At 50.2% G+C, this 144,179-nt stretch overlaps 4 protein-coding genes across 5 annotated transcripts; 1 reads left to right on the top strand and 3 right to left on the bottom strand.

Moving 5' to 3' along the window:
• Positions 1–7,650: 7,650 nt before the first annotated feature.
• On the bottom strand, positions 7,651–45,780 carry LOC142917818 (protocadherin Fat 1-like). The gene is made up of 18 exons (XM_076062184.1): positions 45,656–45,780; positions 32,877–36,231; positions 32,600–32,724; positions 32,305–32,497; positions 31,960–32,024; positions 28,273–28,584; positions 27,901–28,114; positions 27,275–27,414; positions 26,368–26,658; positions 24,984–25,194; positions 22,056–24,661; positions 20,816–21,215; positions 20,313–20,515; positions 19,951–20,104; positions 14,794–15,036; positions 13,447–13,824; positions 12,966–13,198; positions 7,651–12,154 (listed from the first exon to the last, which is right to left on the bottom strand). The coding sequence occupies exons 2-18, from the start codon at positions 36,109–36,111 to the stop codon at positions 12,113–12,115; spliced, it is 9,045 nt and encodes a 3,014-aa protein (XP_075918299.1). The 5' UTR covers positions 36,112–36,231; positions 45,656–45,780; the 3' UTR covers positions 7,651–12,112.
• Positions 45,781–82,745: 36,965 nt separating this feature from the next.
• LOC116937079 (protein Wnt-7b-like) lies at positions 82,746–116,190 on the bottom strand. Its single transcript, XM_076062181.1, has 4 exons — positions 116,075–116,190; positions 103,449–103,675; positions 85,542–85,816; positions 82,746–83,971 (listed from the first exon to the last, which is right to left on the bottom strand). The coding sequence occupies exons 2-4, from the start codon at positions 103,657–103,659 to the stop codon at positions 83,492–83,494; spliced, it is 966 nt and encodes a 321-aa protein (XP_075918296.1). The 5' UTR covers positions 103,660–103,675; positions 116,075–116,190; the 3' UTR covers positions 82,746–83,491.
• On the bottom strand, positions 111,299–115,543 carry LOC142917817 (uncharacterized). 2 transcript variants are annotated; one of them, XM_076062182.1, is made up of 2 exons: positions 115,486–115,543; positions 111,299–114,834 (listed from the first exon to the last, which is right to left on the bottom strand). In XM_076062182.1, exon 2 carries the CDS (start codon positions 114,644–114,646, stop codon positions 113,903–113,905), a length of 744 nt encoding a protein of 247 aa, XP_075918297.1. In that variant the 5' UTR covers positions 114,647–114,834; positions 115,486–115,543; the 3' UTR covers positions 111,299–113,902. The 2 variants fall into 2 exon arrangements, with proteins under 2 accessions (XP_075918297.1, XP_075918298.1); XM_076062183.1 differs by lacking the exon at positions 115,486–115,543 and adding an exon at positions 115,009–115,463.
• Positions 116,191–131,286: 15,096 nt separating the features above from the next.
• Positions 131,287–133,187, top strand: LOC142917824 (N-myc proto-oncogene protein-like). The gene is made up of 2 exons (XM_076062190.1): positions 131,287–131,944; positions 132,157–133,187. The coding sequence occupies exons 1-2, from the start codon at positions 131,368–131,370 to the stop codon at positions 132,702–132,704; spliced, it is 1,125 nt and encodes a 374-aa protein (XP_075918305.1). The 5' UTR covers positions 131,287–131,367; the 3' UTR covers positions 132,705–133,187.
• Positions 133,188–144,179: the final 10,992 nt, after the last annotated feature.

The following is a 144,179-nucleotide window of genomic DNA, read 5'->3' as shown; positions in this document are numbered from 1 at the left end:
TTAAATTGATACAATCCTTGTGGTGTCCGAAATGCCATTTTAGGTTTTGACTCTTTATCCAGGGGCAATTGCCAAAAGCCCGACAACAATTCGAGGGTCGAAAAGATTCTGGCGCCGGACAGGGTGTCCAGCGAATCATCAATTCGTGGAAGCGGGTACGCTTCCGCCACCGAAACTTTATTCAATTTCCGATAGTCAAAACAAAATCGCATGGTTCAGTCACGTTTTTTAACGAGGACAATAGGGGCTGGACGATGGGGCGATAATATCGTGCTCTAGCATTTCATCAACAGATCGCCGAATACATTCTTTCTCAAGAGGACCTACACGATGTGAATTTAACCTGATCGGGGGTGCGTTCCCCGTGTCAATACGATGCTGCAACAACGTCGTTCGACCCACGTTGTATTTCCCTGAACTGAACACATCTTTAAATTCCACTAGCAACGCATGCAAACCCGACCGCTGCACAGGCGATAACTCTGGGTTTTGTTTGTAAAGATCCCTTAACCATTCCGGATCGTCTTCCTCCCTTGACAACATTTCATCCTGTCCCCTAGGCAAGCATGTTTTCGTTTCTGGACCCGGCGCACCCATCGCGTGCGCCAACGTAGTGCCCTCTTGAATAACAACCTCTTCGTGCCCCGTGTTTACAATTTGAATGAAAGGATCGCAATACGTTGGTATTATGGTCAAAGCCCCTACCACGGTGGGCATTCTCGATACAGCATTTGAGGGTGTTAACAGCAATCCCTCCTGCAGCTCATCCCAAGGCAATTCCTTCTTTAACCGTAGAGGTATCAAAATTTGCGATGCAGGAGGGACACGCACGGTGCGGCTCACCACGGCCTGCACCACAGCGTTCACCACCGCAAATTTCGAAGGTATCCCCAAAAATTTCATACATCTCCCCGACGGTAATTCCAAACAACCTCTTTCCACTGAAATCTTAATTGGCATCTTTTGCAAGAAATCTGTGCCCAACAAACACGGTACCGCCAAGGCCGTTGAAACCAAAACACTTCCCGTCACAATCACCTCCCCAATTTGAATTGTCGCAACCACGCAGCCCATAATGCCCAAACTACCCCCGATTGCCGCTACGCATGGCCCTTCCACTGGCGCTAATGAGCCAGGCGACGTCGGCAGCGACCGAAAAGTTTGCAACGAAATGAGAGTCGCCGACGCCCCATCACATCCAACGATCCTGGCGCGGCCCCCAACACACGATGTACCAACACGCCGCACGTATCCCGGCCATGCGTACTATCCGAACCCGATGAATACGGGTGAGATGACGCGGATGAGTGATGTGGATAGGGCGGCCCTGTATTGAATGCATCTCGACTCACCCGGGATCTTTGGTCTTGGGGGAACCGCCCGCTGTAGTAGTTCGGCGCCCATGGAGGACAACCTCTTCGTCTCCAGCAGTCGCGGGCGAGATGACCCCTCCGCCCGCACTCGTAGCATGTCCGATGCACGCCATCTCCAAATGCCCCGGGACAATGCCGTCGGTCTCCGGTCGACACCCCGGCCGCCGCTGCCATCGGCGGCGCCTCGTCCACCACCACCGCCACCGTGCTCGCAGCCCCGGCAGGGGTCGTCAGCGACGGCTGCGCTACCGCCGCCGCTGGTTCATCTCGTATATCAAGGTTGACTTGTATGTTCCTGGCGATCAGCAACGATGACACGTCGTCGTCATCATCCTTGTCTGGGAGCAACAAGACGACTTTCAGTTCCTTTGCCAGCTGTATCATCTTCTCTTGCAGCAGGGAGTCCCAGCCCTCCTCGTCCATCGCCGGGTACGCAACCTGGGCGAGGGCCAGCAAGGCGCTGCGAAATGCCAGGGGGGACTCCGTGGCCTCCCGTTTCCTCTGTTGAAATCGACGTTTGGCGACCGACCGCGGCTCGTAGACCTTCCTCATTGCCGCAATAGCACCGTCCAATGTTTTTCTGACAGCGGCAGGGAGTCCGTTAAAAGTCGCCAAGGAGTCATCATCCAATGCCGTCGGCAGTGCTCGTAACGCGGCACTTTCCGTCCAATTCAGGTACTCGTAAGCCGCACGGAATCTTCGTATGAACGCCGTCCAATCTCCCACTTTGGCCTCAAATCATTGTACGTGTAGCCGTCGTGGCGGTCCCGCCGACTGGTCGTCTTCGTCGTCAGAATCTTCCAACCACTCCGGCTGAGCGGCAACCTCTGGCGGTGGACCCGGTACGGGTAGTTGAATGCGGTTCTCCGTCAAGAAGTTCTGGAACTCCTCCGACAACTTCTCCATCCTGGCCTCCCACTGGGTCATGAGGACTCGCCAATCCTCTGGCGATCCCAGGCCTTCAGCACCACCCGAACCGCTGTCGCCGTCCGGAGTACTGCCGGCCATCTGGCCGGGCTGCAAATTGTCGTTGTCGCTGTCGCCGCCCGAGTCCACTGGCACATTTATTTTATTTTCCGCTTTCCTTGACATCGTGGCGTGTTCCGTACTTTTTCTGACACCAAATGTAGTCCATAATAAGTTTAACACGTAGGCTTTCGCGACCAATATTATTCATAATAAAGGTTTTTGGGTTAGATCGCGTTTATTTATAAATGTGTCGTAACCCTCCACCACCCGACACGGCCAATCAGCAAAAAAAGTGTCACGTTGACAAAAGACAAATAATTCACTACTTCAGCCCACCGGTGTGTTGAAGAGTTAATCCACATTTACAGTTTGAGTACGACGTTTCGCTGGTAAATACTTCCAGCATCATCGGGCAATTCGTCAGAATGGTAAAGCCCTCGCTTGCTCCCGGTTTTATATAGAGCAGCAGGGTGACGTCATCACTTAACTCATCAGGTGCAGTGATTAGAGGCGGAGGAGGGGGGGGTAATGTAATTATATAATCGATTAGTAATCAGTCATTGGTTATGATTAGTAATGAGTTGTAGATTAGTAATTCTTTAAATCAAAATGTAATGTGTATTATTTAATAATACGCTTCCAGGCCGCAATTCACTCGGATGACAACCGTCTCTTTTTCCGCCGTCACTATTATTCCATCGTTCCGTACACACAGTAATTCTCTTTGCGCTCCGCCAACTCGGACACTCCGATTTACTTCAGCATCGTCCGTGCATCCCCTTCCACACACAGTGTTTCTTCCTCTATCTCTTCACACACAATGTCTTCCCTTCTACACACAGTGGTTTGTCTTCTATCCCCTCACACACAGTATCGCCGCTATCTCTTCACACGCAGTGACTTCCCTTCCACACACAGTGGTTCTTCTTCTATCTATTCACACACAGTAGCCTGCCTGTCTATTCTCACACAGTGACTCCATCTATCTATTCACACACAATGACTCCATCTATCTATTCACAAACAGTGACTCTATTTTTCTCCGCTAATGCTAACTCTCCCTATTGCTATTTACTGTCTTTGGGGTTCGGCTCTATCTATTCTTCCCTAACATTGCCAGCTGTCCTCTTCACATCACTCCACCTCTCGCCAACAACTGCCCAGCAACAACTCTCTCTCCGTTCAAATCACCTCGCGTTTTATCCCCTTTCGCATTAGCTTTAATTGCCACATGGCTCGCTGGCCGTTTTCCGCCAGCCCGCACCTGTCCCCTTCATCAGACATTCAGACGCCACCACTTAACGCTAACAGCCTCTCGACCAATCACAGCCCTCGTGCCACGACTCCCTTAATTACTTCGGGTTGTTTACGCCACCCGTGACTCGACCACCTGTTCAACCTCATGTGACCCGTTCTCCTTGTCTGTCTGTATGTACTGTATGTGGCAAATTCCTTTGCGTATTGTTTACTCCACTACACATATGGATAACATAGACAGTCATAGTAACTACTGTGTAGGTTTTCACGGTTGTGCTGTATAACAATTAATAAGGTTAAATCTTGACTTCAAGCTTTCGTGACTTCAGGAATTCACACTCTTTGTGTCTTTCGGTAAAGTCACGTAGATAGAAAAATAATAATAAAAAATCACGACATTTCGATTGCAACACAAGCAATCGTCTTCAGGTGAAAAAATACTGCTGAGGTGATATTTCTCCTGCCTCAGCAGTTCTCCCGCTGTATTTTTTAACCTGAAGACGATTGCTTTGCTTTGCGTTGCGATCGAAACGTCGTGATTTTTTCATATCTACGTGACTTCACCGATAGACCCAAAGAGTAATGAATATGGTTGTTACATTAACCTAGCCGGCCAATCAACTAGAAACCAACTAGTAAATTCGACAACCAACTCCTCAATTCGGTCCACGTGCACGACTGTGCCATTGGCGTCTTGGCATCCACTCCAGGACCTGGATCAGGATGCGCTTTCACGCGAGATCCGAGTTCCTGTTGACAGCCCAATGGTGCTGGGTGTCACCTCCAGCGAAACGCTGAAGCAGCGATACATCTGGCTAACGTTTGAGTCACGTGATGCTTGTTATTCATTGCCTGTGTTCGGTTTTTCAACGCATTTTTACTCGACCTAACCCAGACAAAACCAATTATGAATAATAATGTTGGTCGTGAAAGCCCGACCCACTCACCGAAGCTGCCTAGCCCTCACTCAGCTACACTCCGACCTATCCACCCACCCAACCACTCGTACTCCCCGATTCTCACTCACCCACCTGATACGCTCACTCACCCACTCACTTAGCCACGCACTCTAGCACTTACCCGTTCACCCACCAACTCACCTGCCTACTTGCCCGTCCACTAATCCACCTACCCACAGACCTGCTTAAACCCACTGACCCACTAACTCACCCATCCACTCACTCATCTATATACCCACCCCTCATCTACCCATCCGCTCGCCAATGCACACCCACTCACTCATTCACTCACCCGCTTACTCGCCCCATCTACCACTCATCTACCCATCCACTCACCCACCCCCTCACCCAAACTCGCACTCACCTACCCGTCCACTCATCTAACCTCCAACGAATGTACCCAGTCGTTCACCCACCCATTCACCCAAATACACGTACACACACATACACACACATACAAAGACAAAGATCCCCCGTAGAGCCTGACCAGACTTTGGGACAAGTGCAGTCAGTGAGCAACTGTGAAGGCCGGCACGCCACACGAAGGGATGGGTGTCTAACACCACGCCCGGCCGCCTTTGTCTCCCTAACGTGGCGATGTTTACCCACCGTGCCGGGCCTTCGTTTTCAGGCCGAGTCTACCTAGGGGTAGACCCCGAAACTGGCTTCGGATAATGGTCACTCGTGTGTTGGTGGCCGTGATCGGAGTCGCTGGGATCATGAAATGAAACGCACGCACACGACCACTCACTTGCATCGCAAAACTCACTCGGCCGTGTTCACCCAACACACAGACTCGCAGACGAATGCAAAGCACCTCCAGAGTGCCTGCACGGACTGTTGTGGCAAGGGCTGTTAGCGAGCACCTATTAAGGCCGGCGTGGAACACGAGGGGTTGGTTTGGCCTGGCCAGCACCACGCGTGGACGCATTTGTCTCCGCCGGTATATTTTAATAAACCCGAGCAGGTACTTATTCAAGGCTGAGTTTACCTAGGCGAGACCCACGATAGTTCAGAAATCACTCTCCATTGATGGTAGCCGTAGTCGGGAATCGAACTCAAATGGCCCAGGTTTATAGCGCAGTGCGGTTCCGTCACCACGGTGCTTGTGCCAGGATAGGTGCACTCCGTCATCGTACACACACCAACACACACTCGCACACAAACACACCATCATACACTCACACACCATCACACACTCACCAACACACACTCGCACACACAAACTCACACACCATCATACACTCACACACCAACACACACTTACACAAATACTCGCACACACACACCAACACACACCATCATGCATACACACACAACCGCCATTCGCTACTAAGTGGCGGTAACGTCACCACGACGCTTGTGCCAGGCCATGTGCACCTTGAGGCCACGTAAAGTGTCGAACGCCCGCTGGCAGGTCACGGGGAGGACCCAGGTGCCATGGGTCGACTGAGATGACTGGCTGATGCACCACCTATGCCCCCTACTGTGCCAACCTGCTGTGCTATAGCCACCTGGTGCTCCGCTCGTTGTTGTGAGTGTCGCTCCTCCGCCCTCTGTTGTCGTTGGAGGGCGACTGCCTCGAACTGCCCAGTAGCGTCCTTCACGAACCTCCTCCATACAGGCCGATCTTAACACCGCTGGTACCAGTCATCGGCAAGTCCACTCAGCTCCACGTCCTCCTGTACCACATCACTCCACCTCTTCTCTAGCCCGTGCCGTGCCGGTTTAGCCCCCTCGATCCGGCCGAACCAAAGCTGTTTCGGCATGCGGTGGCTGGGCATGCGGGCTACATGACCCAGCCAACGCAGCCTTCCCTGCCGGAGGAGCTCACCGATGGGACCTTTCCCAGATCTTTCTAAGATTTGTGAGCTCCTCACACAATCCAGCCTGGTTAAACCCAGGATGGATCGTAGGCAGGCTAGCCTAAATGTTTCTAACTGGTGAAGATGTTCCATTAGGGGGGTCCACGTTTCGCAAGCGTAGAGAAGGGAGGGAATGATCATGGCCGAGAAGACCTGAAGCTTAGTGCGGAGCGACAGACCAGGTAGCTTCCACACAGCGTTACGCAACCGATGAAAAGATATTGCCGCTCGACTGATTCGGAGTGAGACCTCTGCTGTTAAACTGGAGCCGGTCATAAGCACACTGCCCAGGTATGGGAAACTCTCCACTCTCTCCACAACTGCCCCATCACCGATTGGGAGCTGTGGGGGTGGAGTGTACGATGGTACAAAATACCCAGGCAGGTGCTTAGTTTTGGTGGGGCTGATGGTAAGGCCCCATCTCTTAGCGGCACGCTCCAGTCTCAGCAGCAGCGTCTCCAACTCCTCCTCTGAATGAGCAGCTATTACCAAATCATCGGCATGCATAACGTGGTTGAGTAATAAGGAGCCATCCCTTTACCGCACCCGGGCATCGATCAGCCTCCCATTATATCTGTACCAAATGGAGATTCCCCCGGTATAGATATTGAAGGCTTCACGAACTACGTGGTCAAAATAGATGTTAAATAATGTGGGAGCCAGAGGACATCCCTGTCGCACCCCAAGGTGTACAGGGAATGGCTCTGACTCCCGGCTACGTAGTTTTACCCGGGCCCGCTCACCATCATGAAGGTCCTTAATGATCGTGAGCAGATGGTCAGGGACTCCAAAAGCACGAAGAACGACCCAGAGCCCAGGGCTACTGATGGTATCATAGGCCTTGACCAGGTCAATAAAGCAGAGATGTAGGTCTTGCTGGAATTCCCTACACCTCTGCTGTAGCAAACGGACAGAAAATATGGCATCTGTGTTGTATACGGCCCTTTTTCTAATTAATATCCATAAGAATATTTACGGATGCATACACAGATTTCTTTTTCCTTTCTTTCGTGACAAACAATATATATATTTTTTTAATAATGAATCAAACCCGTAAGCCAGAAACACGAAAAACCAGGTGTCGGTCATAAACAGGCCATATAGAGATATAAAGAAATAATAAAACTCTCAAGGCGAGGATGTAACAGCTATCGGCGAAAATCTCCAGATGAACAAGAGTTTGATGGGCCCCTTAGGAAAGGTCCCTCCGAGGTCAGAACACCAAGAGAGCAGACACCAGACGCCAACAGGGTAAATCGTATACATATTCTTTTCCTTATTTTCCAGTAAAACAACAAAAAAATTAAAAGGCAACAACAAGAATAAGATAAAATTAGCGATCCTAACGCTCACTCCAATTAAGAACAGGCCACCAGACACATCAGTTAATTATTATCCAATGATTAATTCGCTATCAAATGATTTTCACCTTTAATACTTTTACTGTTAAAACAAAGCTTGGAGCAAGAATACCGAGTCACATCAAAGGTTATCGAGAAGGAATGAGACAACGGGCAAACTTGCGAAAGAGTTTAAACAATATTCCAAGCAACCCCGACCACATTTGTCTCTCTCACAGCGCGGAGAAGCAGGAATTACACCTTATCACAAGGGGCCATCTGGAAAAGCCAGCCGGGTTTGATGAGGAGACACACCCACCCCACACACGGCAACCAGGCAAAGAAAGTTTTAAAGGAAATTGCAAAATAATATTAATAATAACAACGTGTTAACCTTACACGACATTCCATTATAGAACCTTACAGAACCAAGGGATATGGATTCCAACAATCAAGAAATGGACCTCTTAAACTCAGGATGATAATTATTTTTCTTTTTAATAATTCCATCATAACAATTCGAACCTCGGTAAAACCGAGAGGTGTCGGGAGGACGTAGTTACAAACACGAGTCTTGGCGAACATGGGACCAAATGGTATTTGAGAAATATAAGTCAAAAGTATAAAGAGGTGCTCCCGGCCACCTTTGTCTTTCCCTGCAGCACGTGATAAAATGCATACGCTCGGAAGAGCATCTTCACTTGGAAATAAATCAAATACTATGAATCACAAGCAGGATCATAACTGTGTATGATAAGATACCAACTGTGATGTGAAATGTTAAACTTTAAAAAATCTTAACCATTTCTTTGTGCGTCGGAACGCGAACGGAAAAGGGGGGGGGGGAACCCGCCCCTCTCTCTGGGTGGAGGGATCAGACAACCAGACGCCACCGAGATGAATCGAGGTGTCTGTTGTCTTGATGTTTATGGCTTGAGGAAAGACCCGAACAGGACCGTGTCATAAATGACACACACACAAACATACACACTGACACACGAACCCCCCCACCACCGACACACGAACCCCCCCCCACCGACATACGATCAGATCAAAGATAGCTCCGCCTCGTGAGGGGGAGCCGAGAAGGAGAGAGATTTTTGGCATAAAAAGGAGCCGTTTCAGCATTGAAAATAACTCATCAGCCCTCGGGGCCAACTCATCAGCCCTCGGGGGCAGCTCAACAGAAGAAGACTCATCTCAACTCAGCTCAACAGAAGAAGACTGATCTCAACTCAGCTCAACAGAAGAAGACTCATCTCTACTCATCTCAGCAGAAGACCCGCTCAACTCATCTCAGCAGAAGAGCAGCCATCACCGACGCCGGAGACGTCTCTACAACTCGCCGAATTGGCGACCCGCTGCCGCTGTTAGCGGCCAGCGCCACCACGAGCGAATCGTGAGCCTGCAATCTACAACCGCCGACGACGGAGCACCAGCGCGCCGCTGCGGGCGTGCTTCTAACGCCGTCTACCAGACGGTCATCTCAGCTACAACAACGCATCTACTCGTTCACCAACGTCCGTCGAGTCCGAACCAACTACTGAAAGAAGAATCAACTGATACGTATGATACACTGCCCCCCACTACACACAAACCAGACGTCTGCTTGACGCAAAGAATCGATTCCGAACATTGGCCTACTCTTTCACCACTCACACCATTCAACACACACACACACGGGTCATTAACAAAGCCTAAAAACCTCAAGCCATTGAACCATCCGTGATTGTGGAAACATCGCAACGACCGAGTGAATAATCCATCGTTTTTAAGAGTGTTCATAATTTTTCTCTGTAATATTGTGCTGGGGCTGTACTTCTAACCGCATAAATTACCAACTGACCCATTAACAAGGATTAATTCTTGGCACCTCACCACGGAGCGCCGCTCGCGGGGATAGAGAGCGGGTTCAACCGGTTCCCTGTCAGGGGTCTGGCCACAATTAATTAAAAGATTGGCCCGAGATAAGGATATCAAAAGGAAACATCGCCACCCATTGAGTCGCGTTGAGAAGTTGATTAGAAATACTTGAGTCGTTCGTTAATATTGTCTTTATGCATAATCTTGCTGGTATCCACGAATGAAATAACGAATTGAAACGCATAGTTGTGCCTCCAAGAATAATACTGGTTGTAGTGCCCCTGTCAACGAGTAGCGTTGCATAATAATCAGTCATCCTATTGTGAACAACGTGACAATAATTGCATTAAGGGCCGCGCATGATCAATGACCGAATGCTGTGTTGTGTGACAATTCAAGTAACGAAGCATTGTGGCCATCGAGTGGTGTTGATAAGGCAATTCGAAGTATTTCAGTCGAACGCTTTAAATTCATAATCGTTATGAATCAATGAACGAACATCAACGTGGTACTGTGCTGACGATTTCAAGCATAATAACTTCGCATATCAGGATGTATTAAGGATTGGATACGAATCAAAGACCAAGTGCTGTGTTGTGTAACAATTCAAGCATACGAGTTTGCATATTATAAAGTTAAGGTTTGATAGAATAGTTCGCATGTTTTTAATCTCTCTCTCAACAACCGATCGATTGCGTTACGCGTCGGGAATTAACCACAGGTGCCGCTATCGAGGTGAAACAACGCAATCGTGATGGTATCATGTTAACGCTGTGTTGAAATTCCAAAATCCCGAGATTGAGTTTTCATATTATCCAAAAATTAAAGTTAGCTAGAAATAAAATTGATTAAAGCAGAAGGTTTGTGTGTGATTCTTCCTGAAATTCTGCATAATATTGTTCTGCGTATGAGATCTGAATCCTGGGGACCTATCATAAGCACACTATCACCATACATAATCCATAACACGCATAATTCGTAATGTTCAATCGAGAGTAATCGTATCCTTATCGATAATACGGAATTAAAGAGCAGAGTCGAATCGACTCTCTCTCATTCACGCTCACAACGCCTGCGTCACTGCATACGATTAATTGCGTCATTCCAATTCATAACACAATCCTAGTCACCGAGGCTCGACCTGATAATCCATAACGACCAGCATTATCATAACCACGCCCACTCGCATTAATTAATACGATTACCTCTCGAATCAGCATAATTTATGCGCATAATTACACTGATTAACATAATTTCGGATAAATTATGCAAATCTCAAATTTCATTTAATTTTCATTATTTTCATCAATTTCCATAACACCTATATATACAACAACCACCCTTTCCTGAAACCGCATTGGGGCTCCGCAAGCCTTTCCTCAGCGTGCCTGGCAAGGCGATGTTGAATAATCCTTGCCAGGACCTTTCCCAGCACACTGACGAGTGAGATGCCCCTGTAGTTGTTACAGTCTGTGCGGTCCCCCTTCTTAAAGAGGGGGACCACCAGGGCATCCTTCCAATCCTGCGGAACCCGTCCAGTGGTCCAGGCTGTTGTTATGATGTCATAAAGGGCAGTTTGTGCACAAACGCCACCCTCTCTCAGCATTTTGCTTGGGAGATCATCTCTACCCGCTGCCTTTCCTGGTCTCAGACTCCGGAACGCCTTCAGTACTTCCTCAACAGATGGCACTTTAGCCAGCCACTCACAGGGGGTGACTTAGAAATAGGTTTTACCCTTTTAACTGGCACAAAAACTGACACCTTTATTCAAGGCATCGTGTTTGCAATAACCACAACACAAGCAGTCAAAATGCAAACAAAAGAGATGCTGTTTAATGGCACTCCGCTCCAGTGCAACGGGGGGGGGGGGGGGGGGTGGGGGGGGGTCGATGGTGCTCGCAGAGAATCCGAGGAAAGAACTGTCAAGGGAACGCATCGAGTTAATTTTACAGCGGACAGAGAGAGTAGTGCGAGCATCCAACGCACCGTTATCAGTGGCAAATTAAAAGATTTCGGGTTTAGTAACATCTACCAGAGCCGATGTGTTTCGAAGAAAAAACATTGAACAAAAAACAAAGATAAACAGCCCCTTACTCGGCGGGCAATCGGTTTTTTGTTTCCGCACCGCACAGCAAAATGCTAATTGTCTTGCAACACAAACAAAACGAGGAGGAGGGGCTTTAATTCAATGGCACCGGAGCACTGCCGTGGCAGCTAACGTTTGCCCGAGCCGAGCCACAAGTCCCCTCCGATGCTAACCGACAGCGGATACGTTGGAGGCGTGCGATCCTCGCCTGGCGGGGTGCATCCCCCAAGCGGCGACGTACAATTAGGCACCAACAATAAAACAACATCCGTCAGCCTCGAGTTGAGTGATCTGCACGCGGACACGCTCCCGCAACGAGCGAGCGAGCGAGGGGCTCCGTCGGTCAAACGTGGACCCGCCGCCCACCGGCCGGCAGCGGCGAGGACGTGGCAATCTCCTCCTACTCCTCCTCCTCGCTGCTGGCGTCGCCGGCTGCTCCGCTCTACGGATGATGCGACGGTGAAGGAGACAGACGGCGGTGGCACAAAACACAAAACACAGCAGAGAGAGACAGCTTCAACCACAAACACCGCAAGAGAGACAGCTTCAACCACAACCACCGCAGATAGACAGCTTCAATCACAACACAAACACCGCAAGAGAGACAGCTTCAACCACAACACCGCGAGAGAGACAGCTTCAACCACAACCACCGCAGATAGACAGCTTCAACCACAACACAAACACCGCAAGAGAGAGACAGCTTCAACCACAACACCGCAAGAGAGATAGCTTCAACCACAACACAAACACCGCAAGAGAGAGACAGCTTCAACCACAACACAAACACCGCAAGAGAGACAGCTTCAACCACAACACCGCAAGAGAGACAGCTTCAACCACAACACAATCACCGCAGAGAGACAGCTTCAACCCAACACTGCAAGAGAGACAGCTTCAACCACAACCACCGGAGATAGACAGCTTCAACCACAACACAAACACCGCAAGAGAGACAGCTTTAACCATAACACCGCAAGAGAGACAGCTTCAACCACAACACAAACACCGCAAGAGAGACAGCTTTAACCACAACACCGCAAGAGAGACAGCTTCAACCACAACACAAACACCGCAAGAGAGACAGCTTTAACCACGACACAAACCCTACCACCCACCATGATCATCATCATGCTGCTGCTGCTTCTGCTGGTTTAGTGACGACCTAAACGCGATGTTACAGGTTAACGCCGTCACCGTGACGACGATCTGACGACGACGTAACCGGCATCGTCACGGGTCGACGCCGTTACCGTGACGATGGCGTCACCAGGCAGGGCGTCCTCCTCCCCGACGACGGCGCTCTTCGCGGCGAACCGCGGTTCGTCGGTGACGTCCACGGTCACCACGGTAACGGCGCTCGGCGAGGTCGCCGCCCCTCCGGCGTCGTCGCCGTCGCCGTCGCTGGCGGCGGCGGCCCACACCGTCAGGTAGTGGTGGCGGCGCTTGTCGTAGTCCAGGGCCCTCGCCACGACGCTTATGACGCCTGGGGCAACACGGCACACACAGCACGCACGCACACAGCGCACACAGCACGCACGCACACAGCACACACACACACACAGCACACACACAGCACACACACAGCACGCACTCACACAGCACGCACACAGCACGCACGCAGCATGCACACAGCACACACACAGCACACACACAAAACGCACCTCTGCGTGATTCTATGGGAGACAGAGACCCAAGAGGGCCGCCGTCTGTGCCCCGTGCCGCGTCTCTCACCGAGCCTCCGGTCGATCCCGAACGCCCCGAGCTCGTTGCCGCTGGCGATGCCATAGCTCGGCGCGCCCGCCCCGCCGAAGGTGGCCGCCACGGTGACGACCGTGGTGCCCGGCGCCGCGTCCTCCGGCACGGTGACGCGGTAAGCCGGCCGCCGGAACGCCGGGGTGGCGACGTCATCGTCGTCACGGAGGGACACGGAAATCGCCGCGGTGGCGGAAGGCGCCGAGCCCCCCCCCCCGGCGCGGGCGAGCACCGTGAGGTTGTAGAGGGCACGGCGCTCCAGCGGACGCTTGACGACGATGAGGCCCGAACGGACATCGATGGCGAAGCGGTAGCCGGCCGAGTCCAGCAGAAAGTGAGTCACCCTGCGGCGGCGGCCTAAAACACACAACAACCGCCATTCGCCACTAAGTGGCGGTGGCGTCACCATGGCGCTTGTGCCAGGCAATGTGCACCTTGAGGCAGTCAAGTGAAGTGTCGAACGCCCGCTGGCAGGAGGTCACGGGGCAGACCCAGGTGCCACGGGTCGACTGACTGAGATGACCGAGATGACTGGCTGAAGCACCACCTGTACCGCCTACTGTGCCAACTTGCTGTGCTTTAGCCACCCGGCGCTCCGCTCGTTGTTGTGAGCGTCGCTCCTCCGCCCTCCGTTGTTGTTGGAGGGCGACTGCCTCCAACTGCCCAGTAGCGTCCTTCACAAGCCTCCTCCACAGAGGCCGATCTCGAGACCGCTGGTACCGGTCATCGGCAAGTCCACTCAGCTCCACGTCCTCCTGTACCACGTCACTCCATCTCTTCTCTAGCCCGTGCCGCGCCCGTTTAGCCCCCTCGATCCGGCCGAACAAAAGCTGTTTCGGCATGCGGTGGCTGGGCATGCAGGCCACATGACCCAGCCAACGCAGCCTTGCCTGCTGGAGGAGCTCACCGATGGGAATGTGTCCAGATCGCCAAAGCTAAAGATCCCACGTGTAGCCTCAGACTTTTGGGGCAAGTGCTGTCAGCGAGTAGCACCTATAAAGGCCGGCACTGTGGCACTCGAGTGGGTGGTTGGCCAGCACCACGCCCGGCCGCCTTTGCCTCCCTACTGGCGATGTTTACACACCGCACCAGGTACTCATTTGAGGCTGAGTCGACCTAGGGGAGGCCCGGGACCGGTTTAGATAATCGTCACTGGTGTTGGCCGTGAGCGGGAATCGAACCCCGGTCGCCGGGTTCGTAGCGCGGCGTAGCGCTAACCGCTACACCACCGCTCCCCATAATGTACACACTCACGTGTGTGTGTGTACGTCATCGTCGTCATTGTCATCATCTTCGTCGTCATCGTCAACTTCGTCGTCACCGTACCCAGTTCGGAGTCGACGGCGCGCGCGCTCGTCACCGCCGTCCCCACGCCGGCGTGGCGCCAACGCAGGGCGACGGCACGGGGGGGCGACCCCGCGAGGAAGCGCGGGGCCGAGTCGTCCATGTCCTCCACCCTCACGAGGACCTCCGCCCGGCAGGAGCGGCCGCCCCGGTCGTTCGCAACCACGGTGAGCGCGTGGACCGGGGCGGCCTCGTGGTCCAGCGGCGCCCGCGTAAAGAGCTTCCCTACGCGGGGCCACGCCGACAAGAGATGTTAACTACCTCGCCTGGTACGCAGGAGGTCGTGGGTTCAATCCATACCCCGACGACGCCTGCTGCTGTAAATTTGGAGTTTGCGTCTCTCTCATCATCATCACCACGATGGCTAGATGTTAAGTACCTCGCCTGGTACGCAGGAGGTCGTGGGTTCCATCCCGATGTTGTATATAGGCCCTTTTTCCATCTTAATATTAACAAGTAATTTTCCCATACATATAGATGCATATTTCTATTGTTTTTTTTATATAATGAATAAAAACAACACCAACCCAGGCCCTCAGCATGGTATGTGGAGGTCATGGAAAAGCCATTTACCATGACCTACTGACATGATTTTGACAGTTACAAACTCCCAGGGTCAAGGGAACAGACAGAGTGCAGAGCAGCGAATTGCAAGAGACTGACGTAAACACAAAGCCAGGGTCACTGAGAGTTTGTGCTAGCCGCAGACAGCCAAGCCAAACAGCCAACCATTTATCCTGCATTACTATTAAAGTAACGTACAGTTCGAAATTCAACAACAGGAATAGGCTAAATTATCGACCCTCACGCTCACTCCAATTGGCAACCAGACCACAAGCTATATCATGGAACCATCACCCATCTATTAATTCAATATGAAATGTTATTTCCATATTTTAATCATTTCTATACAACTTGACCCGAAGCATATGACAATAAGAATTTTCCTAAGTCTAAATGAATTCTCTAACCTCCAGACATAATAAGTAGAGTTAATATAAGGTTAGAGAGGAAAAAACAAGCGCACAGCAAAACTGCAAACGTAAGCTAAAGAGCCTGGAAAACCCAAGGGCGGGGGGAAGAGATGCTTGGAATGGCAGCGTGTCAGCCAAGACACCAGGCAAAGTTAAGTTAAAAAAAAATCACAATACAAAATTTCATACATAACATTAATGCTAACGCTGTTCACCGTAAACTATACTCCGCTTACACAACTTTGTTAAACATAAACTACATGACTTAAGTGATGTTAAACCCAGGGTCAGAGAGAGAAAGAGATCCCGGCCGTCTTTGTCTCCCAGCAGCGCGGGGTAGGAGTGTGCATACGCTCGGGAAAACACCTTCCCTTGACATGAGTCAAATACCACAATGGAAAGCTGACACAGACCTTGGGTTACATACAGAATCATGGCTGCGGGTGGTGCGATACCAAACTGTGAGGGATAAGTGTTAACTTTAGACCTTAACCATTCCTTTGTGTGTCGGGAATATGACATGCAGGGAGGGAAGCTTGCCCTCCCTCTCGCACCGGCAGACAGAGAGACGCCTTCGAGACGGTTTGTAACATGTTTGTTTTACTTTTGGTGGTTTATAGAAAGAGGACAACATATGGCGCAGACAAGGACACACATACGGATGGACACACATACGGACACGCATACGGACACGCGCTCCAGACCATGACACACCGCTAAATCAAAAGAAGCCCCACCTGGTGGGGAGGAGCCAACAGGAAGGATTTTGGCATAAAAGAGGACACTGCAGCATTGAAACCTCAGTTCGGGGGAACTCATCAACGGAGCTCCTCAACGGAGCTCCTCAGCTCCTCAGCTCACCAGCAAGGAGATCATCACCTCAACTGAGTTCGTCCGACGAGGCTACATGGTGCGAGTCAGCATCATCAAAAGTAGTAATGCAACGAACGTGCATCGCCAGCGCCGATTGCGCAACCGGTGTCAACACTCTACAACACCACCGAGCACGCTGCGAGCAAGCTGCGTGCGCCATCTACCGACCGAGTTCCACAACTGCAACAGCGTGTCAACTGCTCGACCTACGCCAACCTATTTTTCGATTTAAAGCTTTCGTGACTGCAAGGATTCATCTTCTTTGGTTCTTTCGGTAAAGTCACGTAGAATGAGAATAAAATAATAAATTAATAAAATAACACAATAAAATTATCACGACGTTTTGGCCACAACACAAGTGGCCTTCTACATTGCAGGGGTCACAAAAAAGATCCAGGTCCGATTCAACACAGTACATAAAATCCGTGATCTGGTTCCATCTGTAAAAGATGCAGTTCCAGACATACAGTACCCGGGCGTTTACAAACTAAAGTGCCTCTGTGGTAGTAGCTACATTGGAGAAACCAAACGACATATCTTGGACCGCATCCGGGAACATAAAGCAGACTTGTAACAGGGTAGAACGAACTCCTTTGCCGTGGCTGATCACTGTTATAATTCAGTGGGCTCACATGACATTGACTTCTCCAAGACGGAGGTTCTTTGCAAACCAACCGGCTACCATGAGAGATTCGTTCATGAGGCAATTGACATATACAAGCACAGAGACAATTTCAACCGAGAAGATGGATTCTGGCTTAGTAACCATTGGAAAGATGTTTTAAACCATTTCGGTTCTTAATTAATTGTATTTTACGATGACCTTGACCGCAGCTCTTTCGCTGGCATTGACTCTTAATACCTCTCACACCACGGTTAATGGTATGATTTACAACATGGAGTATAACAGCGCCTCGCAGCTGTCTCTCTCCCCCTTCTCCGTTTCGACCATGGATGAACTCGTCCGTCTGAACGGGGCACGTAGTTATCCGTGGTGCTGAAGTTGAGGGTAAGAATCCACCCATTTTTTCGCCATATAGCATTGTGATATATAACGACTTATTTCGATTTAAAGCTTTCGTGACGGCAAGGATTCATCTTCTTTGGTTCTTTCGGTAAAGTCACGTAGAATGAGAATAAAATAATAAATTGATAAAATAAAATAACACAATGAAATTCTCACGACGTTTAGGCCACAACACAAGCGGCCTTCATCAGGTGAAGGGACGAGACTGTCTGGAGGACAGTGCTGGAGCGAACAAAGCCACGCTCAGATCGCGACCTTTAAGCTGTGTGAAAAGAAACAAAGCGCCTTGAGAAAGGAATTAGCATAAAATTTAGCATTGAAATAGCTGAGTGATTAGCTTAACTGGTCACAGAAATGGCTATTTTAAAGTCAAAGCATACACATCCACAGAGGCACCCCTTGACAAAGGAATTAGCATAGAATTTAGCTTTGAAATAGCTCAGTGATTAGCTTGTGACTGGTCACAGAAATGGCTATGTTAAATTCAAAGCATACACATTCACAGAGGCACCTAGTACAAATCAAACAGGAGAATTTAGCATTGAAATAACTAGGAGAATTTAGCATTGAAATAACTGAGTGATTAGCTTGTGACTGGTCAGAGAAACGGCTATGTTAAAGTCACAGCCTTCACATCTGAGCTATTCACAGTAACTGGGTATACACTACACTATATAATGAATACTATATAGTAAACCAATAAAAAAACTAAAATATAAATTACCTCAATGTTATCAATAAACTCTATATATTCTCCAATCAGCTAAGCTACCATATCACAATGCTATATGGCGAAAAAAATGGGTGGATTCTTACCCTGAACTTTAGCACCACGGATAGCTACGAGCCCGTTCAGACGGACGAGTTCATCCATGGTCGGAACGAATTAATTAATCTCCCGTGAGAAGCACGTCCCGCCGCACACCAAGCCATCTCTTAATTATACAACATCGCTGATGAATCTATGAACGTATATTCGTGCCTTTAGGAATGGAAATAACTTTTTGATTGTCTTTCGTATGAATACCGTCGCATAATCTTAAGGACTTTATTCATATTTTCTATACGCTCGTGTTATGCTGTATAAGAATTAATAGCTCCGATACCAAAAGGGAAACAATGGATAAGAATTGCCTGCAAGAATTGCTTATGGAACTATAAATGAATGCAGGACGGTGTGGGCTATATATATAAGTTCAAATATATGAACTTGCATATTATAAGTGAAGGTTTTTGGTTCGAATATTATATGCATGTTTTAAATTTCTATCTCTACAATGGCTCGCGTCATGCGGGGAAAGGAATCCATGTGCCATTGTCAAAGTGAAATCATACAGATGTTGATGATACTGTATTGATACAGTGTTAAAAATTCCGAGATTGAGAGTCACATACTATGTTAGAGTTAAGGTTTAATTAGAAAATAAATTGATTAATGCAGAAGCGGTCGTGTGATTCTTTTCTATAATTTTTGCATAAGGACTGTATCCTGCGACAAGATATGAACTTGGGGACCTAAAATATAAACACACTAATTCACTCAGTAAACGTTAAAGCGAGAATAATTGCATTACACTGATCGATAATACGAATTTAGACAACGAAGCCGAGTTGACACTAGCATAACTGCATACGATTGATTGCATTATCCAGATTGATAACCCCACCTCGTCTACGAGGCGGGGGCTGATTATCATAAAGGCTGTCATTAACATAACCACACCCACTCGCATAAACTAACACAATAATCTCTCAAATTAGCATAATTTATATGCATAATTAACATAATTTCGGATACATTATGCAAATTAAAAAATTTCACACACCACATATACAACACCGGCCCCGACGATGTCTGCTGCTGTATATTTGGAGTTTGCGTCTCTCTCATCATCATCACCACGATGGTTAGGAGATGTTGACTACCTCGCCTGGTACGCAGGAGGTCGTGGGTTCCATCCCGACCCCGACGATGCCTGCTGCTGTATATTTGGAGTTTGCGTCTCTCAACATCTCATGGCCACTGTGGTGATGATAACTACCTCGCCTGGTACGCAGGAGGTCGTGGGTTCCATCCCGACCCCGACCCCGGCTGTAAATTTTGAGTTTGTGTCTCTCTCATCATCATCACCACGGTTGCCATGAGATGTTGACTACCACGCCTGGTACGCAGGAGGTCGTGGGTTCGATCCCGACCCTAACGACTATGAGAGTGAGAGGGGTGTGAGAGGAGTGTGACTATGCGAGTGACAGGATAAGTGTTACCGCTGACGAGGTGCAAGCGGAAGGGCGTTGCTCCGGCGTCGTGCAGCGAGTATCTGACGGTGCCGTTAGGGCCGAGGTCGGAGTCACGGGCGGAAACGCTCAGCATGAAGAATCCTGGCGCGACATCCTCCAGCACGGTGACGTTGTACCACAGCTGGGGGGGCACCGTGGGGCACAGCAGTAGTATGGTAGTAGTGGTGGTGGTAGTCGTGGTAGTAGTGGTGGTGGTATTAGTGTTTGTAGTGGTGTTGGTATTAGTGGTGAGGTCACGTATTAGTGGTGACGTCACCACCACTTAGTGGCGAATGGCGGTGGTCGTTATAGTGTGTGGGTCTGTGCGGCGAGTCTACGGCCACCGGTACCTTGTCACACACGGGGTCATTGTCATTGACGTCCAGCACAATGACGACCACGACGACCGTCCTCGCGTAGGTGCAGTCCGTGGCTGTCACCTGCAAGATGTGGTACTCCTTCTCCTCGCGGTCGAGCGGCCGCTCCAGGCGCAGCGTCCACTCGCCCCCCATGTTGACGGGGCCGAGGGAGAAGTGGCCCAGCGGGTCGCCGCCTGCGGTGGGTAGGACGCGGTCGGCGATCGCCGTCGTGACGGACAGGGAGTTTTAATTTCTCTCTCACGATGACGATTGCTTGTGTTGCGATCGAAACGTCATGATATTTTATTATTATAATTTTTTCATTTACCGAAAGACCCAAAGAATGTGACCGAGAGTTTGACGACGAGAGTCGGTTTAACGTGGGGGGTCTCCGCAGCCGACTGTAAATGTAGCGGTGGGTTCACTCTCCAACGCAACGTGTGTCGTGCTGTACCGGTATACTACACTATACACTACTAACTACTATACACTACCCGTCAGGTGGTACGTAAGCCGCAGGTGTTCTGACGTGGCGTCCGCGTCGTCCGCCCGGATGACGGCCAACGCCAGGCCGGGCTCCGCGTCCTCCGGCACGCGGACGTAGACCACCGAGTCCAAGAACCGCGGGGGGCGGTCGTTGGCGTAGCCCGTGGCGAAGATCACCTCGGCGGGGGGCGCCCTCCCTAAGATGCGCCCGCTCGCGTCGGCGTCCATGGCCCGCCGCAAGACCACCGGGGTCCCTGCCTCTGAGTTTTCGGGGATCTCCATCGCGTACTTGGGCCACTCGAAGGCGGGCAGCAAGTCGACCGCCACCGTGGCTACGCTGACGAACGTTCCGTCCGTGACCGAGACCCGGAAGCGGTAGAGGGCGGGCAGCTGCCATCGCAGGTAGGTCTCGGCAAGGTAAGGTAAAAGGTAAAAACAACGAGCCTACCTTTACCCAACCTTTTACCTTACCACAATACAATCACTCTACCCTACCTTTTACCCTTCAGCAGGTAAGGTAAAAGGTTAAAAGCAACGAGCCTACCTTTACCCTACCTTTTACCCTTACCCCATACAAATTACCCGATTACAGGGTAGTAATTACTGGGGTACTACACATGAAAAAGGTTTAAAACAGGTAAATGCTAGGTAGAGCGCTTTTATCATATAGAATATTCTCGATTATTCCAATTTTACACGCTTTCTATTAACTCACTCTGTTGTTGTCATTGTTGTAGCCTCAAATCTTTTAACTCAATTTTAACCTACTTCCCAATGTGGTTTCGACTGCAAACTTGGTATACTTATGTCATACTGATGACAATACTATATACTATCATTAAAAATAAAATAAAATATTTTTAAACATTATTTTTTATATGTTGTGTTTCGGCTTGGGTCTAATTGCCCACTGTCAACTGACGTTGGCTGTAATTGGCCACGGCCCCTTACGTTGTGGCAAGCTTCGGGGCCACTTCCTGGAGTTCTTACATTACTTCTACGGTACATTTCATAACAGCGTGTTTTAAAAAAGTTTTTAAAAAATATGACTTATTCAATGAAGGCCACGGACTGCGCCACGGAGCTTTTAGCAGTAAACAAGGCACCGTATTTACCGGGTAATACTTCGCTCTATCTTTACCCTATCGGGTAATTCTTCCGAGCTACCTTTAAACTACCTTACCCCTTGGCATGTCGACACCTTTAGCCTTTACCATTTTACCCGGTAAAAAAGGTAAATTACCTTACCTTGCCGAGGCCTAATCGCAGGCTGTCGCCGATGACGGAGACGACGCCTGTCTCGACGTCGATCGCGAAGCTGGTCTCGATGTCGCGATATGATTCACGAATGTCGTCCCTGGAGGGGGAGACAATGGCGTATCGGAGCCGGTGGGCGTCCGACGCGTCGGCGTCAAACGCCCTCGGCGCGGCCACGAAGTGCCCGGCCAAGACCAGCCGGTTCACGGACGCCTCGTACAGCGGCCGCTCGAACACCGGGGCGTTGTCGTTCTCGTCCTCGACGGTGACGGTCACCGGAACGTAGGCGGCGAGGGGAGGGGAGCCGCCGTCCGTCGCCCGCACCGAGAAACGATGAAGCCGGCTTCGCTCGTGATCCAGGGGCGCCGTTGTCACGACCAGCCCGCCGTCCGGGTCCACGTGGAATCCCTCGCCGCCCTTCTCCCCGTCGTCCACGATCTCGTAGCGGAGCGCCCGGTTGGAGCCCGAGTCGGCGTCGGCGGCTCTCGCCTGGACGACGGAGGTCCCCGGGGGCGCGAATTCGGACAGCGTGGCGGCGTAAGCGCCCCGCGCGAAGAGCGGCCGGTTGTCGTTGACGTCCCCGACGACGACGTCCAGGCTCGTGTCGGCGTACAGGCCCGTCGCCGGGGATGCGGCCCGCACCGCGAGGCGGTAGTTGGCCCGCGTCTCGCGGTCCAGAGGGCCGACGACGCTCACGACGCCCGTGCCGAAGTCGACGGAGAACTGGTCGAAGGGGTCGCCGTCGACAATGGAGAAAACGAGAGGCGGGCCCCCCGGAGCCGTTGCGCGGACGTGAGCGATCGGCGCGGGCGGCACGACGTCCTCGGGCACCCACGCGACGTGGGAGAGGCTCTCGAACGCCGGCGCGTCCTCGTCGAGCACCGTGACCGTGACGTCGACCGCGGACGACAGCGGAGGAACCCCGCAATCCGTCGCCACCACGGTCACGACGAAGTCCTTGCCCGACGCGTCCGGGGCGAATCTCCTCCTTAGCGAGACGTTGCCGCCGGAGCGATCGATGACGAAGCGGCCATCGTGGCCATCCCTCAAGGAGTACCTCACCCTGGCGTTCTCGCCGACGTCCCGGTCGAGGGCCGCCACGGTGAGCACGGCGCTCCCCCAAGCCGCCGCCACCCTAACGACGGCGCGGTACGGCAGGCCGACGAACGCCGGGGCGTTGTCATTGACGTCTTCGATGTCCACCTCGACCACGGTGTGAGCGACGCTCGGGCGCGCCCGGGAGCCGTCCCTCACATCCACCAGCAGCTCGTAGCGATCGCGCTCCTCCCTGTCTAACGCGACGCCGGCCGTCTCCAGGACGCCCGCCGTCGGCCTCATCCGGAACGCGCCGCTCGGGTCGAGCAAGCCGAAGACGAGCGGCTCGTTGAGATCTCCCCCCGTCGCGACGACCACGGCGACTACGACGATCGCCGTGCTGTTCTCGGGGACGCGCGCCGAGTACTTTGGCGGAACCCGCAGCCTGCCGTCGACCGCCTCCAGCACGGAGACCTTCACCCGCGCGGCGCTCGAGAACCTCCCGTCGGACACCTCGACCCGCAGGTCGTAGCCGGCGGCGAGGAGGGAGGCGTTCCGCACCACGACGTTCCCGGTGCGCGCGTCGACGGCGAACGCACCGCCGACGTTTCCCGAGGCGACGCGGTAGGTCAACACGGCGCCGACGTCCAGGTCGGAGGCCGCCAGGGTCAGCAGGCGGACGCCGGCGAGGGTCGGCACGATCAGCGCCGTCTCATACGCGGCCGTCGAGAACGCCGGCGGGCAGTCGTTGGCGTCCAGCACGGTGACGGTCACCTCGGCCGGCGTTTCGGCGGACAGCCTCGGGCTGCCGCCGTCCGATGCGGCCACCCGGAAGCGGAACTCGGCCGTCGTCTCGCGGTCGAGGGCCCCGGCCGTCCTGACGGCCCCCGTGCGCGGGTCGACGGAGAAGTACTTTCTGGCTTCGCGCTCGACGATCTGATAGGCGACCGTCGCGGGCCCCTCGCCGTCGTCCGCGTCGGCGGCTCGTATGACGAGCGGGACGCCGTCGGGGTCCAGTACCAGGGTTCCCGCCGACGCCTCCTCGCTGACGGCCCCGCGATAGCGCGGGCGGTCGAAGACGGGCGCGTTCTCGTTCTCGTCGAGCACGCGGATCGACACCGACGTGTCCGTCGAGAGGCCCGCCGCGTCCGTGGCCCGCACCGTCAGCCGGTACGACGGCGTCCGCTCGCGGTCCAGCGGCCGTTTGGTGGCAACGACCCCGGACGTCGGGTGGATGTCGAAGGCGCCTTCGGAATCGCCCTCCCGTATTTCATAGGTGACCGTCGACCAGCTGGAGGCGCTCACCGCGAGCACGAAGCTCCCGGGCGCGGCCCATTCGGCGACCTCCGCCGAGCCGCCGCCGTCTCCGAAGGCGAATTTGGGGGGAACGCCGTACGCGTTGACGACGATGCGGACGGTGGCGACCGTGGAGCGTTGCGGGCGCCCGTGGTCCTTCGCCCTCACCATCAGCTCGTAGCTCTCCACCACGGAACCGTCCAGCTTCCGCGCCACGGAGACGACGCCCAGCGTGTGGTGGACGGCAAAGGAATTCCCCACGTTTCCTGTCAGGAGAATTCGGAGGGCGTCTTGAATCGTCGTCGTCGGACGTACGCGAGTTCGCGTCGTCAAAACCGAAAGGAGCTGTCGAGGACAAACGACGCGGGGGAAGCCTCGGCGCCCCGTCGGCTGCCTGGCCCCCCCCCCCAGCGATCCAAGTTGGACCCGCGACTCGCTCGGGGAGAGAGATGCGACAGAGCGTCGCCACGAAGAAACCACAATGCTGGAAATGTGCCCCGGTGCAGAAAAACTCCCCCCGGGTGGGTGGGAGTGGCGGCGGTGGGATGGGAGTGGCGGCGGGACAGGGAGTGGTGGTGAAGTGGTCACCGGATTTGAAGCTGTAGCTGAAGTTGGCGTTGGGGCCGTCGTCGCAGTCGAACGCCACGACGCGTATCACGGCGGAGCCCACGGCCGCCGACTCCGCCACGTAGGCCTCGTAGGGGTAGCTGTTGAAGAGGGGCCAGTTGTCGTTGCCATCGATGACGCTCACCACCACCGTGGTGTACGCTCGCCTCACGGGGATCCTGGCATCCTGCACCTGCTCGCGCGGGAGAGAGTGAGTGACAGAGTAAGGTCCTTAGAAACATCCTCCTAAGGTTCAGCTTCCATTTCTCCTCAACGGTCCTCAACGGTCCTCATCTTTGGACACCCCCAAGGGCCATGGATCCCAACATCTTCAGGGGCCGGTCAGCGTATTCGTCGGCTTTGCCAAGCTCGGCATATACAGGGTGAGGAAGGTGGTCCGGCCAGCAGCCCGAGCATCTATCGTGCTGGTCGGTGCCAGGGTGTGGCCGATCCACGCCGTGCCGGCCTTCATGGAGCAGTGGACGCTGGACAAGGCCGTGTGACCGGCGGAAGAAGACGGAGAGCAGAGAGCTCCGCGTGCAGATACGAGCTGCCGTCGGATGTCACAGGACTGCGAGGAGCGCTGGGTGAAGATGTAGCACTTTTCGTAGTTGAAAACAGGGGGAACAGGGAGAAAGTAGCGCGAGGTGGGGGAGGTAGAGAGAGAGGGGTATGGGAGCAGGAGCAGAGCGTGCTTCTTCGTGTTGATCTTTGCGTCCACAAAAAAAGTAGCACAGATTGATTTTGTTGCACAATGGTAAAACACGTAAAATCTTTCATTTAAAAGGGGGGAAAGCACAAAACAAAAAACAAAGAAACCGAAATGAACTAAAAGAAGTGCCGACTAAACCGACCATCCTCCTCCGATTGTAAAAAAGAGTAAGAGAGGGGGAGAGAGAGTAAGAGTGTGAGAGAGTGTGAGAGAGAGTGTGAGAGAGTGTGTGAGAGTGTGTGAGAGTGTGAGAGAGTGTGAGAGAGTGAGAGCCGAGGGGAGTGCTTGCTTCGAACGCCCCCCGGACAGGAGGAGGCTTTCGCGGCCGACGCCATCCGCGGCGGAGGCACGTCGTGCTGGTCGCGTGCGACGTTACCGGCGCTGCAGTGCCGTCAAACTGCGCCACCGCCGCCCGACACGGCCGATCGGCAAGGTTTGGCGTCACCTTAACAAAACGTAGCGATCGGTGACACGGTTTGTTTACATGACAAACTACACTACACGCTACTATGCAGTACACTATGGTCACCACGCAAGACGATGGTCACGGCGTCGTCGTTATCGTCGTCGTCACAATCATCGTCGGCACCTTCGATTCAGCAGTCGACTACGTTCGGTGCGCACAAAGACACACCCGGCGTGGCGCCCCCTCACCATGACGGTGAGTACGTGGCTCTGCTTGGCCTCTCGGTCCAGCGCCACGGCAGCTGTGACCTTGCCGGTGACGGGGTTAATGCGGAACAGACGCACGCTCTCGGCGGCGTTATTGCCGCCTAAGCCAACGAGCGAGAAGGATAACTGGCCGGCGTCGCCGGCGTCGGCGTCGGTCGCCTCCATCCGGAGGCTGACGACGGCGCCAGGAGAGTCCTCGGCGACGGTCGCATTGTAGCGGCCACGGGAGAAACGGGGCCGGTTGTCGTTCACGTCCAGCACCGTCACCTCCACCTAGCGGGGGGTGGGGGGGCAAGGGTAGCAGGGGTGAGTACAGCGGTGATGTGGGTGGCGGTGAGGAGGAAGTGGTCAGAGGTGACGATGCCCCAGGCATGTCTCACGTGGCCACCGCGGCCGTCCCCTGCCTCGTGACGTCACCACGTCACCCGCAGAGACGGACACACACAGTCGCACAGAGACAGACACACACAGACAGACACACACACAGTCACACAGAGACAGACACACACAGACAGACACACACAGTCACACAGAGACAGACACACACAGACAGACACACACACAGTCACACAGAGACAGACACACACACAGACAGACACACACAGACAGACACACAGTCACAGAGACAGACACACACACAGACGGACACACAGTCGCACAGAGACAGACACACACACAGACAGACACACACAGTCACACAGAGACAGACACACACAGACACACACAGTCACACAGAGACAGACACACACACAGACAGACACACACAGTCACACAGAGACAGACACATACAGACACACACAGTCACACAGAGACAGACACACACGCAGACAGACACACACAGTCACACAGAGACAGACACACACACAGACAGACACGCGTGCCCGCCCACCAGGGTGGTTGCAGCGTTGGTCCCGTCGGTGAGCCTGATGGTGAGCTCGTAGGAGGTGCGCTGCTCGGCATCCAGCGGCTGGGCCAACTCCACAACACCGCCATGTTGCGTCACATAGAAGCGGTCCTCCACGTTACCGCCTGTCAACACGCGGTGCCCCTACCGTCATCATCATCATGTCACTGTTAACCCATCAACATGTCACCGTTAACCCATCAACATGTCATCATTAACCCATCATCATTATCATGTCACCGTTAACCCCATCATCATGTCACCGATAACCCATCAACATGTCAAAGTTAAGCCCAGCATCATGATTTCACCGTTAACCCATCATCATGATGTCACCGATAACCCATCAACATGATGCCACTGTTAACCCCATAAACATGTCACTGTTAACCCATCATAATGTCACCGTTAACCCATCATCATGTCACCGTTAACCCATCAACATGATGTCACCGTTAACCCATCATCATCATGTCACCGTTAACCCATCATCATGATGTCACCGTTAACCCCATCATCATCATCATGTCACCGTTAACACATCATGATGTGGGTTGTGATGGGTTGGGGTGTGTTGGGGTGGGGGGAGGTGTGTGGTGGCACCACGTGACCTGTGATGTTGAACCAGAGGAGGCTCCCCGCCGTGCTCTGCGTGGGCAGGGCGATCACCACGGAGCCCACGGTGGCCGTCTCCGCCACGGTGACCACGTGCCGACTCTGGGCGAAGGCCGGGGGCGTCTCCGGCGGCAGAGGAGTGGCGACCCAATTCACACGCAGTTTGGTAGACACCTTTCTTGCGTCCAAATCCATGTTCATGGCGGTGAGCTGCGGGGCCGGCAACAGAGATTGGAGAGTTCCGTTTCGCGGTCGAATCATCGCGGTGATAAGAGGTCGGGGTGATATCATCATGTGTGTCTGCGTGTGGAGGAGGGAGGAAGCGGGATGCGGGGGGAACAGGGTGGAGGATGGAGTATGCCCCTGACCTCCATGGTGTCGGATGTCCCCGCACGGTGCAAGTTTCTCCGGGTGAAGAGGATTCCGATTCCTTGATAGCTGTCCACGCGATATTTTATTTGTGGCGATATGTCGTACGCTATCCTGGCGTTGTCGCCCGAGTCGGCATCGGTGGCATAGAAACGTGCGATTTCCACCTCCGTTTCGTCATCCGCCACCACCACGTAGACGTGCTGGAGGTCCCTGGGGAAGCGTGGGGTGTGGTCGTTTCTGTCCAAGACGTTCACCGACAACGCCACCCTCGTTTCACGCGGGGGCACGCCGGTATCCACGATGGACACCTGGCACCGGTGGGACGGATGCACGCACAGACACACATGGACAACAACAACCGCCATTCAGCCACTAAGTGGCGGTGACATCACCACGATGCTTGTGCCAGGCTAAGTGCACGTGCACGTTCAGGCCACGTGAAGCATCGAACGCCTGCTAACACGAGGTCACGGGGCAAACCCAGCAGGTGCCATGGGTCAACTGACTGGCTGATGCACAACATGTGCCCACTTGCTGTGCTTTAGCCACCCGGCACTCCGCTCGATGTTGAGCATCGCTCCTCCGCCCTCCGTTGTTGTTGGAGGGGGACTGCCTCCAACTGCCCAGTAGCGTCCTTCACGAGCCTCCTCCACAGAGGCCGATCTTGACACCTCTGGTACCAAGTCCACACAGCTCCACATTCTCCTACACCACATCACTCCATCTCTTCTCCAACCCACAACTGCCCTATCACCAATTGTTGTGGGGGTGGAATGTCTGATGGTACAAAAAACCCAGGCAGGTGCTTAGTTTTGATGGGGCTGATGGTAAGGCCACACCTCTTAGTGGCAAGCTCCAGGTTCAGCAGCAGTGCCTCCAACTCCTCCTCTGAGCGAGCAGCAATTACCAGATCATCGGCATACATAACGCGGTTGACCAATAGTGAGCCATCCCTTGACCGCACCTGGGCATCGATCAGCCTTTCATCGTATCTGTACCAGATGGAAATTCCTCCGGTATAGCTATTGAAGGCTTCAAACTACATGGTCGAAATAGATGTTAAAAGTACCCGGCGTTGCCTGGGCGAAAAAGACACACACACACATCGACTTGTACACTCATACGACGCACACGTATATGGACTCGCACACACATTACTTTCATATTTACTAACTTTTAAAATAATAGTTTTCTATCTGCGTGACTTAAGTGAAAGAAGCAAGGTGGGGAAATGCAGGCGTGTGCCATGAGTAATTCAGAGCGAGGGCGATGGTGTCCCAACATTTTTGTGCAAACATTTTGCGCGAGCAAAAAAATAAATAAATCGGTAAATAAATTAAAGTCAACGGAAAAAAAAATTCAACTTATCCTACCCGTAACTATGAGCTGATGTGCACCAATTAAGCATAATTCGCCGCTCAATCCCCCGTACTGAGGGGGCAAGTGTAAATATGTTAGAATGAAGAAGACGTAATAATAGCATTCAGTGCAGTGATATGAGGTGGCTGCTGGTTCCTCCAGAGTACAGGAAACGCGATGATTCCCCTCAAAGTAGTTGTTTTGTGAGCAGGACAGTGATATTTAGAAAAGTAGCTATTCTTAAAGAGAAAACGTCTGCATAAGTGTCATTCCCTCGCGCATAAAGACGTGGTCGCAATAACAGCCATTTATATAAATAAGCGCACGACTTTACCTATCTGTGATGAACGCTGCACTTTCCGTCGTTTTCATGCAGGGGCCACTGCAAACCTACGCTTCGGTGTCGATTCCCAGAGTCGACTTGGCCCCCACCGACACGACTCTGCCATTTGTTTGGCGACGAACGACATTTTCCCATTATCCCCACATACGCTATCTAACCTATAAAAGGCATTTTTGGTCTGTCTGTCTCTGTCTGTCTGTCTGCATACGCTCACTTGCGGGGGATTTGGCTCTCGGACCGTGGGGTTGACGTCGAAAAAAATTTGCCGGGGGGCACGCCCCGGGCCCCACAGTGGGAATAGGCCATTTCGTTTTCCCATCCTTCACCTTAAAAGTGGTTAAAATCGCGTTTTGGTGCGATCTATCTTAATTTAGTAATTTACTTTTGCCGACCGGCTCGCGACAAAGCACGCCATTGCGCATGCGCGAAACGCTGACGCGAGTTGCCCCTGACAATGGGCGCGCACGCCGTCGCTGCAGGGTGGACGCCATTTCTCATTCACCTTCTAAATGCAAACAAAATGTACACGCGACGCCGAGGTAAATTCATCAAAGTGTCACGTGCTCTTCTCTCCCCCCCCCCACCCCAATGTGTGCAATTACTATTATAGGGTCGGTAGATACTAAAATTATCGCGCCTTTACACGATTATTCTAGCGCGGGGGCGGGGGGGGCAATCTAGGCGAGGCCGGGGGCTCTGCACGGTACTAGGCCTCAACACGCCACACTTGTCAGGTGAGGACTTTGTGCTATAGAGTCGATATACCCAGCGTTGCCCGGGGCAAAAATATATTTTAAAACTTCTGAAAACTTAAAAACATAACATACCAATGAAAATATATAACTCAGTCATTTTAAATTCAACCTGAGCGCACCAAGAATCTCGCGCAAAGGAATCGAAGACTGTAGATTTCTTTAGAATCGCATATTCTCGTTTAATATACAGTAAGTTGGTTGCATGTCGGCAAGTATGCTAAACAATTCGAACAGACACACATTCACAAATTTCCCTTTCATATATAAGATAGAGTCAGCATGTACTACTGTAGTGAAAGCTGTCATCATAGCAAGAACCACCATAGTCGGTATGCACTGCTGTAGTCATAGCAGGATACCACCCGTCAGTATGCACTGCTGTAGTGAAAGCAGGAACCACCACAGTATGTACTGCTGTAATCATAGCAGGTCCAACCACAGCCAGTATGCACTCCTGTAGTGATAGTAGAAACTGCTATCCAGTTGGTAGATATTGCTATATAGAGTTAGTAGATACTAACAGTAAGTATATACCACTACAGTCAGTAAATACTGCTACAGTCAGTAAATACTACGACACAGTCAGTAGATACTACTATACAGTTAGTTGTTACTACTATAAAGTCGGTAGATACTACTGTAGGCCCAAAAGATACTACTACGGTCAGTAGTTACTACAGTCACTAAATACTACTAAACAGTCAGTAGCTACTACTGGCTCAGTAGATACTACTATACAGTCAGTAGATACAACTACAGAGGCAAGAGATACTACTTACTCTATTGTATTAAGGGTGTGTAGGTTTATATACCTACGCAGGGATAAAGATATTTTTTGAGGGGGTGGGTCGACAATTTTCAGAAACCTTTTAGATCAACTATGTACCCCACACTTTCTATGACTTTTTGGACTTGTGCAAGCCTCTTATAATTTTGTTGGTGGAGAAATGGACAAACGGCCCACCGGGCTTTCACAATACCTTAGTATCTGTGTATGTATATGTAAGGTTTTTAAGAGAAGTTTTGAAATAATTTGTTTTACCCAGGCAACGCCAGATACTTCCTGCTAGTAGGTTAGATAAAATACTGTAGGAGCCAGAGGACATTCCTGTCGCGGAAACGGCTCCGACTCTCGGCCACGTAGTTTTACCTGGGCCCGCTCACCATCATGAAGGGTCAGGGACTCCCCATCACTACCAACACCACCCTCACGGTGACTCTCTCACCTCCAGCTCGTACTCCGCCTGCGTCTCTCTGTCCAGCGACTTGTTGGGGACGTTAGATATGGCGCCTGTGACGAGTCGGTTCACCGGAGGTCAACCACAACCATATGCCGGCCGGCACATGCACGCACGCGGTGGGGGGGGGAGCTCGTTACTGTGATGTCGGACTCTGTTGAGTCACATCGCGTCAAATGGAAATGCGTCGATAGTAAATGTTGCTGTATGTTAGTGCTGTACTAGTAATGAATTGGCACGTTCTGTGGTGTATAGAAGTGTCGTGTAGTGTCCACTATACACTACAATTGTAAATGTTGTGAATTTGCTCTCCACCCCCACCACCGCCCGCACCTGACGTTTTGTTTATGGTGAACATTCCCTGTGGGTCTCCACTAACGATGTTGAACGTGAGGCCCTTGCCCCGGGGCACGCTGTCCTTGTCTGGGTCCCAGGCTTTCACTTGGAATATAACGGAATGAGAGTTCTCCATAGCGTCGGCCTGGTACCACGTCTGCGACACCCACGGGGGGTTGTCGTTCACGTCCTTGGGTAGGGGGGGGGGGGGAACCACACACGGTACTCTCATCGTGGCGTTTTAAAACGCAGCGGTGCATACGCACGTGTGAGTGCGCGTGAATTTCCGTACCTGCACCTCCACGTAGATGTGCAGTGTGGAGAAGCGTTGGAAGACTCCGCGATCCGTAGCGCGCACTTCGAGCCAGTAGCTCCTCACCGTCTCGCGATCCAGCGGCCGCGTCGTGACAATCACCCCTGCCGGCGCGAAACGCCGTGAACGACACGCAGCAGAGACGGGCGCCGGCGTGAGCCTTCAGCCGGCGTCATCAACTGTGAGCCAGCATCATGAACCGTGAGGAGCGGGGAGAAGGAGGGTAGTAGTGGTGGTTGTAGTGGGTGTGGTCTACCGGTCTCCACATGAATGTTGAAGACCCCCAGGTCGGATCCGCCCACGAGGGAGTACCGCACCTCCCCGTCCAGACCCTCATCGTGGTCCGTGGCCGTGGCGGTGAAGATGGCGGTCTCCATGGGGACGTCCTCCGGCACGCGTGTGCTGTCCATGGAATCCGCGAACCGCGGGGCGTGGTTGTTCTCGTCCACGTCCATCACTTCCACCGTCGCCCGGCAGATGGTCGACGGTGGCCCCCTGGGGTCGCTGTCGTGCGCGGCCACCTTTAGGTCGTAGCGGCGTCGTCTCTCGAAGTCGAGCGGCCGCGCCAGCCGCACTGCCCCGCTCGTCCTGTGCACCGTGAACGTGCCGTCCCCCCCGTCCACGCTAACCAGCGTGTAGTGCACCTCCCCGGCCGGCCCCACGTCGGGGTCTCGAGCGTCCAGCCAGCCGAGGACGGCCCCCACCGTGACGTCTTCGGGCACACGGAGGCGGAGGGGGTTCGGCGCGCACGTGGGCGCGTGGTCGTTCACATCATCCACCGTCACGATCACCGCGGCGACGGAAGAGAGGCGGCTCTCTTCCGGCGCCAGGTCCGACGCCTCCACCAGCAGCGCGTGCTCGGCGCGCCGCTCGCGGTCCAGCGGCGCCGCCACCTCCAAGGCGCCTGTCTCGGCGTCCACGCGGAAGAGGTCGGTGTCGGACAGCAGGCGGTAGCGCACGGAGCCCGCGTCGCCCTCGTCGCCGTCGGCGGCCTCCAGCCGGAGCAGCTCGTGGCCCGGCCGCACTCTCTCCGGCACCCGGGCTGCGTAGGCGCGCCGCGAGAACTCCGGCCGGTTGTCGTTGACGTCCAAGACGACGACCCGGAGGGTGGCGCTCGCAGAACGCCGCGGCGTCCCCAGGTCGTGGACGACGACGTTCATGGAGTAGGAGGCGGCGGCCTCACGGTCAAGCGGCACCAGGACCCTCACGATGCCAGTCTCTGCGTCCACGGTGAAGCCGCTCGCCCCGTCGTCCGTCAGGGCGTATAGCAGCTTCCCCTCGAAGCCGTCGTCCGAATCCTCGGCCTCCATTCGGATGACCTCTGCCCCGACGGGCAGGTCCTCGCGGACTTCCACGGCGGCCGCCGGGGTGGCGAACGCCGGCGCGTGCCGATTGACGGTGCTGGCGGCGACAGGCCGCGGGCGGTCTCGCTGTTGGTCCGCCCGGTGGAGAATCTCGGCCATCCTCCGGACAATCCCCGTCGCCACGCACCGCAATGACGGCCCCGAACCGGGACTGGCGTCCAGGACCGAGATGTTCAGGAACATCTCTGCCGAGAGCTCCCCGTCGGTGGCCGTGAGGCCGAGGTGAAAGGCCCCCACCGGCCCGACGGCGACGTCGGCGAGGGAACGCGCGAGCGTCACGACGCCGAGGGCGTCGTCGAGCGCGAAGAAGCCGCCCTCGTTCCCGGACGCGATGCCGTAGAGCACCGGCTGGAGCTCGGCGTCGATGGCCAATGCGGTGAAGATCGGCTCGCCAGGCCGGAGGTCCCGGGGGATCTGACCCACGCAGTTCCTCACAAAGACGGGCGCATTGTCGTTCACGTTGACGACGCGGACAGTCACGATCACCTCCGCCTCCCGGCGGAACGGAGTCCCCCAGTCCGAGGCTCGCACGTGCAGCCAGTAGACCCCCGCCGTCTCCTCGTGGTCCAGCGGCCCCGTCGTGACGACGATGCCCGTGAAGGGGTCAACGGCGAATGGGCCGGGGTCAGAGTCCGCCAGGCCATACGTCACGCGGCCGTCGTACCCCTCGTCCTTGTCCGTGGCGTACACGACGAGCACAAAGGTGCCCGCCGGGACGTCCTCCCTCAACGAGGCGAAGTAGTTGTGCCGCTCGAAGACCGGGGCGTGGTCGTTGTAGTACACGACGTCAATCGTGACGCTGGCGATGCCCGAGCCGACGTCGGTACCGACGTCGAACGCGAGGCGGGGTCTGTCGACCGCCGCCAGAGACTTGCGGACGGAGACGACCCCGGTGGCGGGGTTCACGGCGAAGAAGTCGCCGTCGGCGCCACCTCGGACAACGTACCGGCAGCTCCGCGCGCCGCAAGAGGCTCTGACCGCGAGCACGACGGTGCGGGGCGGAGACCGCCGCTCGACGGCACCTGTGTAGACGCTCCGCTCGAACGCGCCGGCGGCGCCGCCCTCCCGGACCGTGACCGTGACGGGCCCCGAGTAATTGGGCGGCCTCCCCCTGTCGCGAGCTTGCACGGTGAGGTTCACCCCGAAGGGGAAGTCCGCCCAGTCTAGCCGCCCCGAGAGCCTCACCGCGTAGGTCGAGTCGGGGTCGGCTCCGTCCGTCAGGGTGACGGAGAACGCCCGGAGGGGGTCGCCGGCGATGATCTCCACGGCGCTGATCTCCCCCGCGGGGCCGATATCGGCGTCCTTCACGGCGAGCTCGGCGTACGAGGCGGCGGGGTTAGCAAATGACGCCCGCGGCTCGCGGGTCGCGACGACGGCAATACGCGGGGAGTCGTGGTTTGTCAAGCACACGGACACCGTGATGTGCGCCGAGCTGGACAGGCCACCGCTGTCGACAGCAAGCACCTTCAATATGTATATCCCCCAATCATCGGGCTTCAGCCTCTTGACGAGCATCACAGCGCCGCTCGTCGGGTGCACGGCGAACACGCGATTTGCCAGGGCGTAACGGATGCGCCCGTTGGGGCCCTCGTCAGCGTCCGTGGCGGCGACGCGAACGACGACGGTGCCCGCCGGCGCGTCGTCGGTGACGAAGAGGCCGACGGTGCTCGCCGGCGCTTTTAAGTCTCTCGTGCCGTACGATGACATCGAGAACAGCGGGCTGAATTCGTTGCGGTCCATCACCCGGACGTAGACCGTGATGAACGCCAGACAACGGCGGCTCCAGGTGACCGCCCTTATCCCCAGTACGTAGCCGGGGCGCTCCTCGCGGTTCAACGGCACATTCCCCGTGCGGATGCGCAAGATTAAAGTCTCACCCAAGTGCAACCCCTCTGCCGTGAACCCGGCCCCCTCATCCCCGGATACGATGGAGTACGTGGGTATGAAGCCCCAGAGGCCGATGTAGAACCCCATTCTGCTGTGGCTCTCCACATACGTCCTGGGCGCGGAGTTTTCGTAGACGGTGGCATTGTAGAAATATCTGGCTAAGGGCGGCTCCGGCTGGCCGCCGCACGGCGGCAGCAGCAGCAGCGGGAGGAGCACCGAAGCCATCTTGTTGGGCGTCATGGTCTGCACTCGAGAGGCAATGACGACAATGACGACACCGAGCAGCGGTCGGAAAGGCGGGTGCCGCGAAAGTCTCCGGGTCCGTTCGGTGCTCCCAATAGGGTATGGGTCCTCCTCATCCTGTAACATGTCAGATCAAGACCAAACATAAACCAAACAATTTTTATGTTTGCCAGGCAAGGCGCCCCCCCACCGAGCGACCGGGTAGCGCTTTTTCAGTAGCGAACTGGCCGTCGTAAATGACAGCTCAGCAAAGTGGCTCATCATCGTCGTCACGTGGCCAAATACCAGGCGCAGTAGTTAACATCTCCTAGCCACCGTGATGATGATGAGAGATGCAAACTCCAAATCTACAGCAGCAGGCGTCTTCAGGGTTGGGATTGAACCCACGACCTCCTGCGTACCAGGCGAGGGAGGTGACATCTCCCGACCACCTTTTCCAGAGACCCATCCCCAACGTAGACATTTGCGGCGGCCAAATTACTCCTCAACGTTCGCTCGTTCGCAGTGGCGGAGCCAGTGGGGGGTGGGGTGGCACTGTTGTATATATAGGCCTTTTTCCATTTTTTTATATTAATGATTTTGCCAATATTTTTTTTCATATAATCACTCGCGGGGTCGCTGGGAGCACAAACAAACAGAACCCCCCCCCCCCCCCTTTCGAGCAGCTGTCTTATCACTCTCGCAAAGATAATGACACCCTCCCCTCCCACCAACGGAAACGGTCAGTCATAAAGTCCAATTAAAAAAACACACGCCCCCCCCCCGCCCCCCCGACGAAGAATAACAAACAGGCGTTTCGTTTTGGTGAACTTTTTCATGCTTCTGCTAACAAATGGTAAAAATTCCAAAACTTAGCGACCAAAGATGAAGCTAACATTATCGATCCTCACACTCACTCCACTTAAAAACCAAGCCACAATCTACATCAGTGGATCATTACTCATTTATGAATTCAATACTAATGTTATTTTCACCTTTAATAATTTTCTACACCTGACCGAAGCATCAAGAATAATTCTAGCAGTCAGGGTTATTCCTAAGCCAAAACGAATCCTCTATCCTCGGGATATCAGATACTAACAAGAAATTTTGGCATAAAAAGAGAGACACGGGCCATACATCACAATCGCAGCTACCAGCGGCAGAAGACGGCGACCATCAGCTCGACAAGAAGACACAGCAGCTCGGAAGAGGACAGCAAGCCAGCTCCGGGGCATGGCCTCGAGAGCAACAATGCGTGTGGTGCATCGCAGAGAAGAGGGGCGAGGTGATGCTCTGTGCTGAGTTCGGCATGGACCGACAGAGTATCGCTGAAAGTTATTCTCAGCGTCAAGCAATCAACCTCTAGAAAGGGCGGAGAGGGCCAAGCATCGGCCAAGCCAGCCTTGTAGAAAACCATCTGCACACGCAATCGGCACCGCCAGAGAGAGACGGAGCAAGAGCGCGCAGCAGCGCCACCAGCGCCACCAAGCAAGGGTGCCAGCTGCCAAGCGTTGTGCCAACTCGGCTCATCCAGCAGGGGAAAGAGCCTGACCAGCCGCCCGTGTGAGTGGCAGCGCCAGCGAGCGCGCAGTGGGTTCGACCCGCACGCATACCGACCAGCACCAGCTGGGAACCAAGACAAGAGATAGGGAACCAGCCGTCGTTCGTATACCCTCCCCCACCCTCACAAACCCACGACGCTCCCGGCGTCTGCTCACACAATAATTTACCAAAGAGACAATCCACACAATAAGAAGACTAATTATAAAAGTGCATGAACCATCAGCTGGCCGTGAAGGCATCGCGGCTCAGCGAGTGATAAGAATACGCCGTTTATAAGTACATTAATTTTTCCTTATTTTGTTTTATGTGAATTTACTTCTAATCACATAAATTACCAATAGATTCATCGATACAAACTAAACTTTTGAAATCTTCATCACGAATCTACACGCTCACAGAGATAACATCGTGTTAAACCCGTTTCTTTAGCATGTAATCTTGTCTACGAATTAATTAAAGCTTAGCCAAAGATAAGAATCTCCCGTAGGAGGGCACGCACCCTGCTGCACACCCTTATTCCAAGACATTTAGTTAATTATATAATCTTGCCGATGAATCTATTGATGTATACTTTTGCCTTTGGGGTATAATAATTTGCTTTTATTGCCTTTCGTATAAATATCGTTGCATGCCTGTTTTAAAGACTCTCCCTATCACCAACTAAGCTCGAGTTACGCGGTGGAATTAATCATATGTGCGGTTGCCAAAGTCAAACAACGCAACCATTGATGGTTAAATGTACTGCTCACTGAAGGAAATTTCCCCGATGGTACCGGGGGTAATTCCAAACATGAGAGTTCGCATATTAAAGTGTCATGTTTTTGTTCATAATTAAAATTTCTTAACACAGAAGTGTTTGAGTGTTTCCTTCTTGAGTTCATGCGTAATAATCTTAATAATAAGAACTGTATCCTGCGGTGAGATTTGAATTTGGAGACCTGACATAAACAGTAATACATAATCAGTAAATGTTAAAGCAGGAATAATTGTATTATGATTTATAATACAAACTTAGACAACGAAGCTGAGCTTAATCTAGCATACTTACAACACACCTGCATAACTTCATACAATTCATTGTATGATCCCGATTGATGATACGGCCCTGAGCAACGAAGCGAAGCCTAATTATCATAACTGCCCACATTAGCATAATCACATAAAATAATACGATTCTCTAATTAGCATAATTTATGCACATATTTACATCAAATACTATAATTTTGGATAAATACACATTTTTCAAAATTTCATTTAATTTTTATTATTTTCATCAAAATTTTCATACCCGGCATATACAACAGCACGTGCCCTCCCCAATGATCGAATCATTGGGGTTTATTAGTAGTAAATCAACATTTTGCGACACCCACTGCCACTGTGTAGCATATTATTATGTGCCAGGGACTCTATGAGATGATAGAATATTAGTCCGAGTCCATAATTGGCAATAAGTAATGGCAAAGCAGTTAAAGTGACTCAGAATTGTGCACAGTCGCGTATAGAGTACACTACACATTAGTATAGAGTGTAGTAGCAGTGGCAGTAGCGGTAGTAGTAGTGGTAGCATGGTGATAGTAATAATGGTGGTAGTATTGGTAGTTAGTGGTGATAGTAGTGGTGGTAGTAATAGTGGTGGTAGTGGTGATCATAGTAGTGGTAGTAATAGTGGTGATCATAGTAGTGGTAGTAATAGTGGTGGTAGTAGTAGTGGTAGTAGTGATAGTAGTGGTAGTAGTGATAGTAATAGTAGTGAGAGTGGTGGTAGTAGTAGTTAGTGGTGGAAGTAGTGGTAGTAGTAGTTAGTGGTGGTAGTAGTGGTAGTAATAGCAGTAATAGTGGTGGTAGTAGTGGTAGTAAGAGTGGTAGTTAGTGGTGGTAGTAATAGTGGTGGTGGTAGTAGAAGTTAGTGGTGGTAGTAGTTAGTGGTGGTAGTAGTGGTAATAGTGGCGGTAGTAGTGGTAGTAATAGTGGTGGCAGTAGTAGTGGTAGTTAGTGGTGGTAGTAGTAGTGATAGTGGTGGTAGTAGTAGTGATAGTGGTGGTAGTAGAGAGGGTAGAGGGAGAGAGCGAGGGAGATAAGACGCGGTTCAGTGATGGTGCAGAACAGAATATTTTTATATGAAAATAATATCTTACATCAGCACGTACAATCTGTTTTCTGGGAGTTTATATATATCCAAATTATTAATCATTACCAACAAATGTACTTGGTTTCCACGTCTCATTTGCTCTTTTTTTAAAGTTGACTAAAATGCAAACACATCCTTTGTTCTGATTAACAGCTCCATAAATCTTTTTAAAAAATCTAGGTTTTTGTTTTAACCACTGCCTGCTCTTGCTCTCCAGTGCCTTAATCGTCGTAAAAATGGGTTTGTTTCATACACTGCTGTCGTGATAACTTCCTCTTGTTTTGTGGCCCCCTTTGGTGACAGCTTTAACAGGACTTGTGGTCGTTTCACCGTGAGCCGGCGCCGGATGAAGGAGATGGCTCTCAGCGCCCTGCCACGATGAACAAACCACCAACGAGTTAAACTATTGTCAGTCGTCTCCTCTGCATACACATCTATCACTTTGTTTGCAACTGGGGAGGAGAAGCTGGTGTTTTTTTTATTGATTTTAAATTTCACTTGGGGGTAGGTATGTTGTCAATTGTATCGTTTAATTCCCGCGCAGACTTCACTTCGAAATTGGTCTTCAATAAACCCGCGATCTTGATAGAATGCATTGAATCAGAAGCAAGACTTTGTTGTGTTTACTGTTCTAAAGTATGTTTTTTTATAGTTTTCAATTGTTGGGCTTAACTGTTAACTGTTTCTTCGAAAAAGCAAATAATTGAAAACACGAGTTGCAGGGGTTTAACTTTGGCTAATCATTGTCCCAAACTAAGGAAGTTTTGTAGTAATGGCATGCATACATGTCCTAATTGGTATTGGCAGTAAACACAATGCATTCAGAGTCTTCAATACATATAAACATTCAGGAGTTTCAAAAACCATTCCGGACTGGGCCAGTCTGATATTTGACAACACGTTTTTTTTATTGAGCATACATTGCACCATATATCAACGTTGATTAGCCAAAACCAATTTCAAGTATGCTGCTGCAGTGGAGTCGTCGTGCAGTGCATTTCACACTGCTGAAAATAATCCCACACACTTGGTTCCCCTGATCACAACGGAGCCATTTACATTAGCAGTGTCGCCTACTGTATTACAGTGAAGCTACACTGTACTCGGCAGGGATTTTGTCTTAACGCCTATGTACAGTGAGGGAAAAAAGTATTTGATCCCCTGCTGATTTTGTACGTTTGCCCACTGACAAAGAAATGAGCAGTCAATCATTTTAATGGTAGGTTTATTTGAACAGTGAGAGACAGAATAACAACAAAACAATTCCAGAATAACGCATGTTAAAAATGTTATAAATTGATTTGCATTTTAATGAGGGAAATAAGTATTTGACCCCCTCTCAATCAGAAAGATTTCTGGCTCCCAGGTGTCTTTTATACAGGTAACGAGCTGAGATTAGGAGCACACTCTTAAAGGGAATGCGTCCTCCTCGGTCTCAGAGTCCCTGGAGAAGCTCGCGGTCGTGACGAGAGCCATCACCAGGGAACGCGTCCGTCGTGAACGACGCCCTCGAGAAAATTCTGATGGACAAACCATTGGGCTGACGAGCTAAAGAAGTACTTGACAGACTTTCCCGCTGAATAATTCTACATGGAGAAGACTCAACCCTCAATCGTTGCGAGTCTACTGCCAAATTGCTCGTCACAATTTACTTTACAGTTACGAGCCGCGAGTAAAAAAAAAATAGCATTTCGTGCAAGTCGTGTTTTTCGAATAACAAACCTTGCCAATGTATACAGGAGATTGTAACTTTCAGTTATTTTCATTGAAAGATGTATAAAAGGTTGCAGACCATCAAACACCGAATTCTAAAAAAAGGAGAGAGAGGGAAAGAGAGAGAGAGAGGGAGAGAGAGAGGGAGAGAGAGAGGGAGGGAGAGAGAGAGGGAGAGAGAGAGGGAGAGAGAGAGAGGGAGAGAGAGAGGGGGAGGGAGAGAGAGAGAGAGATATGGGCAAAGTGCACACCAGGCTGTTGTGCCAACAATACACCTGGGGGAGCACCAGACCGAAGAACGCGGACATCACCGACATGGAAGCCCGAGTCCTCAATTTGGAGGGTCGCCTCGCCGAGGACAGCGACCCTGCTCTTCTCCAAGAATACGAGGAGAATAGGGAGCGTCTCAAAGGGCTACATGAGGAGCAGACGAGGGGAGCGTTTGTGCGATCCCGGGTGAAGCTCATCACGGACCTCGACACGGGATCCCCGCTTTTCTACTTCCTCGGGAGGCAGAATGGGAGACGCAAATCCATGGAGTGCCTCTTTGATGGTGACGGTGTCCTGGTGCACGAACTCCAGCAGAAGTCGACCATCATCAGAGACTTCTACGGCAGCCTGTTCTCCCCTGAAGAAACATCGGAACCGGCCCAGGCGGAGGCATGGAGTGGTCTACCCACCCTGGGGGAAGACGGGAAAGAGCTGCTAGAGCAAAAGCTCACCAGGACTGACCTTGACGCAGCTGTAAGAGGACTGGCCCCAAATAAATCCCCAGGGTTAGACGGCCTAACAGGGGAATTTTACGCCGCTTTTTGGCCATCCCTGCGGGAGGACTACAGAGAGGTGCTGGAGGAAGCCTCAGTCACTGGGGTGATGCCTCAGTCTTGGAGGAGGGCGGTGCTCACTCTGCTTCCCAAGAACGGAGACCTGAGGCACCTACAAAACTGGCGTCTGGTCTCCCTCCTGAACACAGACTACAAAATATTGACGAAGGCTCTCTCCCTGCGACTGAAAGGGGTGATTGCACAAGTCGTACACGGGGACCAGTCCTACACCATCCCCAGACGAACCATCCACGACGGCATCTTCCTGGTCAGGGACCTCATCGCGGTGTCCCAGAGGTTGGGCATCCCAATTGCGTTTCTTGCTCTTGACCAGGAAAAGGCTTTTGACAGAGTGGACCACAAGTACCTGCTGGGAACCCTCAAGACCTTGGGTTTTGGGGATGCCTTTGTCCGAACGATCCGCCTACTCTACACCAAGGCGGAGTGCATGATCAAGATCAACGGCGCCCTCACTGCCCCGGTCAAATTCGAGCGAGGAATGAGACACGGATGCCCATTGTCGGGCCAACTTTATGCCCTGGCATTAGAGCCTTTCCTGAATCTCATAAGGCGGAGACTCAGCGGCCTGGTGCTGAGGGAACCAAGCGTCAAGTTGGTCCTGACGGTATACGCCGACAACGTCCTCCTCATCCTGCGCTCCCTGGCTGATGTCGCCCTGCTGCATGAGTGCCAGGAGGTCTTTTCGAAAGCCTCCTCATCAAAGATGAACTGGCAAAAGTGCAGCGGCCTGCTGGTTGGAGCGTGGGACATGACCGAGTGTCCCGAGAAGGAAAAAGCCATCAATTGGAGCACAACATCGCTGCACCACCTGGGGGTGTTCCTCGGACCAGAGGAGGAACCACCGCAGAGGAACTGGGTCGAGCTGGAGGAGAAGGTGAAGGAGCTGCTGGCCACCTGGAGTCGCCTGTGCAAGTTCCTCACCTTCAGGACAAAGACGTTGGTGGTGAACCAGCTGGTGACGTCCATGCTGTGGCACCGACTCTTCTCCCTGCACCCCCCCATGAGCCTCGTCAACGCACTTCAGAAGCGAGTCCTCGACTTCTTCTGGTCGGGTGGAGGACACCGGGTCGCGGGTGGGGTCCTGGCCCTGCCACTGGACGAGGGCGGTCATGGGCTGGTGTGCGTGCGGAGTCAGCTGGCCACCTTCCGACTGCAGGCAGCGCAAAAGTTCCTGCACGCCGCCCCTGCACTGGCCTGGAGCGTCACGGCCTCCTTCCTCCTGAAACAGCTGGGGGGTCTGCAGTGCTCCAAGTAACTATTCTACATGGACCTGCAGGGCCTCCCACTGGGACAGCTGCCACCCTTCTACAGAAGCGTCCTGCAGACATGGAGCTCCCTCGCCGTCAGGAGGCTGAACCAACTGCAATCGGCCGAGGATCTGGTCTTCGAACCGATCCTCAGGAACCCACAGACAAAGCTGCCATCCACCACCACCACCCCTGGCATAGAGAGGCGCCTCGCCAACGCGCGGCTCACCAGGATGGGAGATCTTGTGGAGCCTGAAACAAGGGGCCGGTGGTTCGGACCAGCAGACGTGGCCGCAAAGACAGGGCTGCAGTCGCTCCGGGTGGTTGCCTGGATCCTGGCCGAAGCCAAAGGGGCCTTCTCAGCGGCAGCGGGGAGAACGCCCCCCATCGGCGTTGGGGATGACGAGGCCCCTCTCGATCCCCCTCCACCGGAGCTCTCAGTCGTGCCACTGCATCGCCAATGCCGACAAACGAAGGCGGATCACAACCTGTGCCGGCTAGAAGACCTACCGGAGGTGGCCTTCGCAAATGTAAAGAGGAAGGTGCTCTACTCCTACATGGTCCGGTTCCACCAACAGGACACCCTGAGGAGCCACAAGGACCATGCCTGGAGGAAAGCCCTGCCCTGCGTCTCTCCGGAGAGGCCTCGCTGGAGGCAACTCTACTGCAGACCGACGCACAACCGCATCGGCGACCTCAGCTGGAGCATCGCCCACGGCACCGTCACCACCAACGTCTCCCTGGCGCGCTTCACCGACACGTCCCCGGAGTGCCGGTTCTGCGGTAAAGTGGAGACGGTGGCGCACCAATACGTGGAGTGCAAGAGCCTGGACTCGCTGTTCAAGGTCCTGAGAAACATCCTCCTAAGGTTCAGCCTCCACTTCTCCCCGATGGTCCTCATCTTTGGATACCCGAAGGGCGACGGACCCCAACATCTTCAGGGGCTGGTCAACGTGCTCTTCGGCTACGCCAAGCTTGCCATATACAGGGCGAGGAAGGTGGCCCTGGAGGGGCAACGTCCGGCCAGCAGCCTGGGCATCTTCCGCGCTCTGGTCGGAGCCAGGGTGTGGCTGGAGTTCCGCCACGCCCGGCTGACCCACGCCGTGCCGGCCTTCAAGGAGCAGTGGGCGCTGGAGGAGGCCGTGTGCTCGGTGGCAGATGACGGAGAGCTCTGCATGCAGATCTGAGCTACCCGTCGGAGGCCGTTTGACTGTGGGAAGGGCTGCGTGCAGGTGCAGCACTTGTCGTAGTTATAAAGAAAATAGAGAGCGAGAGAGAGCCAAATGGAGTAGGAAGAGAGGGGGCAGAGAGAGAGGGGGGGCGGAGAGGGGGTAGAGAGAGAGGAGAGGCAGAGAGGGGGGCAGAGAGGGGGTAGAGAGAGAGGGAAGGGGAAAAAAAAGTAAAAAAAATTGGGTCTTTCACTTAAAAGGGGGGGGGTTACAAAAAGCAAAGATAAAAAAAACAAAAAAAACGAAATGATGAACGGAGCAAAGTGTCGACTACACTGAGCATCTTCTTGCTTCTTCTGATCGTAAAAAAAGAGAGAGGGAGAGAGAGCGAGAGAGAGAGCGAGAGAGAGGGAGAGAGAGCGAGAGGGAGAGAGAGAGAGAAAGAGGGGGAGAGAGAGAGAGCGAGAGAGGGAGAGAGAGAGCGAGAGAGGGAGATAGAGGGAGAGGGAGAGAGAGGGAAGGGGAAAGAAAAAAAATATTTTTTTTGGGTCTTTCACTTAAAAGGGGGGTGGTTTATATAAAGCAAAGCATTAAAAAAACACAAAAAAACCGAAATGATGAACGGAGCAAAGAGCCGACTACACCGAGCATCTCCTTGTTTCTTCTGATCGTAAAAAAAGAGAGAGAGGGAGAGAGAGGGCGAGAGAGAGAGGGAGAGAGAGAGATGGAGAGAGAGAGGGCTCCACTTTGTGCTGCTCTTGGCTGGCATCTAGCAGCTCACTACTGCGTGCCGCGTGTGTGTGGTGACCACCACGGGTAACGAGACACACACACTCCACGGGGATGACGATGCAATGGTGACGAGGACAGCTCCTCGTCGTGACACTCTACCTGCTGCGCAAAGAGCGGAGACCGAAGAGGCCGACGCCGAGGAGCCGGGGTCGGAGCAGGCGGAATCCTTCTCAGAGACGGCAAACAGACGCCATCGCTCCCGGGACTCGGCCTTCGTGGGCGTGGCCCTTTGGTCACGCCCCTTCTTAGGCCCCGCCCCCTGACTACGCCACTTTCCAGGACCATCCATTGGCCACGCCCCCTTTTCAGGCTCCGCCCTTGGTCACGCCCCCGTTCCTAATTAATAACATTCAGTAGAGTCACGTAGGCATAAGAAATAATAAAATTACATAATAGCGTACGACGTTTTGATTGCAACAAAAGCAATCATCAGGTACAGAAGAGCTAAATTTAAGAGAGAGAGGAAACACATAACTGCAGATATCTACACAGAGGAGCACACTAAATTAAACAGGTTTTAGCAAAATTTGGAAACCATATAAAGCAACACAGACCGACCGTCTGTGTTGCTTTATATGGTTTCCAAATGTCCTCTTGAAATCACGCGATACCCCCCTCCCCCATTCTTTTGGCCAAGTGTAAGAAATACAATTTTAGACTTACAACTTTTTTTTGTTATTTCCTTTGAACCTTTATACGTGACTTTACCGAATGACCTAAAGAAACAGCTTTTATTATTTTACATTTATTATTTTGAATTTAAAATTTATTTTGTATTTTCCTTCTACGTAACTTTACCGAAAGAACCCAGAATACGAATGTCGGCATTGACGAAAGTTTTAAGTAAAAAAATAATTATTATTATTATATTTGTGTGTGTGTGTCGCTTGGCAGGATGGTGGGATATGGCTGTAGCATGGAGCCCATGGAGACTTCATCCAGCAGTGGATTGACCACGTCGAGTGTGCATGATGATAACGTCATGTACACATTAAGTACGAATAGACACGCGTGTAGTTATGTATATGTGTGTGTGTGTACGGGGAGCGGTAGCGCAGTGGTTAGCGTATCTACGCTCCACGAACCCAGCAGCAGCTTCTACTAAGAGCAGTTCCATTACCGACCACGGCTGTCATCAGTGGCGAACGGTGTCGGAACCGGTTCTGTGAGTCCCATAGAGCTCCCCTCGGCCTTCAGTGCGGGTGGAGTAAAAAAACATTTTTTTAATATCCGCAGTTGGGAATACAAAGGCGGACGGGTGTGGGAGCTTCCATCGGTGCCTCTCTAACAGCCCTTGTGGCCCAACAGCGTCACACGCAGGTTTATTTTTAATATCCATCTATATTGATAGAGAGAGATATCTGAGTGTCTGACAGAGAATATCAACAGTGTGAATCCATCTAAATACGAGTAGACAGAGAGAGATTAAATGAAATGGCTTTCATTTAATCTCTCTCTGTCTCTCTCACATCACTCTGTCAGTCCACCGCTGGATGATGATCAAGATGATGATGATCATCATCATCTTGGCCTGCAGTGTGGTGAGTGAGTGGCTGGGTGAATGGGTGAGTGATCAAGATGATGATGATCATCATCATCTTGGCCTGCAGTGTGGTGAGTGAGTGGCTGGGTGAATGGGTGAGTGACCGTTGTCCTGACCTGAGTGGTGAGTGAGTGGGTGAGTGGATGTGTGAGTGTTGTTGTGACCTGCAGTGTGGTGAGTGGTTGGTGTGACCTGCAGTGTGGTGAGTGGGTGAGTGAGTGGGTGAGTGAGTGTTGCTGTGACCTACAGTGTGGTGAGTGGGTGGTGAGTGGGTAAGTGTTGTCGTGACCTGCAGTGTGGTGAGTGAGTAGTGAGTGAGTGTTGTTGTGACCTGCAGTGTGGTGAGTGAGTGGTGAGTGAGTGGGTGAAGATTCACTGTTGTTTTGGTTTTAGGCTGTATATAAATGTTAAATGACATTTATTATTCATGTTAATGTGTGCTTCAGTCTGACATTGCATAGCGCATACATCAAGCAAACAAATACCCAGATCTCTTACTTGGCTTTTAATATACCACAGAGACACATGCAGACTGCAGGCACCTATAAAGACCAGCATAGCACATCAATTGTGGTGTCATCTGCAGCATGGCCTCGCCACCTTTGTCTCCCCAGTGCTGATGTTCACACACGACATCAGTCGGATATTTAAGGCTGAGTTGACCTTGGGAAGGCCCAGGACAGGTATGTTGTTGTATACCGCTGTATGTTGTTCAGCAGTGGATTGACTAAAGGCTGTACATTATTATTTTTACAGCTCATGAATAATGGCTGCATGGACGATTCATGCCAGGAGTGATGGCACAGTGACGGATTAGAGATGGACAAGAGATGGATAAGAGATGGATAAGTAAGTAATAAATGGCACGGCATTTTTTTTCTCTCTCAAAGGAATCAATCTTTATGGACATTTTGAACTGGGTCATAGTTTTACTTCTGCGCGCCTCTCGCATCTCCGCAAGTGACATGCGCGCGGCAGGGGCAGAGTTGCTATTATTAATACCCGGTGGATTACGTAATGTCTGCAGGCGCGTGCGCTACACCGCACTCTGTAATAAAACACGTGCTTCCCGACAGGCGCGCTGTAACGGGAGATAATGAATCCGCGGCGGAATGATCAAGCATGGATCAAGCTGTGATATTTTGAACACCTGTTTCTTTCTGCTCGAGCATGGATCAAGCAGTGTTCGAGATTTTGCATGGTAAAAAAAAAAATCGGTCGATTCCCCGTTTATTTGAAGATTGTTGGGTCGTTAAAATACGTCGATTCCCGTAGCGGTATTCCACATATGGGTAAATCCACGCCTGATTATTCCATACGTGGGCCTAAAATGCGACCGTAATTTATTATTCATTCTGTCGCGGATTAATTTTGTCCTGTTGGAGCGCATTCCCAGGCAGTGGCGTTGGCCGTGCTTGCTAATGAGTTCTCCTCCGGGGCATTGGAGGCGTGCGCATTGATGCGACAGCGAGCTGAAAGAGTCCAAATACACGGAACGGCTGTGGCACCGGAACACGAGATTGATTTTCTGTTAGTGGCAAGTGCGTGGGGGCTGCTGCCCCTCATCTTCTTCCTCCTCCTCTTCCCTCCTCGTTGCTGCCGTTCGCAGCTCCGAGCTCGCTGCCTCCGCGCAAACTCCTACGAGACACGTCTCTTGGCTGGCTCTCGGCCACCTCGGGTCATTCGCACACACACGCTCCCCGCGTGCATTTCCCCTACACGTACCCAGGTATACGCCGCTGCCCACACTCGGCCATGCGCGGTTACCCACCACGTGCCCACGCTAAAAATAGCGCGGCGGCTGCCCGCGCGTCGCTCCCTTCGTCCGCTACGACTCGCGCTATAAATAGCCGTGTAAAGATGCGCGACCGCGGCTCCGCACGAGCACCACCAGTCATGCCACCGACCACAATGCCCACCACCACCACGATAGCCACAACTACCACTGCCACAACCGCAACAACCGTTGTATGATTATGCACGCGCGTACCCGGGTACCTCACGGCGCAGCTCTACACACACGCGGTAACCACCGCCAGCAGCAGCATCACGCACTTGAATTGCATAATCTTGTTTTATTTTACCGTCGATTATTTATTCTCCACGAATAAACAGACTAGACTGTTTCGATTTAAAGCTTTCGTGACTGCAAGGATTCATCTTCTTTGGTTCTTTCGGTAAAGTCACGTAGAATGAGAATAAAATAATAAATTGATAAAATAAAATAACACAATAATATTCTGACGACGTTTCGGCCACAACACAAGCGGCCTTCATCAGGTGAAGGGACGAGACTGTCTGGTAGGACAGCGCTGGAGTGAAAAAAGCCACGCTCAGATCATGACCTTTAAGCTGTGTCAGAAGAAACAAAGCGCCTTGACAAAGGAATTAGCATATAATTTAGCATTGAAATGGCCGAGTGATTAGCTTGTGACTGGTCACAGAAATGGCTATGTTAAAGTTAAAGCTTACACATCCGCAGAGGCACCCCTTGACAAAGGAATTAGCATAGAATTTAGCATTGAAATAGCTAAGTTAAAGCATACACATCCGCAGAGGCACCCCTTGACAAAGGAATTAGCATAGAATTTAGCATTGAAATAGCTGAGTGATTAGCTTGTAACTGGTCACAGAAATAGCTATGTTAAAGTCAGAGCATACACATTCACCGAGGCACCTAGTACAAATCAAACAGGAGAATTTAGCATTGAAATAACTAGGCGAATGTAGCATTGAATTAATTGAGTGATTAGCTAGTGACTGGTCACAGAAATGGCTATGTTGAAGTCAAGGCCTATACATCTGAGCTATTCACAGTAACTGGGTATACAATACAATGTATAATGAATACTACATAGTGAACCAATAAAAAACTAAAATATAAATTACCTTAATGTTATCAATAAACTCTATATTCTCCAATCAGCTAAGCTACCAACAATAAGTCGTTATATATCACAATGCTATATGGTGAAAAAAAAATGGGTGGATTCTTACCCTCAACTTTAGCAACACGGATAGCTACGGGCCCCGTTCAGACGGACGAGTTCATCCAAGGTCGAAACAGAGGAGGGGGAGAGAGACAGCTGCGAGGCGCTATTATACTCCATGTTGTAAACCATACCATTAACCGTGGTGTGAGAGGTATTAAGAGTCAATGCTGGCGAAAGAGCTGCGGTCTGAAGGTCATCGTGAAATACAATTAATTAAGAACGGAAATGGTTTAAAACATCTTTCCAATGGTTACTAAGCCAGAATCCATCTTCTCGGTTGAAATTGTCTCTGTGCTTGTATATGTGAATGGCCTCATGAACGAATCTCTCATGGTAGCCGGCTAGTTTGCAAAGAACCTCCGTCTTGGAGAAGTCAATGTCATGTGAGCCCACTGAATTATAACAGTGATCTGCCACGGCAGAGGAGTTCGTCCTACCGTGTTTCAAGTCTGCTTTATGTTCGCGGATGCGGTCCGAGATATGTCGTTTTATGTATTGTGTTGAATCGGACCTGGATCTTGTGTTTATTCAGGATTTTGGAGATATTTTTAGTGACCCCTGCAATGTAGGGTAAGGTGATGGTTTTGAGTGGCTCCACAAGAGAATCCTTCTTTATGACTGGAGTGATGGCTTTGCGAATTGTGTAGTCGGAGTAACCATTAGCCCTGAGAGCCTGGTGTACGTGATTGAGTTCACTGGTAATGTGTTCCTGGTTGGAAATGCATTGGGCTCTATGGTATAGAGTCTTGATGAGGGAGTTCTTCTGGGATGGATGGTGGTGGGAATCCGGTTTCAAGTAAGCATCTGTATGGGTGGCTTTCCTGTAGACAGAGTGGCTCATTGAACCATCATGTCTCCTTTTACTTAAGACATCCAAAAAGGGTAGTTTGCCATCTTTTTCGACCTCCATGGTAAATCTGATGGCTGGGTGTATGGAATTGATGTGGTCGCGGAATTGGTCTAGAGCAGGCTGGCCATGTGGCCAGCTGACAAAGGTGTCATCCACGTACCTCTTCCATAAGGTCGGGCGTAGAGTGGCAGTCTGGATGGCGTCAGTTTCAAATTTTTCCATGAATACGTTGGCTACAACCCGAGATAAGGGGAGCCCATTGGGGTGCCCTCAGTTTGTTTGTAGAAAGTTCCATTCCAGGTGAAGTATGTGTGTTGTGAATGTGTATGCTCTGACTTTAACATAGCTATCTCTGTGACCAGTTACAAGCTAATCACTCAGCTATTTCAATGCTAAATTCTATGCTAATTCCTTTGTCAAGGGGTGCCTCTGCGGATGTGTATGCTTTAACTTAGCTATTTCAATGTTAAATTCTATGCTAATTCCTTTGTCAAGGGGTGCCTCTGCGGATGTGTATGCTTTAACTTTAACATAGCCATTTCTGTGACCAATCACAAGCTAATCACTCAGCCATTTCAATGCTAAATTATATGCTAATTCCTTTGTAAAGGTGCTTTGTTTGTTCTGACACAGCTTAAAGGTCGTGATCTGAGCGTGGCCTTTTTTCACTCTAGCGCTGTCCTACCAGACAGTCTCGTCCCTTCACCTGATGAAGGCTGCTTGTGTTGTTGCCGAAACGTCGTGAGAATATTATTGTGTTATTTTATTTATCAATTTATTATTTTATTCTCATTCTACGTGACTTTACCGAAATAACCAAAGAAGACTAGACTGTGCATGTCAGTGCGGACCAGCAGGACAGGTCTAACCTATCTCTCTACTGCCCGATGCTTAATCGACCTGTCCGCTCTCTCTATTTTCTCTCCGAATTTCGCCACCTTTAGTCTTACCCCTCTCCCTCGTACTTGCGGTCCGACCTCGCGGCGATGGAGGTCGCGGCAAGATGATGCTGCAAACGGAATCTGGCTGCTCTCTGCCCCGTCTCACGGACGTGCGAGTAACAGTGAGGTGACGGCTCCTCGATCCCTCCCTCCTGTTGATCTTCAAAGCCCTCGCGCCGCCAATCTGCGGTGCATCACGGGTAGAACCATTAATCCGCGGTGCATCATGGGTAGAGACGCTAACCCGCGGTGCATTATGGGTAGAGACGCTAACCCGCGGTGCATCATGGGTAGAGACGCTAACCCACGGTGCATCATGGGTAGAGATGCTAACCCGTGGTGCACCATGGGTAGAGAAGCTTAAACCCGCGTTGCCCCACTCCCCACCTGCCTGCTGGTCCGCGTGTGTCCTGGGCATCTCCTCACTGCGGTTCTCAGCGAGTTCGCCGTGGTCATTTAAGTTAAGCCACGGCGCCCCAGTGTCATTTGGCCTGGGGGGGGGGGGGGGTGCCTGCCAATTCCCTGGCCCTTAGAAACCGTGGAGCACCCCCACGAGGGGGCCTCTCGGGTAAAAACTCAGGGCAGGTGCCCGCCCCCTCCCCACGAGGCCCTACGTGAGTGTGTGTGTTTATGTGGGGGGGGGGGGGGGGAAGTGCTGTGACGGGAGCCGGGTGGCTTCTCGGTCGCAGCAGCACAGCGACTGCCCCGGTTTCGACGGAGCGGCTTCGCTGTTGTGGCACCACACAGGTGCACTAATGCACGGTACCGTTATTTTATCATTAGCCCAGTGAGTACCGTTATTTTATAATTAGCCCAGTCAGTAGCGTTATTTTATCATTAGCCCAGTGAGTACCGTTATTTTATCATTAGCCCAGTGAGTACCGTTATTTTATCATTAGCACAGTGAGTACTGTTATTTTATCATTAACCCAGTCAGTACCGTTATTTTATCATTAGCCCAGTCAGTACCGTTATTTTATCATTAGCCCAGCGAGTACCGTTATTTTATCATTAGCCCAGCGAGTACTGTTATTTTATCATTAGCCCAGTGAGTACCGTTATTTTATCATTAGCCCAGTGAGTACCGTTATTTTATCATTAGCCCAGTGAGTATGGTTATTTTATCATTAGCCCAGTGAGTACCGTTATTTTATCATTAGCCGAGTGAGTACCGTTATTTTATCATTAGCTCAGTGAGTACCGTTATTTTATCATTAGCTCAGTGAGTACCATTATTTCATCATTAGCCCAGTGAGTACCGTTATTTTATCATTAGCCCAGTGAGTACCGTTATTTTATCATTAGCCCAGTGAGTACCGTTATTTTATCATTAGCCCAGTGAGTACCGTTATTTTATCATTAGCCCAGTGAGTACTGTTATTTTATCATTAGTCCAGTCAGTACCGTTATTTTATCATTAGCCCAGTGAGTACCGTTATTTTATCATTAGCCCAGCGAGTACCGTTATTTTATCATTAGCCCAGCGAGTACCGTTATTTTATCATTAGCCCAGCGAGTACCGTTATTTTATCCTTAGCCCAACGAGTACCGTTATTTTATCCTTAGCCCAGCGAGTACCGTTATTTCATCATTAGCCCGGCGAGTACTGTTATTTTATCATTAGCCCAGTGAGTACCGTTATTTTATCATTAGCCCAGTGAGTAGCGTTATTTTATCATTAGCACAGTGAGTACCGTTATTTTATCATTAACCCAGTCAGTACCGTTATGTTATCATTAGCCCAGTGAGTACCGTTATTTTATCATTAGCCCAGTGAGTTCCGTTATTTTATCATTAGCCCAGTGAGTACCATTATTTTATCATTAGGCCGGTGAGTACCGTTATTTTATCCTTAGCCCAGTGAGTACCGTTATTTTATCATTAGCCCAGTGAGTACCGTTATTTTATCATTAGCCCAGTGAGTACCGTTATTTAATCATTAGCCCAGTGAGTACCATTATTTTATCATTAGCCCAGTGAGTATGGTTATTTTATCATTAGCCCAGTGAGTACCGTTATTTTATCATTAGCCCAGTGAGTACCGTTATTTTATCATTAGCCCAGTGAGTATGGTTATTTTATCATTAGCCCAGTGAGTACCGTTATTTTATCATTAGCCCAGTGAGTACCATTATTTTATCATTAGCCCAGTGAATAACGTTATTTTATCATTAGCCCAGTGAGTATGGTTAGTTTATCATTAGCCCAGTGAGTACCGTTATTTTATCATTAGCCCAGCGAGTACCGTTATTTTATCATTAGCCCAGCAAGTACCGTTATTTTATCATTAGCCCAGCGAGTACCGGTATTTTATCCTTAGCCCAACGAGTACCGTTATTTTATCCTTAGCCCAGCGAGTACCGTTATTTCATCATTAGCCCGGCGAGTACTGTTATTTTATCATTAGCCCAGTGAGTACCGTTATTTTATCATTAGCCCAGTGAGTAGCGTTATTTTATCATTAGCACAGTGAGTACCGTTATTTTATCATTAACCCAGTCAGTACCGTTATGTTATCATTAGCCCAGTGAGTACCGTTATTTTATCATTAGCCCAGTGAGTACCGTTATTTTATCATTAGCCCAGTGAGTACCGTTATTCTATCATTAGGCCAGTGAGTACCGTTATTTTATCCTTAGCCCAGTGAGTACCGTTATTTTATCATTAGCCCAGTGAGTACCGTTATTTTATCATTAGCCCAGTGAGTACGGTTATTTAATTATTAGCCCAGTGAGTACCGTTATTTTATCATTAGCCCAGTGAGTATGGTTATTTTATCATTAGCCCAGTGAGTACCGTTATTTTATCATTAGCCCAGTGAGTACCGTTATTTTATCATTAGCCCAGTGAGTATGGTTATTTTATCATTAGCCCAGTGAGTACCGTTATTTTATCATTAGCCCAGTGAGTATGGTTATTTTATCATTAGCCCAGTGAGTACCGTTATTTTATCATTAGCCCAGTGAGTACCGTTATTTTATCATTAGCCCAGTGAGTATGGTTATTTTATCATTAGCCCAGTGAGTACCGTTATTTTATCATTAGCCCAGTGAGTACCATTATTTTATCATTAGCCCAGTGAATAACGTTATTTTATCATTAGCCCAGTGAGTATGGTTATTTTATCATTAGCCCAGTGAGTACCGTTATTTTATCATTAGCCCAGCGAGTACCGTTATTTTATCATTAGCCCAGCGAGTACCGTTATTTTATCATTAGCCCAGCGAGTACCGTTATTTTATCCTTAGCCCAACGAGTACCGTTATTTTATCCTTAGCCCAGCGAGTACCGTTATTTCATCATTAGCCCAGTGAGTAGCGTTATTTTATCATTAGCACAGTGAGTACCGTTATTTTATCATTAACCCAGTCAGTACCGTTATGTTATCATTAGCCCAGTGAGTACCGTTATTTTATCATTAGCCCAGTGAGTACCGTTATTTTATCATTAGCCCAGTGAGTACCGTTATTCTATCATTAGGCCAGTGAGTACCGTTATTTTATCCTTAGCCCAGTGAGTACCGTTATTTTATCATTAGCCCAGTGAGTACCGTTATTTTATCATTAGCCCAGTGAGTACCGTTATTTAATCATTAGCCCAGTGAGTACCATTATTTTATCATTAGCCCAGTGAGTATGGTTATTTTATCATTAGCCCAGTGAGTACCGTTATTTTATCATTAGCCCAGTGAGTACCGTTATTTTATCATTAGCCCAGTGAGTATGGTTATTTTATCATTAGCCCAGTGAGTACCGTTATTTTATCATTAGCCCAGTGAGTACCATTATTTTATCATTAGCCCAGTGAATAACGTTATTTTATCATTAGCCCAGTGAGTATGGTTAGTTTATCATTAGCCCAGTGAGTATGGTTAGTTTATCATTAGCCCAGTGAGTACCGTTATTTTATCATTAGCCCAGCGAGTACCGTTATTTTATCATTAGCCCAGCAAGTACCGTTATTTTATCATTAGCCCAGCGAGTACCGGTATTTTATCCTTAGCCCAACGAGTACCGTTATTTTATCCTTAGCCCAGCGAGTACCGTTATTTCATCATTAGCCCGGCGAGTACTGTTATTTTATCATTAGCCCAGTGAGTACCGTTATTTTATCATTAGCCCAGTGAGTAGCGTTATTTTATCATTAGCACAGTGAGTACCGTTATTTTATCATTAACCCAGTCAGTACCGTTATGTTATCATTAGCCCAGTGAGTACCGTTATTTTATCATTAGCCCAGTGAGTACCGTTATTTTATCATTAGCCCAGTGAGTACCGTTATTCTATCATTAGGCCAGTGAGTACCGTTATTTTATCCTTAGCCCAGTGAGTACCGTTATTTTATCATTAGCCCAGTGAGTACCGTTATTTTATCATTAGCCCAGTGAGTACGGTTATTTAATTATTAGCCCAGTGAGTACCGTTATTTTATCATTAGCCCAGTGAGTATGGTTATTTTATCATTAGCCCAGTGAGTACCGTTATTTTATCATTAGCCCAGTGAGTACCGTTATTTTATCATTAGCCCAGTGAGTATGGTTATTTTATCATTAGCCCAGTGAGTACCGTTATTTTATCATTAGCCCAGTGAGTATGGTTATTTTATCATTAGCCCAGTGAGTACCGTTATTTTATCATTAGCCCAGTGAGTACCGTTATTTTATCATTAGCCCAGTGAGTATGGTTATTTTATCATTAGCCCAGTGAGTACCGTTATTTTATCATTAGCCCAGTGAGTACCATTATTTTATCATTAGCCCAGTGAATAACGTTATTTTATCATTAGCCCAGTGAGTATGGTTATTTTATCATTAGCCCAGTGAGTACCGTTATTTTATCATTAGCCCAGCGAGTACCGTTATTTTATCATTAGCCCAGCGAGTACCGTTATTTTATCATTAGCCCAGCGAGTACCGTTATTTTATCCTTAGCCCAACGAGTACCGTTATTTTATCCTTAGCCCAGCGAGTACCGTTATTTCATCATTAGCCCAGTGAGTAGCGTTATTTTATCATTAGCACAGTGAGTACCGTTATTTTATCATTAACCCAGTCAGTACCGTTATGTTATCATTAGCCCAGTGAGTACCGTTATTTTATCATTAGCCCAGTGAGTACCGTTATTTTATCATTAGCCCAGTGAGTACCGTTATTCTATCATTAGGCCAGTGAGTACCGTTATTTTATCCTTAGCCCAGTGAGTACCGTTATTTTATCATTAGCCCAGTGAGTACCGTTATTTTATCATTAGCCCAGTGAGTACGGTTATTTAATTATTAGCCCAGTGAGTACCGTTATTTTATCATTAGCCCAGTGAGTATGGTTATTTTATCATTAGCCCAGTGAGTACCGTTATTTTATCATTAGCCCAGTGAGTACCGTTATTTTATCATTAGCCCAGTGAGTATGGTTATTTTATCATTAGCCCAGTGAGTACCGTTATTTTATCATTAGCCCAGTGAGTATGGTTATTTTATCATTAGCCCAGTGAGTACCGTTATTTTATCATTAGCCCAGTGAGTACCGTTATTTTATCATTAGCCCAGTGAGTATGGTTATTTTATCATTAGCCCAGTGAGTACCGTTATTTTATCATTAGCCCAGTGAGTACCATTATTTTATCATTAGCCCAGTGAATAACGTTATTTTATCATTAGCCCAGTGAGTATGGTTATTTTATCATTAGCCCAGTGAGTACCGTTATTTTATCATTAGCCCAGCGAGTACCGTTATTTTATCATTAGCCCAGCGAGTACCGTTATTTTATCATTAGCCCAGCGAGTACCGTTATTTTATCCTTAGCCCAACGAGTACCGTTATTTTATCCTTAGCCCAGCGAGTACCGTTATTTCATCATTAGCCCGGCGAGTACTGTTATTTTATCATTAGCCCAGTGAGTACCGTTATTTTATCATTAGCCCAGTGAGTAGAGTTATTTTATCATTAGCACAGTGAGTACCGTTATTTTATCATTAACCCAGTCAGTACCGTTATGTTATCATTAGCCCAGTGAGTACCATTATTTTATCATTAGCCCAGTGAGTACCGTTATTTTATCATTAGCCCAGTGAGTACCGTTATTTTATCATTAACCCAGTCAGTACCGTTATGTTATCATTAGCCCAGTGAGTACCATTATTTTATCATTAGCCCAGTGAGTACCGTTATTTTATCATTAGCACAGTGAGTACCGTTATTTTATCATTAACCCAGTCAGTACCGTTATGTTATCATTAGCCCAGTGAGTACCATTATTTTATCATTAGCCCAGTGAGTACCGTTATTTTATCATTAGCCCAGTGAGTAGCGTTATTCTATAATTAGGCCGGTGAGTACCGTTATTTTATCTTTAGCCCAGTGAGTACCGTTATTTTATCATTAGCCCAGTGAGTACCGTTATTTTATCATTAGCCCAGCGAGTACCGTTATTTTATCATTAGCCCAGCAAGTACCGTTATTTTATCATTAGCCCAGCGAGTACCGGTATTTTATCCTTAGCCCAACGAGTACCGTTATTTTATCCTTAGCCCAGCGAGTACCGTTATTTCATCATTAGCCCGGCGAGTACTGTTATTTTATCATTAGCCCAGTGAGTACCGTTATTTTATCATTAGCCCAGTGAGTAGCGTTATTTTATCATTAGCACAGTGAGTACCGTTATTTTATCATTAACCCAGTCAGTACCGTTATGTTATCATTAGCCCAGTGAGTACCGTTATTTTATCATTAGCCCAGTGAGTACCGTTATTTTATCATTAGCCCAGTGAGTACCGTTATTCTATCATTAGGCCAGTGAGTACCGTTATTTTATCCTTAGCCCAGTGAGTACCGTTATTTTATCATTAGCCCAGTGAGTACCGTTATTTTATCATTAGCCCAGTGAGTACGGTTATTTAATTATTAGCCCAGTGAGTACCGTTATTTTATCATTAGCCCAGTGAGTATGGTTATTTTATCATTAGCCCAGTGAGTACCGTTATTTTATCATTAGCCCAGTGAGTACCGTTATTTTATCATTAGCCCAGTGAGTATGGTTATTTTATCATTAGCCCAGTGAGTACCGTTATTTTATCATTAGCCCAGTGAGTATGGTTATTTTATCATTAGCCCAGTGAGTACCGTTATTTTATCATTAGCCCAGTGAGTACCGTTATTTTATCATTAGCCCAGTGAGTATGGTTATTTTATCATTAGCCCAGTGAGTACCGTTATTTTATCATTAGCCCAGTGAGTACCATTATTTTATCATTAGCCCAGTGAATAACGTTATTTTATCATTAGCCCAGTGAGTATGGTTATTTTATCATTAGCCCAGTGAGTACCGTTATTTTATCATTAACCCAGTCAGTACCGTTATGTTATCATTAGCCCAGTGAGTACCATTATTTTATCATTAGCCCAGTGAGTACCGTTATTTTATCATTAGCACAGTGAGTACCGTTATTTTATCATTAACCCAGTCAGTACCGTTATGTTATCATTAGCCCAGTGAGTACCATTATTTTATCATTAGCCCAGTGAGTACCGTTATTTTATCATTAGCCCAGTGAGTACCGTTATTCTATAATTAGGCCGGTGAGTACCGTTATTTTATCTTTAGCCCAGTGAGTACCGTTATTTTATCATTAGCCCAGTGAGTACCGTTATTTTATCATTAGCCCAGCGAGTACCGTTATTTTATCATTAGCCCAGCAAGTACCGTTATTTTATCATTAGCCCAGCGAGTACCGGTATTTTATCCTTAGCCCAACGAGTACCGTTATTTTATCCTTAGCCCAGCGAGTACCGTTATTTCATCATTAGCCCGGCGAGTACTGTTATTTTATCATTAGCCCAGTGAGTACCGTTATTTTATCATTAGCCCAGTGAGTAGCGTTATTTTATCATTAGCACAGTGAGTACCGTTATTTTATCATTAACCCAGTCAGTACCGTTATGTTATCATTAGCCCAGTGAGTACCGTTATTTTATCATTAGCCCAGTGAGTACCGTTATTTTATCATTAGCCCAGTGAGTACCGTTATTCTATCATTAGGCCAGTGAGTACCGTTATTTTATCCTTAGCCCAGTGAGTACCGTTATTTTATCATTAGCCCAGTGAGTACCGTTATTTTATCATTAGCCCAGTGAGTACGGTTATTTAATTATTAGCCCAGTGAGTACCGTTATTTTATCATTAGCCCAGTGAGTATGGTTATTTTATCATTAGCCCAGTGAGTACCGTTATTTTATCATTAGCCCAGTGAGTACCGTTATTTTATCATTAGCCCAGTGAGTATGGTTATTTTATCATTAGCCCAGTGAGTACCGTTATTTTATCATTAGCCCAGTGAGTATGGTTATTTTATCATTAGCCCAGTGAGTACCGTTATTTTATCATTAGCCCAGTGAGTACCGTTATTTTATCATTAGCCCAGTGAGTATGGTTATTTTATCATTAGCCCAGTGAGTACCGTTATTTTATCATTAGCCCAGTGAGTACCATTATTTTATCATTAGCCCAGTGAATAACGTTATTTTATCATTAGCCCAGTGAGTATGGTTATTTTATCATTAGCCCAGTGAGTACCGTTATTTTATCATTAGCCCAGCGAGTACCGTTATTTTATCATTAGCCCAGCGAGTACCGTTATTTTATCATTAGCCCAGCGAGTACCGTTATTTTATCCTTAGCCCAACGAGTACCGTTATTTTATCCTTAGCCCAGCGAGTACCGTTATTTCATCATTAGCCCAGTGAGTAGCGTTATTTTATCATTAGCACAGTGAGTACCGTTATTTTATCATTAACCCAGTCAGTACCGTTATGTTATCATTAGCCCAGTGAGTACCGTTATTTTATCATTAGCCCAGTGAGTACCGTTATTTTATCATTAGCCCAGTGAGTACCGTTATTCTATCATTAGGCCAGTGAGTACCGTTATTTTATCCTTAGCCCAGTGAGTACCGTTATTTTATCATTAGCCCAGTGAGTACCGTTATTTTATCATTAGCCCAGTGAGTACCGTTATTTAATCATTAGCCCAGTGAGTACCATTATTTTATCATTAGCCCAGTGAGTATGGTTATTTTATCATTAGCCCAGTGAGTACCGTTATTTTATCATTAGCCCAGTGAGTACCGTTATTTTATCATTAGCCCAGTGAGTATGGTTATTTTATCATTAGCCCAGTGAGTACCGTTATTTTATCATTAGCCCAGTGAGTACCATTATTTTATCATTAGCCCAGTGAATAACGTTATTTTATCATTAGCCCAGTGAGTATGGTTAGTTTATCATTAGCCCAGTGAGTACCGTTATTTTATCATTAGCCCAGCGAGTACCGTTATTTTATCATTAGCCCAGCAAGTACCGTTATTTTATCATTAGCCCAGCGAGTACCGGTATTTTATCCTTAGCCCAACGAGTACCGTTATTTTATCCTTAGCCCAGCGAGTACCGTTATTTCATCATTAGCCCGACGAGTACTGTTATTTTATCATTAGCCCAGTGAGTACCGTTATTTTATCATTAGCCCAGTGAGTAGCGTTATTTTATCATTAGCACAGTGAGTACCGTTATTTTATCATTAACCCAGTCAGTACCGTTATGTTATCATTAGCCCAGTGAGTACCGTTATTTTATCATTAGCCCAGTGAGTACCGTTATTTTATCATTAGCCCAGTGAGTACCGTTATTCTATCATTAGGCCAGTGAGTACCGTTATTTTATCCTTAGCCCAGTGAGTACCGTTATTTTATCATTAGCCCAGTGAGTACCGTTATTTTATCATTAGCCCAGTGAGTACGGTTATTTAATTATTAGCCCAGTGAGTACCGTTATTTTATCATTAGCCCAGTGAGTATGGTTATTTTATCATTAGCCCAGTGAGTACCGTTATTTTATCATTAGCCCAGTGAGTACCGTTATTTTATCATTAGCCCAGTGAGTATGGTTATTTTATCATTAGCCCAGTGAGTACCGTTATTTTATCATTAGCCCAGTGAGTATGGTTATTTTATCATTAGCCCAGTGAGTACCGTTATTTTATCATTAGCCCAGTGAGTACCGTTATTTTATCATTAGCCCAGTGAGTATGGTTATTTTATCATTAGCCCAGTGAGTACCGTTATTTTATCATTAGCCCAGTGAGTACCATTATTTTATCATTAGCCCAGTGAATAACGTTATTTTATCATTAGCCCAGTGAGTATGGTTATTTTATCATTAGCCCAGTGAGTACCGTTATTTTATCATTAGCCCAGCGAGTACCGTTATTTTATCATTAGCCCAGCGAGTACCGTTATTTTATCATTAGCCCAGCGAGTACCGTTATTTTATCCTTAGCCCAACGAGTACCGTTATTTTATCCTTAGCCCAGCGAGTACCGTTATTTCATCATTAGCCCAGTGAGTAGCGTTATTTTATCATTAGCACAGTGAGTACCGTTATTTTATCATTAACCCAGTCAGTACCGTTATGTTATCATTAGCCCAGTGAGTACCGTTATTTTATCATTAGCCCAGTGAGTACCGTTATTTTATCATTAGCCCAGTGAGTACCGTTATTCTATCATTAGGCCAGTGAGTACCGTTATTTTATCCTTAGCCCAGTGAGTACCGTTATTTTATCATTAGCCCAGTGAGTACCGTTATTTTATCATTAGCCCAGTGAGTACGGTTATTTAATTATTAGCCCAGTGAGTACCGTTATTTTATCATTAGCCCAGTGAGTATGGTTATTTTATCATTAGCCCAGTGAGTACCGTTATTTTATCATTAGCCCAGTGAGTACCGTTATTTTATCATTAGCCCAGTGAGTATGGTTATTTTATCATTAGCCCAGTGAGTACCGTTATTTTATCATTAGCCCAGTGAGTATGGTTATTTTATCATTAGCCCAGTGAGTACCGTTATTTTATCATTAGCCCAGTGAGTACCGTTATTTTATCATTAGCCCAGTGAGTATGGTTATTTTATCATTAGCCCAGTGAGTACCGTTATTTTATCATTAGCCCAGTGAGTACCATTATTTTATCATTAGCCCAGTGAATAACGTTATTTTATCATTAGCCCAGTGAGTATGGTTATTTTATCATTAGCCCAGTGAGTACCGTTATTTTATCATTAGCCCAGCGAGTACCGTTATTTTATCATTAGCCCAGCGAGTACCGTTATTTTATCATTAGCCCAGCGAGTACCGTTATTTTATCCTTAGCCCAACGAGTACCGTTATTTTATCCTTAGCCCAGCGAGTACCGTTATTTCATCATTAGCCCGGCGAGTACTGTTATTTTATCATTAGCCCAGTGAGTACCGTTATTTTATCATTAGCCCAGTGAGTAGAGTTATTTTATCATTAGCACAGTGAGTACCGTTATTTTATCATTAACCCAGTCAGTACCGTTATGTTATCATTAGCCCAGTGAGTACCATTATTTTATCATTAGCCCAGTGAGTACCGTTATTTTATCATTAGCCCAGTGAGTACCGTTATTCTATAATTAGGCCGGTGAGTACCGTTATTTTATCTTTAGCCCAGTGAGTACCGTTATTTTATCATTAGCCCAGTGAGTACCGTTATTTTATCATTAGCCCAGTGAGTACCGTTATTTAATCATTAGCCCAGTGAGTACCGTTATTTTATCATTAGCCCAGTGAGTATGGTTATTTTATCATTAGCCCAGTGAGTACCGTTATTTTATCATTAGCCCAGTGAGTACCGTTATTTTATCATTAGCCCAGTGAGTATGGTTATTTTATCATTAGCCCAGTGAGTACCGTTATTTTATCATTAGCCCAGTGAGTACCATTATTTTATCATTAGCCCAGTGAATACCGTTATTTTATCATTAGCCAAGTGAGTACCATTATTTTATCATTAGCCCAGTGAGTACCGTTATTTTATCATTAGCCCAGTGAGTACCGTTATTTTATCATTAGCCCAGTGAGTACCGTTATTTTATCATTAGCCCAGTGAGGATTGTTATTTTATCATTAGTCCAGTCAGTACCGTTATTTTATCATTAGCCCGGTGAGTACCGTTATTTTATCATTAGCCCAGCGAGTATCGTTTTTTTATCATTAGCCCAGCGAGTACTGTTATTTTATCATTAGCCCAGCGAGTACCGTTATTTTATCCTTAGCCCAGCGAGTACCGTTATTTTATCATTAGCCCGGCGAGTACTGTTATTTTATCATTAGCCCAGTGAGTACCGTTATTTTATCATTAGCCCAGTGAGTACCATTATTTCATCATTAGCCCAGTGAGTACCGTTATTTTATCATTAGCCCAGTGAGTACCGTTATTTTATCATTAGCCCAGTGAGTACCGTTATTTTATCATTAGCCCAGTGAGTACCGTTATTTTATCATTAGCCCAGTGAGTACTGTTATTTTATCATTAGTCCAGTCAGTACCGTTATTTTATCATTAGGCCGGTGAGTACCGTTATTTTATCATTAGCCCAGCGAGTACCATTATTTTATCATTAGCCCAGCGAGTACCGTTATTTTATCATTAGCCCAGCGAGTTCCGTTATTTTATCCTTAGCCCAGCGAGTACCGTTATTTTATCCTTAGCCCAGCGAGTACCGTTATTTCATCATTAGCCCGGCGAGTACTGTTATTTTATCATTAGCCCAGTGAGTACCGTTATTTTATCATTAGCCCAGTGAGTAGCGTTATTTTATCATTAGCACAGTGAGTACCGTTATTTTATCATTAACCCAGTCAGTACCGTTATGTTATCATTAGCCCAGTGAGTACCGTTATTTTATCATTAGCCCAGTGAGTACCGTTATTTTATCATTAGCCCAGTGAGTACCGTTATTTTATCATTAGGCCGGTGAGTACCGTTATTTTATCCTTAGCCCGGTGAGTACCGTTATTTTATCATTAGCCCAGTGAGTACCGTTATTTTATCATTAGCCCAGTGAGTACCGTTATTTTATCATTAGCCCAGTGAGTACCGTTATTTTATCATTAGCCCAGTGAATATGGTTATTTTATCATTAGCCCAGTGAGTACCGTTATTTTATCATTAGCCCAGTGAGTACCGTTATTTTATCATTAGCCCAGTGAGTATGGTTATTTTATCATTAGCCCAGTGAGTACCGTTATTTTATCATTAGCCCAGTGAGTACCATTATTTTATCATTAGCCCAGTGAATACCGTTATTTTATCATTAGCCCAGTGAGTACCGTCATTCTATCATTAGCCCAGTGAGTACCGTTATTTTATCATTAGCCCAGTGAGTACCGTTATTTTATCATTAGCCCAGTGAGTACCGTTATTTTATCATTAGCCCAGTGAGGACTGTTATTTTATCATTAGTCCAGTCAGTACCGTTATTTTATCATTAGCCCAGTGAGTACCGTTATTTTATCATTAGCCCAGCGAGTACCGTTACTTTATCATTAGCCCAGCGAATTCCGTTATTTTATCATGAGCCCAGCGAGTACCGTTATTTTATCCTTAGCCCAGCGAGTACCGTTATTTTATCATCAGCCCAGTGAGTACCATTATTTTATCATTAGCACAGTGAGTACCATTATTTTATCATTAACCCAGTCAGTACCGTTATGTTATCATTAGCCCAGTGAGTACCGTTATTTTATCATTAGCCCAGTGAGTACCGTTATTTTATCATTAGCCCAGTGAGTACCGTTATTTTATCATTAGGCCGGTGAGTACCGTTATTTTATTTTTAGCCCGGTGAGTACCGTTATTTTATCATTAGCCGAATGAGTACCGTTATTTTGTCATTAGCCCAGTGAGTACCGTTATTTTATCATTAGCCCAGTGAGTACCGTTATTTTATCATTAGCCCAGTGAGTATGGTTTTTTTATCATTAGTCCAGTGAGTACCGTTATTTTATCATTAGCCCAGTTAGTACCGTTATTTTATCATTAGCCCAGTGAGTACCGTTATTTTATCATTAGGCCAGTGAGTACCGTTGTTTTATCATTAGCCCAGTGAGTACCGTTATTTCATCATTAGCCCGGTCAGTACCGTTATTTTATCTTTAGCCCAGTGAGTACCGTTATTTTATCGTTAGCCCAGCGAGTACTGTTATTTAATCATTAGCCCAGTGAGTACCGTTATTTTATCATTAGCCCAGTGAGTACCGTTATTTTATCATTAGCCCAGTCAGTACCGTTATTTAATCATTAGCCCAGTGAGTACCGTTATTTTATCATTAGCCCGGTCAGTACCGTTATTTTATCATTAGGCCAGTGAGTACCGTTGTTTTATCATTAGCCCGGTCAGTACCGTTATTTTATCATTAGGCCAGTGAGTACCGTTGTTTTATCATTAGCCCAGTGAGTACCGTTATTTCATCATTAGCCCGGTCAGTACCGTTATTTTATCTTTAGCCCAGTGAGTACCGTTATTTTATCATTAGCCCAGCGAGTACTGTTATTTAATCATTAGCCCAGTGAGTACCGTTATTTTATCATTAGCCCAGTGAGTACCGTTATTTTATCATTAGCCCAGTGAGTACCGTTATTTTGTCATTAGCCCAGTGAGTATCGTTATTTTATCATTAGCCCGGTCAGTACCCTTATTTTATCATTAGGCCAGTGAGTACCGTTGTTTTATCATTAGCCCAGTGAGTACCGTTATTTCATCATTAGCCCGGTCAGTACCGTTATTTTTTCTTTAGCCCAGTGAGTACCGTTATTTTATCATTAGCCCAGCGAGTACTGTTATTTAATGATTAGCCCAGTGAGTACCGTTATTTTTTCTTTAGCCCAGTGAGTACTGTTATTTTATTATTAGCCCAGTCAGTACCTTTATTTAATCATTAGCCCAGTGAGTACCGTTATGTTATCATTAGCCCAGTGAGTACCGTTATTCAATCATTAGCCCAGTGAGTACCGTGATTTTATCATTAGCCCAGTGAGTACCGTCATTTTATCATTAGCCCAGTGAGTACTGTTATTTTATCATTAGTCCAGTCAGTACCGTTATTTTATCATTAGCCCAGTGATTACCGTTATTTTATCATTAGCCCAGCGAGTACCGTTATTTTATCATTAGCCCAGCGAATACCGTTATTTTATCATTAGCCCAGTGAGTACTGTTATTTTATCATTAGTCCAGTCAGTACCGTTATTTTATCATTAGCCCAGTGAGTACCGTTATTTTATCATTAGCCCAGCGAGTACCGTTATTTTATCATTAGCCCAGCGAGTACCATTATTTTATCATTAGCCCAGCGAGTACCGTTATTTTATCCTTAGCCCAGCGAGTACCGTTATTTTATCATTAGCCCAGCGAGTACTGTTATTTTATCATTAGCCCAGTGAGTACCGTTATTTTATCATTTGCCCAGTGAGTACCGTTATTTTATCATTAGCCCAGTGAGTACCGTTATTTTATCATAAGCCCAGTCAGTACCGTTATTTTATCATTGGCCCAGTGAGTACCGTTATTTTATCATTAGCCCAGTGAGTACCGTTATTTTATCATTAATCCAGTGAGTACCGTTATTTTATCATTAGCCCAGTGAGTACCGTTATTTTATCATTAGCCCAGTGAGTACCGTTATTTTATCATTAGCCCAGCGAGTACCGTTATTTTATCATTAGCCCAGCGAGTACCATTATTTTATCATTAGCCCAGCGAGTACCGTTATTTTATCCTTAGCCCAGCGAGTACCGTTATTTTATCATTAGCCCAGCGAGTACTGTTATTTTATCATTAGCCCAGTGAGTACCGTTATTTTATCATTAGCCCAGTGAGTACCTTTATTTTATCATTAGCCCAGTGAGTACCGTTATTTTATCATAAGCCCAGTCAGTACCGTTATTTTATCATTGGCCCAGTGAGTACCGTTATTTTATCATTAGCCCAGTGAGTACCGTTATTTTATCATTAATCCAGTGAGTACCGTTATTTTATCATTAGCCCAGCGAGTACCGTTATTTTATCATTAGCCCAGCGAGTACCATTATTTTATCATTAGCCCAGCGAGTACCGTTATTTTATCCTTAGCCCAGCGAGTACTGTTATTTTATCATTAGCCCAGTGAGTACCGTTATTTTATCATTAGCCCAGTGAGTACCGTTATTTTATCATTAGCCCAGTGAGTACCGTTATTTTATCATAAGCCCAGTCAGTACCATTATTTTATCATTGGCCCAGTGAGTACCGTTATTTTATCATTAGCCCAGTGAGTACCGTTATTTTATCATTAATCTAGTGAGTACCGTTATTTTATCATTAGCCCAGTGAGTACCGTTATTTTATCATTAGCCCAGCGAGTACCGTTATTTTATCATTAGCCCAGCGAGTACCATTATTTTATCATTAGCCCAGCGAGTACCGTTATTTTATCATAAGCCCAGTCAGTACCGTTATTTTATCATTGGCCCAGTGAGTACAGTTATTTTATCATTAGCCCAGTGAGTACCGTTATTTTATCATTAATCCAGTGAGTACCGTTATTTTATCATTAGCCCAGCGAGTACCATTATTTTATCATTATCCCAGTGAGTACCGTTATTTTATCATAAGCCCAGTCAGTACCGTTATTTTATCATTGGCCCAGTGAGTACCGTTATTTTATCATTAGCCCAGTGAGTACCGTTATTTTATCATTAATCCAGTGAGTACCGTTATTTTATCATTAGCCCAGCGAGTACCGTTATTTTATCATTAGCCCAGCGAGTACCATTATTTTATCATTAGCCCAGCGAGTACCGTTATTTTATCCTTAGCCCAGCGAGTACTGTTATTTTATCATTAGCCCAGTGAGTACCGTTATTTTATCATTAGCCCAGTGAGTACCGTTATTTTATCATTAGCCCAGTGAGTACCGTTATTTTATCATAAGCCCAGTCAGTACCGTTATTTTATCATTGGCCCAGTGAGTACCGTTATTTTATCATTAGCCCAGTGAGTACCGCTATTTTATCATTAATCCAGTGAGTACCGTTATTTTATCATTAGCCCAGTGAGTACCGTTATTTTATCATTAGCCCAGCGAGTACCGTTATTTTATCATTAGCCCAGCGAGTACCATTATTTTATCATTAGCCCAGCGAGTACCGTTATTTTATCCTTAGCCCAGCGAGTACCGTTATTTTATCATTAGCCCAGCGAGTACTGTTATTTTATCATTAGCCCAGTGAGTACCGTTATTTTATCATTAGCCCAGTGAGTACCGTTATTTTATCATTAGCCCAGTGAGTACCGTTATTTTATCATAAGCCCAGTCAGTACCGTTATTTTATCATTGGCCCAGTGAGTACCGTTATTTTATCATTAGCCCAGTGAGTACCGTTATTTTATCATTAATCCAGTGAGTACCGTTATTTTATCATTAGCCCAGTGAGTACCATTATTTTATCATTAGCCCAGTCAGTACCGTTATTGTATTCATAATAAAGGTTTTTGGGTTAGATCGCGTTTATTTATAAATGTGTCGTAACCTTCCACCACCCGACACGGCCAATCAGCAAAAAAAGTGTCACGTTGACAAAAGACAATTCAATACTTTAGCCCACCGGTGTGTTGAAGAGTGAATCCACATTTACAGTTTGAGTAGGACGTTTCGCTGGTAAATAAACAAAAGGAAGGAGCAGCAATGGGTTCTCCTTTATCCCCTGCTATAGCAAATTTGTACATGGAAAACTTTGAAATAAGAGCACTTGCCTCGAGCACATTAAAACCATCCTTTTGGTTTAGATATGTGGATGACACTTTGGTTGTCTGGCCACATGGTAAAGATACACTTAATGATTTTCTAAATCATCTCAATGCACAAAACCCGGCCATCCAGTTCACCATGGAAATGGAGGTGAATAACACACTCCCATTCCTAGATATTTTGCTTGGACATGGCCTAAACGGTAAAATAACACACAGCGTTTACAGAAAGCAAACGCACACTGATGCCTATCTGAATGCAGAATCACATCATCATCCAGCTCAGAAATCCTCTCTTATCAAGACGCTCATACATCGGGCTAAAACAGTGTCAGATGATGAGAGTCTAGTGAGAGAGATTAAACACGTTAAAGATGCACTACGACAGAATGGCTACAATAATGCTCAAATTAACAGAGCACTGAATGCCAAATCACGATCGCAAAGCAATACTGCTGAAAGCGACCAGATTGTTAAAACAATAAAAATTCCATATATCTCAAGAGTAACTGACAAATTAGCCCGTGTTTTGCAAAAGCAAAACATTACAGTAAGATTTGGTACAGTACACAAAATTCAAAAACTAGTATCTTGCACTAAAGACGCATTACATAAATTATCAACAGAAGGTGTATATCGGATTAATTGTTTATGTGGCAGCTGCTACATTGGACAGACGGGACGTAACATCCGCGTAAGACTAAAAGAACATCAGAGAAATATTAAATTATCTCAAACACAACTGTCGGCAGTGGCAGAACATGCTTGTCAACAAGGACACTCAATTGATTTTGTTGTTATATTCTGTTTTGTCCATGATGACAGTGGCATTGCCCTTGTCGGCTGAGAGGACGACAATATCACTTTTCTTTTTTAATTGAGATAATTCAAAACGTTCGTCTTTGCTGATGTTGCTGGGTGGCAACTTAGCGTTTTTGAGGGTTGCAGCGATTTCAGATCTTGCTAGGTCTGCAGAGATGTGACTCAAGCCCTTGAGTGCAACGTCGACATAGGCAATGATATCATTAACCGGTAAGTGTCTCGGTGTGACAGCAAAGTTTAGACCTTTAGCTAAAACGGATTTCAGACCATCAGAAATATTACATACACCCAGCCATCAGATTTACCATGGAGGTCGAAAAAGATGGCAAACTACCCTTTTTGGATGTCTTAATTAAAAGAAGACATGATTTTAAATTTTGATTTAAAGCTTTCGTGACTGCAGTAATTCATATTCTTAGTTCTTTCGGTAAAGTCACGTTGAAGGGAAACAATAAAATAATAAAATATATATTTTATTGTTTCCCTTCAACGTGACTTTACCGAAATAACTAAGAATAAGAAGACATGATGGTTCAATGAGCCACTCTGTCTACAGGAAAGCTACCCATACAGATGCTTACTTGAAACCGGATTCCCACCACCATCCATCCCAGAAGAACTCCCTCATCAAGACTCTATACCATAGAGCCCAATGCATTTCCGACCAGGAACACATTACCAGTGAACTCAAGCACGTACACCAGGCTCTCAGGGCTAATGGTTACTCCGACTACACAATCTGCAAAGCCATCACTCCAGTCATGAAGAAGGATCCTCTTGTGGAGCCACTCAAAACCATCACCTTACCCTACATTGCAGGGGTCACTAAAAAGATCTCCAAAATCCTGAATAAACACAAGATCCAGGTCCGATTCAACACAGTACATAAAATCTGTGATCTAGTTCCATCTGTAAAAGATGCTGTTCCAGACATACAGTACCCGGGCGTTTACAAACTAAAGTGCCTCTGTGGTACCCGCTACATTGGAGAAACCAAACGACATATCTCGGACCGCATCCGCGAACATAAAGCAGACTTGAAACACGGTAGAACGAACTCCTCTGCCGTGGCAGATCACTGTTATAATTCAGTGGGCTCACATGACATTGACTTCTCCAAGACGGAGGTTCTTTGCAAACCAACCGGCTACCATGAGAGATTCGTTCATGAGGCCATTCACATATACAAGCACAGAGACAATTTCAACCGAGAAGATGGATTCTGGCTTAGTAACCATTGGAAAGATGTTTTAAACCATTTCCGTTCTTAATTAATTGTATCTTACAATCACCTTCAGACCGCAGCTCTTTCGCTGGCATTGACTCTTAATACCTCTCACACCACGGTTAATGGTATGGTTTACAACATGGAGTATAACAGCGCCTCGCAGCTGTCTCTCTCCCCCTCCTCTGTTCCGACCATGGATGAACTCGTCCGTCTGAACGGGGCCCGTAGCTATCCGTGTTGCTAAAGTTGAGGGTAAGAATCCACCCATTTTTTTGCCATATAGCATCGTGATATATAACGACTTATTGTTGGTGGCTTAGTTGATTGGAGAATATAGAGTTTATTGATAACATTGAGGTGATTTATATTTTAGTTTTTTATTGGTTCACTATGTAGTATTCATTATATATTGTATTGTATACCCAGTTACTGTGAATAGCTCAGATGTGTAGGCCTTGACTTCAACATAGCCATTTCTGTGACCAGTCACAAGCTAATCACTCAGTTATTTCAATGCTAAATTCGCCTAGTTATTTCAATGCTAAATTCTCATGTTTGATTTGTACTAGGTGCCTCGGTGAATGTATATGCTCTGACTTTAACATAGCTATTTCTGTGACCAGTTACAAGCTAATCACTCAGCTATTTCAATGCTAAATTCTATGCTAATTCCTTTGTCAAGGGGTGCCTCTGCGGATGTGTATACTTTAACTTAGCTATTTCAATGCTAAATTCTATGCTAATTCCTTTGTCAAGGGGTGCCTTTGCGGATGTGTATGCTTTAACTTTAACATAGCCATTTCTGTGACCAGTCACAAGCTAATCACTCAGCCATCTCAATGCTAAATTATATGCTAATTCCTTTGTCAAAGCGCTTTGTTTCTTCTCACACAGCTTAAAGGTCGTGATCTGAGCGTGGCTTTTTCACTCCAGCGCTGTCCTCCAGACAGTCTCGTCCCTTCACCTGATGAAGGCCGCTTGTGTTGTGGCCGAAACGTCGTGAGAATATTATTGTGTTATTTTATTTTATCAATTCATTATTTTATTCTAATTCTACGTGACTTTACCGAAAGAACCAAAGAAGATGAATCCTTGCAGTCACAAAAGTTTTAAATCGGAAGTTATTGTTGTTCGTTTGTATTACCATTGAGGTCCGTTCTCTCCTGCGCCAAACTAATATAAACTGACTGGGAGCATGTGCTGGATAAATGAGTTGGGTTTTAGATTAAGGAGACATTTTCATGAAGTAAGGCTCCCGTACCATGATTTCACAGTGCGCCGTGACGTTGCAGCACTGGCGACGGAGCAATGTAGATTACCTGTTGATCCATCCATTGAGTTTCTATCGTCACGGACATTGAATCCAGTCTATTGATTCCCTCTACAATGAACCACGTAATCTGCCGGCAAACAACGATGTACATAAAATGTATTGCGTGCTAAAAACAAAGGTCATTATAATCGGAATTACAAGTCAAGCTTATTCTAAATCACATTCTTGTCTTAAAAAATATCTTAATATTAGAGAAAAATCCACTATACACACACGAGTACTGTTCACACACGTTCATTACATTTTTGTCATGGTCAATTCTAAAAGCTTGCGACGGCTGCTGAATGCGCACCTATTGAGGCCGTCCAGTCTCCTCGCTGTCGATTCCGCACGTAGTCTGGCAGCTTTCTCTGTGTGCCCACTTAAAACTTTACGTAGCATCGTGCTCACATCGGCCTCTGTAGGACATTCTCATCAACACAGCTGGGCCCGCTGTAGTCGCCGCATTTAAGTTCCTCGACAAGAAGCGTTGGTTGGGCCAGCTCTAGCCCAACCAGTCAGCGGCCAACGCCTGCACTGAAAGGGTTAAAGAACTCCATATCACAATACTTGAGGTGAAGACGTTTGGATAGTGCTTTAATAATGTAATCATTGAACACAGAGCTGATGGGTTTTTTTTAACGAAATAAATATCTGTGAATAATTAGTGGGTGGTTTTTCCCGAAAGTTTTTAGTTAGCGTTTTGAGTTGTTAAAAACAGCCGAGTATTGCCCAGACCACAAGGTTGACAAAAAGACATGCACTTTTGCGCAAAGTATAAACGCAGAACGGCGCCCCAGATGACGGCCCCGCGGTCTGTGCCGTGTTCCTTTTCCCCCCGCCATCGTCGGCCCTCTCGCACCCTCAATGTTTGCCCACCACCATCGCTCCCCCACCACCCCTACCACCCCCACCATCATACTACAAGTCTCGCTACAGCCCCCCCACCCCCCCACCGGCTTCTCTAAATAAAACGACTCCAAACCCACTTTGAAGATGCTGCTTGCATGTGCTGGTCAGGGCAGCGGCCCCGGGGACTTTGGGAGTGGGTGGATAAGTGGCCACAGGGACTGTGACGGTTTGTTCTGCATCGAGTTCCCCCCCACCGCCACCGCCCCCGGACGACGCGCGATCGGTTCGATCCACCCGCATTGGGATGTGAAGTCGTCTCTCTAGCTCACACATTGTCTTCAACATTGAAACGATCGGCGTCTTCTCGATGTGAAGCAGTCACTGCCGTGTTCGGAGTGGCAGGGTGGCAGCACAGTTGGACGTACGTCAAACTTCTTTCATGCCGTACGTAGGCAACTGTGCTCATCAGAAGTGGGGGGAAATTTGCGGCATTTGTGCCTCGCGGCAAAAATGGACCGAGGTTTGAATCCTGCAGTCCGGGAATCGGCATCTGTGTTCGGATGGCAGAAATGTATTTGTGCCGAGCTGTGGTACAGGTATTGTGGTGAACCTTATGGCAGTTTACTGCACCGTTTTAATAGACCTAGGCTGAGAAATTCGTCCAGGTTTGGCTGTGCTCGTTGTGGGGGTTAGAAATAGCCACTTGCAGTAGCCTAAGGCTTCTCACAGAATCACAGTTGCAGCGCTGTTTAGAACGCACCAGGGGTGATCTGTAGAACCTTCTTCTCCAGTAAAGGATTTAGGAACGTGTGGAAATGTCTCCGCGGAGTTGGATTGACGTGCATACCAATGAAGATCGACCGTCGGTGACTGTTAAGCCCTGTAGTGAGCGTCTACAGGAGGCTTCACTCTCAGCAGCGCTGAACCTGCGTGTAGCCAAAGCCTGGCCAACACCTCATGAGTGCTTGCTGCGGGCTCTCGCTCAGGCCACACGATGGATGCTTCCTTGGCACCTTAGCACTGTGCCGCTAACGGCTGGTTGTTTGCAGATAAGGCGGTGAGTTGAAGCCCACAGATGCGTCACCTTTTTGACCGTCAGGTGTATCGCAACCAGGCAGTTCGAGCAATAAACGTGCACAGCTGTTAATATTGACTGTAAATACGTGTTGTATTGAAATAAATATGATAGACTGGAGGAACCATGTTTGTATGATGCCATTATGCACACAGTGTGATTCAAATTATTCTCATGCGATTACAATCCCGCACCTACATTTATGTTATTCAAAACTTTAGCAGCTTATAGTATTTATTTTAATACCGTTACAATGGATAGGTTGAAGTGTATAGGTTGCAGTGTTCACACTGTTAGAGCTTATTATGTGAGAGTTAACAGCGTCAGAGTTGAGCAAAGCATCGATCAAGGGCATCAATCGGATGCGTTTGATCAGAGTCTTTGATCAAAGACGTTATCCCATCACGGAACACCACCTTCCTGCGAGGGTGATGCACCCAATTCTGATTCCCGCTATTTGTGGCCGGGCACTACTTTTGCGGGACCCCACACGTCTTTGGAAATAATTGCGATGATCATGTCTGAGCTGAGATGTGAGCGACTAAAGTTTACTTTGTTTCAACATTACTGCGTTTAGGTTCGTAACAGCGGGGCTAAACGAATGCTACTCAAGAGTAAATTGTTTAATGACAGAAATTGTAATCATTTGGGCTGCCCGTGCAGAACAAGTCACCTTCCTTGTCTAGACGCATTCTAAACACAACACTGTCCTTAAATATATTGCTAAAATAACGTCTACACCCGATTCAACATGCAGCTCCACATCGGCCATGGGAAACCCACAGCACGCCCGGAGACAGGAGACCACGAGGGAGACGGCCTCAACTTGAACAGAAAGTTGACAAACTCTCGGATGCCATCACCCAGCTGCTGCAACGCCTGTCGGAAGAGATGCTGCGTCCCGCGGCACCATCCAGGCGAGGAAAGGAAGAGCAGAGCCAGAATCGGAAGCCGCCACCCGCAAAACAGCAGCAGTAGATAGTGAGATTCTAATAGGACCACATTGTTACTTATTTTGATGCTAATCTAAACCACGCACCTCACAGGATGCATTTATTACTCCCAATGCGCATCTACATATAACATACACTCTAGCTCAGTGTAATTCTAATACTACCATAGTGTTATTCTAATAATTTTCAATCGATCCTAATCTCGCACCCCAGAGTTCGCATATCTGACCCCTGGTTCGCAAGGCCAAATGGCATACATACATACTACGTACATACGAGCACAGTTCACATGCACGTACACTATACATACATATTAGCAAAGTGCGATTCTAATATGACCACGGTGTAATTCTAATACTTCTGTAGGGTAGTAGTTAGTAACGTCATGTCACGCTCGCCCTCCGGTATGATGACGTCACGTATGGTGACATCATGCACAGGGGGCGGGACGGTGACATCATGTCCCCCTGGGATATTTAGGTTGGGACCCGTGACGGGTTCGAGGTCGTTGCGGGGAGACAGGAACATGTGAAGTTGCAAGTTGGGACCCAGGGTAGGGGAAAATTAGCACCCGGCTCGGGGAGCCTGTGGGTGTGCTAGGGATCTCCCCAGTGCCCTTCCCCTGGGGTGTGGAGTGTAAGCGGTGAGTGGGCAGTACACAGAGTCGTGTGCGAAGAGAAGTCTTTAATAAAACAACTGGCGCAAGCCCCTGCACGAAGATCTGCCTCCGAGCCGTCATTGACGCCTCAACAACTGGTGTCAGAAGTAAAACCTGTTAAGAAGACGACGACTTACCAAGACGTCTTTGATGGAGGAGGACGGCGAGGGAAGATTCCCCACGTGGCCCCGGGGGTTTGCGGCCCGGTTACCCACTGCCTGGCGGAGTACAGCGGGTGGGGGGCTGCGTCTCCACGCCACCGCCGCCACCTGGGTGAGAGCGCCGCGCAGCACAGCGCCACCCCACCGATTATTTTTCTTTTATTGTTTTGCTTGGGGTGGCGGCACTGCTCACCGAGCTCCAAGCTGGAGGAGCCGGTCGAACGAGTCGGGATGCCGGGGCCGCGGGGAGACGGCTCCATTGCCGCTGTTCCCGTGCGTGCGGGAAACCCAAGAAACGCTGCACGAGTGGCCGCCATTCACCGCCAATAACATGTTCCCGTCATTTTCTACACCGGCGGGAGGGGATCTCCGGCCATCTTGGTGACGTCCCCGTCTTCTGTTCGAGTGCGGGGGGCCGGTTCGGGTCGCAAGAGGATGCCACGCTCACCGTCCAAGATCTTTCACGGTGTTAAAGTCTCCACCCTGGCGTCCTCTGCTCGTCACAGCCTCACAGGCGAGTCGTGACATGACAATTAGCACCCGGCCCTAAAACAAAAAAAATAACTTCACCCATCTCGCGTGCGCCGGGTTGCGATTGCGCGTGTGTTTTGTTTTTACCTCGCTGGGTTGCGGAGCGTGTTAGTCAGGTTGTGTGCGTGGCGAATTGACGCGGCGTCCGTGCGGGTGTCTGCTTTGTAACAATGGTTGTTGTTAATTACGGCGTCGGGATCGTTATCTTCAGGGGGCAGTTAATGATTAATTCGTTGTCGGGTGTCCCGAGCTCCATTAACATCCTGTGGGTTGCCGTGTTAACGACTCGCGTTGTTACATCGTTTTTGTTGTTGCGGAGTCGCGATTGTTATTGTGTATACTGTATGGAGCTTCGCTCGTGATTGTTCATGTGTGACTGGGAGAAACTTTGATCGTCATTGTTGCCAAGGTACAGGCCATATGGAGCTTTGTTCGTGATTGTTATCAATTTATAGACTTATGGATCCTTGCTCGAGAGTGTTAACAGTGTATGGACTGTTGGGTACTTGCTTGTTATTATTTACTATGTACGGATTGTCTGGAGCATTGCTTGTGTGTGTTGCCATGTGCGGACTGGATGGAGCATTGCTCCAAATGATTGACAATGTACGGACTGCGTATACTGCATATACTGCATGTACTGTATTGCACGACATCGTCGATTATTTGGACCATTCGGGATTGGATTGATTCATGGGGGGATCTTAATTTAAAACATTTGTATGTGTTGTGATGTTGTGAAATTGCGATTGTGGGTGGAATGACTGAGTGTTGCGTGGTTCTTGAGTTTTGTGCCGAAGCCCCGTGGAAATCCCATGGTTGCGGTTGTGTGGGATTTTTGAAATATACATGACCGGTGCGGTTCGAACTCGCTGGTGGGTTCGAGGGTGCCCCTTGAGTTCTGTGTGGATCAGGGGTGCGTTGGGCTGTGGATTGCCTCCAGATGGCATCGCTCTCTCCGCTCGATTGTGTACAGCCGAATGCTGCAATGCGAGTCTTGGAGAGAAACGCGCTTTAAAATTCCCCCCGATACGGCTGACACGTGAAACTGTTCCAATGTAACACCGCGTCGGAAAGGCGGCGGGGTGGTGACGTGGTATTCCCCCCCGATATGGCCGACGCGTGCAACTGGTTGTGACGCCACGTTGAAAAGGTTGTGGGGTGGTAACATGGAAATTCCTCCCGATATGGCCAACGCGCGCGGTTTTAGGATGGTAGCTAACAGGTGACATGTAATGTCTGTGGTGGTCCTCAGTGAGGGCTGCTGGGACGCAAGCGCGGGAAACCACGGAGATGCGGTTCGCGCGTGCGGACGCCATTTCTGGGCAAGAGCAGGCATATTTTTTTTGTGTCATGTCGATTTTATATATACATTTTAAAATGTAGATACTGGAGCAACCCTGAAGTGCAACTTCTTTGCCCAGTACATGGGTCGACCCTGAAGTATGACTTCTCGACCCGGGACGTAGACAGACGTCCGGAATATTAATTGGTGTGTGTAAATGGGTGCCTTCTCACCACCTGATGGATGGGACGGTGGCAGGGTGGTGTGGGACCCTGCCATCCATGGGGTGATTGTGTGATTTCGGTTCGATTACCGGTGTTGGTTGTGCATCCAACGCGTCGGAATCTATATATTTTTGTTTTCTTTTCTCCCGCCGGGCGGTATACAATCTTCTCTACTCCCTGGGGCCGGGTGGCTGTCGTGTCTGACATGCTGAGGCGCGTTTTATGGTGCTGTGCCTCAGGAGGTTGGGTTCTCCCTCTCATCACAGATTTCCGGTGCCTGCCACGCTTGGAGTCACCGGTCGTGCTGACCGGATGTGGACTTGAAGGTGGAGTGGAGCGCCTGTTCGTCACTCCTGCTCTACCTGTTGTTCTCCGAAGTTGGACTTGAGCCATGCAGATGGACCGGCCACACGGACACGCTCTAAGACACCGCGGTTTTCTGATTGATGCATGTCTGCCCGTTCTTGCGTGTCGGTTACCATTGTTGTTACATTAATGTCTATCTATCTGGGTTGCCGGGGCTCCACTTTTGTAAGGGTTGCAGCCGGGTCGGCTGATTTTTTTTCACGGGGAGGTGTGATGTATAGTAGTGATGTCATGTCACGCTCGCCTCCGGTACGATGATGTCACGTATGGTGACGTCATGCACAGGGGGCAGGACGGTGACATCATGTCCCCATGGTTACGGATATATTCAATTGTAATGTATTACTTGGTCTAAAATAAACACACAAATGTACTCAATACAGCTTAATTAGGTAAACCACATGCAACATTATTTTTCAGTCATTCCGAGCTCTCGGTTTGACTCTCGAGCCACTCCATTACATCCAGCCATCTCTCGGGATCCAACTGCATGGGATCGAAGGTGGAATCTTCTTCAGGTTTCATTGCAGCACCTTGAAGTTCAACGTTTGTTTTCAGTTTCCTATCATCGTGGATCTTCTGATGCCTGTTCAGTTTTGATGACTGTGCAAATGCCTTTCCACACACAGAGCATGGGAATGGCTTCTCGCCCGTGTGTGTTTTCTTATGGTCTTGAATAATTAATGACCATGCAAAAGCCTTCCCACACACAGAACATGGGAATGGCTTCTCGCCCGTGTGTGTTTTCTGATGGTCTTGAAAAATTGATGACCGTGCAAATGCCTTCCCACACACAGAAAACTGAAATGGCTTCTCGCCCGTGTGTGTTTTCTGATGAGCTTGAAGAGTTGAAGAATGTGCAAATGCCTTCCCACACACAGTACACAGGAATGGCTTCTTGCCCCTGAATGCGTGGGGCTGTGGAGAGTGTTTCTGCGCCATGTGAGCGTCGTAACAGTAGCTGTGTAATGGAGTCAAAAATATGCTCTCGGCCGCAAGTATGTTTAGCGTTGAGTTTTGATTTTGTTAACTGCTAATACAAGAATGACACTCGCGTCGAATACAAGAAAATCACGCCAATTTGACGACGAACATGTTTAAAGATTATCCATGAAAATAGATTCACGGTGTATCGATGTCAGGAACCCGTCTGAAGATGTCCACACTAACTCTCCCGAAGCAAAGTCGCCTGTCTGTCGCCACGCAATTGTGCTCGCCAGGCTGCGTTGTCTCGTGGTAGAAGGGCGATCAGCAGAACGACGAGTCGAGCGTCCAGCCTAATCAAGTTTTCTCTCGAAATGGCATTGAGCTCTGCTTCTGAGCCGCCTTATAACTCCCCCCTAGAATCCAATCCTTTGTCTTTAAGGATATTAGCATTCGATTGTTAATTTTGAATGTACAATCCGTACGTCTATTAACATACCGAAAGGTAATGTGCCCATTGTGCTTCATGCCTGAATATGTAAGAGCATCTCAGTGTGTAATTGCGCACTTATTTTGAATAAATGGGATTAGTGCTGGAAAAACACGTTCCCCATGTCCTCGATTTAAAGTGAATGCAGTCCCGTGGAGTTGCCCACACCTGCCGAGCTTCAGGAGTGAGCACGTACAGAAGCATTGTGACCACACTTGCAACGCAATCACTTTAACATCAGTAACCAAAATCCGATCTGGTACATGGCCTCCGCTTGGTCTGGTCTGTATCCATCATCACGCCGGAGACAAACAGCGAGTCATGGTTCGGCCAGCCACCACCTCATTTGCCGCAGCGACTTTAATAGCTGCTCTCAAACAACACTGTCACCAATAGTGGTTTATGGGTTAGGGTGTTAAGCGGACAATCAGTCGTTTTGGTCAAGGCGTATGGGATAATAGACACCTCTGTTATCCCATAAACACAATACACGGCAGCGGGAAGGCTGCCTTGTTGGGGAGATGTAGTTTGTTTAAGGAGCTGTGACTGGAGGTAGGCGATGTGACTGGGTGATCACACGGATTCCGAAACATAGCAGAGACGATACGATCCACTGCGCTCCATCTCCCTACATGGACAACGACATTGTGGTGCCGCAGCAGCGGAGCCCTCCTGCCGACTCCATGGCCTCGACGCCGCCACCTCCGAGCGACGGGGCCGACGCTGCTCTTCCCTCACCACCCCCCACATGAACACACACACACACCCCCACATAGAGCCCCGAGGGAAGGTCACCTGGCCGACAGGTTTTCCCCCAGAAGCCCTCACATGGGACCAAACTTTACGGTTTCCTGCGACCAGGGAATTGGGCGACCTCCCCCGAGGCTAACGTGCACCGCGGCGCCGTGATTTGGGTTGTAATCATGTGGCCACGACGGGGCTGCTGAGCCAACGCGGATAGAAAACACCCACAACACACACGGGTCAGCAGGCAGGTAGGGGGGGGTACGGAGTCACGAACGGCGGGAAAAACAGGGCCGGTCCTCTGATTGGTGGGACAGATGCGCTTGTTTAGAGGGTGAAAAGCGGACGTCTCAGAGGGCACCGGTCCGGGTAGAGTGGCGGGAAATCCGAGCCACCTGATTGGACGGGAGGCCAGCAGATCAGCGCTCATTTATCTTTGATGTAGAGTACAATAAAAAGGGTAGAGAAGGTAGGGAGAGTTAGTTCGTGTTCTACTCAAGCCAGCACTTGGGGCGGTCGACTTCCCATCCACTCGAACGTCCGTGTGACGAGTCGAAGTGCAGCGAGGATCCGACCCAGCAGCTCCGTACGAGTCGAACCGTGAGTTCCCGAGAGTAAGATATCGAGGCCATTGGGAGATTGTCTTAGGAGAGTGATTTGAAAGAGGCGATACAGATCGGGTCTTAGACTATCGGGAGATAGGTTAGACCTGCACTACTGACTCAAACTGACTCCGGTAATTTAGCCTCGGACTCGCTGAGAATAAACTGCTGGGGATCAATAAACCTTGTCGTGTGGTTTCTGCGAGGGTGGAATGGATGCATGTTGGTGTGCGTCGTATGTTTGTGCGTGACGGTGTATTTACTCACGTGTTTGCGCTTGCCCATGCGTGTAGCTCGTGGTTAGCGTGTGCATGTGGTGAGCGGCGGCAGACTCGTACCGGGGCACGTGAGATTACTCATACGCCCTTTCGTTTAATGTGTGCGTGAGGCTAACGGGCGGCGTACATGCGAGATTATTCGTGCGACCTTTTGTTTAGCTTGTGGTGGGGTGAACGGGCGGCGTGCCTGTGAGTTTGTTCATACAGCCCTTTAAATAAATCTCCGAGACAACCCCCCAATCGGCGAGTGACGTCCCTGCCCTCTGACCCCTGACCCCGAGTCCCGCGCGCGCGATTGGGGCGTGGCACGGAAGAGGAGCGACGTCGGATTTCGAGTGAGTGGGTGTGAGTGTGCGCGGAGATTGTGTGAATTGATCCTAGGTGGCTAAGCGCCAGCCACGAATCATGCCCCGAGGGGCCGCAGCGAAGGGGGGGGGGGGGGAATCGGTGAGCAGTAACCCTCCCCAGGACACGGAAGAGGGGAGCAGTGGATCCCACGTGAGCGAGGAGCCGGGGGTCAGCCTTCCCAGCAACTGGACCCTGGTTATTAAGCTGCGCGAGCGTACTGGCAGGCTATTATTTATTTATTTTATAGGTAATTGGATTTGTATTGCAGCAAATTACTACAACAGATGAGGCGAGGTACACTGCCGTCATTGTCTTTTTTTTAAATAAACATCCTCACTTTTGTTTTCTTTCACTGTAAAAACAAAGGACAAGTATGGCCACCCATCATCATCGCTCCGTTGTGTCATTGCTTCAGTGTTGTTTGAGGGTGTTTTGACCCCCTCTTCCAAGCTGGCCAAACACCTCGACGGAGGTGGAGGTGCCCACACTGTGCCGCACCACACGCGGCCTGCTGATGGACCAGCTCTGGGCGCACCCACGTGGTGGACACGTGGTGGACACGGGGTGGACACAGGGTGGACACAGGGCGAGACATGTGGGGTATTGAAAACAAAAACTAATACTTATTTGATGTCAGCAGGTAAGGGCCACCGAGCTACAGAGGTCCGCGCTCGCCGCGCCGCTCAATAAATAATCGAAACGAGAAAATATACAGTGACGAATCACGAGGAGAAAGAAAACAGCGTTGGCTTTTTTGCAATCGACATGCAGACTCCTCACTCTCCCATCATGCTGAGATCTCGGTGGCTACTTTGTCCCAGGCTTGGGAGCCGATTGCAGAGCTCACTCTTGCAGGAATCCGCCTAGCCCCGACCCCCCGCGTCGGTAATCACGCAGGGTGGCGGTGGGTGGGGTGGTGAGTGGGGTGGGGGGGAGTTGAGGGCAACTGCCAGGTGCGGAACGACAGCCATCTCCATCAGGCAGTGACATCCGCTGACACTTTTGTCCGGACATGATTGTTGGCCAGGGGCGAGGCTCGTGGGGGGCAACGTCCGACAATCGACCTGGCGAGCGATCGAGCGGGCGGAAGAGTCGGGGCCAGCTTCCCAGCGAGCCGCCGTCACTTGCACGTGTACTCCTCTGCCCTCTCGCTGCACGTGCCGCAGAGCACATGGCAGCACCAGTGGAACTTGCAGTTGCAATTCCACGAGCGCGTGTACTCGCGCGTGTTGTACCCGCGGCCGCAGCAGCGCAGATCGCAGCCGTCGGCGTTCGGCGACGTGCGGTTGCACAGGCGGCCGCGCGTGCCCAAGCTGCCCGTCAGCAGGTTCTCCTCGCAGTAGTTGGGCGAGCGCTCGGTGAACACGAGCTCCGTGTCGAGAGGCTTACGGTGGGCGCGCGAGCGTTTCAACTTGAGGAAGAGGGGGTAGCGGTAGCGGCCGCCGTGCACCGGCTCCACGTGGACCGCCTCGTCGTACTTGTCCTTGAGCGCGGAGCCCACCTCGCGGAACTTGGGCAGCGTGGTCCAGCACGTCTTGGTGGTGCACGAACCCGACACGCCGTGGCACTTGCACACCGGCTTCATCTTCTCCTCCAGGACCTGGCGCCGAGTGGGGGAGAGAGAGACAGAGGGCGGGAGAGCATCGGGGAGGTAGGTGGGGACAAGTGGACAGAGAGAGACAGAGAGAGGTGAGCGGTGAAGGCATCGCTAACGGCGGCGTCGCTCGTACGAGTGAAGGAGAGGAGGTCAAATGTTTTTGTGTTTCTTACAAAACCGCTGTTGGCGTTGATCCTCTCCGATCCGCTTTGTGCCAGCTAAATGCTGCGGAAGAAATAGGCATTGTGCCGGAAAAATGACGAGAAGAGGTAGGAGAATGGGGGGGAGAGGCGAGTAGAGTGGGGAGGGAAGGGGTGGGGTGGCGGGTGGAGAGGTCAAGCGAGGGAGTGTGGGTAAGAAGGTTCTGGACGCCTGGGGGGGGGGGGGTAGAAATGGAGACGGGTCATATTTTGCTTTTCACCCCCAAGACATTTCAGCACCTGCGTTGGATTGGATCTGGAGAAGTGCTCGGTTTGGGGAAATCGCCTGCAGAAAAAAAGAGCCCCACAGGCGTCATTATAATTCCCTGCATGCCACGCGATCGCCTTCATTCAGATATGGGCCTGCAGGTGTGATAAGGGGGAGAGGAGACTCCTATCGAGAGCGGTCAAGGAGCATCGGGGCAAACGAGCTGCAAGGCAGAAAAGTGTCGTTGTCTCAAGAGGAGGTGGGTGGGTGGCCACCTCCATCCCCGTGGCCGTGCAGGCAAGATGAAAGCACTGTGTGAGCTCCTGTTCGGCTTCGCTGACCTAGAGGACCTTGGAGGAAGGAGGTCCTCAATGGAAATGGAGCCACCAATGTCAGGTGCAAGGAACAGGTAAAGGTGCAGCACTGCAAACCTGCTTTGTCGCACCACCGCTGTCAGAAGGCCATCCAATCGAGGGAGCCCTCAAGAGCCCTCACCTATAGAGGGCATGTTGCTCTGCTCTCCCACAGTGGCCAGACGTCTTGGATAACCCCCACACTTCACCCCACCGCACGTGGCGTGCCAGTCGCCTAACTGCGGCATTGCTCATAGTTCATAGTTCATTTATTAGGTATAGCCCTGTGAGCCATTCGGCTCTTGAATCGGGTGCAACCGCAACAAACAAAAAACATGAACAAGAAAACATCTTAAAGTGATTATGTGACTGTGCAAACAGAAAATACAGGAAAAAAATATAAAAATATTCCTGAAATAGCACCGTACACCAACGCTGTGTGCAAAAATCCCAGTGGGATGCAAGTCAAATAACAACAACAACCACGAGACAACTAAGCTCATTTTACTGCCGCAATTAGAACGTCATGCCGCGCCCGGAGGACCCAAGCGAAGACTTCTGATTTGCTGACCCGTTATACCACCGCCGCGTGTCCCCTATGGTATGCGTTCACGAGTAAATGAAGTCATTGCGCGCCGATGATTGACGTCAAACCTTTCCGATTCAAATGGAGAGTGAGATCTGTAAACGAAGGGCACGCGTGTCGTCGTCATCTGCGGAGACAGCTGATTGAAAGGCGTCGTGGGAAGACGAAGAGCAAGGTGGGGCACCCACGCGCACCCATGCATGCCTTCGCGCGCGCACCCACGCACCTTGCGCCCGGCGGCGTTGTTGTGCAGGTTCATGAGCGTGCGCGCATTCTGCTTGACCTCGCGCGCGTCCACGAAGAGGCGAGAGAACTCGAGGCCGTAGCTAAGGTCGGCCGAGCAGCCATCCCAGTGCCAGCCCCCTTGCGCGTTGTAGAAGCCCCCCTGCTTGGCGCGGTCGCAGCCGCACTCGCTCCAGTTGCCCTGGCTGCACGCCGCCGTGATGGCGTACACCACGGCGGCCGAGATCACCGCGTGCATGAAGGCCGCTTCTCGGCTACCTGCTCATGTCAGGGAGCACAGGCACGAGGGGGGGGTTGTTGGGAGGGGGGCGGTGTGAGCAGCAGGGTGGTGGAGCAGGGACACGTGGGAGGTGGGGGGGGGGAGACGCGGGGTCGAAATTATGGGCAGATGGGATTTGTATGGGAGGCACACACACAGACACACACACAAAGCCACCCGGCGCTCCGCTCGTTGTTGTGAGCGTCGCTCCTCCACCCTCCGTTGTTGATGGAGGGCGACTGCCTCCAACTGCCCAGTAGCATTCTTCACGAGCCTCCTCCACAGAGGCCGATCTTGACACCGCTGGTACCAGTCATCGGCATGTCCACTCAGCTCCACGTCCTCCTGTACCACATCACTCCATCTCTTCTCTAGCCCGTGCCGCGCCCGTTTAGCCCCCTCGATCCGGCCGAACAAAAGCTGTTTCGGCATGCGGGCTACATGACCCAGCCAACGCAGCCTTGCCTGCCGGAGGTGCTCACCGATGGGACCTTGCCCAGATCTTTCAAAGATTTGTGAGCACCTCACAGAATCCAGCCTGGTTAAACCCAGGATGGATCGTAGGCAGGCTAGCCTAAATGTTTCTAACCGGCGAAGATGTTCCATTAGGGGGGTCCACGTTTCGCAAGCGTAGAGATGGGAGGGAATGACCGTGGCTGAGAAAACCTGAAGCTTAGTGCGGAGCGACAGACCAGGTAGCTTCCACACAGCGTTATAACCGATGAAAAGATATTGCCGCTCGACTGATTCGGAGTGAGACCTCTGCTGTTAAACTGGAGCCGGTCATATGCACACTGCCCAGGTATGGGAAACTCTCCACTCTCTCCACAACTGCCCCATCACCGGTTGGGAGTTGTGGGGTGGAGTGTTCGATGGTACAAAATACCCAGGCAGGTGCTTAGTTTTGGTGGGGCTGATGGTAAGACCCCATCTCTTAGTGGCACGCTCCAGTCTCAGCAGCAGCGTCTCCAACTCCTCCTCTAAACGAGCAGCTATTACCAAATCATCGACATACATAACGTGGTTGAGCAATATGGAGCCATCCCTTGACCGCACTCGGGCATCGATCAGCCTCCCATTATATCTGTACCAAATGGAGATTCCCCCGGTACAGCTATTGAAGGCTTCATGAACAACGTGGTCAAAATAGATGTAAAATAATGTGAAGCCAGAGGACATCCCTGCCGTACCCCAGGGTGTACAGGGAATGGCTCTGACTCCTGGCCACGTAGTTTCACCCGGGCCTGCTCACCATCATGAAGGTCCTTAATGATCATGAGCAGAGGGTCAGGGACGCCAAAAACACGAACAACCCAGAGCCCAGGCCTACTGATGGTATCATAGGCCTTGACCAGGTCAATAAAGCAGAGATGTAGGTCTTGTTGGAATTCCCTAAACCTCTGCTGTAGCAGATGGACAGAAAATATGGCATCTGTGCAGGACCGCCCTTTCCTGAAACCTCTCCTCAGCATGCCTGGCAAGGCGATGTTGATTAATCCTTGCCAGGACCTTTCCCGGCACACTGAGGAGTGAGATGCCCCTGTAGTTATTACAGTCTGTGCGGTCCCCCTTCTTAAAGAAGGGGACCACCAGGGCATCCTTCCAATCCTGCGGAACCCGTCCAGTGGTTCAGACTGTTGTCATGATGTCATATAGGGCAGTCTGTGCACAAACGCCACCCTCCCTCAGCATTTCACTTGGGAGATCATCTCTGCCCGGTGCCTTCCTGGTCTCAGACTCCGGATCGCCTTCAGATGGCACCTCAGCCAGCCACTCAAAGGGGGTGACTTCTTCCAATATTTGAGGCACCGCAGCCTCAGCAAGGTCATCCCCACTTTCTGCCACGATGTTTTCCTGGCTGAGGGATTTGCCTTCCCGCAGGACCTCACAGAAATGCTCAGCAAATCTGCAAACCTGTTCCTGGGGGTCGGAGATTGGATCACCGTTTTTCCTCTAATGATGTTAATAGGTGTGGCGCTGCAGGTTACTTTTTTGATGGAGTTAAATAGAGATTTGTGATTGTGGGCTACTGAGGCAGACTCCATCTCCTCAGCAACCTGCGACCACCACCCATCCTTGCAGCGCCTCACGGCTCTCTGAACCTCCGAGCGAAGGCTGCGGTAAGCCTCCTCATTCTCTGACGTGGGATTCTGTAGCCGATGACAGTGGGCCTGTCGCTTTTTCTCAACTATCCTGAACGCCTCTTCTGTCAGCCAGGGTCTCTGGGGAGGTCTGGACCGCCTACTCAAAGCAGCCAATGCAGCTGCATGAGTCACAGTCCTAAACCTCATCCATTTACCCTCGACATCAGGAGGAGTGGGGGACAATGCCAACCCCAGCCGCAAGCGATGATGAAATTCTCGCTTGCAACTTTCATCAGATAACTGAGACCAGGCCACTTTAGATTGGAATGGGGTCCTGGGTGTACACCCACCATCGGAGTTGAAGAATGGCAGGCGCATCTCACAGATGACAAGTCGATGGTCAGAGGGCAGATGAGCTCCACGGTAGGTCCTGGTGTCAAGGACATGGGCTCGCATCCACTGGTCCGTCACTATGTAGTCCAGCAGATGTGCTTGCTTTGACCCGGCATGCATCCATGATGTTGTGTGGATGCGCCGATGCTGGAACAGCGTGTTGGTAATTACAAGCCCATGGGCTGCACAAAAATCTAGCAGCCTCCTACCGTTGTTTTTGAGCTGATCTGGCCCATGCCCTCCAATCACTCCAGACCAGGTGCCAGCATCATGACCAACTCGGGCATTGAAGTCACCCAACAAGATGACTATCCCGAGGGGCCACTTTAGCCAGCACCTGTGACAGATCATAGAAGGCATCTGACTCATCGGCTTTGCCTGCATCCCTCCACGGATGTTCGTCTTCGGTGGGGGAATAAGTAACCACGACCACCACTCCTCGCCACGCTCCCACACCCTCTTCATTCTTTTGTTCAAAAGAAGAGCCACTCTCTGTTGTTTGGCAGTCTGCTGCCCCGAGTAAAGGACTGTCCACCCCTCATGGTGGCAGGAGCCAGAACCGGTCCACCGGACCTCCTGAATGCTACAGAGATCCAGGCGGTACCGGTCGAATAGAGGAGTGGCAGCCTCTCCTCGCAGTGAGCGTTCGAACATTCCACGTGGCCACACGAAGTGGCTTTTCATTGTTTCTGGAGGAGCCCCGAGGGTAGAGATTCAATCTCCTGGCTCCGCCAATTGGGGTTTGGCCAAGAGACGTCATAGACGCCTGTCCCCCATGGGGCTTCCGGCACAAGCTTATTAGTTACATTTATAATTCGTGGTTTTGAGCTAAATTTTTGAAGGTGGAGGGTTACCAGCCCCTCGCACCCGTCCAGAGACCCTGTTTAGCCCCTGTGGTGGTCACAGACGCCATGAGGGGAGGGATGTTGTATATGCTGGGTCTTGAAATTTTAGTGAAAATAATAATAATTAAAGGAAATGTGGAAATATGCGTAACTGTCCGAAGTTATGTTAATTGATGTAATTATGCACTAAATTGTGCACATAATTAAATTGTATTAATGTATGCGAATGTGCAGTGTGTTCTTTTATGGAGATGGAGATGATAAAGTAGAGGCAACACGGTGTGTTTATTTATATATCGGTCTTCAGTCTTCAGCTGCAACTGCCTCTAACCTCTCCATAGGCCCTCCTTATATACAGTTTATATCCGAGGAGCGGGGCTCTGTGGGATCGTAGAACACCCCACAGCCCCACCCGTTGGGAGGGGTCTGCGGGGGATCATAGAATACCCTGCAGCCCCCTCACCCCCCAGGCTAGGAATCATAACGGTTTCTCCCGCCATTTTAGTTGTACCGCCCCTGATGGGCACTGTCCGCCATTGCAGATATTTGCAGCCCATTTACGGCGCTACATCACCCCCCCCCCCCCCCCCCAACGTAGCATTCAGCCGTCTCAGCTGTCAAATACAATGACAATAATTAAACAAAACTTGTACAACAATTGCGAGTGCGTGTGCCTGGGCATGAGGCGATCCGTGTGGCCGTAGCAGTTTTCCGTGGCGCCGTTACTGCGGAGGGGTAAGCACACGGCTATACTGAAAGTTAGGCTTGGCAACCGCACGACTCGGCTCATCGGACAATTCACGTTCTCGGCCCCTTTGTGTAGTTTGAGTATCAAGAAATGGTAAAAAGGGTTTTAAGCGCGACGGGTGCACAAACCAGCATCGTTTACTATGGCGGACTTTTACACATTGTGGCCGAACGACCTTCACAACATCTACGGGCCCCCTCCAAGGTTTTAAAAGTTTGGGTGACGTTGACAATGGTACTTGAGGACAGTGAATCCATGCCCTGTCACCCTCGGACCATGTATGCGAGGAAACTTTGAGATTCCGCAGGCGCTCATTGGCCAATTGACGGGCCTCCGAATTATGTTTTGCCGCCACTCTTGCTTCCATAAACTTGCGGATATTTAACCGAATGTGCTCGGAAAGTTTGAATTTAGGGAACTCTGAGCGACGCGTAATTGAATATCCACCGGGGGGTTTGCCTCCCTGCCATACATTAAATAGAATGGCATGAGGAGCCAATCGATAGGTGGCCAGAACCCCGGGGATATGAAGATCCCAATCAATCTGTGAGTCGGATACTTGGTGGCTCAGCATGGCAGTGAGAGTCCTATTAAATCGCTCCACCATGCCATCCATTTAAGGGTGATAAGGGGAGGTGCGTACCTGGTGTGTGCCCAACAAGTCGCAGACCTCACCCAGCAGTTTGGACGAAAAATTATTTCCCTGATCGGTCAGCAGCCGCTCTGGAGCACCCTTATCCAGGACATAGCCGTGGAGGAAGGCCTCTGTGATGGCTGCCGCCGACTGGTTGGGTAGTGGCCAAGCCATAGGCCAGCGGGTAAAATATTCAACCCCAACCAGGAGGTACTTGTTACCCCTAGGAGTAACAGAGAAAGGCCCCAAAATGTCGAGCGCAACTAGTTTGTTCACTCTGGATACCTTAATAGGTTGCAATGGAGGACACGACGGATTAGAGGCAGGCTTTCGTCGCGCGCATTGGGGACATACCTGATTTACAAGGATTTTAATGGGCATTTTTGCCAAAAAATCAGTACCAAGCAGGCAAGGCACCGCGAGTGTGGATGAAACAAGCACCGGACCCTCTAATTTGATATCGCCAATTTGAATTTGTATGTTGATAATACCCATTATTCCCAACAATCCTCCATTAGCGGCGAAGCATGGGACGTCAACTGGCCGCAAGGAACGACAGGACTGGGGAAGTATATTGAAAATTAGGTCTGAAAAAATAGTTGCTGACTCGCCCGTGTCGACTAGCACAAGGACCTCCACCCTCTCAATGAATCCAATTATCGAGGAGGATCCTGCTGCCGCAGCGACTACTCTATGGGCTAACTGGGACCACTGACTCGGTCCCAGCGCTCGATCTTTACTCCCATTTATTAGCTCTCCCCCGTCCGTCGCACGCCCAACCCACGGAATGTGATGGATTGCATGTGTGTCGAGTGGGGGCCGAGAGCTTGAGGTGCCGCTACTTGCCTGAGTCTGTCACGGGTTTGATGGTTGTCGCTGGTCCTGATCCCGAGATCCTGCGTTGCCGCGACGTGGAGCCAGGCAGCCGGAGGAGACGTGGCCCCACAGGCCGCAGTTGTAACAGATCACCGATGAGCCGTCCAAGGGCGTGATCCCCCGTTCCGGGCGGCGCATATCATCGCGTGGTCTGCTGCTGCTGCTTGATCGCCATCCGCTCGTTGAGGCAGACGCAAAGGCCCGCGCAGGCTGCTGGTCATCCTCAGAGTCGCCGTTGTTGGTGGCATCGACACAGGCTGCGATGGTTTCGTCCCACTGCAGGAGGTGTGCGTGAATACTTCGTGCAGCTCGCAGGGAGGAGAAGTCGTCATCGTCAGCCGCTAGGAGGATGACACGAAACTCACGAGCGAGGCGCAGCAGCTTCTGCAGGACGAGGGAGTCGATGCCTTCCTGGTCCAGGCGCGGGTATGCGGCTCGCGCCAGGGCCAGCAGCGCGCTGCGGTAGGCAAGGGCCAACTCCGAGGTGGTCCGTGTTCGAATGTCAAAATGGTGACGGGTGTCGGACGGCGGACCATTAATGGCCTGCATGTTGCGAAAAGCACCTTGCAATGTGGAGCGAACCCGCAACGGCAGCGTAATGAATGAAGCCAAGGCGTCGTCGTCAAGCAAGGTCGGGAGGGCACGGAGCGCCTCTGCCTCCGACCACCCGGTCAACTCCCTGTGGGAGTCGAACCGACGCTGGAAAGCAGCCCAATCTCCACCGGCTGCTGAAAACTATTTTAGCGCCGGCAGGCGTTGCTGTACGGGATGCAGCCGGTCGGCAGGGAACTCCTCGGCCCTCGCTGCTGATGACGTTGCCCCCAAGATGGAGGCCGCGGGTAGTGCTCGCACTTGTGATGACGAGGTTATTGCAGATTAGTCGCCGCCCGGCCCGGACGTGACGTCAGGTCCGTGGTGCACCGCGGCACCGGCGGAAGCGGAAACGGCGATGGCGGCGGCCTCGGTTTTGATGGCGGGAACCGGCTGCGCGCCTGAGGGGGCCGCACCCTCCATTCCCAGCGCCACATCCTCGTGATGGATGTCGCCGAGGATGGTCGCGGCGGAGTTGAGCAGCTCTGTAAGGCAGAAATGCGCCTCTTGGAGCGAGCGGCGAACAGGAGGTAAGGCGGCGAGCGGCAGCACGTGCAGCTGCATAGCCGGCAGCGGCTCGTCACCCGCGGCCGGGGTCGCCATGACCCCGGTGTCCGGCGCGATATCGTCGCCGTCCGGGCCCAGAGCACGGCGTCTCCTTCTAAGTCTCCATGACCACTTCTGACACCAAATGTAGCGTGTTCTTTTATGGAGACGGAGACGATAAAGTAGAGGCAACACGGTGTGTTTATTTATATTGTTATAATAACTCTCTTACGCCCCCTAGCTAGGAAGGTACAGCCTTCGGGCTATTGTGGCTTAACACTGCCCCCTGCTGGCTTCCCACCTTCCGGCTATCCATGACCTCGGGGAAGCTATTCTGACCGACCCTGGTATGGTACTCGTCCGACCACTGGTCCAAGCTCGACCCGGCCCTTAGAAGGGCAGCGGGCTCGAGGGTCCAGGGTCCTGGTCTAGCTGCCTTCAGTCTTCGGTCTTCAGTCTTCAGCTGCAACTGCCTCTAACCTCTCCATAGGCCCTCCTTATATACAGTTTATATCCGAGGGGCGGGGCTCTGTGGGATCGTAGAACACCCCACAGCCCCCACCCGTTGGGAGGGGTCTGCGGGGGATCGTAGAATACCCCGCAGCCCCCTCACCCCCCAGGCTAGGAATCATAACGGTTTCTCCCACCATTTTAGTTGTACCGCCCCTGATGGGCACTGTCCGCCATTGCGGATATTTGCAGCCCATTTACGGCGCTACATCTGTGTGCGATTATGCTAATGCAAGCCCTTATGATTATTAGGCCCCGCCTCGCTGACGAGGGTAGTATTATCAATCGGGATCACACAATTAATTGTATGAGGTTATGCAGGTGTGCTGTAAGTATGCTAGATTAAACTTTGCTTCTTCGTCTAGGGTCGAATTATCAATCGGTATAATACAATTATTCTCGCTTTAACATTTACGGATTATGTATTAGTGTGTTCATGTCAGGCCTCCAAATTCAAATCTCACCGCAGGAAACAGTTAAGATTATTATGCATGAACTTAGGAAGGCACCACTCAGACACTTCTGGGTTAAGCAATTTTAATTTCTAAACAAAAACATAACACTCTAATATGCGAACTATTATGCTTGGAATTGTCAACACAGTACTCCTGGAGATGTTCTCCTCATCGATCCATACATTTAACCCTCATTGATCACGTTGTTAACCTGGGTAACAGAATAATTGATTAATTCCTTAGAGTAACGCGAGCATATACAGTGATAGGAAAAAGTCCTTAAAAATTAATGCAACGATGTTCATACGAAGGGCAATAAAGAAACATGTCCCGAAGGCAAAAGTATACGACAATGAATTCATAGGGAAGATAATGTAGTTACGAAATGTCTTGGGACAATGGTGTGCAACAGTGTGCCTGCTTCAGCAAATGCTTATCAATTGGCTGAGGCTTCAATTAATTTGTGGGCAAGATTCTGTGATCAAAAGAACGATTTCAACACAATATTCTCCCTGTGAGTGTGTAGACGCGTAACGTAGGTTTCTAAACGTTTAGTTTCATTAATTAATTCATTGGTAATAGTTATGCAATTAAAAAGAAAGAGAAAAAAATAACGACTAAAATACTTCTAAATGTCTCTATCCACATAACTCAATGGGACGCAATGTTCTTCGTTATCAGCTAATAGTTGATGCATTTATCATGAGTCTTCTTGTATGTGTTGATGTGTAAGTGTTGTAGATCTTCTTGTGTTAAGCAAACGCCGAGGTTGGGCATCCCTTGTATCAAAAATGTGTTTGTCCCCTGCGGAGCGGTGAGGGTGTGAGGGTGGGCGTGTCTTACAACGGCTTCGTTGCTTTTTCTTGTTCGGGGAGTCGGCTTAGCTGCCCGTCTGCTGGCAGATACAGGCTCTTTCCACTGCTGGAGGAGCTGCGTCGGCACGTTGCTTGTCCTTGAAGATGCTCGATCACGCTCGCCGCTGGTCCGCTGACAGCAGCAGGCTCCTTCCACTGCTGGAGGAGCTGCGTTGCACGCACTCCCTCCTGCCCCGTGCTGCTTGTCGATGCCCGATTGCGTGTGCAGTTCGTTCGCTGGTGGCAGACACCCTTGCCCATTATTCTTCTGTCAGCTCTAAACTCGTACTCGGTGACACATCGCTACTCGGCAAGTCTCTCCATCCCTGGTTGATTGCAGAGTCTCACCCCGGAGCTTGCCGCTCGCCGCCCTCTCCTGTCGCTCGCCGAGCTGTCCCTTATCGAGCTTAAATGCCGAGCTTAAATGTGAAATTCTCTCTCCTCTCTCCGTGTCTCTTGCGAGAGAGAAAAAAAACAGATGCCCTGTGTCACCGTCCTCCTCCCGTGGCAGCAGCGGCCTGGCTGCCCCCCCCCCCATTTTTGACCTTCGACCTTTGACTGTTTTACCATCACATTTTGTTTGTTTGCATTCCCAACCCCTCTCTCCGTGGTTTCTCCTATTAGGGAGGGGAGGCACTCTCCCTTCATACGTATTTTATGGCTACCATGTGTTTGTGTCAAATTGTTGGAAGACAAAGGTGGCCAGGGATGCTCTGATTTCATGGAATATATTATCTGGTCTTGTGTGTTTGACCTATTTTCTTGTATCTATTTTGAGTCACCCTAGGTCGAATCTCTTGTGATTATTATTTGGTTTATGTTTAACCGAGATTTGTAATGTCATTAGATGTTCCTCCGGTATTTCAAGGGTTTTATTACTTTTTGCTCCCTGTCTGCATCCAGGGATCCGTGCTTTTTATTCTCGAGGTCAGAGATATAGCTTAGTTTGGACTTAAGTTTTCGTGATTGCAGGAACTCAATCTACGTGACTTGGTAAAGTCACGTAGATAGAAAGATACAATAAGAAATAATATAAGGAATACTGCAGTCTATAATGTCGACTTATTCTTATAGCCAAGCTTCAACTTTTTCTATACAAAAAAATATATCAGTTATAATGTCCGTTTGCCCTGTTTGTGAACTGTCCTTTGGCAATCTGGAGATTTTGCAGATAGTCGTTTACCTCCCTTTGCCACGGAGTTTATTATTTAATGGCCTTTTACGACCTCCAGATGTTTGGTGCTTGTGGGAGGTAGCGGGTTTGAGGGTGTTATATTTATTTATCGATTATTATTATTGTTATTATTTTTAAAAATGGCAGAATTATTTTTAATATTAATTTCAATCAGAAATTGGGCCTCCCCCCACAGCACTGTCCACGACAGAGTTGCCCGTCCGGCACTGCGAGGAGGTAGGGGGTTGTTTTGCCGGACACACACACAGACACAAAGACAAATATCCCCCTATATAGCCTTAACAGACTGTAGGGGCAAGTGCTGTTAGTGAGCACCTATGAAGACACACACAGACACACACAGACACACACAGACACACACACACCAACACACACACAGACACACAACAACCGCCATTCGCCACTAAGTGGCGGTGACGTCACCATGATGTTTGCCAGGCCATGTGCACCTTGAGGCCACGTGAAGTGTCGAACGCCCGCGGGCAGGAGGTAATGGGGCAGACCCAAGTCCCACGGGTCGACTGACTGAGATGACTGAGATGACTGGCTGATGCACCACCTGTGGCCCCTACTGTGCCAACCTGCTGTGCTTTAGAGTTCTGCTCGTTATTGTGAGCGTCGCTCCTCTGCCCTCCGTTGTTGTTGGAGGGCGACTGCCTCCAACTGCCCAGTAGCGTCCTTCACAAGCCTCCTCCACAGAGGCCGATCTTGACACCGCTCATACCGGTCATCGGCAAGTCCACTCAGCTCCACGTCCTCCTGTACCACATCACTCCATCTCTTCTCTAGCCCGTGCCGCGCCCGATTGGCCCCATCGATCTGGCCGAACAAAAGCTGTTTAGGCATGCGGTGGCTGGGTGAGCGGGCTACATGACCCAGCCAACGCAGCCTTGATTGCCGGAGTAGCTCACCGATGGGACCTTGTCCAGATCTTTCAAGGATTTGTGAGCTCCTCACACAATCCAGTCTGGTTAAACCCAGGATGGATCGTAGGCAGGCTAGCCTAAATGTTTCTAACCGGCGATGATGTTCCATTAGGGGGGTCCACGTTTCACAAGCGTAGAAAAGGGAGGGAATGACTGTGGCCGAGAAGACCTGAAGCCTAGTGCGGAGCGACAGACCAGGAGGCTTCCACACAGCGTTACGCAACCGATGAAAAAACATTGCCGCTCGACTGATTCGGAGTGAGACCTCTGCTGTTAAACTGGAGCCGGTTATAAGCACACTGCCCAGGTATGGGAAACTCTCCACTCTCTCCACAACTGCCCCATCACCAATTGGGAGTTGTGGGGTTGGAGTGTCGGATGGTACAAAATACCCAGGCAGGTGCTTAGTTTTGGTGGGGCTGATGGTAAGGGCCCACCTCTAAGTGGCATGCTCCAGTTTCAGCAGCAGCTTCTCCAACTCCTCCTCTGAATGAGCAGCAATTACCAAATCATCGGCATTTAGATTAAATAATGTGGGAGCCAGAGGACATCCCTGTCGTACCCCAGGGTGTACAGGGAATGGCTATGACTCCCGGCCACGTAGTTTTACCCGGGCCCGCTCACTGTCATGAAGGTCCTTAATGATCGTGAGCAGAGGGTCAGGGACTCCGAAAGCACGAAGAACAACCCAGAGCCCAGGCCTACTGATGGTATCATAGGCCTTGACCAGGTCAATAAAGCAGAGATGTAGGTCTTGTTGGAATTCCCTACACCTCTGCTGTAGCAGACAGACAGAAAATATGGCATCCGTGCAAGACCGTCCTTTCCTGAAACCACACTGGGGCTCCGCAAGCCTCTCCTCAGCGTGCCTGGCAAGGCGATGTTGAATAATCCTTGCCAGGACCTTTCCTGGCACACTGAGGAGTGAGATGCCCCTGTAGTTGTTACAGTATGTGCGGTCCCCCTTCTTAAAGAGGGGTACCACCAGGGCATCCTTCCAATCCTACGGAACCCATCCAGTGGTCCAGGCTGTTATGATGTCATGTCGGGCAGTCTGTGCACAAACGCCACCCTCCCTCAGCATTTCGCTTGAGAGATCATCTCTGCCCAGTGCCTTTCCTGGTCTCAGACTCTGGATCGCCTTCAGTACTTCCTCAACAGATGGCACCTTAGCATGCCACTCACAGGGAGTGACTTCTTATTCCAATATTTGAGGCACCGCAGCCTCAACAGGGTCATCCCCACTTTGTGCTATGTTTTCCTGGCTGAGGGATTTGCCTTCCCCCAGGACCTCACAGAAATGCTCAGCAAATCTGCAAACCTGTTCTTGGGGGTCGGAGATTGGATCGCCATTTTTTCCCCTAATGATGGTTATTGATGTGGCGCTGCAGGTTACTTTTTTGATGGAGTTAAATAGGGATTTGTGATCGTGGGCCACTGAGGGAGACTCCATCTCCTCAGCAACCCGCAACCACCACCCAGCACCTCACGGCTCTCCGAACTTCTGAGCTAAGGCTCCTCATTCTCTGATGTAGGATACTGTAGCCGATGAGAGTGGGCCTGTAGCTTTTTTTCAACTATCCTGAACACCTCCTCTGTCAACCAGGGTCTCTGGGGAGGCCTGGACCACGTACCCAAAGCAGCCATTGCAGCTGTATGAGTCACAGTCCTAATCCTCACCCATTTACCCTCGGCGTCAGGAGGAATGGGGGACGATACCAACCCCAGGCTCAAGCGATAATGAAATTCTCACTTGCATCTTTCATCAGCAAACTGAGACCAGGCCACCTTATGTTGGAATGGGGTCCAGAGTGTACACACACACCTCTGGAGTGGAAGAATGGCAGGCACATCTTACAGATCACAAGTCGATGGTCAGAGGGCAGATCAGCTCCACGGTAGGTCCTGGTGTCAAGGACATGGGCTCGCATCCGCTGATCTGTCACTATGTAGTCCAGCAGATGTTCTTGCTTGGACCCGGCATGCATCCATGATGTTGTGTGGATGCGCCGATGCCTGAACAGCCGGTGTGACTACCGCAGAGACGGATGAGGGTGAGATGCGGCTGCCTGGAGGACGGAGGCGGGCGGAGGGGAGAGTGACGAAGTGCTGGCATCGACCTCTACCGGGAGGAGGCGAGCAGAGGAGGATGCCTGGTGGCAGCGGGCAAGGAAAGGAGAGGTGCCACCGCGGAGGGAAGCAGTGTCAGCCAGCCTGGGAGGGAAGGCTGAGGAAACGCCGAACTCTGCTGGCCGGTAGGCGTAAGGTGCCCAAAACGATGCTGTGCATGCGAGTACTGGACCTGTGAGGGCAGGACGGCCCCAGGAGCGTGGAGGATGGTGGCGCAGAGGACCGGGGGTGAAATTCACCCCGATACACGCCAGGAGGCACAATTGTGTACGGGTGGCTTTCAAAGAGGACGTGCCGGAGGAGGTCACTATCGACCGACCGAGTTTCGTGCGCACTGTGATGATAGAAATACTATGAGTTGATCCTGCAGACCTGTTTTGTTTGATAGCCTTGCCGGGTGGCAGGGCTCTTGACGTTTGTTTCAGGGCACGAGTGAAGGCAGTGGAGGAGGGAGAGCGGTGTACGCGGTTCTTTTTTAAGAAATGTAGGAAGGCAGAGAATACTATCCGGAAACTGGTGAGCCCCTGGGCAGACTCACACCTGCACAGAGGAGATAGTGGAGGCAGCTAGGGATTACTTCAGGGAGTTTTACAGCAGCAGGTCGTCGGAGGCAGAAGCACGGACCTCCTTGCTGGGGGAAGTAGAAAAGGTCATCGAAGCTCTAGAGGAAATGAACAGGCAGATCCAGATGGCAGAATTAGATGAGGTGGTAGGAGGGTTACGTCGTCACAGAACAGCAGGAGAAGACGGGATACCGGCAGAATTCTATATTACCTTTTGGGATACCATCAAGTACGACATATTGCAGATGTACAGAGAAGTCTTAGAGGAAGGCCCAGTGCCAGATTCCATGAAAAGGGGGGTGTGATAACCCTTATAGATAAGGGGAAAGGGGAGTGCAGTGACCTTGGGAGCTGGCGCCCGATCACCCTGCTGAACTCTGATTATAAGATCCTGCCAAGACCATCGCAGCACGTTTGGGGAAGGTGGTGAGGGAGGTGGTCGGATCCAACCCGACCAGAAGTGTGCGGCTCCGGGCAGGCGGATGTCAGATAACCTTGTCCTGTTGAAGGAGGTTGTGGAAACCACGGTGGAGAGGGGCGGATCCTTGGGCTCCTCAGTTTGGACCAGGAGAAGTCCTTTGACAGTATCTCACATGATTGCTTGTTTGCGGTTCTGGGGCGAATGGGGGTGGGGAAACAATTGATCGGCTGGATAAGGCAACTCTACCATAAGCTCACGGGCAGCCTGCTGATAAATGGAGTCCTCTTTGAGGAGATACCAATTGGGTCAGGTGTGCGACAGAGGTGTCCTTATGTCACCGGTGTTATTCATATTGTGTATGGAGCTCTTTGCCCAGGCGGTCAGAGGAAATCAGTGGATTGTGTGGATTGTGTGTACATGCCGGGGTGTAGGGAGCAAGCAAAAATATCCCTGTACATGGACGATGTCGTCATTTCTCTGTGGTGATGACTCCCCAGTATGGGAGACCCTAGGACTCGCGGATAGATTATTTTTCGCCTCGGGATCTAAGGTAAATGCGAGGAACACTCTGATCTTCGGCGACCCCCAGGCTATTCGAGAGCCGTCCACCCGGTATAACAATGCTCGTAGAGGGGATAAAGATCCTAGGGGTCACCTTCTATCGGGGGGGGGGGGGGGGGAGACTTTGAAGGTGCCGCAAGAAGCCGGGGGAAGACTTCAAGCAAATTAAGTTGCACAGGGAGCGCTCTTCTTGAACGATGTTGCGACGCTGCAAACTGGGAGGAGATTTCGAGGGCACAGTTCTTTACTCATTGGTTCTTTCGTTAAAGTCAATCTCGTGGACAGGCCTGCATGGAAGGACGGCCAGGACACGACACATGCACAGTATTGAGAGAGAGAGAGATACAGTATATATACATCTCATATGCATTCGCATGATGCCATTCTTGCATAAGGATATTACTTGGTTTTCACAAGGGCGTCTAATTAGACAGCCACACCTAAGCGCACTGATGGGTCTTGTGCGTGATCACCATAATTGTCGTAATGTTATTTTTTTTCTCTCTCCGAATTATTACACGAAATCTACTCACTTGTATTTGAAAGTAAAACGTTGGGGGATGCGTCCTATAATCCGGAGAATATTGGTCTTCTCGAAGACGCGTATGAATAATCTTCCGGAAGACGGTTCCACATAGCGATACGATACAAAACCAACCCAGAGGACAAGATACCATCAGCCCTTCAAAGATCGTGTGGATTTTTTCCTCCGGGTCCTCCGGTTTTTACCTCCACATTTAGAATCAACATTCACTTCCATTATTGAGGTTAACACATTCTTGCGGAGGGAGCTGGTAGGAACGATGGGTTGCTCAGTCAATGGCCAGGGTCAACGGCGGCGTGGTGTATTCCGCAAATATGCCCGACTGTGAGGGCGGGCACAAGCCGGCGTGAGTAGTTTTATAAGGGCACCACGGGGTGACCAGCCCCTCCCCACCCAGCCCCACCCCTCCCACCCCCTACCCAGCCCCACCCTCCCCACCCAGCCCCTCCCCACCCAGCCCCTCCCTACCCTCGCCTCTCCACCCAGCCACCACCCCTCCCACGTGGACAGACAGCCACAGACATACACAATGAATCCCCTGCCTCCTGTGAATTAATCCCGGTTGGGGTTCCAGTCCATATAAGGGCACCATGGGGTGACCAGCCCCTCTCCACCCAGCCCCACCCCACCCAGCCCCACCCCTCCCATCCCCCACCCAGCCCCACCCTCCCCACCCAGCCCCTCCCCACCCAGCCCCACCCCACCCCACCCAGGCCCACCCCTCCCACCCCCCACCCAGCCCCACCCTCCCCACACAGCCCCTCCCCACCCTCCCCTCCCCACCCAGCCCCACCCCTCCCACGTGGACAGACATCCACAGACATACACAATCCCCTGCCTACTGTGAATTAATCCCGGTTGGGCTTCTAGTCCACTACGTTTCCTACCAGAAACTTTGCAGCTATACATTTCCACACGATATGCCACTTAGTTGAGCTATCGTTTGTGGCCAGGTTGCTTCTGAAATAAAGAAGCTGATAGGTCAGCGGGATTTCCCTGATGAGATTTAACAAAAAAGTTTTGGTTTTTTTGCATATTTTTTCAAGTGATTTCCGTAATTTTCCAATACTTTGCACTCCAATCGTGTTTTAGTTTGCTACTCTTTGGGTCTTTCGGCTGTTGTAACGTTCTGACATTACCCCCCGACTGGACATCTGTGAGCAGGAGCTTTATAGCTCATCGGATTCCTCCGGTATGAAGGTTCTGATTCTGCATCGTCTTCTGGAAGACGGCTCTGTCCATTGTACAGCAATCTCCCTCGTAACAGACACGCCGCTTACATTGCATCGGTGGTACAATAAAACGAGCCCTCATTCGCCACTGAGTGGTGGTGACGTTGCCGCAGCGCCCGTGCCAGGCTAGGTGCATCGGTGGCTCCCGCATCTGCACACACACTCGCGAGACATCTACGTGCATACACACAATAACTATATCTGAAGTGAATCAAGGCTGTTTATGCCAAGTGGAACGTGTTTAACAATCATCAAGTGCATGCAGCATGCAACGACTTAATTTGGAAAGATCATATTGATAAACGTGTCGTGTTGCGACGAGGGGATGAAGCATGGCAAAATCCGTGATGTAAAGCGTTCGATTCTTCTGAATAATAATAATAACTTCAACTCGTATCAGCCAAGCATCCTGAGTGCACAACTACAAGAGAACAGCTGATTATTATACAAGGTGAGTTATGTTTTGTACAATTTAAAGTCGAATTGGGGCGGCATATCGTCAAGGGAGGGAGGGTCCACCATGCCTGCAAGATCGCCAGTTCACCAGCATTGAGTGAAGTAAGCCCCTGACCCTGCTGACGAGACACCGAATGTCGAAACCGCTCCAGAGTTTGCTCGTCTTGAAACAATGCTGCCGACTCTTAACTTAAAGCTTTCGTGACTGAAGGAATTCATATTCTTGGGTCGTTCGGTAAAGTCACGTAGATAGGTTCAAAGAAAATGATGATAAAAAATAACAAATAACTATGACGTTTTCTTGCCAACGACAACCGCCTACCCATCAACCAAGACATCAACATCTTCACCTCGCACACCGACTACTCATCGTGTGTGCATTATTTGTTTGGCTCAACATTTTCCTTTAAGACTCGGGATGCAATTACAACGTGTCTGGGCGTATCCAGGAGCGCGATGACGACAGCGGGAACAAAGCCGCCTCAGTTGTCACCCGCACGCTCCCTCGTCTTGATCACAGCGGCCGCCCTGATTAACGCTGCGGGTGTAAAAAAATTAGAACCTCACTGTGCGCCGGCTGCTTTACGGTGGGAATTAATGATGCCGTGACGGCATTGGCAAAAAGTGTCAGCCATTGTGTACCGGCGTCATGATGCGGCAAGATTTACCAAATCGGAATTTAAAAAATACCCGCAATTTCCTAAACTTGGATTTCGCATTGCAATCACCGCCCCCCCCCCCCCCGTCCCCCCACTATTACGAACACTCGGAAGGATCCTCTTAAAGAAAAAAAATCACGAGACTCAGTGAGGCATTCCCTGTGTAAATAAGCGAACAACAATAATATCAACAAAACAATAACAATGGTCAAACGACAACAACAAGGACAACCCCCACAACTCGCTCGGAGGGGGGAAGAAGACCCCTCTCGTGCGTCTGCTGATCGTCGATAGAACGCGCCGTGCGTGCGGTACACGCGCGCGCGCAACACGACGCACAGGCGCGCAGGCGACCGCACACCGTGGGTCAACTCCTCTGCCGAACTGAAGCTGAGTTGGGGCGCTTACCATTGTTGAGCTCCCGGCCGAACATCGTCTTCTTACCCAGCGCCGAGCAATTCCAGTGGCTAAATCGAAACTGGTGCTGGCACTCGCCGATTCCCAGCTGCACGCCCTCGCCGATCACGATGATCGCGTCCGGTCGGCTCTGGCACAGTGCCCGCTGACGTGGCGCCAATCCCGGAATCTTGCTGCAGATGATGTTTGAGCCCAGTGCCATGACCGTGGAAAGTGCCCTGCGGCAATCGGGCAGGCAGACGGACGCACAGGCGTGGACGCATGGACGGACAGACACGCGGCGTGATGTTTCGTGGTACATTCTTGACATTATTTATTCGTCCGTTACGTTTGTCGTTCGTACACGAAGCGTACAGAGTGCAGCCCTGCCATTGCTGGATCGCCAGAGAGTGTTCTGGACTGTCCTCTAGAGCAGACGTTGGCAGCCCGCAGCTCCGAAGATGCACACGGTGGCTCTACAAGGGCTGCATCATGGCTCGTTATTTATTAAGGACCACCACCGTCTCGTAGTCACACCACTAACGCTTCTATTTTATAAAGACAAAGATCTCCCGTGTAGCCTTAACAAACTGTAGGGCAAGTGCTGTTAGCGAGCACCTATGAAGGCCGGAACGGTACACAAGGGGGGTGGGTGGCCGGCACCACGCCTGACCGCCTTTGTCTCCCCAGTGGCGATGTTTACACACCGCACCAGGTACTCATTTGAGGCTGAGTCGACCTAGGGGAGGCCCAGGACCGGTTCAGATAATCGTCACTGGTGTTGGCCTTGAGCGGGAATCGAACCCGGGTCGCCAGGTTCGTAGCGTAGCGCGCTAACCGCTACACTACCGCTCCCCACTGCATGCACACAGAGATGCACACACAGACACTCACCTACACACACACACAGACACACACAGAGACACACACACAGACACTCACCTACACACACACACAGACACACACAGAGACACACAACAACAACAACAACAACCGCCATTCGCCACTAAGTGGCGGTGACGTCACCACGACGCTTGTGCCAGGCCATGTGCACCTTGAGGCCACGTGAAGTGTCGAACGCCCGCGGGCAGGAGGTCATGGGGCAGACCCAAGTGCCATGGGTCGACTGACTGAGATGACTGAGATGACCTACTGATGCACCACCTGTGCCCCCTACTGTGCCAACCTGCTGTGCTTTAGCCACCCGGCGCTCCGCTCGTTGTTGTGAGCGTCGCTCCTCCGCCGTCCGTTGTGTTTGGAGGGCGACTACCTCCAACTGCCCAGTAGCGTCCTTCATGAGCCTCCTCCACAGAGGCCGATCTTGACACTGCTGGTACCAGTCATTGGCAAGTCCACTCAGCTACACGTCCTCCTGTACCACATCACTCCATCTCTTCTCTAGCCCGTGCCGCGCCCGTTTAGCCCCCTCGATCCGGCCGAACAAAAGCTGTTTCGGCATGCGGGCTACATGACCCAGCCAACGCAGCCTTGCCTGCCGGAGGTGCTCACCGATGGGACCTTGCCCAGATCTTTCAAAGATTTGTGAGCACCTCACAGAATCCAGCCTGGTTAAACCCAGGATGGATCATAGGCAGGCTAGCCTAAATGTTTCTAACCAGGGAAGATGTTCCATTAGGGGGGTCCACGTTTCACAAGCGTAGAGAAGGGAGGGAATGACCGTGGCCGAGAAGACCTGAAGCTTAGTGCGGAGCGACAGACCAGGTAGCTTCCACACAGCGTTACGCAACCGATGAAAAGATGCCACTCGACTGATTCAGAGTGAGACCTCTGCTGTTAAACCGGAGCCGGTCATAAGCACACTGCCCCGGTATGGGAAACTCTCCACTCTCTCCACAACTGCCCCATCACCGATTGGGAGTTGTGGGGGTGGAGTGTCCGATGGTACAAAATACCCAGGCAGGTGCTTAGTTTTGGTGGGGCTGATGGTAAGGCCCCATCTCTTAGTGGCACGGTCCAGTCTCAGCAGCAGCGTCTCCAACTCCTCCTCTAGAGACACACACACAGACACTCACCTACACACACTCGCTAACCACGACACGATGGCTCCCCACTTGTTTTATATAAACACACACACATACATGGTATGCGTGTTTGTATGTGTATATATGCACACAAGATATGCCTACCAAGTTTGATTCCCAACCACGGCTAACACCAGTGACGAATTCTACCAGACCCGTTACCAACCGGCACTGACCAGCGTGGTGAAGTATGGTTAAACAACTCAGATGTATACTGAGACGGCGTGCTCGGGTCTATCACGTCAGCATTGGATTGACACGTGGTTTTAATATTATTAATTTTAAACGTTGCTTACGCATAGGTGTTAGTGTCTATCTATATTTATATACACGTACACACGCGCGCCGGAGTTCCGACATGCGTTAAATGTGACCACCCAGCCACACAGCAGCGTATTTGCAGACTTTCCCGCTTACAGTCTCCCATTGGCGATCTTCACACCGACGCGTTACGATTCATGATGGCCTTAATCTAAGTTTTCTTGTGGCTGTTGTTGTTGTTTGACTTGCATCCCACTGGGATTTTTTTGCGCACAGCGTTGGTGTACGATGCTTTTTTTCAGGAATATTTTGCTGCTTTTTTTCATGGATTTTCTGTTTTGCACAAAGTCACGCAGAGTCACTTTAAGATTATTTTCTTGTTCGTGTTTTAGTTTTTTTGTGTTGTGGTTGCACCCGATTCAAGAGCCAAATGGCTCACAGGGCTATACCAAAATAAATAAACTAACTAAACGAAACTATAAATATTCTTGGTTCTTTCGGTAAAGTCACGTTGAAGGTACCTGATGAAGACTGTTTGTGTTACAGTTGAAACGTCGTGAGAATTATTGTTTCATATATATTTTATTATTTTATTGTTTCCCTTCAACGTGACTTTACCAAAAGAACCAAGAATATGAATCACCGCAGTCACGAAAGCTTTAAACTAAACTAAACCGACCAAATTCACCGCAGGCCCCCGTCACGACGCCGCACGACCAGCCCGCCTTACAAAACGAAAGCGAGCGGCGCTCTTTACCCTACGCCAAAGTAGAAGAGCGCAACAGTGAGCAGGAGGAGGCGGTGCGGTGGTGCCCAGTGGCGGACGCGCGCGTGAATGGCGCCGTCCGATGCACGGGGGAGGAGGGGGGGGTCGACTGCTGATACGAGTTGAGCGTCTCCGAAATGTCTTGAGATGCTCGCTGCTGCTGATGACTCCGCCGCGGTGCGAGTCGTCGTCTCTGCTGCCAAGGTGCTGCTGCTGCTGATGGGTGCCGGGTCGGGGGTCACGCGGCTCGGCGCTGCTCAAAGAGTTTTCGTCCCTCGGTGGAGAGAGAGAGACAGGTCGCTCTTCTGTCGCCTCCTCATCCTCCTAGCGCAGTCTCCGCATGACTCGCTGATTGTCGCCACTCTCGACCGAAGTGATCCGCATTCGGGCTGCTGATATCACACGTACACCAACACTCACGCACACACCAACACACACCAACACTCACCATCACACGTACACACACCAACACACACCAACACTCACACACACACACCAACACACACCAACACTCACCAACACACACCAACACTCACACACACCAACACACACCAACACACACATACACACACCAACACACCCAACACTCACACACACACACCAACACACACCAACACTCACAAACACACACCAACACTCACACACACACCAACAAACACCAACACTCACACACACACCAACACACACAAACACTCACGAACACACACCAACACTCACACACACACCAACACACACCAACACTCACACACACACCAACACTCACACACACACCAACACTCACACATACACCAACAAACACCAACACTCACATACACACCAACACACACCAACACTCACACACACACCAACACTCACACACACACCAACACTCACACTCACACACACACCAACACACACCAACACTCACACACACACCAACACTCACACACACACCAACACACACCATCACACGTACACACACACCAACACTCACCAACACTCACGCACCAACACACACCAACACTCACATACGCACCAACACACACCAACACACACCATCACACGTATACACGTACACACACACCAACACACACCAACACTCACGCACGCACCAACACACACCAACACTCACACACACACCAACACACACCAACACTCACACACGCACCAACACACACCAACACTCACACACGCACCAACACACACCATCACACGTACACACACACCAACACACACCATCACACGTACACACACACACCAACACTCACACACACCAACACTCACACACACCAACACTCACACACGCACCAACACACACCATCACACGTACACACACCAACACTCACACACGCACCAACACACACCATCACACGTACACACACACCAACACTCACCATCACACGTACACACACACACACCAAGACACACCAACACTCACGCACACACCAACACTCACGCACGCACCAACACACACCATCACACGTACACACACACCAACACACACCAACACACACCAACACTCACGCACACACACCAACACAGCATCACACGTACACACACACCAACACACACCAACACTCACACACCATCACACGTACACACACCAACACACACCAACACTCGCACACGCACCAACACACACCATCACACGTACACACACCAACACTCACACACACGTACACACACACCAACACTCACGCACGCACCAACACACACCAACACTCACATACACACCATCACACGTACACACACCAACACACACCATCACACGTACACACACCAACACACACCATCACACGTACACACACCAACACTCACGCACCAACACTCACGCACCAACACTCACGCACCAACACACCCTCACCCCCCAATGCTCACCTGCGCCAGGTGAGCAGCGCTCATCACCATCAGCGCGTACGTGCTGATATAACTTTGTTAACAGGTTTAAGTCGCTCGGTTTGTAGCACCACCAATGGGTCATTCGGTAAAGTCACGTATAAAGGTTCCAAGAAAATCAAGTAAACTACGACGTTTCGATCGCAACACCAAGAATATGAATCCCTGCAGTCACGAAAGTTTTAAGTCTAAAATTGTATTTCTTACACTTGGCCAAAATAATGGGGGGGGGGGGGGGGGGGGTGTATCGCGTGATTTCAAGAGGACATTTTATATAAACATCATACCTGGCTAAAGCAATTAACCACTCAGTTACTTAAGGTGATAAGTGGAGACACGTGGCTGGGCTAAACCATTTAAATACTCACGCGCCACCCGCTAAAGCAATTAACCACTCAGTTAATTAAGGTGATAAGTGGAGACACATGGCTGGGCTAAACCATTTAAATACTCACGCGCCACCCGCTAAAGCAATTAACCACTCAGTTAATTAAGATGATAAGTGGAGACACGTGGCTGGGCTAAATCATTTAAATACTCACGCGCCACCCGCTAAAGCAATTAACCACTCAGTTAATTAAGGCGATGGCTTGGGCACTTTGAACATGCATGATGTTCTAGATTTAAAGCTTTCGTGACTGCAAGGATCCATGCTCTTTGGTTCTATTCGGTAAAACAACAATATTTTGTTGTTTTATTATTTACCTACGTGACTTTACCGAATAGAACCAAAGAGTATGCATGATGTTGAAAAGACATCACATTTGTCTTTATCTTCATGAAATATTCAGCTCCCTACTCTGTATCAGGCTGTTCACACATGTAATGAATTTAATATTGCTTACTTTAGCAAATTGACTTAGATTGTATTTATTCAGATCTATAGTCCCGCAGCTCACACAAGATAGTAGAGCAAGTTTTTTTCTTTAATATACAAAGAATATTCAAACGTTGTCTACACTGCTGATGGACAATATATCAAGGTTTTGTCAACACTTTTCAATACCTTATTTGAGTCGCTACAGTCTTGCAACGCATTCTCATGTTTTAATAACCTCGCCTTCACATTTCCCTCTCGAGAAAATTTGCACGGTGCGCTGAACGCGATGTGAACGCGACCGTTCCGTTTCACTAACGTACGCGTGGGGTAGGATGCGAGTTGGCATTTCCCCGTTTGCAGCCTCACAGGCGATCGACCGATCGCTGCTCCGCCGGGCACCGCTCTCCTGTTGTTTGTGCTGTGCCTCTCTCGTGAACGTAGCCCGTGACCAACCTGGACAGGAAGGAGCTGTAAGGCGCAGCCCTATTGGACTCAATGTTGAGACTTTAAACATCACATCGAGTTCCTTGTTGAGACGTTCCATTAGGCAGTAAATCACACGCCTGAAATCACTGCAAATGCACTGTCCAGGGACCCAGTATGCAGACAAAATCAGACTTCATTTTCTCCCCTCGCTAGCTTTTACTTTGCTTTCCAAAGTAGAAAAAATGCTTCTCAAAAAATAAAACGCCACTTTTTTCCAAATTTTATTGCTGTTGTTTTCACACCTGATGATGATTGCTTGTGTTGCAGTCGAAACGTCGTGAGAATTGTATTGTTTTATATTTGTATTATTTTATTGTTTACCTTCTACGTGGTGGTGACTTTACCGAAAGAACGAAGAATATAAAAAATGCTTCTCAAAAAACAAACATACAAATCTAAAACGGTGAAATGCGTGCGGTATTTCTTGCACTGCTTTCGTCTTTAGTTTGTTTGTGGGTACTAAATAGTTTTTTTTTTAAAGAACGTGTTTTCACCAGTGCATGTTGTCTGCTGATGACATACAGAGCAGAATAAAAACTGCACAGTGACAAGGGAAATGTAACCAAAGGAAGGTGGACGCTTGGACTTGCGCGCGTTATAGACATCACGTTGACTCACAGGAGGAGTGTGTGAGCTTGGGCAGAACGCCTCACTAGAAGGGATGACGGCCCTCTGCTGAGATAAAACGATGGAGTGCAGCCACAGGAGGGAACGTGCCTTGTGGGTAGCGCTGGGGTGGATGTTGGTTGTTGGGATGGGTCGTTGTAAGGTGTTGAGAAGAGGGTGGCCCGATGTTCACTCCCTCGCCTGGTCTACAGGTCGTGGATTCCATCCAAAACCCTGACGATACCTGCTGCTGTATGAGTCAGGGTCTCTCATCACCATCATCACAGTGGCTAAGAGATGTTGACTACCTCGCCTGGTATACAGGTGGTCGTGGGTTCTATCCCCACCCTGACGATGCCTGCTGCTGTATGAGTCAGGGTCTCTCATCATCATCACAGTGACTAGATGTTGACTACCTCGCCTGGTCTACAGGAGGTCGTGGATTCGATCCCCACCCTGACAATACCTGCAGGTGCTGCTGCTGTATATTTTGGAGACTGCTTCTCTCTCTCCCCGTGGTCGCGTGGATTTTTCTGCGGCTCCTCCGGCTTTTCCAGACTGTTGGGGCAAGTGCTGAGGAAGCGACTTGCGAAGGCTGACACGGCACACGAGGGGGTGGGTGGCCAGCCGCACCACGGCCGGCCGCCTTTGTCTCCCCGGCGCTAGCGATGTTTTCACATGCCGCTCATTTCACGCTGGGTCGGCCCAGGACCAGGTGTTGGGAATCGAACTTTCGGTTATTTGACGTATCCCCCCATACTATCGCTTAGAAAATATACGGGGTGGCGGTAACAGCGCCCCATTACAATCCGCAGGACGCGTTAAGTGACGCAAACACACTCGGGGGTGACGCATTAAACAACGGACAAACCCGTTTTAATTCAACGTTCACAAACACGCGGGTTGTTTTAAACGCAACACAAACTCCCGCCGTTGGGATATCGGCAGATTTTTTTTTCCCACCCACCCATGTCTCCCCCCACCCCCCAAAACCCCCCACCCCACACACACACAAAAAAACCCCAACGCAACGCATTTCAAAACATTTCTCGGTCAAAATCTTCGCAGGGGAAACGACGACCCCCAAAGAAACCAGAAGGGTGTCCAAGCTCCCTGCGGCAGCGGCTACGCAGCGATGCAACTCGACCGAGGTGGGGGGGGGCTGTGCGGGGAAAACGTCAACCCAAACTTGCAATGTAACCGAGTGCCCCCCCTTTACCGTTTACAACTGAAATGTATTCGTGGTAATTTTTACTGGAAAAAAAAAATGCATTTCCGGCAAATATAAATCTCTTTTTTTTTTCGCACCGCCGTATTCTCCGGATCGTCGTTCCAAGATGCGCGTGGGAAGTTAACTTTGCGGAGTAGTTTCGAGAGAAAAAAAACACAGACCCCCCCCCCCCACTTCGCTTTTCCACAAAAATACAAGGTTGGTCCTTCCTGCAAAAATGCGGGAAACAAAGGGACGTATCTATATATACGTATATAACACACACAAAGTACAACAAAAAGAGCGTGTGTTTTTACAATGAACGCAACACGGCACCACGGCGGACCGCAAGACGATTTCCCAGACGACGTCACAAGTCGTCTTGCCGAGCAGGTAGCTCTCGGCATCGTCGTCCGTATCACGGGACACGCCTAACCCACCCGCCCACCCAAGCCGCTTCTCTAAACCACGGCACGGGGTGGGTTCAAAGGCAGCGGCTTGCAACACGGAGGACGCGGGCCTGGCCGCCCCCCCCCCCACCACCCACCGCGGTGATAGTGGCAAGTCACGCTCGCGGTCAGGGCCGGATTAAGGCACGGGGGGCTTTAGGGGCCGCAGCCCAGGGGCCTCCGCCAGCTGGAGGGCCTTCCAGAGGTTAAGTTAAAAGTTGTTTCGTTTGTGAATGCTGAATTTTGTTTGTCGTCAGCCTTGTAAAAAAATAATCTTTTTTTTTTACTTTGTTTTCCTTTTGAAAATTTTACCGGGGGCCTCACAGTACCTGTAGCCCAGGCGCCTACACAATCTTAATCCGGCCCTGGTTGTGGTGAGCGGTGATGGCGACGACGACGGCGGTGGTGGTGGTGGTGGTGCTACTTATGGCAATTAGTTTAACACGTAGGCTTTCGCGACCAATATCATCCATATTAGAGGCGTTTGGGTTAGATCGCGTAAATATATAAATGTGTCATTTGTGGCTTGGCTCTCCAACACACAATCGGTGTGCTGTACTAGTACACTACACTATACACTACTATATACACTACACTATACACTCGTGCTGTACTAGTGACGAATTGGCCACGTTCAGTTTACGTGACAACCCTTACTAGTTGGTTGTGTCGGGTGGTGGCGGGTTTAACGACACAACATTTATATATTTACACGATCTAACCCAAAAACCCTCTTTTGTTGGATTATGGCAATGAGTGGGGGATGTTGAGACGATGGCAGTGGTGATCAGCGTCAGTGGTGGTAGTCGTGGTGGTGTCGTCGGTGACTGTGGTGGCCGTGGAGATGGCCGTCGTGATAGTGGTGGTGGTGTCGGCGATAGTGGTGGTAGCGATGGTTCTGTCGGTAGTGATGGCGCTGCCCGGTAGCGGTAACGGACATCAGCCAATAGCCACACGTCAGCACATCCGCACAAAGCTACAGAGAGCTCGTGGCCGCAACCTCACTACCACCGTCACCTCCACCGTCACGTCCGCAGACGTCGGGAAAGTTTGCCGATGGACCGTGGTGCAGGTGACGGTGGCGGCGGAGCGATGTCAGGCCCTGCTGGATCCAGTCCGGCAGCTGCACCTCCACCATGACCGCGGGCAGGTCGTCGCAGCTGGATCGGTCACGCACGTGGACGCCGTCGGAGGTGCGCCTGTCGTCGAAAGCCATCGCACGGTGGCGCAGCGATGCCGGAGGCGGTGTTGCTTCCGCCACCGGTGACGGTGACACCGTCGGTGCTGCTGCTGGTGGTGGTGGTGGCAGTCGTGGCGATTCCGGCAACGATGTCGGCGAAGCGGCAAAATTCGGCTTCGGAGTAATGGGTAACGGTGGTGGCCGTCGTTTGTGGCGACGAGACTCATCGCGGATTTCCCGGTTTTCTCGATCGGGTCGATGCAGAGGCGTGCCCAATTGGGCGGTGCAGTCTCATCCGAGGTGGCTTCCAGGCCGGCGATGCCACCGCCACCACCACCACCGTGACACCGTCACCACCACCGTGACACCGTCACCACCACCATGACACCGTCACCACCACCACCACCACCGTGACACTGTCACCACCACCACCGTGACACCGTCACCACCACCACCGTGACACCGTCACCACCACCACCGTGACACCGTCACCACCACCACCGTGACACCGTCACCACCACCACCGTGACACCGTCACCACCACCACCGTGACACCGTCACCACCACCACCGTGACACCGTCACCACCACCACCGTGACACCGTCACCACCACCACCGTGACACCGTCACCACCACCACCGTGACACCGTCACCACCACCACCGTGACACCGTCACCACCACCACCGTGACACCGTCACCACCACCACCGTGACACCGTCACCACCACCACCGTGACACCGTCACCACCACCACCGTGACACCGTCACCGCCTATGCGACCTCCCGAACAATCGCCGCAGTCTCCGCAACCGGCCCCGCTGCGGCGATCTCCACATCGTCGTCGACGCCTCCGCTTGTACAGTCCCAGTCGACGCCACCCCAGTCGAAGCCACCCCCGCCTCTGCCTCGGCCGGCTCTCCCCGCGTCGAGACCTCCGCCGCTTCCGCCTCCCGCGTCGCCACGGGCGAAGTCGCATCCGCCGGGGCCAGCCGCGTGGCCGCGACGCCCCGCTCCGCCTCCGTCCCTCGGCACCGTCGCTCCGACGCACCCCTCCGTGGCGGCGTCGTCGCCGCCGCCGCCGCCGTCGCCGGCGAAAACGTCGCTTTCGTCCGGCCTCCGCTGCTCGACCGACGCGGCGTCGGGGAGCGCCCGCCGCCGGTGCCGGCGGCCTGTCGCGCTCGCTCCCGCCCCCTTCTTCAGCGGCGGCTCCGCGGGAGGCTCCGCGCGACCGCCCGCCAGGCCGACGGCGTTCCTCCTGTCGTACCTCTCCTGCCCGAGCCTCGCCTGCTCCGCCACCGACGCCCGGCAAACGCGCCCGTCGCGCCGCCGCCTTCCCCTCGCGCCGGGCGCCCCCGGCGCCGCCGCCGTCGCCGGAGCTCTCCCGTCGTCCGAGCGGTTCCCGCAGGGCCGTAGAACCGCCGGCTCGCGCGGGCCGCCGCCGTCGTCGTCGTCGTCGTCGTCGTCGTCTTCGCCGTCCGTCACGAACCGCACTTCCAGGCGGCGCGCGTACCCCATCGCGGCGCGGAAAGCGAGCGGGCGGCGCCCGCAGGTGCCCCGTGTAGAGCGGGGTCAGGAAGTCTTCGAAGGCGGCGGCGCTCGGCCCCGGCACGCGCAGCTGGTTGAGGAGGCGGCACAGGGCGGAGCAGTGCGGCTGGCTGATGAAGATCAGGTCCACGTCCGCCATCGGGGCCCCTCGCTCGCACCTGGGGGTGAGCGCCGCACACGCGCGGACGTAGAAGTTACGTCGCGACACACGGCGGTGACACTCTCGTGCCCAAACAAGCGGAGGCCTGGGTTCGATTCCTGACTCTGGCACCTCCCGTATTAAATCACTCAACGGGGTTACACGCAGCAGCATCGGCGACGTCATCCCCTACCTGCTGTAAAAAAACCTGGAAGGACCCTGTCCTGACAAAAAAAAGTCTTGGTTGTGAGGCTTTCCTGGGTCAACGAGCAAAATACGAATACACCACACACACCACATACACACCACACACACCACACCACACACACACCACACACACACCACACACACCACACACACACCACACACACCACACACACCACACACACACCACACACACCACACACACCACACACACAACACACACACCACACACACACCACACACACACACACCACACACACACCACACCACACACACACCACACACACCACACACACCACACACACGCACCACACACACCACACACACCACACACACACCACACACACACACCACACACACACCATGCCTGGGCACACACCACACACACACCACACACACACCACACACACTACACACACCACACACACCACACACACACACCACACACCCCACACACACCACACACCTCGCAGCAGCAAGATGGAGACCTCGGGCCCAATCAACAGCGCCCAGAAGCCCCCGGAAGACCCCTGAAGCCCCTCCCCCTGAAGCCCCCTCCCCCTAAACCCCCCCTCCCCCTAAACCCCCCTCCCCCTGAACCGCCTCCCCCTGACCCCCCTCCCCCTGAAGCCCCTCCCCCTGACACCTCGTGGCTCTCAAATTCGTCATCTTTGCTCGGTCCACCACCCAGCGACTCAGCGCTCATCCATCTTCACGCGACCACTCAAAGTGATTCACCCACCCAGCGTCTCAATCACCCACCCAGCGTCTCAATCATCCACTCAACCACACGTTGATTCACCCACCCAGCGTCTCAATCATCCACAGGTTAATTCACCCACCCACCCGCCATCTCACTCAAGCCAAGCCACTCAACTTTTGCCAATTAGCCCCCTGCCCTGGGTCTCCGTAGTTTGCTCACACGTGGTTTTAAACACACAAATAATTCAGCACTTGTAACTTTCTCATCATCTGAACTCAATAATCTAACCACTCTGCCCCACCACCATCTCACCCAGCCACGAGACTTCTCTCCTGCTCTCCAGAGACCTCACCTGCGGGATAAACTTGTTGTTGTTGTAGTTTTGTTGTTGTTGGTATTATTAAACGATATAAAATCCCTGAATTTTTCAGAGCGGGTTGGAACGCAGCCAAATTGCTACGTGATCGTGTTTCCTGTGGGCGTGGTCTCTGCCCCCCCCCCCCCGTGGGCATGGTCTCTGTCTCCGTGGGCGTTGGCGCTGTTCCCATGGGCGTGGTCTCTGCCACCTATGGGCGTGGTCGGAGCGCCCCGTGGGCGTGTTCTCTGCCACCTATGGGCGTGGTCGGAGCCCCCCATGGGCGTGGTCTCTGCCACCTATGGACGTGGTCGGACCGCCCCGTGGGCGTGGTCTCGCTCGTCCACTTTCGCTTCGCTGGGATCGCTGTCTGCTCCTCAGCAGCAAGCACGGCGTGTACAGTGCAGTCGCAACAACACGTACAGTGTGCACTGTGCTTGCGGTACGTACAGTTTGTGACGTGCACTTACAGTGCGTACAGTGTGTGCGGTACACCTGAAGTACAAACATCCCTGTGTCTCACTCCACGTGTCTCTCTCCACGTGTGTCTCTCCACGTGTCTCTCTCTCCACGTGTCTCTCTCCACGTGTCTCTCTCCACGTGTCTCTCTCTCTCCACGTGTCTCTCTCCACGTGTCTCTCTCCACGTGTCTCTCTCTCCCCGTGTCTCTCTCTCTCCCCGTGTCTCTCTCCACGTGTCTCTCTCCACGTGTGTCTCTCCACGTGTCTCTCCACGTGTCTCTCTCTCCACGTGTCTCTCTCCACGTGTCTCTCTCCACGTGTCTCTCTCTCTCCACGTGTGTCTCTCCACGTGTCTCTCTCTCCACGTGTCTCTCTCCACGTCTCTCTCTCCCCGTGTCTCTCTCTCTCCCCGTGTCTCTCTCCACGTGTCTCTCTCCACGTGTCTCTCTCCCCGTGTCTCCACGTGTTTCTCTCCACGTGTCTCTCCACGTGTCTCTCTCTCCACGTGTCTCTCTCCACGTGTCTCTCCCCGTGTCTCTCTCCCCGTGTCTCTCTCCACGTGTCTCTCTCCACGTGTCTCTCCCCGTGTCTCTCTCCACGTGTCTCTCTCCCCGTGTCTCTCTCCACGTGTCTCTCTCTCTCCCCGTGTCTCCACGTGTCTCTCTCCACGTGTCTCTCTCTCCACGTGTCTCTCTCTCCACGTATCTCTCTCCCCGTGTCTCTCTCCACGTGTCTCTCTCCACGTGTCTCTCTCCCCGTGTCTCCACATGTCTCTCTTCACGTGTCTCTCTCCACGTGTCTCTCTCTCCGTGTCTCTCTCCACGTGTCTCTCTCCCCGTGTCTCTCTCTCCCCGTGTCTCTCTCTCTCCCCGTGTCTCTCTCCACGTGTCTCTCTCTCCACGTGTCTCTCTCCCCGTGTCTCCACGTGTCTCTCTTCCCGTGTCTCTCTCTCCCCGTGTCTCTCTCTCCCCATGTCTCTCTCCACGTGTGTCTCTCCACGTGTCTCTCTCCCCGTGTCTCCACGTGTCTCTCTCCCCGTGTCTCCACGTGTCTCTCTCCACGTGTCTCTCTCCCCGTGTCTCTCTCCACGTGTCTCTCTCCACGTGTCTCTCTCCACGTGTCTCTCTCCACGTGTCTCTCCCCGTGTCTCTCTCCCCGTGTCTCTCTCCACGTGTCTCTCTCCACGTGTCTCTCCCCGTGTCTCTCTCCACGTGTCTCTCTCCCCGTGTCTCTCTCCACGTGTCTCTCTCTCTCCCCGTGTCTCCACGTGTCTCTCTCCACGTGTCTCTCTCTCCACGTGTCTCTCTCTCCACGTATCTCTCTCCCCGTGTCTCTCTCCACGTGTCTCTCTCCACGTGTCTCTCTCCCCGTGTCTCCACATGTCTCTCTTCACGTGTCTCTCTCCACGTGTCTCTCTCTCCGTGTCTCTCTCCACGTGTCTCTCTCCCCGTGTCTCTCTCTCCCCGTGTCTCTCTCTCTCCCCGTGTCTCTCTCCACGTGTCTCTCTCTCCACGTGTCTCTCTCCCCGTGTCTCCACGTGTCTCTCTTCCCGTGTCTCTCTCTCCCCGTGTCTCTCTCTCCCCATGTCTCTCTCCACGTGTGTCTCTCCACGTGTCTCTCTCCCCGTGTCTCCACGTGTCTCTCTCCCCGTGTCTCCACGTGTCTCTCTCCACGTGTCTCTCTCCCCGTGTCTCTCTCCACGTGTCTCTCTCCACGTGTCTCTCTCCACGTGTCTCTCCATGTGTCTCTCTCCCCGTGTCTCTCTCCCCGTGTCTCTCTCCACGTGTCTCTCTCCACGTGTCTCTCTCTCCACGTGTCTCTCTCCACGTGTCTCTCTCTCCATGTGTCTCTCTCCACGTGTCTCTCTCTCCGTGTCTCTCCCCACGTGTCTCTCTCCACGTGTCTCTCTCTCCCCGTGTCTCTTTCTCCCCGTGTCTCTCTCTCCATGTGTCTCTCTCCACGTGTCTCTCCTCGCGGTGCCGGACGGGCAACTCTGTCGTGGACAGCGCTGTGGGGGGAGATCCAATTTTGATTGGCTCCTCCCCTCATGGCATATGTATCCACCACAGGGGCTAAACGGGGGCTCTGGACGGGTGCGAGGGGCTGGTAACCCCTCCACCTTCAATTAATTACCACGAAACTACGAATTAAACTTAAATATGTAACAACTAAGCTTGTGCCAGAGGCCCCGGGGGGCCAGGCGTCTATGACGTCTCCTGGCCAAACCCCAATTGGCGGAGCCAGGAGATTGAATACCTACCCTCGGGGCTACTCCAGAAACAACGAAAAGCCACTACGGTTGGCCACGTGGAATGTTCGAACGCTCACTGCAGAGGAGAGGCTGCCACTCCTCTGTCGGGAGCTGGACCGGTACCGCCTGGATCTATGCGGCATTCAGGAGGTCCGGTGGACCGGCTCTGGCTCCTGCCACCATGAGGGGTGGACAGTCCTCTACTCGGGGCAGCAGACTGCCAAACAACAGGGTGTGGGTCTTCTTTTGAACAAAAGAATGAAGGGGGCGTGGGAGCGTGGCGGTGAGGTGTGGGAAGCTGTAAGCCCCAGGCTACTTTGGGCTCGCCTTCCCATCAACAGGAGGCGAGGAATGGTGGTCGTGGTTACTTATGCCCCCACCGAAGATGAACATCCGTGGAGGGATGCAGGCAAAGCCGATGAGTCAGATGCCTTCTATGACCTCCTGTCACAGGTGCTGGCTAAAGTGGCCCCTCGGGATAGAGTCATCATGTTGGGTGACTTCAATGCCCGAGTTGGTCATGATACTGGCACCTGGCCTGGAGTGATTGGAGGGCATGGGCCAGATCAGCTCAATAACAACGGTAGGAGGCTGCTAGATTTTTGTGCAGCCCATGGGCTTGTAATTACCAACACGCTGTTCCGGCATCGGCGCATCCACACAACATCATGGATGCATGCCGGGTCCAAGCAAGAACATCTGCTGGACTACATAGTGACGGACCAGCGAATGCGAGCCCATGTCCTTGACACCAGGACCTACCGTGGAGCTGATCTGCCCTCTGACCATCGACTAGTCATCTGTAAGATGCGCCTGCCATTCTTCCACTCCGGTGGTGGGTGTACACCCAGGACCCCATTCCAACCTAAAGTGGCCTGGTCTCAGTTATCTGATGAAAGTTGCAAGCGAGAATTTCATCATCGCTTGCGGCTGGGATTGGCATCGTCCCCGACTCCTCCTGATGTCGAGGGTAAATGGGCGAGGTTTAGGACTGTGACTCATGCAGCTGCAATGGCTGCTTTGGGTACGCGGTCCAGACCTCCCCAGACACCCTGGATGACAGAGGAGTTGTTCACGATGGTTGAGAAAAAGCGACAGGCCCACTGTCATCGGCTACAGAGTCCCACGTCAGAGAATGAGGAGGCTTACCGCAGCCTTCGCTCGGAGGTTCGGAGAGCCGTGAGGCGCTGCAAGGATGGGTGGTGGTCGCGGGTTGCTGAGGAGATGGAGTCTGCCTCAGTGGCCCGTGATCACAAATCTCTATTTAACTCCATCAAAAAAGTAACCTGCAGCGCCACACCTATTACCATCATTAGGGGAAAAAACGGCGATCCAATTTCCGACCCCCAGGAACAGGTTCGCAGATTTGCTGAGCATTTCTGTGAGGTCCTGGGGGAGGGAAAATCCCTCAGCCAGGAAAACATCGTGGCACAAAGTGAGGATGACCCTGCTGAGGCTGCGGTGCCTCAAATATTGGATGAAGTCACCCCCTGTGAGTGGCTGGCTGAGATGCCATCTGCTGAGGAAGTAGTGAAGGCGATTCGGACTCTGAGACCAGGAAAGGCAGCGGGCAGAGATGATCTTCCAAGCGAAATGCTGAGGGAGGGTGGCGTTTGTGCACAGACTGCCCTATATGACATCATAACAACAGTCTGGACCACTGGACGGGTTCCGCAGGATTGGAAGGATGCCCTGGTGGTCCCCCTTTTTAAGAAGGGGGACCGCACAGACTGTAACAACTACAGGGGCATCTCACTCCTCAGTGTGCCGGGAAAGGTCCTGGCAAGGATTATTCAGCATCGCCTTGCCAGGCACGCTGAGGAGAGGCTTGCGGAGCCCCAATGCGGTTTCAGGAAAGGGCGGTCCTGCACAGATGCCATATTTTCTGTCCGTCTGCTACAGCAGAGGTGTAGGGAATTCCAACAAGACCTACATCTCTGCTTTATTGACCTGGTCAAGGCCTATGATACCATCAGTAGGCCTGGGCTCTGGGTCGTTCTTCGTGCTTTTGGAGTACCTGACCCTCTGCTCACGATCATTAAGGACCTTCATGATGGTGAGCGGGCCCGGGTAAAACTACGTGGCCGGGAGTCAGAGCCATTCCCTGTACACCTTGGGGTGCGACAGGGATGTCCTCTGGCTCCCACATTATTTAACATCTATTTTGACCACGTAGTTCGTGAAGCCTTCAATAGCTGTACCGGGGGAATCTCCATATGGTACAGATATAATGGGAGGCTAATCGATGCCCGGGTGCGGTCAAGGGATGGCTCCCTATTGCTCAACCACGTTATGTATGCTGATGACTTGGTAATAGCTGCTCAGTCAGAGGAGGAGTTGGAGACGCTGCTGCTGAGACTGGAGCGTGCCACTAAGAGGTGGGGCCTTACCATCAGTCCCACCAAAACCAAGCACCTGCCTGGGTATTTTGTACCATCGGACACTCCACCCCCACAACTCCCAATCGGTGATGGGGCAGTTGTGGAGAGAGTGGAGAGTTTCCCATACCTGAGCAGTGTGCTTATGACTGGCACCAGTTTAACAGCAGAGGTCTCACTCCGAATCAGTCGAGCGGCAATATCTTTTCATCGGTTGCGTAACGCTGTGTGGAAGCTACCTGGTCTGTCGCTCCGCACTAAGCTTCAGGTCTTCTCGGCCACGGTCATTCCCTCCCTTCTCTACGCTTGCAAAACGTGGACCCCCCTAATGGAACATCTTCGCCGGTTAGAAACATTTAGGCTGGCCTGCCTACGATCCATCCTGGGTTTAACCAGACTGGATTGTGTGAGGAGCTCACAAATCCTTGAAAGATCTGGGCAGGGTCCCATCGGTGAGCTCCTCCGGCAGGCAAGGCTGCGATGGCTGGGTCATGTAGCCCGCATGCCCAGCCACCGCATGCCGAAACAGCTTTTGTTTGGCCGGATTGAGGGGGCTAAGCGGGCGCGGCACGGGCTAGAGAAGAGATGGAGTGATGTGGTACAGGAGGACGTGGAGCTGAGTGGACTTGCCGATGACTGGTACCAGCGGTGTCAAGATCGGCCTCTGTGGAGGAGGCTCGTGAAGGATGCTACTGGGCAGTTGGAGGCAGTCGCCCTCCAACAACAACGGAGGGCGGAGGAGCGACGCTCACAACAGCGAGCGGAGCGCCGGGTGGCTAAAGCACAGCAGGTTGGCACAGTAGGGGGCACAGGTGGTGCATCAGCCAGTCATCTCAGTCAGTCGACCCGTGGCACCTGGGTCTGCCCCGTGACCTCCTGCCAGCGGGCGTTCGACACTTCACGTGGCCTCAGGGTGCACATAGCCTGGCACAAGCGTCGTGGTGACGTCACCGCCACTTAGTGGCGAATGGCGGTTGTTGTTGTTGTTGTTGGTGGTGATGATGGTGATGGTGGTGGTGGTGATGGTGGTGGTGATGGTGATGGTAGTGGTGGTGATGGTGATGGTGGTGATGGTAGTGGTGGTGATGGTGGTAGTGATGGTGGTGGTGATGGTGGTGATGATAGTGGTGATGGTGGTGGTGGTGATGATGGTGGTGGTGATGGTGGTGGTGATGGTGATGGTAGTGGTGGTGATGGTGGTGGTCATGGTGGTGGTGGTGATGGTGGTGGTGATGGTGGTGGTGATGGTGGTGGTGATGGTAATGGTGATGGTGGTGGTGATGGTGGTGGTCGTGATGGTGATAGTGGTGGTAATGGTGGTGATGGTGGTGGTGGAGGTGGTGATGGTGATTGTGGTGGTAATGGTGATGGTGGTGGTGGTGATGGTGGTGGTGGTGGTGATGGTGGTGGTGATGGAGGTGGTGGTGGTGATGGGGGTGGTGGTGATGGAGGTGGTGGTGATGGTGGTGGTGATGATGGTGATGCAGGTGGTGGTGATGGCGGTGGTGGTGATGGTGGTGGTGATGGAGGTGGTGGTGATGGTGGTGGTGATGGTGGTGGTGATAGTGGTGGTGATGGAGGTGGTGGTGATGGTGGTGGTGATGGTAGTGGTGGTGACGGTGGTGGTGATGGTGGTGGTGATCGTGGTGGTGATGGTGGTGGTGATGGTGGTGGTGGTGATGGTGGTGATGGAGGTGGTGGTGATGGAGGTGGTGGTGATGGAGGTGGTGGTGGAGGTTGTGGTGGTGGTGATGGTGGTGGTGATGGTGATGGTAGTGGTGATGGTGGTGGTGATGGTGGTGGTGATGGTGGTGATGGTGGTGGTGATGGTGATGGTAGTGGTGATGGTGGTGGTCATGGTGGTGGTGGTGATGGTGGTGATGGAGGTGGTGGTGATGAAGGTGGTGGTGATGGAGGTGGTGGTGGAGGTGGTGATGGTGGTGGTGATGGAGGTTGTGGTGGTGGTGATGGTGGTGGTGATGGTGATGGTAGTGGTGATGGTGGTGGTGATGGTGGTGGTGATGGTGGTGATGGTGATGGAGGTGGTGGTGATGGAGGTGGTGGTGGAGGTGGTGATGGTGGTGGTGGTGACGGTGGTGGTGATGGTGGTGGTGATCGTGGTGGTGGTGGTGATGGTGCTGGTGGTGATGGTGGTGATGGAGGTGGTGGTGATGGAGGTGGTGGTGATGGAGGTGGTGGTGGAGGTTGTGGTGGTGGTGATGATGGTGATGGTAGTGGTGATGGTGGTGGTGATGGTGGTGGTGATGGTGGTGATGGTGGTGGTGATGGTGATGGTAGTGGTGATGGTGGTGGTCATGGTGGTGGTGGTGATGGTGGTGATGGAGGTGGTGATGATGAAGGTGGTCGTGATGGAGGTGGTGGTGGAGGTGGTGATGGTGGTGGTGATGGAGGTTGTGGTGGTGGTGATGGTGGTGGTGATGGTGATGGTAGTGGTGATGGTGGTGGTGATGGTGGTGGTGATGGTGGTGGTGATGGAGGTGGTGGTGATGGAGGTGGTGGTGGAGGTGGTGATGGTGGTGGTGATGGAGGTTGTGGTGATGGTGGTGATGGTAGTGGTGATGGTGGTGGTGATGGTGGTGGTGATGGTGGTGATGGTGATGGTAGTTGTGATGGTGGTGGTGATGGTGGTGGTGATGGAGGTGGTGGTGGTGGTGATGGTGGTGGTGGTGATGGTGGTGGTGGTGATGGTGGTGGTGATAGAGGTGGTGGTGATGGTGGTGGTGATGGTGGTGGTGGTGATGGAGGTGGTGGTGATGGTGGTGATGGAAGTGGTGGTGATGGTGGTGGTGATTTTGGTGGTGGTGGTGATGGTGGTGGTGATGGTGGTGGTGATGGTGGTGGTGATGGTGGTGGTGGTGATGGTGATAGTGGTGGTAATGGTGGTGATGGTGCTGGTGATTGTGGTGGTAATGGTGATGGTGGTGATGGTGGTGGTGATGGTGGTGGTGATTGTGGTGGTAATGGTGGTGGTGGTGATGGTGGTGGTGATGGTGGTGGTGATGGTGGTGGTGGTGATGGAGGTGGTGATGGTGTTGGTGGTGATGGTGGTGATGGTGGTGGTGATGGAGGTGGTGGTGATGGAGGTGGTGGTGATGGTGGTGGTGATGGTGGTGGTGGTGATGGAGGTGGTGGTAATGGTGGTGATGGTGGTGGTGGTGGTGATGGTGATTGTGGTGGTAATGGTGATGGTGGTGATGGTGGTGGTGATGGTGGTGGTGATTGTGGTGGTAATGGTGGTGGTGGTGGTGGTGATGGTGATGGTGGTGATGGTGATTGTGGTGGTAATGGTGATGGTGGTGATGGTGGTGGTGGTGGTGATGGTGATTGTGGTGGTAATGGTGATGGTGGTGATGGTGGTGGTGATGGTGGTGGTGATTGTGGTGGTAATGGTGGTGGTGGTGGTGATGGTGATGGTGGTGATGGTGATTGTGGTGGTAATGGTGATGGTGGTGATGGTGGTGGTGGTGGTGATGGTGGTGGTGGTGATTGTGGTGGTGGTGATGGTGGTGGTGATGGTGATGGTGATTGTGGTGGTAATGGTGATTGTGGTGGTCATGGTGATGGTGGTGATGGTGGTGGTGATGGTGGTGGTGGTGGTGATTGTGGTGGTAATGGTGGTGGTGGTGATGGTGGTGGTGATGGTGATTGTAGTGGTGATGGTGATTGTGGTGGTAATGGTGGTGGTGATGGTGGTGGTGGTGATGGAGGAGGTGGTGGTGATTGTGGTGGTAATGGTGGTGGTGGTGGTGGTGATGGTGATTGTGGTAGTGATGGTGGTGGTGATGGTGGTGGTGATTTTGGTGGTGGTGGTGATGGTGGTGGTGATGGTGGTGGTGATGGTGGTGGTGGTGGTGATGGTGATAGTGGTGGTAATGGTGGTGATGGTGCTGGTGATGGTGATTGTGGTGGTAATGGTGATGGTGGTGATGGTGGTGGTGATGGTGGTGGTGATTGTGGTGGTAATGGTGGTGGTGGTGATGGTGGTGGTGATGGTGGTGGTGATGGTGGTGGTGATGGTGGTGATGGAGGTGGTGATGGTGGTGGTGGTGATGGTGGCGATGGTGGTGGTGATGGAGGTGGTGGTGATGGAGGTGGTGGTGATGGTGGTGGTGATGGTGGTGGTGGTGATGGAGGTGGTGGTAATGGTGGTGATGGTGGTGGTGATGGTGATTGTGGTGGTAATGGTGATGGTGGTGATGGTGGTGGTGGTGATGGTGGTGGTGATTGTGGTGGTAATGGTGGTGGTGGTGGTGATGGTGATGGTGGTGATGGTGATTGTGGTGGTAATGGTGATGGTGGTGATGGTGGTGGTGGTGATGGTGGTGGTGGTGATTGTGGTGGTGGTGATGGTGGTGGTGATGGTGATGGTGATTGTGGTGGTAATGGTGATTGTGGTGGTCATGGTGATGGTGGTGATGGTGGTGGTGGTGATGGTGGTGGTGGTGATTGTGGTGGTAATGGTGGTGGTGGTGGTGATGGTGGTGGTGATGGTGGTGGTGATGGTGATTGTGGTGGTGATGGTGATTGTGGTGGTAATGGTGGTGGTGATGGTGGTGGTGGTGATGGAGGAGGTGGTGGTGATGGTGGTGGTGGTGATTGTGGTGGTAATGGTGGTGGTGGTGATGGTGATTGTGGTAGTGATGGTGGTGGTGATGGTGGTGGTGGTGATGGTGGTGGTGATGGAGGTGGTGGTGATGGAGGTGGTGGTGATGGTGGTGGTGATGGTGGTGGTGGTGGTGGTGATAGTGGTGGTAATGGTGGTGATGGTGGTGGTGGTGATGGTGATTGTGGTGGTAATGGTGATGGTGGTGATGGTGGTGGTGATGGTGATTGTGGTGGTGATTGTGGTGGTAATGGTGGTGGTGGTGATGGTGATGGTGATTGTGGTGGTGATGGTGATTGTGGTGGTAATGGTGATGGTGGTGATGGTGGTGGTGGTGATGATGGTGGTGGTGGTGATTGTGGTGGTAATGGTGGTGGTGATGGTGGTGGTGATGGTGGTGGTGATGGTGATCGTGGTGGTAATGGTGGTGGTGGTGGAGTTGGAGGAGGTGGTTGTGATGGTGGTGATGGTGATCGTGGTGGTAATGGTGGTGGTGGTGATGGTGATTGTGGTAGTGATGGTGATTGTGGTGGTAATGGTGGTGGTGGTGGTGATGGTGGTGGTGGTGATGGTGGTGGTGGTGATTGTGGTGGTAATGGTGGTGGTGGTGGTGATGGTGGTGGTGATGGTGGTGGTGATGGTGATTGTGGTGGTGATGGTAATTGTGGTGGTAACGGTGGTGGTGATGGTGGTGATGGAGGAGGTGGTGGTGATGGTGGTGGTGATTGTGGTGGTAATGGTGGTGGTGGTGATGGTGATTGTGGTAGTGATGGTGGTGGTGATGGTGGTGGTGGTGGTGATGGTGGTGGTGATGGAGGTGGTGGTGATGGAGGTGGTGATGGTGGTGGTGATGGTAGTGATAGTGGTGGTAATGGTGGTGATGGTGGTGGTGGTGGTGATGGTGGTGGTAATGGTGATGGTGGTGATGGTGGTGGTGATGATGGTGGTGGTGGTGATTGTGGTGGTAATGGTGGTGGTGGTGATGGTGGTGGTGATGGTGGTGGTGATGGTGGTGGTGATGGTGATTGTGGTGGTAATGGTGGTGGTGATGGTGGTGGTGGTGGAGATTGAGGAGGTGGTGGAGATGGTGGTGATGGTGATTGTGGTGGTAATGGTGGTGGTGGTGATTGTGGTGGTGATGGTGATTGTGGTGGTAATGGTGGTGCTGGTGATTGTGGTGGTGATGGTGATTGTGGAGGTGATAGTGGTGGTAATGGTGGTGATGGTGGTGGTGATGGTGATTGTGGTTGTAATGGTGATGGTGATTGTGGTGGTAATGGTGGTGGTGATTGTGATGGTGATTGTGGTAGTGATGGTGATTGTGGTGATGGTGATTGTGGTGGTAATGGTGGTGGTGGTGGTGGTGGTGATGGTGGTGATGGTAATGGTGATGCTGATTGTGGTGGTAATGGTGGTGGTGATGGTAATGGTGATGGTGGTGGTGATGGAGGTGGTGGTGATGGAGGTGGTGGTGGTAATGGTGGTAATGGTGGTGATGGAGGTGGTGGTAATGGTGGTGATGGTGGTGATGGTAGTGGTGATGGTGATTGTGGTGGTGATGGTGATTGTGGTGGTAATGGTGGTAATGGTGGTGATGGAGGTGGTGGTGGTGGTGGTAATGGTGGTGATGGTGGTGATGGTAGTGGTGATGGTGATTGTGGTGGTGATGGTGATTGTGGTGGTAATGGTGGTAATGGTGATGGTGGTGATTGTGGTGGTAATGGTGGTGATGGTAATTGTGGTGGTAATGGTGGTGGTTACTCCCCGAGTCGGAGCTCCGAGGGCTGCGGCACCCCGTTGACTTGGCACGAGGTGGCCCAACCAACACCGCCCCGGCTCTGCGTGAGGGCCCCGCGTGCCGACGTGGGCGGCGTGGGGGCACCAGCGGTGTGCACGTCGGGGCGGAGGCGTTTGGCAGCCGGGGGATTCTCCGGCGAGGGAGCGGCGTAGTTGTGCTGCTGCTGGTGCTGCTGGTGGTGGTGCTGCTGGTGCTGCTGTTGCTGCTGGTGGTGGTGGTGCTGGTGGTGCTGGTGCTGGTGGTGCTGGTGGTGGTGCTGCTGGTGCTGGTGCTGCTGCTGTTGCTGCTGCTGGTGCTGCTGCTGGTGGTGCTGGTGGTGGTGCTGCTGGTGCTGGTGGTGGTGCTGCTGGTGGTGGTGCTGCTGCTGCTGCTGGTGGTGCTGCTGCTGCTGCTGGTGGTGCTGCTGCTGCTGGTGGTGGTGCTGCTGCTGCTGGTGGTGCTGGTGGTGGTGGTGCTGGTGGTGGTGCTGGTGGTGCTGCTGGTGCACGGGTGGGATGTGGCCACGCGATGTGTAGGCCGGGGCGGATCGCTGCTGCTACTTTCGCACCGTACGTAGCCAACCGTGCTCATCGGAGGTGTGGGCAGCGGGCGGGCAAGGACAACAACAAACTAACACGGCACACAAAGCGGTTCTAGCCAAATAAAGTTTTCAATCTAGATTTAAAAAGTGAATATAGCTCCAGTTGCTTCCTAATATCGGAAGGGTGTTGCAGACCGCCGCAGAAGCGCGTAAGATGCAGTGACCATCATTAGACCTCCTTTGCCAGTACCAAAATATAATAATAACAACACATTTTTACTGATTTAAAGCTTTCGTGACTGCAGTAATGCATATTTTTAGCTCTTTCGGTGAAGTCACGTTGAAGGGAAACAATTTTTTATTGTTTTATATATATTTTATTATTTTATTGTTTCCCTTCAACGTGACTTTACGGAAAGAGCTAAGAATAATAATGACAAGCTTTCGTGACTGCAGGGATTCATATTCTTTGTTCTTTCGGTAAAGTCACCACCACGTAGATGGGAAACAATAAAATAATAAAAATATAAAACAATACAATTAAATCACGACGTTTCGACTGCAACAAAAGAAGCAATCATCATCATCAGGTGTGAAAACCACAGCAATCATCATCAGGTGTGAAAACCACAGCAATCATCATCAGGTGTGAAAACCACAGCAATCATCATCAGGTGTGAAAACCACAGCAATCATCATCAGGTGTGAAAACCACAGCAATCATCATCAGGTGTGAAAGCCACAGCAATCATCATCAGGTGTAAAAGCCACAGCCCTCCCACCCACTCACGCGTCCTACCCATTAACTCGCCCGCTTGCAGCTGTTTGAAATTAATTAATTATTGTACTAAGCCGTTGTGTCAACAAGCAGCAGGCGCTCAGAATCAATTAATTATCTATTAAATTATTTATTTGTAAGTGCGCGCGCCGTACCCACACTGATCGGAGTCACCCACACAACACAGCAGTGCGCCCGATCGCTGTCGCACCGCTCTTTACCCCTCTGTAAGAGCCATGAGACAGAAAGCGAGTGTATTATTGTTTCCGTATATACATTTGATGTACGTCCGTCACACGTTTGTTGACGGACTGGTTATATTCATATTCTTAGCTCTTTCGGTAAAGTCATGTTGAAGGGAAACAATAAAATAACAAAATATATATATAAAACAATAAAAATTCTCACGACGTTTCGACCATAACGCAAACGGTCATCATCAGGTGTGTCTGGTTATATTTTGATTTGGAATATCCCCAACTGTGTAGAAATCCCCCCTGTGGTTAGACGCTCCGTTGGTTGAACCCATGACATCACTTCCGGTTTTCACAGCATAAACGGGGGGCTACGGGAAGAGCCGGTGGGGAGCGAGTGGATACAGTCGTTTGACCGTGCGACAGGGATGATACAGCACGTGAACAGGCGATGATATAACTTTAGAAAACGCCCGTTTTTGTGCAACTGAGAAATAAAGAAGCGGTTTAATTCAAGACACCTCAAACACGCGTCAGACTCTTTTGCTCCGACAAGTTAAGGCGTAGCTTGTTTTTTGGTACAAGAAAGCTGCGCCTACACCCTCTTCATGCACAACGCGTCAACCCAATTCGCCCTCCTTCCCCCCCCCCCCTTATGTCCTCAAAGCCCGTTAGTCCCCGGCTCACATGATGTCATCCTGCGCGCGTCCAATCAAATCCTTTCTCTTAAATCCTCCTATATGCCTAGGGGCTTTTCCCTCCCACCCCACTGTTTACACCGCTGCAGGGTGCTCGCCTTGGGGCACCGTCCCCCGTGCTGCGCGTGCTTCATCGCGGCCGGCCTGTAAAGCTCTACGCCCCCTTTTAGGGGGTGGGGCCACCGTGTAATCCGGTTCTGGGGGGCTCGGCCAATCTCCTGGTCCGGGGAAACCGCGGGACGTCCCTGCTGGGGGCGTCCTCGGGTGAAAACCCATCGCACCAGGCGATCCCTCCTCGCGACCCTATGGGGGTGCATGCGGGTGTTTAGTGGGGCGTGCGTGAGTTCGTGGGGGGGGGGCGGGGGGGGGTGCGAGGAGAGGGTAGCGCCGGCCCGAGTTGCTCCGCTGGCGGTGGCACCGAAGTTGCACCCGAATTCAAGAGCCGAATGGCTCACAGGGCTCTAGCAATATAAATGAAACTGAAAAACTGAACTCTCCGCCAATTACAGGATAGTGTTGTTGTGGTGAGATTAATCCATTTCTCGCGGCCCTGTTTCCCAACTCTACTGTGCCCTTTATTTTTAAATGCTGCGCTGCATTTGCGGCGTGCGAGACGCGGCTCGCTGAATTTTTTGGCAATCTGTGACCTCGCTTGCACTCCTCCGATCGAGGCAACTTTTGACTTTTCAACGAATACCCCCTTTTAAAAAAAATAGTTGTGTAAAACGCTGGAATTAATTTTAACTGTTGTTCACTTTCTTAAAATCTGGCACGACCGCGTAGGCACGTGGTTTATTTTGTAAACCCACTTAATGAAATTGAAATGTGAATTATTAACAGCACTAGTAGCTGTTACTACCCGGCTTCGCCCGGGACTTGGATTCACCACACCCGGCCGGCCTTTGTCTCCCCAGTGGCGATGTTCACACACCACAACAATTACTCGTTTGAGGCTGAGTCGACCTAGGGGAGGCCCAGGACCGGTTCAAATAATCGTCACCGGTGGTGGCCGTGAGCGGGAATCGAACTCGAGTCGCCGGGTTCGTAGCGCGGCGTAGCGCTAACCACTACGCTACAATGCGTTAGGCTTCCACATGCGCGGGTCACGTGACAGATTTGACGTCACAGCTCACTTGCCGTGCAAACAAACAAGCATTATTGAGCTCCCCTAAAAAAAAATAAAGTGTATTTTTATAATGTTTGCATGGTGTACAGTCTGGAAAGTACCCACATGGCAAATTTCAAGTTTGTTGCATGTGGGGAAGTACGCTAAACATTTTGAACAGACACACACAATCACAACTTTGCCTTTTACATATATGGAGATGACGTATTGAGTGAAATGTTTGCTCGCTTTGTTAACGACGCTGCTGCATTCTTTATTGTTTGTTGCTTCTTTACAGGCGAGCCCGGCCCCCTGCTGAATACTTTTAAGCGCCACATCAACAAGGAGGGTGTAATATAAACCCCCTCCCCGGCGTGTCGCGTGACGAAAGTAGCGGCGGCACATGTGGACACAGAAGGGCGACCGCGGGGCTGCTGCTGTCAATAAACTTCGGCGCCGGGTGCGGCCGCGGCCCCGCACGCGATGGCTGCCGGCGGGGATCGCGACTTCGACCGCTGCCAGCCCTTCTTCTTCTTCTACGACGACGACGACGAAGACCGCTGTGCCTGGGACTTCAACCAGTCCACGGCGCCCGGCGAGGACATTTGGAAAAAGTTCGAGCTCCTGCCCACGCCGCCCCTGCCGCCGAACTGGGCGCGCCCGACGCCGTTGCTGCCCTCGGGCGGCCCGTGCCACGGCGGCACCGCCGGCTCGCCGGACGACGACGACGCCGAGGGCCCCGGCGTCCTCTCGGACCCCATCCACGGCGCGGAAGCCGTGGTGCTGCGGGACTGCATGTGGAGCGGCTTCGACTCGGCCGGAGCCACGCCGGATAAGTCGGCGACCGAGAAGCCGGCCGCCGAGAAGTTGGGGGGCTTCGCCGGCGGCGCGTCTCTGCCCTCCGCGCGCCTGCCCGCGGCCTCCCGCGCCGTGCCCCCGGAGCCGGGTCCCGGCGGCAGGAGCCCCGGGGAGGGCGGCCGCGCGGGGGTCGGCGGAGCGGGGCCCTGCTCCGTCCCGCTCGTGGTGACCTCGGCCGTGGTGGACCCTGCAGACTTGCACGGTGCTTTGTGTTGCGTGTTTTTTCTATTGGGTCATGTGTTTAGCTTGCTCATCTTCGTTTGCAACAAACTTAAAGTTGTCAAGTTAACTTACACGAATGTTGCGTGTGTCCTTGCACCATTTCAACAGGTCGTGCACCTGTGCAAGTTTAGGTTTATAATGTTGAATTCTTCTACATTGCGTTGCTGACGTGTACACGTTTCCCTTCTGCAGACGACGACGACGACGATGAGGAAGATGGAGAGATTGACGTGGTGACCGTGGAGAGCGTGGCGGTACGCGCCGTGTACAACACAAACACGGTCCGCCAGTACAACCAGCAGCAGCAGCAGCAGCGATCCACCCCGGCCTACGCATCGCGCGGCCACATCCCGCTCGTGCACCAGCACCACAACTACGCCGCTCCCCCGCCGGAGAATCCCCCGGCCGCCAAACGCTTCGGCCCCGACCCGCGCCCCGCTGGTGCCGCCGTGCCGCCCCCGTCGTACCGGGCCAGGTGGCGCACGCACAACCACCTCGAGCGGCAGCGGCGTCGCGACATCAGGAACGGCTTCCTGTGGCTGCGTGATCACGTCCCAGAGCTGGCGCACAACGACAAGGCGGGCATGGTGCAGATCCTGCAGAAAGCGACGGAATACTCGCGCACCCTGCGGCGTCAGGAGGAGCAACTCGAGGAGACGAAACGGCAGCTGAAAATTCGACAGCGGGAGCTACTGAAGAGGCTGGAAAGCGCGAGGAACTTACAGGCCAAGCGGTCTTGATTTGCGTCTTGTTTAAAGACTTTAAACCAAAGGTAACTTTTGTTTTGATATTGGACTAAAGCCTCTGGCAACCAGCACAGTTTAGCCACTTTGCTATTTCGTGATTTTGTATCCACTGTGACCTCGTTTGCAACATGATGCCTTTGAATATTTGACTGCCAAGGTTTGAGTTGATGGGAATGGTTGTTATACCTCAATAGACATTTCTGCACAAATGATGCCTCAATTTTGCAAAGACTGCCATTAATGCTGTTTCATGGCGTTATTCATGTCTGTTATTTAAAAAAAAAATCGTTGTTTTTGTTATATATTTTCATATATAACATGGAAAATGTAGGCACCAAAAAGTTGCTATATAATTACCCAGGGTTTTGTAAGATTTAGCACGAGTAACTTTTTGTACAAAGTTGTACATGTCAATAAGTGCACAAGTTATATTTAGTAACCTTTTATGATTTCGATTTAAAGCTTTCGTGACTGCAATGATTCATCTTCTTTGGTTCTTTCGGTAAAGTCACGTAGAATGAGAATAAAATAATACATTGATAAAATAAAATAACACAATAATATTCTCACGACGTTTCGGCCACAACACAAGCGGCCTTCATCAGGTGAAGGGGGCGAGACTGTCTGGTAGGACAGCGCTGGAGTGAGAGAGCCACGTTCAGATCACGGCTTTTAAGCTGTGTGAGAGGAACAAAGAGCCTTGACAAAGGAATTAGCATAAAATTTAGCATTGAAATGGCTGAATGATTAGCTTGTGACTGGTCACAGAAATAGCTATGTTAAAAGTTAAAGCATACACATCCGCAGAGGCACCCATTGTTAAAAGAAATTAGCATAGAATTTAGCATTGAAATAGCTAAGGTAAGGCATACACATCTGCAGAGGCACCCCTTGACAATGGAATTAGCATAGAATTTAGCATTGAAATAGCTGAGTGATTCGCTTGTAACTGCTACAGAAATAGCTACGTTGAAGTCAGAGCATACACATTCACCGAGGCACTTAGTACAAATCAAACAGGAGAATTTAGCATTGAAATAACTAGGCGAATTTAGCATTGAAATAACTGAGTGATTTGCTAGTGACTGGTCACAGAAATGACTACACATCTGAGCTATTCACAGTACTATATAGTGAACCAATAAAAACTAAAATATAAATTACCTTCATGTTATCAATAAACTCTGTATTCTACAATCAGCTAAGCTACCAACAATAAGTCGTTATATATCACAATGCTATATGGCGAAAAAATGGGTGGATTCTTACCCTCAAATTTCCGCACCACGGATAGCTACGGGCCCCGTTCAGACGGACGAGTTCGTCCATGGTCGGAACAGAGGAGGGGGAGAGAGACAGCTGCGAGGCCCTAGTATACTCCATGTTGTAAACCATACCATTAACCGTGGTGTGAGAGGTATTAAGAGGCAATGCTGGCGAAAGAGCTGCGGTCTGAAGGTCATCGTAAAAATACAATTAATTAAGAACAGAAATGATTTAACACATCTTTCCAGTGGTTACTAAGCCTGAATCCATCTTCTCGGTTGAAATTGTCTCTGTGCTTGTATATGTGAATGGCCTCATGAACGAATCTCTCATGGTAGCCGGTTGGTTTGCAAAGAACCTCCGTCTTGGAGAAGTCAATGTCATGTGAGCCCACTGAATTGTAACAGTGATCTGCCACGGCAGAGGAGTTCGTCCTACCGTGTTTCAAGTCTGCTTTATGTTCGCGGATGCGGTCCGAGATATGTCTTTTGGTTTCTCCAATGTAGCTACTACCACAGAGGCACTTTAGTTTGTAAACGCCCGGGTACTGTATGTCTGGAAGAGCATCTTTTACAGATGGAACTAAATCACGGATTTTGTGTACTGTGTTGAATCGGACCTGGATCTTGTGTTTATTCAGGATTTTGGAGATCTTTTTAGTGACCCCTGCAATGTAGGGTAAGGTGATGGTTTTGAGTGGCTCCACAAGAGGATCCTTCTTGATGACTGGAGTGATGGCTTTGCGGATTGTGTAGTCGGAGTAGCCATTAGCCCTGAGAGCCTGGTGTACGTGCTTGAGTTCACTGGTAATGTGTTCCTGGTCGGAAATGCATTGGGCTCTATGGTATAGAGTCTTGATGAGGGAGTTCTTCTGGGATGGATGGTGGTGGGAATCCGGTTTCAAGTAAGCATCTGTATGGGTAGCTTTCCTGTAGACAGAGTGGCTCATTGAACCATCATGTCTCCTTTTAATTAAGACATCCAAAAAGGGTAGTTTGCCATCTTTTTCGACCTCCATGGTAAATCTGATGGCTGGGTGTATGGAATTGATGTGGTCGCGGAATTGGTCTAGAGCAGGCTGGCCATGTGGCCAGATGACAAAGGTGTCATCAACGTACCTCTTCCATAAGGTCGGGCGTAGAGTGGCAGTCTGGATGGCGTCAGTTTCAAATTTTTCCATGAATACGTTGGCTACAACCGGAGATAGGGGGGAGCCCATTGGGGTGCCCTCAGTTTGTTTGTAGAAAGTTCCATTCCAGGTGAAGTATGTGTTGGTTAAGCAATGTCTCACCAGGGGGGGTACATCAGTATGCAGTCCTTGATGAACCAGGTCTTCAATGATAGCGATGATGGTGTCAGGTACCGGGACTTTGGTGAACAAGGACACCACATCAAAACTGACAAGCAGGTCGTTTGGGGACAGGGAAATGTCTTTGATTGTCGATACCAGGTGAGTAGAATTTAGTACCGCAGAGGTGGTTTTTCCAGTGAAAGGTCGCAGTATATCAGCCAGAAAATGTGCCAGTTTGTAGGTGGGGGAGCTGATAGTAGAGACGATGGGACGAAGGGGTGTATCTTCTTTGTGTATCTTTGGAAGGCCATATAATCTTGGTGGTCTGGCAGCAGAGGGTTTCAACGAGAACTGTTTTGATCTCATCAATTAATGCTGTTGAATCAGAGATAATTTTGTTCGTTTTGGTGACCAGGCTGTTGGTGGGATCTCTTTTTATTTTTGTATAGCTGCCATCGTTGAGTAGTTCTTGAATTTTGTTGTTATATTCTGTTTTGTCCATGATGACAGTGGCATTGCCTTTGTCGGCTGAGAGAACGACAATATCATCCCTCTTTTTTAATTGAGATAATTCAAAACGTTCGTCTTTGCTGATGTTGCTGGGTGGCAACTTAGCGTTTTTGAAGGTTGCAGCGATTTCAGATCTTGCTACGTCTGCAGAGATGTGACTCAAGCCCTTGAGTGCAACGTCGACATGGGCAATGATATCATTAACCGGTAAGTGTCTCGGTGTGACAGCAAAGTTTAGACCTTTAGCTAAAACGGATTTCAGACCATCAGAAATGGAACTGTTACTGCGATTAATTACGACTTTGTTGACGTCTATCTTTTCGGTGTGTGGATCCGATTTTTTGCTGGAGAGGTGATTGAATTTGGAAATCAAATTGTCCCTACATTTGTTCGATATAGTGGCAGCCGAAGAGGTAGTCATATTGTCTACATGTTCCCAATCCGATGTAGACATTGTTGCTGTCAATTTTAAGTGTGATTTGTAGAGTGTCTTGTCTAACTGATCGAGTTCGGTGCGTGTAAGTCTGATTTTTTCCGAGATAAGAGCGAAGCTAGTTCTAGCTAGAATTCGTTTTGCATTGAGAGAAGTTGCAACAGCAGAGGTTAGTGTAAATGCGGTTGGTATTACCTTAGAGTCGCGGCATCTCTTCAGAAAGGTGAGAGACTCGATTAGTTGAGCCTTCTTATCCCGAAGTCTGTTGAATGATCTTAAGGATGTGTGGAATCCCTCCCCGTAGAGGCGGTTAAATTTCGATTTAAAGCTTTCGTGACTGCAATGATTCATCTTCTTTGGTTCTTTCGGTAAAGTCACGTAGAATGAGAATAAAATAATAAATTGATAAAATAAAATAACAATAATATTCTCACGACGTTTCGGCCACAACACAAGCGGCCTTCATCAGGTGAAGGGGGCGAGACTGTCTGGTAGGACAGCGCTGGAGTGAGAGAGCCATGTTTAGATCACGGCTTTTAAGCTGTGTGAGAGGAACAAAGAGCCTTGACAAAGGAATTAGCATAAAATTTAGCATTGAAATGGCTGAATGATTAGCTTGTGACTGGTCACAGAAATAGCTATGTTAAAAGTTAAAGCATACACATCCGCAGAGGCACCCATTGTTAAAAGAAATTAGCATAGAATTTAGCATTGAAATAGCTAAGGTAAGGCATACACATCCGCAGAGGCACCCCTTGACAATGGAATTCGCATAGAATTTAGCATTGAAATAGCTGAGTGATTCGCTTGTAACTGCTGAACGTGGCTCTCTCACTCCAGCGCTGTCCTACCAGACAGTCTCGCCCCCTTCACCTGATGAAGGCCGCTTGTGTTGTGGCCGAAACGTCGTGAGAATATTATTGTGTTATTTTATTTTATCAATTTATTATTTTATTCTCATTCTACGTGACTTTACCGAAAGAACCAAAGAAGATGAATCATTGCAGTCACGAAAGCTTTAAATCGAAATTTAACCGCCTCTACGGGGAGGGATTCCACACATCCTTAAGATCATTCAACAGACTTCGGGATAAGAAGGCTCAACTAATCGAGTCTCTCACCTTTCTGAAGAGATGCCGCGACTCTAAGGTAATACCAACCGCATTTACACTAACCTCTGCTGTTGCAACTTCTCTCAATGCAAAACGAATTCTAGCTAGAACTAGCTTCGCTCTTATCTCGGAAAAAATCAGACTTACACGCACCGAACTCGATCAGTTAGACAAGACACTCTACAAATCACACTTAAAATTGACAGCAACAATGTCTACATCGGATTGGGAACATGTAGACAATATGACTACCTCTTCGGCTGCCACTATATCGAACAAATGTAGGGACAATTTGATTTCCAAATTCAATCACCTCTCCAGCAAAAAATCGGATCCACACACCGAAAAGATAGACGTCAACAAAGTCGTAATTAATCGCAGTAACAGTTCCATTTCTGATGGTCTGAAATCCGTTTTAGCTAAAGGTCTAAACTTTGCTGTCACACCGAGACACTTACCGGTTAATGATATCATTGCCCATGTCGACGTTGCACTCAAGGGCTTGAGTCACATCTCTGCAGACGTAGCAAGATCTGAAATCGCTGCAACCTTCAAAAACGCTAAGTTGCCACCCAGCAACATCAGCAAAGACGAACGTTTTGAATTATCTCAATTAAAAAAGAGGGATGATATTGTCGTTCTCTCAGCCGACAAAGGCAATGCCACTGTCATCATGGACAAAACAGAATATAACAACAAAATTCAAGAACTACTCAACGATGGCAGCTATACAAAAATAAAAAGAGATCCCACCAACAGCCTGGTCACCAAAACGAACAAAATTATCTCTGATTCAACAGCATTAATTGATGAGATCAAACAGTTCTCGTTGAAACCCTCTGCTGCCAGACCACCAAGATTATATGGCCTTCCAAAGATACACAAAGAAGATACACCCCTTCGTCCCATCGTCTCTACTATCAGCTCCCCCACCTACAAACTGGCACGTTTTCTGGCTGATATACTGCGACCTTTCACTGGAAAAACCACCTCTGCGGTACTAAATTCTACTCACCTGGTATCGACAATCAAAGACATTTCCCTGTCCCCAAACGACCTGCTTGTCAGTTTTGATGTGGTGTCCTTGTTCACCAAAGTCCCGGTACCTGACACCATCATCGCTATCATTGAAGACCTGGTTCATCAAGGACTGCATACTGATGTACCCCCCCTGGTGAGACATTGCTTAACCAACACATACTTCACCTGGAATGGAACTTTCTACAAACAAACTGAGGGCACCCCAATGGGCTCCCCCCTATCTCCGGTTGTAGCCAACGTATTCATGGAAAAATTTGAAACTGACGCCATCCAGACTGCCACTCTACGCCCGACCTTATGGAAGAGGTACGTTGATGACACCTTTGTCATCTGGCCACATGGCCAGCCTGCTCTAGACCAATTCCACGACCACATCAATTCCATACACCCAGCCATCAGATTTACCATGGAGGTCGAAAAAGATGGCAAACTACCCTTTTTGGATGTCTTAATTAAAAGGAGACATGATGGTTCAATGAGCCACTCTGTCTACAGGAAAGCTACCCATACAGATGCTTACTTGAAACCGGATTCCCACCACCATCCATCCCAGAAGAACTCCCTCATCAAGACTCTATACCATAGAGCCCAATGCATTTTCGACCAGGAACACATTACCAGTGAACTCAAGCACGTACACCAGGCTCTCAGGGCTAATGGCTACTCCGACTACACAATCCGCGAAGCCATCACTCCAGTCATGAAGAAGGATCCTCTTGTGGAGCCACTCAAAACCATCACCTTACCCTACATTGCAGGGGTCACTAAAAAGATCTCCAAAATCCTGAATAAACACAAGATCCAGGTCCGATTCAACACAGTACACAAAATCCGTGATTTAGTTCCATCTGTAAAAGATGCTCTTCCAGACATACAGTACCCGGGCGTTTACAAACTAAAGTGCCTCTGTGGTAGTAGGTACATTGGAGAAACCAAAAGACATATCTCGGACCGCATCCGCGAACATAAAGCAGACTTGAAACACGGTAGGACGAACTCCTCTGCCGTGGCAGATCACTGTTACAATTCAGTGGGCTCACATGACATTGACTTCTCCAAGACGGAGGTTCTTTGCAAACCAACCGGCTACCATGAGAGATTCGTTCATGAGGCCATTCACATATACAAGCACAGAGACAATTTCAACCGAGAAGATGGATTCAGGCTTAGTAACCACTGGAAAGATGTGTTAAATCATTTCTGTTCTTAATTAATTGTATTTTTACGATGACCTTCAGACCGCAGCTCTTTCGCCAGCATTGCCTCTTAATACCTCTCACACCACGGTTAATGGTATGGTTTACAACATGGAGTATACTAGGGCCTCGCAGCTGTCTCTCTCCCCCTCCTCTGTTCCGACCATGGACGAACTCGTCCGTCTGAACGGGGCCCGTAGCTATCCGTGGTGCGGAAATTTGAGGGTAAGAATCCACCCATTTTTTCGCCATATAGCATTGTGATATATAACGACTTATTGTTGGTAGCTTAGCTGATTGGAGAATACAGAGTTTATTGATAACATGAAGATAATTTATATTTTAGTTTTTATTGGTTCACTATATAGTACTGTGAATAGCTCAGATGTGTAGTCATTTCTGTGACCAGTCACTAGCAAATCACTCAGTTATTTCATTGCTAAATTCGCCTAGTTATTTCAATGCTAAATTCTTCTGTTTGATTTGTACTAAGTGCCTCGGTGAATGTGTATGCTCTGACTTCAACGTAGCTATTTCTGTAGCAGTTACAAGCGAATCACTCAGCTATTTCAATGCTAAATTCTATGCTAATTCCATTGTCAAGGGGTGCCTCTGCGGATGTGTATGCCTTACCTTAGCTATTTCAATGCTAAATTCTATGCTAATTTCTTTTAACAATGGGTGCCTCTGCGGATGTGTATGCTTTAACTTTTAACATAGCTATTTCTGTGACCAGTCACAAGCTAATCATTCAGCCATTTCAATGCTAAATTTTATGCTAATTCCTTTGTCAAGGCTCTTTGTTCCTCTCACACAGCTTAAAAGCCGTGATCTGAACGTGGCTCTCTCACTCCAGCGCTGTCCTACCAGACAGTCTCGCCCCCTTCACCTGATGAAGGCCGCTTGTGTTGTGGCCGAAACGTCGTGAGAATATTATTGTGTTATTTTATTTTATCAATTTATTATTTTATTCTCATTCTACGTGACTTTACCGAAAGAACCAAAGAAGATGAACCTTTTATGAATGTCCTTAAAACATGGGGTTTTCTTGCTTACTTTGCATTGCTAATAAACTTGGTCTTTTGCAGTTGGCGTGTAGGTGAAAGCGGGCTTAGCAGCTGTAAAAGCATTCATTACAGCACTTGATATACCACAGTATATATGTTTTTCTTATCGGAACATCTAAATAAAGCCCATTATTATTGTTTTGCACCCTTTTGTACACTTGCCTTCACTTAAAAATGCATGGATATCAAACGGATAGAGTGAAACCTTGGATTGCGAGTTTACTGGGTCTGCGAGTGTTTTGCAAGACGAGCAACAATTGTAAATAAATCTTCATTTGATAAACGAGCGAGGGTCTTGCAATACGAGCAGCACGTTTACACGCTTTGTACTGCCGAGCATCACGTGATCACAACTGATATTCGAGTGCTTTGATGTACGAGTGCTTTGGATTACAAACACGTTTCCGGAACGAATTGTGCTCGCGATCCTAAGGTTTAACTGTACTTTTGATTTAAAGCTTTCGTGACTGCAGGGATTCATATTCTTGGTTCTTTCGGTAAAGTCACGTTGAAGGGAAACAATAAAATATATATAAAACAATAAAATTCTCACGACGTTTCGACTGTAACACAAACAGTCATCATCAGGTGTGAAAACCAACGGCAAGAAACATTTGAAAGAAATGGCGGTTTGTATTTATTTATTTTAAAACGTTAGCACCACGGATAGCGATTTGACAGTTTGTTTAGAAGGACGAGTCCATCTATGTTCAGAAAAGAGGAGGGGGGAGACGAAAATTTAATGTATGCTCTCTGAAAGCCACCGTAAGCGTGAACAATCAATTATGATCCGAAATGGTTTATCAAATCCTTCCAATGATTGCTAAGCCAGAATCCATCTTCTCGGTTGAAATTGTCTCTGTGTTTGTATATGTGGATAGCCTCATGAACGAATCTCTCATGGTAGCCCGATGGCTCAATGACTCAATTTCCCCCTACCCCGGGGTCCCATCGCTCCCCTAGGGGAAGGGTACTGGGGAGGTCCCTAGCAAATCCGCAGGCTACCCTAGCCTGGTGCTCATTTCCCCCTAAGCCTGGGTCCCATCGCTCCCCCAGGGGTAGGGTACTGGGGAGGTCCCTAGCACACCCGCAGGCTACCCTAGCCTGGTGCTCATTTCCCCCTAAGCCTGGGTCCCATCGCTCCCCCAGGGGTAGGGTACTGGGGAGGTCCCTAGCACACCCACAGACTACCCTAGCCTGGTGCTGATCTCCCCCTACCCCGGGGTCCCATCGCTCCCCCAGGGGTAGGGTACTGGGGAGGTCCCTAGCACACCCGCAGGCTACCCTAGCCTGGTGCCAATCTCCCCCTACCCTGGGTCCCATCGCTCCCCCAGGGGTAGGGTACTGGGGAGGTGCCTAGCACACCCGCAGGCTACCCTAGCCTGGTGCCAATCTCCCCCTAAGCCTGGGTCACAGCTTCCAACTTCACACTTTTCTGGCTCCTAGCGACCACCTCATTCACGTCACGGGTGCCCAACCTTGAATACCCCAGGGGGACATGACGTCACTGTCCCCGCCCGCCGTGCAGTGACGTCACTATCACCCCTCCGGTGCAGTGACGTCAGAGAGTGACGTCACTGCACCGGAGGGGTGATAGTGACGTCATTAATTAATACTCTACAAAGGTTTGAACACGTTTCTCAGGTTATTCCAATAGTGGGATAAACAGCAGGTGCAAACACCGCTTGATAAACACGATTTTGGTCACGAGATAGACTCCGTGAGACGTAATAACGTGCCAGAAACCCCCGTGTTTTTTAGTTCATAGTTCATTTATTTGGTATAGCCCTGTGAGCCATTCGGCTCTTGAATCAGGTGCAACCGCAACAAACAAAAAAACATGAACAGGAAAACATCTTAAAGTGACTTTGTGTGACTGTGCAAACAAGGAGGAGGCTTCGATGCCCTCCGTCTAACCGCCCTCGTAATCAATGGCACAGGGCTTCATCTAAAAACATAAATATCTCTACGTGGCAGTGAGTCTCCTGCTCCTCGAACATCTTCGTGAGCCAGACACCGGCACCAGGTGTTGCTGGCCACACGCTGCAATGCAATGAAATGCCCACACTGCCCTGTGCTGTATAGCCTTTTAAATATTCGTAGGGCGCGTACAATTTGTCGCGTGCGAGTCTTCTCATGACGGGCCTATTGGTATTGGAATATAGGAATAGGTTTTACCCTTTTAACTGGCACAAAACACCAATGGAGACTAGGCTCTAAGAAAAGCTGTCTCGGGTGTGGACCAATCAAATTCAAGGACAGTGCATATTATTATCAGAGTTGTCTTTTTTGTTTGCATTTTGACTGCTTGTGTTGTGGTCATTGCAAACATGACGCCTTGAATAAAGGTGTCAGTTTTTGTGCCAGTTAAAAAGGGTAAAACCTATTCCTATATCTTGTTTCTGGCAAAGGAGGTCTCATAACATATTGGTATTGTTACTACTCACGGAAGTTTAGAACCCACGAAGAATTGTCACGTACGCTTCATGGGAGCACGTGCAGCTGTTGCTCATTGTGAGCCATGACCTATCCGCTGCGGGGTCAGAGGCCTCCCACAAGCCGTTCCCATCACGCTGTCTGGCGATGCAACGACCTGTCTAGAATGTGGGGGGTGGGGGTGGTGATGCCTGAGAGAAGGGGCCATCGGACTTTATTGTCTCTTCTTAAAGTAATCCGTTTATTTTACAGCTTTATTTCTGGCCACGTGGTGGGAGTGAGTCACCGACTCGACGAGTGAGGAGCAAAATCATAACGAAGCCGGCTCTCCTGCACGAATGTTTTGTGTTTTCCTTGCAAGCACGAGGAATCCGCAACAACAATATTACTCTTTGGTTCTATTGGGTAAAGTCACGTAGGTGAAAATTTTGTTATTTTATTTTCACCTACGTGACTTTACCCAATAGAACCAAAGAGTATGGATCCTAGCAGTCACGAAAGCTTTAAATCTAGAAACAACAATATTGTCATATTCTTCTTAAATTTTGATTTAAAGCTTCCGTGACTGCAGGGATTCATATTCTTGGTTCTTTCGGTAAAGTCACCACGTAGAAGGGAAACAATAAAATAATACAAATATAAAACAATACAATTCTCACGACGTTTCGACTGCAACACAAGCAATCATCATCAGGTGTGAAAACCACAGCAAGACATTTTTTTAAGTGGCGTTTTTTTTAACGTTAGCACCACGGAGAGCGATTTGGCAGTTATTCAGATGGACGAGTCCATCTATGTTCGGGAAAAGAGGAGGGGGGAGACGAAAATAATGGATGCGGTCTGAAAGCCACCGTAAGCGTGAACAATCAATTAAATGAGATATTGAGTTTTAATTATAAGTTAATATCTTTCTAATGCATTTTCCTACAGATTCCCTTTTTAAAATCTGTTTTAACGGCAGGAATGTTTTGCTTATCAGAAATTGGGTTGCCCTCCCAGACATTGTCATTGGAGACGTGGACAGCCCGTGCTGTGCTGACGCTCCAGACAACTCACAGACCAGGCCGACTTCAAAATGCAAAGTCAGATGTGGAACCCGACACACACACACGCACGA

This window comes from Petromyzon marinus, unplaced genomic scaffold, assembly GCF_048934315.1.
Source record: "Petromyzon marinus isolate PM22_M1 ecotype Great Lakes invasive population unplaced genomic scaffold, UKy_Petmar_22M1.pri1.0 PM_G_Scaffold_53, whole genome shotgun sequence".
NCBI lineage: Eukaryota > Metazoa > Chordata > Hyperoartia > Petromyzontiformes > Petromyzontidae > Petromyzon > Petromyzon marinus.
Note: the sequence above shows the minus strand (reverse complement) of the source record. Positions and strands in the feature narration are given on the sequence as shown.

Coding starts and splice junctions, on each gene's coding strand:
- LOC142917818 (XM_076062184.1), bottom strand. CDS start 36,111: ATGACGCCCAACAAGATGGCTTCGGTGCTCCTCCCGCTGCTGCTGCTG. Junction 13,199..13,446: donor CGGGATCGACCGGAGGCTCG/GTGAGAGACGCG, acceptor GTGTTGCCCCAG/GCGTCATAAGCGTCGTGGCG. Junction 12,155..12,965: donor CTGGTGACGCCATCGTCACG/GTAACGGCGTCG, acceptor CATCATCCGTAG/AGCGGAGCAGCCGGCGACGC.
- LOC142917817 (XM_076062182.1), bottom strand. CDS start 114,646: ATGGGGTACGCGCGCCGCCTGGAAGTGCGGTTCGTGACGGACGGCGAA.
- LOC142917824 (XM_076062190.1), top strand. CDS start 131,368: ATGGCTGCCGGCGGGGATCGCGACTTCGACCGCTGCCAGCCCTTCTTC. Junction 131,945..132,156: donor GGACCCTGCAGACTTGCACG/GTGCTTTGTGTT, acceptor TCCCTTCTGCAG/ACGACGACGACGACGATGAG.
- LOC116937079 (XM_076062181.1), bottom strand. CDS start 103,659: ATGGCACTGGGCTCAAACATCATCTGCAGCAAGATTCCGGGATTGGCG. Junction 85,817..103,448: donor CGGCCGGGAGCTCAACAATG/GTAAGCGCCCCA, acceptor TGACATGAGCAG/GTAGCCGAGAAGCGGCCTTC. Junction 83,972..85,541: donor ACAACGCCGCCGGGCGCAAG/GTGCGTGGGTGC, acceptor ACTCGGCGCCAG/GTCCTGGAGGAGAAGATGAA.